This window comes from Dipodomys spectabilis, unplaced genomic scaffold, assembly GCF_019054845.1.
Source record: "Dipodomys spectabilis isolate Male_0828 unplaced genomic scaffold, ASM1905484v1 ptg000019l, whole genome shotgun sequence".
In the NCBI taxonomy this organism is placed as follows: Eukaryota; Metazoa; Chordata; class Mammalia; order Rodentia; family Heteromyidae; genus Dipodomys; species Dipodomys spectabilis.
The window spans coordinates 11,686,814-11,806,240 of record NW_024870696.1 but is presented as its reverse complement, the minus strand read 5'-3'; the positions used below and the strand labels follow the sequence as shown (position 1 = coordinate 11,806,240).

At 42.2% G+C, this 119,427-nt stretch overlaps 3 protein-coding genes across 3 annotated transcripts; all 3 read right to left on the bottom strand.

Moving 5' to 3' along the window:
• Positions 1-544: 544 nt before the first annotated feature.
• Positions 545-42,760, bottom strand: Ncf2 (neutrophil cytosolic factor 2). Its single transcript, XM_042674644.1, has 16 exons — positions 42,756-42,760; positions 29,787-29,987; positions 27,732-27,814; positions 20,276-20,384; positions 16,251-16,385; positions 14,766-14,873; positions 12,925-12,984; positions 11,731-11,774; positions 9,704-9,845; positions 9,442-9,510; positions 8,110-8,185; positions 6,198-6,223; positions 5,695-5,846; positions 5,457-5,568; positions 2,577-2,751; positions 545-1,005 (listed from the first exon to the last, which is right to left on the bottom strand). The coding sequence occupies exons 2-16, from the start codon at positions 29,958-29,960 to the stop codon at positions 893-895; spliced, it is 1,578 nt and encodes a 525-aa protein (XP_042530578.1). The 5' UTR covers positions 29,961-29,987; positions 42,756-42,760; the 3' UTR covers positions 545-892.
• A 2,740-nt stretch (positions 42,761-45,500) lies between these two features.
• Arpc5 (actin related protein 2/3 complex subunit 5) lies at positions 45,501-56,926 on the bottom strand. Its single transcript, XM_042674340.1, has 4 exons — positions 56,597-56,926; positions 54,337-54,409; positions 50,994-51,170; positions 45,501-46,360 (listed from the first exon to the last, which is right to left on the bottom strand). The coding sequence occupies exons 1-4, from the start codon at positions 56,737-56,739 to the stop codon at positions 46,298-46,300; spliced, it is 456 nt and encodes a 151-aa protein (XP_042530274.1). The 5' UTR covers positions 56,740-56,926; the 3' UTR covers positions 45,501-46,297.
• An 11,365-nt stretch (positions 56,927-68,291) lies between these two features.
• Apobec4 (apolipoprotein B mRNA editing enzyme catalytic polypeptide like 4) lies at positions 68,292-69,386 on the bottom strand. Its single transcript, XM_042674627.1, has one exon. The coding sequence runs from the start codon at positions 69,384-69,386 to the stop codon at positions 68,292-68,294; it is 1,095 nt and encodes a 364-aa protein (XP_042530561.1).
• Positions 69,387-119,427: the final 50,041 nt, after the last annotated feature.

Sequence of the window (119,427 nt, the reverse complement as noted above, 5' to 3'; positions counted from 1 at the left end):
TCTTCCCATTTGTCCAAGATTTCCATTCGTGGCTTGCTGGGCCTCCCCGCACTGTGCTGGCACCTGATGCTCATATTGCCTTGAAGTCCTTGGATTTAGGTGGTGTTCTGGTGTATAGTTTATTTCCTGACTCATGCACCTCCATGCTTAAAAAACATGCTAGCTTATGCATACATACACCCCAAAAAGAGGAGATGGGGCAACTAAATTGAGATCCTATGGTCTAGTATTTATAGAATTCTTGATAACTAAAACTATGGCATTACTAAGTGGAAAGAATATTCCAACCAGCTGGCTTCCTGAACATAGTGACATAAATTCAGTATTAAATTTAAAATTGAGTAGTAAATGTCCATCTCTGAGAATGCATAGAGAGATAAAATTTCAGTATTTTAATTCTCTGTGGAATTAAATGGAAACCTAACTCAAGTCTAGGTTCTGTTTAAGTAGTAAAACTTAGAAGAGTATGTGTATGCCTTCTGAGTCACCTGTAAGTTACTCTGGACTCGGGAGTCTTAATAGTACAAGAACAAAAATGTTTCCATTTAATTTCTTGGATGTTTTGGTTTATTTTGGTAAGGCAAGTGTTTTATTGAGGTTTTACCCATACAGAGAGGTGCAAGCCAGTGAATTTTTACAAAGTAAACACATCTGGCTACTCAGCATTTAGAGCAAAACAGATTATTGACACCCTAGAAGACTCCATCATCGTTTCCCAGACAATTCATCTCCGTCTTCCTGCATGGGCAAGTTCTTGTGTTATATAACAGGTTGAATTTTAACAAGGAAAAGTTAGATTAACATGGTCAAACTGTAATGTCTGTGGTTATAGCAGAGGTATAGTAAGTCTTACAAATAATAGAGCCTCCTTTTCTTAGTTGCCAGAACCATCTTAGCCTCTTCTGGGAGTACTTTCCAAATCCACAGCAGTACATTCTTCAACAAAAGCTTTAGGGAAGATGCCAACTTTCCCTTTACACTCTCCTTCCAGCCATTCCTCATTCACTGACAAAAGGGAAAGCACGTCGTTTACTAAATCCATTATTGAAAATTTAACTCCCCCCGCCCCCCACCCCAGCCCCGCCATTTGACCAATGATCCTGAACTTCCAATAGATTTTTTTTTTTTAAGAACTGAATTTTGTCTGAGCTTTGATTGGGAACCTTAATTTTGATGATGGACAGGCACTTATTGTATTAAAAATGAAATACTGAGAATGAAAGTTATCTTGTTAGTGATTCATAAAAAGCTTTGAGAGCTAGAGCTAGTGATAAATTTGGTGTTTGTAAAAGCAACAATTTTAATATAAGCCTTTAAAAGAAGGCATTGTGCTAAAGCATGTAACATTCATCTCACAATAAATTAGTTATAATTACTACCTCTATTTTACAGTGGCTTGTTAAGTGCTATCTTAAAACACCAAACAGTTTAGAAACATTTTTGGATATGAATCGTTAGTCCATGTGTGTAAATCCTGCCTTTCCCCTTCCAGAATTCTATCATCGTTAGAGTCCATGTGTGTAAATCCTGCCCTTCCCCTTCCAGAATTCTATCATTTGTGTGGAACATAGCTGAACATTAATTTTTTTCCCTCCAAAGTTCCTTATGATTCTACTTGCAACCCCACTGTCTTCATTCTTCCTATTTTTACTGTGGGTCTGGCCTGGAAACGTCTATCCTGGACTCTAGTTGCGTATTAGAAATTGCAGGTGACATGCCCAACCTTAAGGGTCATTTTTAAAAGATCCCACGTGATTGAGTTCACATAAAGTTTGAGAAAGCACTTGGTGGATGAAACTACCCTGCTGACTGCGTATATGCTGTTTGTTTCCTACAAAAGTGTTAAGGACAAGATTCCAGAATGTGGAAGGGTGCTTTTTTTAAACCAGTTCACCTTTTGTGTGTCCCAGAAAGAAGTGCAATGCTTTTTCTAGGTTTTTCCTGTGTGTTCTCTCATTTTTATCTTGTCCTTGCCCATCCTCTTAACAAAACCCTTCCTTTAGCTAATGTAGACACTTCAGAAATGAGCTGTAGTTCTCAAAGATAATCAAGCTGACATCACCTGGAAACCATAGAGTGAACATTTATAGGCCTCGCTATAGATCTGAGCTGGAATCTCTGGGAGATGGCCAAAGAGTTTCATAAAGTTCAAGGGATACTACGATACGCTGAAGTTTGAGAACTATTAGTTTGAAACTCCTTATTCCCATTTTTATGCCAAAACGGACCGCTCCCCATTCCCTCTTTGGAATGAGTATCAATTCAGAGAGCTATGGTTTGATGTAAAGGCAAAATGGTCCTAGACCATTTGTTAACCTTTAGAATGAAAATCCATTGTTTCCAGAACATAGCTGCCTTCATCAAAAGGCCATCACGATTGTATACCTATTATATATGCCTGTTAGAACACCTGACCAGAAAAAGCTGAGCACTCATTTTGTTCCTGTTAAAAACTAGGCAGGGGATTGAAAACACTAGCTGAAGTTTGGTTTCTAGGTTATTGGTGTTTTCTTCTCCCTGTCCCTTACTTTATTTCTGGTAAACATGGGAATTCACTTCTGTGGAGTAGCACTTACCTTTGGATAGCACCAGGATTACATCTCCTTCAAGGAACTCCAGGTCCTCTGGTTGGGTAGCTGCATAACTAAAGAGTGCCACCACTTGGCTCCCTTCCTTAAGCTGAGGTTCTGGTGTCTGGTTATTATCAGGTTTTTCACCTTCTGTGGGTTCCTGTGTAAAGCCTTGGTCACCCTGAAATGAGACATCTGTTATTTTTCCTAATTTCTTGGCCAGTGAACATTGAGCATCACTAAAAGAAGTCAGTAGATCAAGTCTGCTATAAACTAAAGGTAACTTTGAGATCAGTTCCTAGTAGAAGCCATCTACATATACATATATATGTTCTATATAGAGATATTAGAGATAATGTTAAATGTATGTATATATGTAGTGAATACTAGATAGTTAGATAAGTGACACCCAAAGATCTGTAGAACTATATATGATACTAGAACACCTTGCTGGAATCCTGACAACAGCAAGGTGGATAGGCTCTGTTGATTCCCACCAGGTTGGGAAATAGAATTTGGATGACAAGGACGTGAGCCCATACATCTTGAATTTCTTGATACCAAATCCAACACCCTTTCCTAGCACAAACACTAGGGATTGTTAGAAGCATACATTTTCAACTCCTTCAATCTAAGAAGTCAGTCTTATCAAAAAATGGGTTTGTAATCTATTTTAAGTCCTAAAATGTTGAGTACTGAATTTGAGGGCCACTATGTAGCACCATTCTCTCTCTCTCTCTCTCTCTCTCTCTCTCTCTCTCTCTCTCTCTCTCTCTCTCTCTCTCTCTCTCTCTCAAAAAGGCTTACCTTTGATTTGTAATAACATTTCTTAAACATCTTAGACATTATGGTCACTTTTTCCCCCCAGTCATGGGGCTTGAACTAGCAGCCTGGATGCTGTCTTTGAGCTCTTTTGCTCAAGGCTCTAAGTGGTAGAGCAGTAGCCACTTCCAGGTCTCTGGTGGTTAATTGGATATAAGAGTCTCACAGACTCCCCTTCCCAAGATGGCTTTGAACCACTGTCCTCAGGTACTCAGCCTCCTAAGTAGCTGGGATTCCAGACAGCCACCAGCATCTGGCTTATTGTGGTCACTTTTGCACCATAAAGGTTTAAGAGGAATGTAATTTGTAGAAGTGTCGTAACCAGTCAGAAACAGCTTAGGCTAAAATGTTATACTGGAGGATGTGACTGAGGCTAGCAAGCACAGGTCCTAACTTCAAATCTCAGGACTACCAAAGCATAAAATCCTGGACTGAGTGTTAAAAAAGTCCCAATTCTTACACTGTTGAACTTTAGTGTATTGTCTTTATTAAAAGGCAGCAGCAGTACAGGAGGTAGAAATAGCTCTGGAGCCCATAGACCTAGGTTTGTATCCCAGCTCCACTATTTACCAGCTATGTGTCCCTGAATAGCCGTGTAGCCTCTCTCAGCCTGAGGTTGGGACTTGGAGAATTAAATGAAATGGTACGGATCAATGATGCAGGCATTTATTGAATACTTACTGTATGTATATCAGTACTATTCTAAATAGTTAAAAAAATTAGTTCATGTCAGGAGTGGGTGTATAATAAATGATACTTCATCTTCTTTTCCCTAGCTACAACAACAGGATTTGCTGGATCCAGTGTAACCAAAAATGACAGCATTCAGCAAAGTTCCCTGAGCCTGGATTGAGTTCCAAAAAGCCTTGGGAATTTGAGAGAGGTTTAGGCATAGTCATTAGATTGAACTTCTCATCAAAGGAAAAAAATTAATTTACTCTAAATCCATTTAGAGGAAATTATCCACCAGCAGATGAGTAAATTGTGGTATCCATATGATGGAATGCCACTTACCAATCAAAAGGAATAGACCACCATACAGAATACACAAGTCAACACCATATAATTGTTTTATATGATGTTACATAGAAAGCCAACTATGCTGATAGAAAGCAAAGGGATAGTTTTCAGGCCAGACTGGGAAAGGAACAACAAAGTGGCAACTGTTCTTCTGGACACTAGTTGGAGGAAGAAACAAGAGTATTATGCTGTGGCTGCCTCTTGTAACCTGAAACTTACCTCCTGACTGCCATTGATCTTACCATAATGCAGAGGACTTGCATAGACCTCAGAGCCAATAGATGGCCTGCCCTGTTGTGTCAGTTTGGCGAGGTGGCTGTGAACATAGGCAGGTACTAGTTACAGTGCCTGTCTGAGCCCTGGTTCCAACATTGACCAGCTGTGTCATGTTGGCTAGGTTGCTTGACTTCTGCCAGCCTTGTTTCTAAGGCATCAAACAGGTTGACAATAGCTGCCTCAAAGAATGCTCTCAGCACACTGCTGGGCATATGGAAGCTTCTCAGATACTTGTTAGGAAGCTGTTGCCCATGACATCTGTGAAATAAATGCTCCCCAAAGTGTTCTTCCTCATGGAAACCGAACATGGCGAAGAATGGCTATGGGCACAGACTCAGGCTATGACTGGATCCCAACCCTTGCCTGACAGAGATGGGCTTGACCCAGTCAAGCATGGCAGTGGAGAGACCTGGCTCATCTCTTGTGAGAAACCCTCTTCCAGCTGTGCATTTTTACCCAAAATGTCCCTATTACTAAGCATAATGCCTGACTGGGGCTGGGAATGTGGCTTGGTGATAGGATGCTTGCCTAGCATGCATGAAGCCCTGGGTTTGATTCCTCAGTACCACACACACACACAGAAAAAGCTGGAAGCGGCACTGTGGTTCAAGTGGTAGAGTGCTAGCCTTGAGCAAAACAAACTCAGGGACAGTGCCTAGGCCAGAGGTCAAGCCTGGGACTGAAAAGAAAAAAGCTTCATAAATATTGAGTGTGTCATTAAGGAAATGGCCATTGAGAGCAACATCTGGAGCCCCAGGCTGCACTCACCACTGTGTTCTCACACCAGAGAGTCAGGCAGAACTTATTCACTTGACTCCAGGCATCCTTCATGCTTTCTTCAGAAAGAGGCACCAGCTCATTGCTGTCCCGAGGCCGGTAGCTGAGCAATGATAACGGGAAGAAGTGTATCAGATCATCATGTCCCCCAAACCGTCTCCTATGTCTTTCCTCTGAGCCAACACAAGGCCTTCAGCTATATCCCTACTGCAACCTGCATGGCGCTCACCTCAGCTTAGTGTGCTCTGGCAGCAGCTGTAGTTTCTTAGATACCATGTCCCGGACTTGGCTGCAGGGGAGCCCGGGCTGAGCCTCCATGACCACTGTGTACTTGTAGTGCACCTTGATTGTGTATGGTGTGGGAACACTGAGCCTTACTTCCTGTGGGAGGAGAAGCAAAGGGAGCTGAACATCAGAAGCTGTCGATCACTGCCACCTTGTCACATTGAGTCCTCCAGATAGCAGGGGAGAGGCCAGGAGGAAACATCCCAATACCCTGAAAGGCCTTCATGGATCCTTTAGCCCAACTCTTGACTTGAAAAGCTATGGGCTGGTATGAAATGTATGCACGGGCTTGGAGAAGGGTAGGGGGAGGTCAGTCCATGGGCTATGCAATGGGTAGCAATTGGTTTTGGCCTTCCATTGGGACTATAATACAAAGAGCCATGCGCATGTTGACAGCTCATTCTTTTCCACCTTCTACTTGAAAAAGTACAAGGGGGGAAAACATACCTTAAGCTCTTCTTTTTGTTTCTGACCTAAATGAAAAAAGTCAGGAGTAAAATTTTAAAAATCAAAATAAAAAGCATTGAGTAAGTGTTCTTGACCAGCTCCTGCCATTTACAGACTGAAAGGTACCCAGAGTTTTGCCCTTTAATCTTGAATGTTCATTGACCTTAGTAAACTGAGGGGAAATCTCCCTCTAGGGAACATCAAAGTCATGAGTCCATGAACATAGCCAGAGTGTGCAGACATCTATCAAAGGACTAGCATATGCTTATCAACCTGTGGGGTTAGCGGGCCAAAGGTCAACTCAAGCAGTGAGGCCCAAAGCAATGAAAAGCCAGGACTGTGAGATGCAGCAGCAGCCACAGAAGAATTATCAGAGCCACTTTTTTTTGCCCTGTCCTTTATTGTTTTCTAAGGTGCATGCATTGACATAGCAGTATGCATGTAATTTATATAAGAAAAGTAGGAAGTTATTTAGCATAGGGCAGTACATGATTTTTTAAAAAAAGATCTATTCATAAACTCAATTGATCATTAAAATTACTGCTAAGGTGGTCCCTAGTGACTCATGCCTGTAATCCTAGCTACTTAGGAGGCTGCGATCTGAGGATGATAATTCAATCCATTCAAAGCAGCCCGGGCAGAAGAGTCTGAAACTCATCTCCAATTAACCACCAGAAATGGAGCTGTGTTTCAAAGTGGTAGAGCACTAGCCTCTAACAAAAAAAAAAAACAAAAAACAGGGACAGTGCCTAGTCACTAAATTCAAGCCCCATGACCAACAAAAACAAAAACAAAAAACATAAGTGGAGCAACGACTCAAGTTATAGAACGCTAGTCTGGAGCAAAAAGCTTAGGGACAGTACCTGAACCCTGAGTTCAAGTCCTAGGACCAAAACAAAAAAAAATAAAAGAAATATATATCTACATATCTATATCTATATCTATTGGCATAGATATAGATATCTATATAAGAGATAGATAGATAGATAGACAGACAGATAGATAGAGATATAAACTCCCAAGTCTCTGGGACAATATGTGATCTTGGACAAACCCTAGGCAGAATAGACACTAATATATTTTAATGTGATATTACCATGATTATGTAGAAGATGGTACTTGTTCTCAGGGCAGCCATGCTTAAGTACAGGTTGTGTCACATGTCTATAGTTTTAAGTGGCAGGCAGGTGAGGGGGAGCTATAGAAAGGGGAGCAGGACAAGTATATGCTTTGAACTATATATTGGTGAAAAGTATTTGATGCTTATTGTACATGACTTTCAACTACTCTGTAGGTCTGCAAAGGAGAAGGTCTCCAGAGCGATTCTGATGATCAGGTAGTCATGGACAAACCACCCGCTCAGTGTATCTCTACCAGAATCTGCTAATCATCACTGTAGTGATGACAAAAAGCCTATTATTTCCCAAGACAGCCCTGTGTATCTGAGGAGACATGGTTGAAGAGACAGTTTCCCTTTCACATCTGCTTGTAGTTCTTTGACCATCCCTTCCCCTACCAGGGCTCTGCAAGGTGGTCTCACAAGCACAGTTTGCAAACAGCCACTTCATGCTCCTCGGGGGGTACAGACATGCAATTACTGCAGCTTTGCTTCTGCAACATGGCTTCAGTAATCAGAGGGGCTTGGTGACCGAGTGGTAATCCTAATAGACTACCTCACCTAGGCCTATGAGTGAGTGTTCTGGAGAAGGCAGTGAGGTAGCAAACTGACTATGCCTGGTATGTGTGTGTGTGCATGTGCGTGCGCATGCACATGCAATTTAGGTGTATAGTGCACACTTGTATTTTGGGAGAAGAAACAAGAGTTTTCTAGAAGCCTGGGATGACAATGGTTAGGAAGCAGCATGAAGTGCTCCTGAACCTAGGCCTAGGGCATTGCTCCAGGACCACTAACCTGGTGACAGCTGAGGTCTTCCAGGGGCATTGGCACTGGGAGGAGGTGGGATGTCAGACTCCAGGGAGGTCTCCTCCTATAGATGACAGGAGACGATGGTCAGAATTTTCTCATTCAAAGTTCTCTGGATTGAGGGGACAATCCTGTGGAGTCCCTCAGAAAAGACTTCCTAAAAGTTGTTAGGGTGTTACTTGGAAAAGGCTAGGGACAATGTTGGTTAAAAGGAAAGACAAGGTTGGCCCAATGGAAACAAAACCCACATCAGGAATAGAAATCCAACTTGTCATCCCTTCTGCCATACTGGAAATCCACTGGATGGCTATCCTCTTGTTTCAAGTACAAAGGAAAAACTCCACTTCCCAAAACTCTTTAAAGCAACTGGATAGAATGAGTCTGACTGGGGAGAGCAGAGCCCGTATATATCTGGCTACAAAGTCTGAAGAGAGACCAGCTGCCCTATGATCATTGAACACTCGGATCCAAACAGGAGCACTCTTGAGGCTCCATGGAAAGGCAGTCCCCTGAGGGGAAGAAAGCAACAATAGCAACTCCAGAAGCAGAGGACAGTAAGGCCTACTCCTCTAAAGGAGTACTGAGGGTTGCTAGTCAGGCACTCTGCCACTACATACATACGTACATACATGTAAGCATACATACATGCACATACACACTGTTTTGCTTTAGTTATTTTTCAGGTAAGGTTTTGTGCTTTTATCCATGACAGATGGCCTCAAGATGACAAGAGACCCTTCACCCCATGCCACGCTCTAGGTGGGACCATAGGTGCTATTCCTAACTTATTGATATATCTCCATGTATATGTGTGTATGTGTATATGTATGCTGGTCCTGGGGCTTGAACTCAGGCCTGGGCTCATCCCTGAGCTTTTTTTGCTCAAAATTAGCACTCTACCACTTGAGCATAACTCCACTTCCAGCTTTTTTTTTTTGTAGTTTAGTAGAGATAAGAGTCTCATGGGCCTTTCCTATCCCAGCTGGCTTGGAATCACAGTCCTCAGATCTCAGCTTCCTAAGAGGCTAGATTATAGGCATGGGCAGATTATTGGTAGGATTATAGGCATGAGCCACTAGGGCATGGCTTTGCTTTGTTTTTAAAAGTATCACACCAACCAACACATTGATCCTTCTCCCTAGTGAAGAAGATACATCTGGGAAAACCTAACCCTCCAGTACTGCTCCCCAAGTCATCCTGACAAAGATCCACAGCAGTAGGGCTGCAACTGAGTCCCTCCGATGTGTCCACTTTTCCTCCTTCCAGAGAGAGATCTGCAAAAGGTGGGATGATGGGGTTCAGGCCTTAGCACTACATTACCTGGGGCGGCTGCTGAGGCTGAATCCGCAGCTCCACTGGCTCCAGGTAGTTGCAAGGAACAAGCCCCTTCTGTGGTTCAGCATCGCAGAATCCAAGGGGAAGATAGAGATGTGCTTGTCAGCACCCAGCCCCAGAACAGCCCATAGGGACCAGCAGGGATGGTGTACATAACAAAGAAGTGAACTGGCCTGCTCCACAGAAAGCTCTGCTATTTGCCACCAGGATCCCATTCCTTCAGCACTTTCCCCTGGCCCCTGAATACCTGCCCATTGAACATGACTGTGGCCCAGTTGTCATTGCCCTTCTTCAACACAAAGACGATGTTCCCTGGCATGACCTGGAGCTCCTCGGATGTCTCCGGCACAAACCCAAACAGCACACGGTGAGCCTCCCCTTCCAGAGCCCTGCAGTGGGTAGACACGGGATCCAGTCCACAATGGACTTAGAGGGGAGACTCATGTCAGACCGCTGCATACACAGTCCTGTCTTCCCCATGGAGTAAGATGCTCCTCGGGGGACCAGATACTCGGTGCTTGCCTTCCCTAGACTCCCAAGAGGGCTAGGTAAGAACCCCTGTCAACCTGTTGCTTAACTACATAGAGTCTCTCCTAAACCAACAGGAGGCAATGATCCAAGATACTTAGGAGAGCCTGAAACCACACCTAATATCAAACTCTATGTACTAACGTTTCCCCGTCTTTCCTGTCTGATCTAAATGCTTATTACATACCATGGCTGTCACTTTTACAGTCTGAGATGCAACAGTAAAACCAGCCTAAACATCTTTGTCTTTCTTAGCAATGTCAATGATGGAAGGTTTGTTTTCACTATGGATCTTAGCAACCCCTCAACACATGATCTCTCCCCCTTCTATTAAATCAACAACTTCCACTTTTTTACTTCTCTTTGGCATAAGTACATTGCTGATATCACTACCCTTATGCTTCAGAGCCATTACCAAATAAAACTATGAAACAGAGGGAGTGAACTTGTTCAAATGCATTTATGTGACTATTGCAACGAAACCCCCTTGTACTGTTGATATATACTAATAAAAAATAAAGACTCAGATAGGCACTGATAATTCATGACTATAATCGTAGCTACTCAGGAGGCTGAGATCTGAGGATCACAATTCAAAGGCAGCCTGGGCAGGAAAGTAAGAAAGTCCATGTAACTCTTTTCTCCAGTCAACCACCAAATAGCTAGAAATGGGGCTATGGCTCAAAGTGGTAGAGCACTAGCCTTGAGCATAAAACCTCAGGGATAGCATGCAGGCCATGAGTTCAAGCCACAGGACCAGCACCAAAAAAATAGTCAAACAGACAAAAATACGTCTCGAGATGAAGAGATCTGATAATGCCTGTCCTCAGTCCTGTCTTCAGAGGACATACTCCAAGTGTGGGCTGGGTTGGTGACCGTGGAAGTCAGGTGAGCCAGCTGAGTGAGAAAGATGAGTGGAGAGAAGTTGCCTAGGCCAGCCTGCATCCCGGAAGGAGGAAGGGGATGAATAGCTACCGGTGAGCTTTTATGCTGTTCTGTGTGTTAGGCAATGTTTAATCTCTTCGATTCCTCAGAACCCATGATACTTCTTCTCACTCATTGGGCCAAGTGAGGGAGGTTGGCTTCAAAGCCGCCTGTACGTGGGGTTTCAGGTTCACGCTGCTCATGCTCCATGCAGCTTTGTTTCCAGATGCCCTGTCCCTTCATGACCCTTCCAGCCACAGGATTTAGACATGCCTATCCACCTCTCCCTTTGGTAATGGCTACCATACTTTTTTTAAAACTTTTTCCAGCCTCCTTTGCTGGTAGGGAGCTAGGCTTGCTTTGTTATTTATTATAGGGAATTCTTAAGAAAGCTGGCGGTTAGGACATGCTTTGTTTCTCATCTTACAGAAGAATAGACTTCCTTTTCTTGGGTCCTTCCTCATATTTCTTCATAAAAACAGGTGCAAAAATGAGTAGGAAACACCCACACAGGAAAGGGTTCGCCATGTTAATTTCCTGGCTACATAGCTTCGAGGGGACTGTGGCCAAGACGAAACTGGCCCCTGTCCATGGAGCCATGTTCTTCAGGACAACTACTGCACTGCAACTACCCCTTATTACATGGGTGGCTGTACACACTGACTTGGGGATGGTAGGAAACCCCATAGCTTTGGAACCCCTTCCCCACTGCAGAGTAGACTGTCATCCTAATAGATCATTCTGTCCTAACCTTGAAAACAGAAGGCTTCTACTCAGGCTTGGCGCTTGGCCATTCTGCCTTTGGATCTACTTCTAACTTACCTGAAAATCTCTGGGGTTTTGGGTCTGGGTGGAGGCTCAGCTGCCTGTGAAATATTTGGGAGACATGAGTAGGGGAGGAGAGTGAGGGAAAAGAAGAGAGAGCAGACTGTTAATGGTAATTTGAGCATTCTTCCAGGCTAGAAAACAAAGACTGCATGTCTGGCTGATGGAAACACAGTCCAGAAAGAAAGTACAGTGCTCCCTGACTAAACAAAAGAAAATAACACCTCCCTGGGCTCCCTAGCCACAGCTTTCACCAGCACAGCAATTCCTCTGGAGCCGCAGCTGCTTTGTACAGAAGGCTAGCTGTCACTGAGCATCCGGGTGTCAGGGGAGTGCTTCTGACCTTGAGCTCTGCTCCCTTCCCAGGATTGTTTCCAAAAGCTCTGTTCTATAATTAATGTCTGCCCTATCATATGACACTCCTGGGGATTGAAAACCAATTCAGGATCCACTGACCAAGCAAGGATCTGCGTTCAATGCCCACTCCCTGTGCCCCACTGGAGATCACAGACTCCAGTTATCTGGGCTTCTCTGGTCTCCTGCACAGCTCGGGCTGTACCGAAGCCCAAAGGGCTTCTTCCAAGCTCTCTCCAACTTTACAAGTGAAGCAAGAGTCTGTGTAGTCTTGACGCTGCCCCTTTCCATCCCTCTTAACTCAGCCTATCTCCCAGAATCCCCAGTTGGCTGCATACTGATCCAGCAGTGGTTGTCCACACAGGCAAGCGCCTGCGTACAGGAAAGTCGTCGTCTTTTCCTCTTCTGCTCACCCACCACAGTCCCATCACAACAGGGTTTGTATTTTCCTTACCCTGTTTCCCTCTCTTTCTGTCACAAGGAAGAGCCTCCTACATTTCACCATCTACCACCACCCAGTCCAGCTGGATCCAGCTCTCTGAATAAACCTTGGGCTGAAATTCAGATCCCTAAGCACCTTGCCATAGTTCCCAAGAGAGGCCCCTGAGCAGAAGGCATTTTAGAGGGGGAGGCTTGGCTTCGGAAGCTGAGAGGAAGCTGACAGGGCCTTATTCCCTACCAGCCACAGGAGCAGGGTCTGGGCATGGGTAGGCCGATTACCCACAGCTGGCTGGTCTGAGAAGCCCTGACAGCATGGTAGCTCGATACCTCTGCTCCCCCAGGGGGCTGTTTCCTACACAGCTTTGGAACCCTCGATCTGGGGCAGGTCTGCCTCACCTGTGGCTGCAGAGGGGCAAATCCAGAGAAACTGTCCTGATCCACCACAGATGCCACAACCTGAAACAGAACAGGAGCACGTGAGAGCTGCACCCGCTCTGCTTTCTCCCCAACATCCTCTCCCGTCCTCAAGTGCACACCACAGGTCCGTTTTCATGGATTCCAGAGGTGATGGTGGCTGAGTATCAGGTTACCTGTCCTGTAGGTTAGAAGTTCCTGCAACCATAGAAGCGGGGTGGATTTTGTTGTTGTTGTTTTGTTTTGTTTTTAATGCTGGTACTGGGGTTTAAACCTGGGGCCTAGTCACTGTCCCTGAGCCATTTCGCTCAAGGTTAGTGCCCTACCATTAGAGCCTAAGCTCCACTTCTGGCTTTTTTGGTGGTTGATTGTAGATAAGAGTCTCATGAACTTTCCTGCCTGGGCTGGCTTCAAAGCACAATCTTCAGATCTCAGCCTCCTGAGTAACTAGGATTATTAACATGAACCAGCATACAGCTCAAAGCTAGTATTTACCTCACTACCACCAATAACCCAGGCCCACTTTCTCTCTCTCTTAAAATCTTTCTTGATGTGCAAGTCATATGAATTATTAATCAAATATTAATAATGATAAATTATGCACTTAATATAAATTAATTCATCAAATTAACGGTTTTAAGTAATTCAGTGGTAGTACATCCACATTGCTTTGCAACTATCATTTCTAGCTAGTTCCAAAACATTTTAATCACTCCCCAAGAAAATGTCATACCATTTTCAGCAGTCTTCAGCTCCTTCCTCCTAGCCTGGCAACAGCAGTCTGTCTCCTATCTCAGTAGAGTTACCAATTCAAAGACTATAAATACAATTAGAGAGCGTATGGCCTTTTGTGACTGGCTTCTTACACATAGCATAAAGTTTTTAAGGTTCATCCATGTTTTCAAAGTTCAGCCACATCACCACTACTAGCTCATACAGCTTTTGTTTCTGTACCACATTTTTAAGGCTGAATAATATTCCATCACATATATGCCAGGATTTGTTTATCCATTCATTCATTGGTGGATATTTGGATTATTTTTATTGTCATGTTCTTCTGGCTTCTGCAGCTTTACCAGATCTAGCTACCCAGCCCCTTTACAAAAGTCAAAGCCAATGCACTTTTGTTGTTGTTTGTTTGTTTGGCACAGGTCTTAAGGCTTGAACTCAAGGCCTAGACACTGTCCTTAAGCTGTTGTGCTTGAAGCTAGCACTCTACCACTTGAGCCACAGCTCTATTTCCAGTGTGTGTGTGTGTGTGTGTGTGTGTGTGTGTGTAATTGGGGAGAAGAGTTTCATGGCCCCAGCTAGCTTCAATCTACAATCCTCAGATCTCAGCTTCCTGAGTAGCTAGGATTACAGGTGTGAGCCACTGGTGCCAAGGCAGTTTTGGGTTCAGAATGAGCCCAGGTGAAGGTGGCGTCTGGTCACAGGGCTGTGGAAGTAGGGAGAGATTCCTCAGAACACAGAGGTCAGACTTCAGGGAGCACTGAGCCAAGGTTGTTCTGTCTCCTAACAGGTTCTCTCCACATTCATTGAGCACCTCCTAGCTGTGTCTCCTTTCCGTGGGCTTAGTCACAAGACCCAGCAGCCCCAGAGTAACCTAGGGGGATTCGGTCTAGGGCCAGGCTGGAAGGAAGATATGTGAGGGACTGGTAGAAAAATCACTAGTAGCATTTACCCGTGTTATCACTGTAAGCTAGACACTAGCTGTCATCCTGGGGCAGAGCCATCAGACGGCGGCCCTCTCTTCCCAAGAGCCCCTCCCATACTGCCCCACGTGGCTCAGGACCCAGGAGGTGGGGAAGACAAGTTGCACCTACTGTAGCCTTGCCCAGATAATCCTTCTTGGCAAGCTGAGCCACTTGTCTCTCATTTGGTCGAAACAGCCTACCCACCGGAATCACCACCGGCTCGAACAGCTTCTGTTTCTGTAACATAGAATCAAAGGACAGCCACCTGTCACTCAACCATGGTGATGGCTTCTGAGAAATGCCTACAGAGTTGATTGCATCATTGTGAAAGCATCAGAGGGCGCGTGCTTACACAAATCTAGATGGTGCAGCCGTAGCCCCCAAGGAGGTGGCCAGGTGACCAGAACACCTCCCCCCTACAACGACACTGAAAATAGGGGTGACGAGACTTGATCCTGCTGCTCTTATTGAAGAGCTGCAATCACCTCATGAAAGCACTTTTTTTTTTTTTCCAAATTGGAAGGACAGATCTGGAGTGTGAATGGCTGGCTTTAATATGACTTTACGTTCGCTTGTTTGTCCAGCGCCCTCTTTTCCCTAGGAACCTCCCCCCCTCCCACTCCATGGTGTTTGAGGAAGGAGGTTCTCTCCCAGCATAGAGGACACGAGGACTTAAGCCATAATGGTGGCAACACTGTCTTGGGACTGACCGGCATTGCAGATGTAGACAGGTCTACAATGACTGACTTAGCTAGTAGGGGAAATAACAAAGGAGGGTGTAATAACGCTCGACAGGAAATGGACTCATCACCTTAGTCATGTGTAACTGTAACCCCTCTGTACAGTATCTTTACAATAAAAAAATATATTTTAAAAAAAGAAATCTAATAGACAACTAGCTTTGTTCCCAAATGCAAGTGCTCAAGCTATGGATAATTTTCCTCATTCCTTCTATAATTGATTTTCATTGTTGTTGATGTTATTGGGTTAAGGTGTGTGTGTGTGTGTGTGTGTGTGTGTGTGTGTGTGTGTGTGTGTGTGTGTGTACTGGTACTGGGGATTGAACTCAGGGCCTTACACTCTTGCTTTTTCACTAAAGGTTGGCACTCTTCCACTTGAGCCATACCTCTTCCTGTTTATTTACTGGTTAATTGAAGGTAAGAGTCTCTATTTGTCTGCCCAGGCTGGTTTCAAACCTCGATCCTCACATCTCAGGCTCCTGATTAGCTAGGATTTCAGGCAGAAGCCACAAGTCACCAGCAATTTATCAATGGATAAGTTGTGTAGAGGCATACCATTCTGGCATGGTGTGGGGCTCTGAGGGCTCCAAGGTGAACTAACAAATATGGCTACTGCCCTACAGGATTGGAGGCTGCAGCTGCACATCACAGCATAGTTCCTAACATCCTCTTCCCTAGGGGCTGCTGGGGAGCCCTACTTATAAGGGACTCAGGGCCTCTATCATCTTAACCTCACAGCCTTGACTTCTTAGCACAGGTTCAAGGTCTGAACTGGAATAATGCAATGAAGTCTTCCATTCATGGTGTCCTCAGAAACAAGTAAGAATCCAAGTAATTCTCTTGTCCATCTCCCCAACATCAGCAGCACCCTCACCCAGACGCTTTCCAGGGCCTTGTCAATTTTGGAATGCCGGGGCTCTGACTTCATCTTCATGGCTACTGCCAACTGCTCTTCCGCCTTTTTCCACTCTTCCTTCTTGGCGTACAAGAAAGCGATATTATATAACACCTAGAAAGGCAGAGATCACACACAAGACTCAAGACCATTGTAAGGCCAGGTGCCAGAAAAGAGCTTCTATGAACATACAGGGAATGTCTCCTTCCTCAGCTCTCCTGTAGATATGGAAATTATTTAATGAGTCAGTCTTGCACTAAAATAGTGTGACAAAGTGTGAGCCAATTCAGCAGTGATACTCACTTAGACACTATGTTGGAAATGAACTATACAAGTTGAGGGGGCAGGGGAGGGAGAGAGAAAATGGGAGAAAATGGGAGGGAGTGACACTGTTCAAAAGGAAATATAGGGGTTGGGAAGGTGGCTCAGTGGTAGAGTGCTTGTCTCGTATGCATGAGGCCTTGGGTTCAATTCCTCAGCACCACATAAACAGAAAAGGCCGGAAGTGGCACTGTGGCTCAATTGATAGAGCATTAGCCTTGAGCTAAAGAGCTCAGGGATGCACCCAGGCCAAGAGTTCAAACCCCACGACCGATAAAAAAAAAAAAGGAAATATATTCATTACATGACTTATGCAAAGAATCCCTCTGTACATCACCTTTACAATAAAAACTTTTTAACAAAATGTAGGTTTCCAGCAAGGTAGATAGAAATGGAATGATTCTAGTTGAAGAAAAACCCTTAAATATATAAAAAATATTAGTTTTGCTAATGTCAAGCATGAACATGGCATTAAGAAAGCATCACATCGTATGTAAACCCTAACAGCCAGTAGGTCAGGAGAGGACAAGAACTATTGTGCTGCTGCGATGGGGAGGAGATACCTGCCCAGGGCCTCTTACCAAGGCAGAGTTGGGTCTAAAACATAGGTGTGTGTCTTGTCAGTCAGATCCTGCCTCCGAGCTTAAGCTGAGCCACAGGACAGGTACAAGATCAGAGAGGATTCTACATGCACCGTTCTGCACCAGGACCTGGCCGGGGCTACATGAGTACAAGACTGGAACACAGCAGTAGAAATGAGGCAAATCCATGGGCAAAGCCCGACTGAGCTAGAGAGAGCTGGAGTCCACATAGAGAAAGGGGAAGGGACAGCAAACCCAATAATCACTTCATCTACCATGTCTTTAGCTGGGTTCATCACCATACTTAACAACTTACAGGATCAAACAACTGGATGCATTGGTAAGATGCACACACACACACACACTCCAAAACAAAAACATGCCGGGCATCAGTGGCTCATGCTTGAAACCCTAGCTACTCAGGAGGCTGAGATCTGAGGATCGTGGTTCAGAGCCAGCCCGGGCATCTGAGTTCAAGCCCCAGGACTGGCAGGACCCTACTTAAGTGGAAAAAAGAGGGTATTGTGGAGAAGAAGGGGTGAAGGATTTGACACATCATCTAATGTCTTGGCTCACTCTAAGGACACCAGCTGCGGTGAAGACTCAGGCAGCCCTAGGCAGCTGTTATATGAAAGGAACAGTGGCCTCTCACCAGCAGCACTCACTTACCACACAGGCATGCGCAGCAGCAGTGATCTGTCTAAGGAGTTGGGCTATGCTAGATAGTGCAGCCAGGACCAGTACTAGAGGTGGAGATCTGGACTTCCTTCCAGAACTTCCGTGTGCTGATGTCTTCTGCATTCTGATGGTCCCTGGCTGAGGATGTTTTGTCTTGGGATATTTTGCCTTTACAAAAGTGCAAAAGTGGTAGAAATGTACCTCTCAATTTGCATTTTGAGCTTTTCCGACATGAGGGATGCATGCTATGACATTCTCTTGCAGTTCAAGCAATGGTCTTGGGCTGTGGTCTCAGTCAGCTTCATGGTCACAAGGGCAAGCAAGGTAGCAAGCACTGGAGGGCTAGGCTCATAAACTATGCTGTCCAGTAGCTTGGATGTCTACAATGACAACTTTGGATATTTTAAACTTCAGATGGGTTTATCAGGACAGAATGTGGGATTTTGAGGCAAGCAGCCTCTGTACATGATTCTATTTCCCATGTCTCAGGTCATCTCAACCCCAGCTATAGAAAGGACTTTTCCCCCATGAAGCTCAGCTTGGACATCACTGTAGCTTGATCCTTTTTTTCCCTAGAAAAGGACCAATGGTCAGCTAGTCCTTACATCTGTACAAAGTGACTGGCGGTGTGTAGTGACAAGCAGCTAGCATCTACTGGGGGATAGGTCAGAGATGGCACTGAAGATCCCACAGTGCATGCAAGAATGTTTTGCAGATCAATAGCGCCATAGTTTAGAGACTCCTTTAGCATCTGGCCAAATGCCGGTCAAGTTCCCAAAGCAAAGTCTCATCTTCCCAGATTAGGAGAAGTGGCGTGAGCACTGAGCCTCCTGGAGGGCTGAGATGGGGGGCCACGTGTCCCCAGGGACCTAAGGCAGCCGTGGATTCTATTTTTACTTCTAGTCCTGAGCAACCCTGGGAACACTTGACTTCTCATGCCTGAGAAAATAAAGCAAGGGGACTTCCACTCCCCACTCAGGAATTCTTCTAAATAAAGACACCCGTAATATTTGCAAGAGCTGTAGTTTTTAAATCTTCTGGTATGTGTTTGGAGGAGGGGAGGGTTGTTTAGAGAAAGGACATGAACTTGCTAAGTCAAAGCCAGCTACGTTTTCTCCTTTTTGGTAATACAGACGTTGTCCTTCTATGGAAAGCTTTACTTAGATTCCTGCTTTGAGCTGTTCTTTGAACGAGAAGGGGCAGATTGTTACCATGCTGTCCTCACTCTCTCTGAGTGACAACCGAGTTTGGGGTTGAGAGCTATTAATAGCAACGAGAGAGAGAGAGAGAGAGAGAGAGAGAGAGAGAGAGAGAGAGAGTGTGTGTGTGTGTAAAAGAGAGAGAAACCTGAAAACCTAGCATGGTTACAGCAACTGCTGCCAGGAGACTGAACCCATGAGTTTGGGTTTGTTAGTGTAATGCTAAGCAAATAGAACATGCAAATTATTCTGGATACTTTTATAGATCCACACACTGGTCCTGTCTCTCTGCAGAAAGACCCATGGGCTCACGGTTTTGTTTGTTTGTTTGAGGGTTTTTTTTTGCATGCATTTTGAAGCCTAGTAGTAATAAAAACATATTGCTTCAGGTAACTAATGGCTCCATGAGGAGTCTGAACCATCTGAATCTCTTTGCTATTTATTTACTTGTTTGTTTATTTATTTAAATAGTGTTGGTGATCAAATCCTTGGCCTTGCAAATACTAAGTGATTTACCACTGAACTATATCTCTAGTCCACATGATCTTTTCCTTCCTTCCTTCCTTCCTTCCTTCCTTCCTTGCTTCCCTCCTTTCTTCCTTCCTTCTTTCTTCCTTCCTTCCTTCCTTCCTTTCTTTCTTTCTTATTTATATATTTAGTGGTTCAGTATTGGGGCTTGAACTCAAGGCTTCTCATTCTTGCTTAGCTTTTTCACTCAAGGTTGGTGCTCTTACCCACTTGTGCCATACATCTACTTCTGGTGTTTTGGTGATCAATTGGAGATGAGTCTCTCAGACTTTTCTTTTCCAGCTGGCTTTGATGGGGATCCTCAGATCTCAGCCTTCTGAGTAGCTAGGATTATAGGCATGAGCCACAAACATCTGGCTCTGAGTCTTTTCTTTCTTTTTTTGTGCCAGTCCTGGGCTTGAACTCAGGGTCTGAGCTCTGTCTCTGAGCTTCCTTTTACTCAAGGCTAGTGCTTGAACCACAGTGCCACTTCTGAGTAGTTTACTGAAGAGTCTTACAGACTTTCCTGCCCAGGCTGGCTTTGAACCTTGATTCTCAGATCTCACCTTGGACCCCAGATCTCTGAGTCTTTTCTTAAGGAGGGAAAAAAATCTGAGTCCTCAGGCCCAAGAGTCACAATGACTTTCATAAGAATCCACAAGGGTCAGCAGCCCGTGGTGCCTGGGAACCCTCCTTCCCAGCCTAGCCCTGTCCTCACCTCACAGGCAAACAGCTTGAACTGCAGCCCCAGGATCTTGTAGTCAATCAGCTGGTTCCCACGAAGCTGAGTGAAGGCTTCTTTAAGATCTTTAATAGCTAAGTCGTATCTGCAGACAGAAAATAAAGCAGTCTAAGTATGGAGAAAAAGATGCAGAATAGACAATTTCTTGCTTCTCCTATCCCTATTTCACAGGAGGAAGCAGCCTTGCAGATTTCTTTCAGCTTGCTCTGGTGGTTCACCCACCCTGGGCGCAAGGATTCTGCAGACATAGTGACTCATAGGTCCCAGAGGGCTCTAGGCTGGGATGGTCACAGGGATTTTCTTCTCTATAGATGGTATACCATTTCCATCTTTCTAAAACAACAACAACAACCTGGTTTGGCCTTCAGATTCCGCCTTTATACTCTTTTAAGAGCAAAGCCACACCTGCCCACGCCTCTTTCTGCCAAGTCTCAGAGCTGATTCAGAGCATTCTTTCTCCTGATTCCCCCACTACCCCAAGGTCAGGCTCGCCTAGCACAGCAGCAATGGTCCCTCCTCAAGCTACTTACAACATCCCCCCCCCCCCCCCCGCTTTATCCTAAGACTTTATTTACTTATTTATTTATTCACTTATTTTTGGTGCTAGTCCTGGGGCTTGAACTCAGAGCCTAGGCTCTGTCTCTGAGCTTTTGTGTCCAAGGCTAGTCTTCTACCACTTCAGCCATAGCTCTACTTCTGGATATTTTTTTTTTTTATAGTTTATTGGACATAATAGTCTCACAGACTTCCCTGCCTGGCTGGCTTTGAACCATGATCCTCAAATCTCAGCCTCCCGAGTGGCTAGGATTATAGGTATAAGCCACCATTGTCCAGCTGAAGACATTTTGTTTGCTTGGTTTTTTATTGTCAAGGTGATGTACAGAGGGGTTTCGGTTACATAAGTAAGGTAACGAGTACACTTCTTGTCAAACTTGTTGAAGATGTTTTGTTTCTTAAGGTAAACCCTAAGTTTACTTGAAAGTGAAGGGGAGGCCTTGAAAGGAACTATGGAGAGACTGTCCCTTTGGAGGGGGGCCGGGAACAAAGAGGACTCATCCTGGGACTTTTTTTTTTTTGGTCGTGGGGTTTGAATTCTGGGCCTGGGCGCTGTCCCTGAGCTCTTCAGTTCAAGGCTAGCGCTCTACCACTTGAGCCACAGCGCCACTTCCGGTTTTCTGGTAATTAATTGGAGATAAGAGTCTCACAGACTTTCTTGCCTGGGCTGGCTATGAACCACAGTCCTCAGATCTCAGCCTCCTGAATAGCTAGGATTACAGGCGTGAGCCACCAGCACCTGGCTTTCATCCTGGGACTTCCTTGGGTCCAATTTAGCTCCTAGTTTTGTGGCCTCACCATCTCCTTTCCCATCCTGCCTCTTCCTCATGCTTTGGAAAAGGGGGTGAAGCTAGTCCGTATTTTTAAGGCTGCTTCTGATATGGCATGTACTTTGCTGCTGGTGTGCTGACTAGCTCAAGCTATATTAGGGCTGATGACCTGGAATTTCACCTAGAATGGGGACCCCCACATTATGGATGCAGGGCTGTGGGCAGGACTTAAGATTCACATCCAGAGGAGGCCCTGACCTTCAGAGGCCCCGATGGAAGAGGACCACTGCTAGATTACAGTGAGTGGGGACAACACCACCAGCCCAGCCCACCTGTCACTCCACTAAGCCCCTGGCACACAGGAACCCATCTTGGCTATTTGGTTGTGTCTCCTACTTGGGTAGCTGGGCTGAAAGCTCCTAGGCCACTGCCACCTAGAGCTGGCAAGGATCTTTAAGGGGTAGCGTGGTGGAGGGAGGGCTCTTGAGGGCAGGGACAGGAGCCAGGAACCAGGCCTCACTATTGGTGGATCCTTGAATCATCACCCTGTCATATAGGACTGTGTTGTCTGCAGATGATCGACAAAGAATCTATAAAGGAGGAACTAGCTTCTGTGTGGTTCCAGCTCCAATTTGAGTCTTGGCTTTGCCACTCATGTCCGGTGAGGAAAGTCAAGTTACTTCACTGTTTCCTCATCTGTAGTAACAATGGCAATTCTGGGCTGGGAATGTGGCTTTATAGTAGTAGCCTTGCATGCATGAAGCCCTGGGTTTGATTCCTTAGTACCACATAAGCAGAAAAAACCAGAAGTGGTACTGTGGCTCAAGTGGTAAAGTGCTAGCCTTGAGCAAAAAAAAAAAAAAGCTCAGGGACAGCGTTCAGGCCCTGAATTCAGTCCCTACAACTGACATACACACACACACACACACACACACACACACAAACAAGCAAACAAAAAGAATGGCGATTCTCACAGGGATGTTGTAAACACTATATGTAAAAAAGGTCCCTGACACATTTGTTCCTAATTTTTTTTTCAGTTCTAAATTCTACCAATTGTAGAATTACCTAGCAAGTGTGAGACTCTCAGTTCAAAACCGCAGTACAACATGTTCAACCCATGTACCAATCATCTGTCAGAGCATTATTTAAAACTCTGCACTGTATTAGCTATTTTCATGAGATTAAAAACACAGTGTAGACGCTGGGACTGAGATAAGGAGACTTAGAGCTGACCAGAGGGGCTGGTTGGCCTAAGAGAGAGCCTAAGGGTCCAGGTGTTAGAGGAAGAGATGGAGCTGCCATCCCTACTAGAGGAACGTGTGTGTGTGTGTGTGTGTGTGTGTGTGTGTGTGTGTGTGTGTGTCACTTGAACTCAGGCCTTGTGCTCTTGCTAGGATTGCATGCTCACAGCTGGTGCTTTATCACTTGACCTGCACCTCCAGTCTGGCATTTTGCTAGTTAATTGCAGATGGAGTCTTTCAGATTGGAACCTTTTATCATCCAGATCTCAGATCCTTAGTAGCTAGATTTATAGGCATGAGCTACTGGTTCCCTCTCAATCTTAAGCAGCTCACAAACAGTGGCAGTGGTGGCTAGAGGGGCAATGGGAGAAGAAAGAGAGTTTGGGTTTGAAACAGGAGCATCGCTCTCTCCAATATCCTTACTGCTAACAGAGATAGTTATAAAATGCGTGAAAGCATGGGCGCCCTTCCTTAGGAAGCAATGGGCATTTCAAAGTCATCGCCGCACATCTTTCACATGACCCCGAGTGGTGGGAAGGGAGAGTTGGCACGAAGGCATCATCGGTCCATCCTTCCAAGCTGTTTCTCTGAGCTGATGAGGGGGCAGGTGGTGGCGCAGGTATCCTGTTCCCTGAGCAGCTACAATTTCCATGGCAGGTCTCAGAGGGCACGCTAAAGTGTCATCAGCATTAACTTACAAATGGGCCTTCCTCCCTGCTGAGCAGGCGAAGCAGATGGATTTCAGCTGTGAAGAGACATGCCTGGGTCTACCTGGACCTGCAGGAGCCCAGCAAACCTCACCTTGTAATTCTCCCACTCCTAGAGATGTCCCTAGCGTGACAGAGAAAGAACTGACAGACAATTCCGAGTGCTTGCTCTGAGTGACAAGACAATAACAAAACCCCCAAACAAACTAGCTTTTGTGCTCAAGGCTAGTGCTCTAGTACCTTGAGCCACAGCTCCACTGTCAGCTTTTTGGTGGTTAGTTGGGAATGAGAGTCTCACAAAGCCTGGGCCTCATTTCTGTAATCCTAGCTACTCAGGAGGCTGAAATCTGAGGATTGCTGTTCAAAACCAGCCATGGCAGAATGTCTATGTGACACTTATTTCCCATTAACTACCAAAAAAGTCAGAAGTGGCGCTGTGGCTCAGTGGTAGAGTAATAGCCTTGAGCACAAAAAGCTTAGGAACAGAGCTTAGGCCCTGAGTTCAAGCCCCAGTTGCAGCACACACACACACACACACACACACACACACACACACACACACAATCTCACGGACTTAGCCTGCCTGGGTCGGTTTTGAATTGCAATCATCAGACCTTGGCCTCCAGAGTAGCTAGGATTACAGGCATGAGCCACTGTTTTCTAACTCTAATGTCCCATTTTAAACATGTCTTTGAATGCATCCTCCCTCTCTATTCTTGGTCTCTCTTCTCTCCCCCCCCCCCCCCCGCAGTGCATCCACAGGGTGTAGGTGGCCATGCTTTGACACACAGCTCTGTTTCCTGCTGTACAGGTCTGAATAGGCTCAATATGAAAAGTCCAAAATAGAGCTCAGCCCTATGTGTGGTGCAGTGGGCGGTGGGTACAGGCCTGCCTCCCTCTAGCTCCTCTTCAAACTCCTCTTCCATGTGAAAGCCTCCTGTGGAGTCAGCAGGAGCACCTGCTCACCACAGGCTCTGAGGGTTCTGTCTCTCTCCCTCCACACACCCATACTCAGTAATACCCTATTGTGCAGTGCCAGCCCTTGTGGCCCCAGGCTGGGGCTTCCCACCATGGCTTCGCAGCATGAGAAGGTTCCTCATCCAACCTCTTTTGTAACAGGCCTTAGAAAGGTTTCTTAGTAACCACAGAAGTTCCTGCTGCTCTCCTGCTACCAATGTAGCTACCACGTAGCCCAGATTCCTGTAGTTCACACACCCATAGCTAACATATCAAGAATCTTTGGGATACTGTAGTACACCTCTGACAGGGGTTTTGATTCCACCCTTTCTCATCTGGAGCTCAGCAGGAAGGACTGACTGCAGGTCTCCTTTTTTTTGTCCGTTGTGGGGTTTGAACTTTCAGCCTGAGCACTGTCCCTCAAGGTTAGAGCTCTACCACTTGAGCCACAGCGCCACTTCCAGTTTTCTGAGTTTTTATTGGAGATAAGAGTCTCACAGACTTTCCCGCCCAGGCTGGTTTTGAACTGTGATCCTCAGATCTCTGCCTCCTGAGTAGCTGGGATTATAGGCGTGAGCCACCGGCGCCCGGCTCAGGTCTCCTTTCTACGTAACATCTGAAGGGAGCTACCACTTTTTACGAACAACTTTGGGTTGACAAGTATAGGGCCAGAGAGGGCAGACAGCATGGCCAGGATAACAAAAGACACCACCTGCCTCTTGGGAAATGCGCTTGGACTTTGTTCTGCTGGAACTTCTAGATGACAGGAAAGCCATGCCATGACCTGAGATGGCTGGGGAGAGAGTGACCTTATCACTCTAAAACAAGTCCTTCTGCAATCAAACATGGTTCTTAACCACTTAGTAAGGAATCATTGCTCAAGGCACTAATTTAAATACAGCACTCACAGAGGACTTGCCCAGTCCTAGTTGGTGACTTGTTTCCTCCTTTTAATCTATGAGTCTCTTGATGTAGAGACTTGCTCACTTTCATTGAATTAATTCAACCAGCATGTATTAAAGAACCCCTATCTCAGTACTAAAATACCTGTAGGGGTGTAGAGATTTCTTAAGAAATTTACAGAATGGCTGGGCCTGGGTGGCTCATGCCTGTAATCCTTGCTACTCAGGAGGCTGAGATCTGAAGATCATGGTTCGAATCTAGCCTGGGAAGGAAAGCTCAAGAAACTGAACCTTGGATCTTCTGCTAACTCCCTCAAGATCTCAGCCTTTCAGGCTTAGGAACTTGCAAGCATTTGCATGTGAAACTTCCTTCTGGGAACAGCTCCTCTTGCTGTGGGTTATCTTTATGCTAGCCTATGAGAGATACTTAAAGGGACAGTCTTAGAGTCTGCCTTTTGAGATTTAACACAGTTTGGGGGATTTGTGCTTGACCTTCTTAGATATTCTTGGGTGCTGGGGTTTGGAGTCAGCATCTGATTGGCCAGGAAAGAGTTTTATCACTTGAGCCATGCCTCAGTCCTGTCTATTTTTTTAGATAGGGTTTTGTGCTTTTACCCAGATAGGCCTTGTCACGCCCTGATCCTACCTCTGTGTCCTGTATAGCTAAGATTCAGTTGTGTACCACCATGCCCAAGCCTGTTTCGTTTTTAATAACTTGTCTCAAATCTCTATATCCCTGCTTGCTGAGATTCCAGGCGTGAGCCACACACTGGTGTCTCTGCATATTCTATAACATATGGAGTTGGAGGAAGGAGGGAACAAGAGAAGAATGTTCAGTGACACAGGTGCACAGAGCCAAGGAGACAGACAACTCTGTTTCTCCTTTCAGCCCTGGATTCTGTCTGCACAGTGTTCTTGGGTTGTACTTTTTTTTCCCCCCTTCTGGGAAGATTTTGCTTTTTAAGCCTTTAGGTAATTGGCAAAACGCTACATCTTTGAAGTATTCCGAGCTCCTTGTGGTTGCCCCTAGTAACAGCTGACCACGTGGGCTTTGCAGGCTGCATTTCTACCCGGGTCCTAGGATTAGGGCCTTCCAAAGTGGCGTGGGACCAGAGCCTAGCCCCTCCCCAGAGTACCCTCTGCATCCTTCCAGATGCCATACCACCACCCTATCTCCTCACCCACACTCACACCACTGGGCCCATTGCACTACTCGAAAGAATTTCCTTAGCCTGGGCCCAGTTTCTCCTTGGAGCTTGTAAGCAATGAGAGATCGTCTATAAAGGATTCCATGTGCTATCTCCCAACTCACTTAAAATTCACACGGACAATGTTTTTTTTCCTCTGTTATTTATTTATTTGGTCTTTGGCATCTGGTGGGGGGAGTGGGAATTGAGATGAACATTGATTTATATTTATCTTTCCACTCAGGGTTCCATGAGTGTTTGAAGAAAATCATCCCACTATTCAGAAAGGTTTACCAAAAATACCTAAGGCCAAAGTATTGATCTAGTCTGCACACTACAGATCGATGGCCTTCTGGTCTCTCTTCTATGAAAACAAATGGAATTGTGCTGTTGGTTTTTTTTTTGGGGGGTGGTCCGGTCGTGGGGCCTGAACTCTGGGCCTGGGCGCTGTCCCTCAGCTCTTCAGCTCAAGGCTAGCGCTCTACCACTTGAGCCACAGCGCCACTTCCAGCTTTTTTCTTTTTGCTTATGTGGTGCTGAGGAATTAAACCCAGGGCCTCAGGCATGCAAGGCAAGCGCTCTACCACTGAGCCACCTTCCCAGCCCCAATTGTGCTGTTTTTTAACCACCCCCCACACCTATTTTTAAGATATCTACTGTAAACTTTTAAAATGTTAATATGTATGTAACATGTATTAATTGACAAGATATATTGTTAATGGTTTGTATTCTCATTTTTGTGGCTGAATTATACTCATTCAGTGTTGGAAACCTATTAACTAGGATGAAGCCCAATTTTCATGGGGTTTCATGAAACTCTTCATCTGGGAGAGATCATTGCTTCCCAGGTGTAAGGTACTGTGGACAACCCCACCAGAGACACTTGAAGTGTGGGGCAGGAGCGGTGGAGGTTTCTACCACTTGTGAGTACAGCTCTGATACTCTGGGGCAGGCCCGCCTTCCCTCCTGGTAGACCCTCCCCTGCTTGCGCTCCTGAGGCCCTGCCAGGGTTGGGCTAGTCAGGCACTGTGCACACCAGGCCCAGCATCCCTGAGACCCTCGCCTAGGCTCTTCAGCCTTCTCCAGTGTGGGCAGCACTGGGCCACTTACTTCTCCATCTTGAGGTAGAGCATCCCTCGCTGGAAGTAAGCTACCGCCAAGTGCTTGTCCCGGTTAATGCTCCTGGTAAAAGCCTGCAGAGAGAAAAGTCCAGATGCGGCCAGTGAGCGAGGAGTTGAAAAGAAGTGAGATGAGTCCCAGGGAGAGTCAAAAAGGGGCCTGGGAATGATCCGGCTCTTCAAGGTGATGGGATAGGAATCTGGAGCATAGTCACTTGGCATCAGAACTCTCTGGGCTGTCACTTCCTCCTTGCCTCGCCTGAAGCTATCTCTAGGAACCTCAGTTTTCTCCTCTGTAAAATGGGGACATTCCTAGTTGTCTTTCAAGATTATTGGTAGGATCAAATTAATAAATTAAATGGCAAATAAGATGATTTGTGATATAAATTTAAGATATCAATATGATATAAATAACAAGAATATTTATAGTATCTATATTTTATAACTAAAATAACTAAGAATACATATTATGTGTATATACGTATACACACACTTATACATACATGCTATATATTATATATACACAAGTCATATAGTATGTATATGTTATATAATATATATTATACACACATATACATACATACACTATATATATTAGTATATATATAATATACATATATATTAATATATATATATATAGTAAGGGCAGGTAAACAAGAGCAAGAGAGAATGTCAGGTCAGCAGAATAGAGCAAGAAGGAATCTAGTCAGGAGCCAGCGGAGCCAGTGAGCTGGGAGCATGTGGTGGTGGTGGCGGTCACAGCCTGGCTCAGGATCCCATGTCCAGGCCAAGGCAGGAGCCAAGAGGCTGGGCTGGGAGAGCTGCACCCTGACTAATCACCTCCTTTGCCCAACAAGACAATGTGCGCTTTGTCTCTACCACCTCTCAGAATACAGAGCTGACGCTGTTGCTGGCCCCCAGCTGCTCTCCCGCTCCGGGGGCGGGGCCAGCGCTGCCTGCTGCCACCACCCTCCCGTCCCCTTGACTGGCCCTCTGCAGCATGAGTCCTGCTGGTCTCCCGTCACAGCATTGCAAGCCCTCGTCTCCTGGCAGGAGGGTGTGACTGGGGCTTGTTTACCTGCTGCTCACAAGATGACTGTGGGGTACAGGGGCTCTTTAGGGTGCTGGGAGAACTCAATTGCCAAGACTTCTCCAAAAAAATCAAAACCTTTCAGAGAGCAATGTGAAGCTACACTGTACTGTACTTTAATAGTTGATATCTCTTCATGCTCATGATACTTAAATCCCTGTGGTGCTGAAAGCCAGGAGTTTATGTAGCTTGTTTAATTAATACTGAAAATCCAGAGGGGGGGGGAAGAGAGAGACAGAGAGACAGAGACAGAGACACAGAGAGACAGAGAGAGAGAGAGACAGAGAGAGAGAGAGACAGAGAGAGAGAAAGAGAGAAGTGGGGGGAGCTCAAGCTGGGATTTGATCATGGTTCCTCTGCTTCCAAACTCCACGCCCTCTCTACCTTATGATGGATCCCCAAAAAGGAGTTGTTAGAATGCTCTATCTCTTACTAGGACTATTTAAATAAGAAAAAAAATCTCACTATGCTTTCTTCCCAACAGCCTCAGAAGCCTTGAAAGAAAGCCCTGCATAATAGATCAGAATTATCACTTGAGTGGAAACCTATTTTTTCCTATGTGGCCTTTCCTCAATCTCTTGGGCAGGCAAAGCTGATGCCTGTGAAATTCTTAGAAAGTCATAACTGGGCAAGGTAGGAAGACAGAGAACCTGGGTCCAACAAGAGTTGGTAGGAGGAAGCACAACTCGAGGAGTCTTCATGAAGGTGTTAAGAAATGACTTGCACTGAGAAATGGAATCAGCATGAACCTCACCACTGCTACTCATGGGAACTAGCAGAGATTTTTGCCATGGTGGCTGCCAGACCCATCTGCAGACCCAGGCCTGTCCCTCAGGCCCTTAGCTGGGACCTTTGTTCTGGTAACCTCCATCATCCCCAATCAGACGAGGTTGCTGGAGTGGAGAGGGATTGAGAGAGGGGCTCAGAGGAAGTGAGGAGTCCCCCCACCCCACTCACCTTCTCCGCCTCTGGCATCTTTCCCAGGATTGTGTGCATGCAGCCAATGTTGAAGCAAATTCGCGAGTGAGGATCCTGGACTGTGCTGAAGGCTTCCAGGGCCCCCTTCCAGTCCTTTTTGTCAGCTGCCAGCACCCCTTCATTCCAGAGGCTGATGGCCTCCACCAGGGACATGGTCAGATGACGCCAGGGGACTGAGAGCTGGGGGGGGGGGGGCAGGGAGGCCAGGCAGGGAGCAGGTGTGTCTCCCACAGTAGGGTGGCCCCAGAGCCCTGCGTCTCCACACTTGTAGGCTGGTGTTCCAAGTGGGGGTCAAGTCTCTTTCAGGGTGACTTATTAGTGTTGCAAGGGTGTCAGGAAATGTCCCCACCTTCCAGGAACTGACGCAGAAGCTACCCTGAAAGAAGAGTAGAGGCTGGAGGGCGGGGTGAGGAGGTGGGGTGAGAAGAGGGCGGAAGTACATCAGAAGTGCAGCCACGGTTCAGTTCCCTAAAGCGCTTGGTTCTGCCCCCTGCTCCACCTCTCCTTCTCCCTGCCCAACCCCACTTTGTGGCAGCTTCCAGCCAAGGTAACCCTGGTAAATCTGAGTGTCTCCTTGTTTCTACACCTTTGCCAAAGGGAACTGGATGAGAGGAGAATTCAACGGATTCCTTATTTTCTTTCTGTCTCATAGGCTGTCATAATATGATCCAGGCTGACCTGAAACTTGTGATCTTCCTGCCTCAGCCTCCCGAGTGCTTGGATCACAGGCAGGCACCACTATGCTAGTTTTTATCTTGAGCAAAACTGAGCAAAGAACACATTTCTGAGACAGTAGAATGGTCTTGGGGGTCCATCAAAGTCAGAGATAACTGTAATGAACACACAGCAGTTTAGAAGGGACAAATGCCCAGATCCAGAGCCCCACATGACAGTAAACACAGCTCCTGTAAAGAGAGGAGAGTCTTGTTCTGGCTTATTAAAAAAAGAAAGAAAGAAAAACAGGATTTTCCAACACAGATTTAGATGTCTTGCTGCATGAGAAAAGCGAAAGACGGGACACCTTCACTGAGAAACAATTTTGAGTAGCGATTCTACAGAACTCCTGACTTGGGTGCAGGTGGCTCATGCCTGCAATTATAGCTACTCAGGAGGCTGAGATCTGAGGATTATGGTTCAAAGCCAGCCTGGGCAGGAAAGTCCATGACATTCTTGCCTCCAATTAATCACCAAAAAGGCCAGAAGTGGAGCTGTGGCTCAAGTAGTAGAGCACCAGCCTTAAGCAAAAAAGAAGCTCAAAGACAGTACCCAGGCCCTAAGTCCAAGCAAAACATCCCCCCCCCACTCCCCCCTCCATCTTCCTGGAAAGTACAATAGATGCTTATGAGAGTGAAATACTTTAACTCACAGTTTATTGCACCGGAGAGAACTCAGGAGTCTATCTACATGACTTGTGGGTCTGAAGGCTGAGAATTGAAGACATATATGTGTGGCCTTACATATAGACCCTTCCTCGTGTTTGCAAGGCCTTTCCACCTTCTTTGCTGGCAAACTCCTCCTCATCCTTCAAGGCCCATCCTGCAAATGATACTAATGTCACTACTTCTATGACATGTAGCTCCACGCTTCAGGTAATAAACTCCTCTCCCACCTCCTGCTTTGTACCACCTCTTCGCAAATATTGATTGCAGGTTATTTCTTGGGGCCCCTTAAAAGTTGAGACCATACCTTCTCATTTTAGAAGCCACAGCCCTGCACGCCACAGTCCTGCACTAGTTAGTTGTACCCCTCACCCTTCCCCCTCTTTTTCTCACTTGCCTCTGTGTCGCTCACTAGCACCTCCTATTGGCCATTCTTCATATCTACACCTTCAGAACCACCTTGCACTGCCAACAAAGGCTGCTCCTTCTCCCCGGTAACCCTCAGCAGGGGGTTAACATGGCAGTCCCCCTGGCATTGCCCTGAAGTAGCCAGGCTGATGTTTTCAAACCCCATTTGGAGTATTGCTCCTGGGGCAGTCTGTAGCTTTCCAAACCCCACGCATGTGAGGTTCTCCTGAAGCTCTCTTGCTGGCTCTGCTCATCTCTCTGTCGTCTGCCTCTGTCCCAGCCCACTGGTCTCCTTCCTGTCCCACTCAGCATTGAGCCAGGCCTGGTCCCTCTGCTACATTGGCTGGGCCTTTCACTTCCGCCCCAGTGACATTTCCTGATCTGTGACTTGCTCTCCACGACCCTCTCCCCCGACGTGTGTGTCACAATTTATAACTGTCACCTGTGCTTCCCCCCCTCTCACCATTGCTCCCACTGGTCCTGAATGGCCTTTTCAGCCACCCTTCATTTCCTTCCTCCTTCTGTTGAACTCCCGTTCTATTCCAGTCCCTAGACTCCCCAAGGCCAGTGCTTCCAGGGCGTAAGCCTCCAACCCAGGGAAAGGGAGTGGGGCTCTGATTGGTGCAGGAACAAACATGAGACTTCAGTAGAAGACTTTTGAGGAGTTTTGGAAGATTATTTTTTCCCTTCACTGATAGAGAAAGTCCCCTGAATAAGGCAGTTGTAACCTGGTGCCATGACTTTCCCTCCTCCTCTTCCTCCTCCTCCTCCTCTTCCTCCTCCTCCTCCTCCGCTCCTCCTCCTCCTGCCCCTCCTCCTCCTCCTCCTCTTCCTCCTCCTCCACTCCTCCTCCTCCTGCTCCTCCTCCTCCTGCTCCTCCTCCTCCTGCCCCTCCTCCTCCTCCTCTTCTTCCCCCTCCTCCTCCTCCACTCCTCCTCCTCCTGCTCCTCCTCCTCCTGCTCCTCCTCCTCCTCTTCCCCTTCCTCTTCTTCCTCATTCTTCCCTCTTCTTTCCCTTCCTCTTTATCTTCCTCCCCATCCCCCCTCCTCTTCCTTTTCCTCCTCTTCCTTCTCCTCCATCCTTTCCCTTTCCCTTTCTCTCCTCCTCCCCTCTCTTCCTCTCTTTCTCTTTTGGTGCTGGTCCTGGGGCTTGAACTCAAGGACTGGGCATTAGCTCTGGGCTTTTTTTTGCTCAAGGCTAATGCTTTACCACTTGAGGCACAATTCTGATTCTGGCTTTTTGCTGCTAAATTACAAATAAGAGTCTCACAGATGTTCCTGCCTGGGTTGACTTCAAACTGTGATCCCAGATCTCAGCCTCCTGAGTAGCTAGAATCACAGGCCTGAGCCACTGGTGCCCAACCCTCCTCTTCTTTATACTTCTTCCCTTTCTCCTTTACTAGTGTTTCAACTCTCAGGGCCTCGCACTTGCTAGATAGGGTTTTGCCTTGCCTCCAGTCTCTTTGATTTTTAGTTACTTTACGTACAGGTCTCCCATTTATGCCTGGGCTTGCCCAGACTTCATTCATCTATGCTTCCTGTGTAGCAGAGGTGACATCTATGCAGCACTGCGCCAAGCCTCTGGTTGAGATGGAGGGGATCTTTCCAATTTTTTTCTTGGGATGGCCTCGATCCCAAATCTTCCTGATCTCTGCCACCTGACTAGCTATGATTATAGGTGGGTGCCATTGCACCCAGCCTTTCATCCTTTTTGAGAAGATGGATGAGGAAAGCTTCATATGCAAATATCAGTGATATATTCAGGAAAGATATTTCTTAGATAAGATAATCCAACCAATTTAGACATTAAACAGTTTAGGTAGCTAAATACTATGTCTATAATATTTTCCTCCTATTAATGTCACTTTTTTTTTTTTTTTTTTGGTCTTCTTTTTTTTTTTTTTGGGTCCGGTCATGGGGCCTGAACTCTGGGCCTGGGCACTGTCCCTCAGCTCTTCAGCTCAAGGCTAGCGCTCTACCACTTTGAGCCACAGCGCCACTTCCAGCTTTTTTCTTTTTACTTATGTAGTGCTGAGGAATCGAACCCAGGGCCTCATGCATGCAAGGCAAGCGCTCTACCACTGAGCCACCTTCCCAGCCCTTGGTCTTCTTCTGGTATTGAGACTTTAACGGATGTCTTCATGCTCTCTCAGCTTGCTTGCCTTGAGCAGTTGGTAGTCTATCACTTAAGCCATACCTCTAGCCCATTACTTTTCCTGATTTTTAAACATATTATTCTATTGTTACTATTAAGGTATTGTACAGAAGGGTTACCATTTCATAAGCGGGGTAATGAGTACAACTTCTTCTGGCCAATGCTGCCCCTTCCTTCCCTGTCCTCCAGTTTTCTCCTGCTCCTGCCCCCAAGTTGCATAGTTAATTTTCCGCATAGTGATACGGAATATCCTGACTTCGTTTGTTCTCCCTTCCTCCTTCCATGTCTATGCTCTCTCCCACTTTCTTTGCGACCACTAGAAAGACCAAAACAAAACAAAAACAATCCCAAACCCAAAGCAAAACCAAAACCAAAACAACAAAAATAAACCCCAGCTGGACAGGTACCCATGGCTGATGCCTGTAATCCTAACTCAGGAAGCTGAGACCTGAGGGACATGATTCAAAGCCCTGTGAGGCAGGAAAGGCTGTGAAACTCTTATCTCCAATTAACCACCAAAAACTGGAAGTAGAGCTGTGACTCATCATGGTAGAGCACTAGCCTTGAGCAAAAAATGCTCAGGGACAGTGCCCAGGCCCTGAAGCCCCACAACTGACAAACAAACAAACAGATAAATAAATGAATAAATAACTAAATCCCATGTTTCCATTTATTGGAATTCATTTTGATAAATAGTATTTTAAATGTGCAGAGGTATTATGCTTTTGTGTTACTCCCCTAAAAGTAGCCTCCTTTAATCTCTCTGTGTGTGAGTGTCTAGAATCCTATATAAGCTATCATGTTTTTGTGCATTTTAGTGCATTTTGTGCATTTTAGTACTGTATTTTGCATATGAGAGAAAACATGTATGTTTTGTCTCACTGAGCTTGATTTGTTAGCATGATTTGTTCTAGTCCATCCATTTTCCTGAAAATGACGTAATGTTATTCTTTCTAATGGCTGTGTAAAGCTCCGTGGTGTATAGGTACCACATGTTTTGGACCCATTCATCTATTGTAGGGCATCAGGGCTGTTTCCATAACTTGGCTATTGTGAATAGTGCAGCAATGAACAGCGATCTGGACAGCAGTCTGGATGTGCAAGCTCCTTTACACTATCCTGGCTTGTGATGTTCTAGGCAGATGTCCAGGAGTGGTATGGATGGGTAGAAGGGAAGATCTATGTTTAGTTTCTTGAAGAACCTCCAGACTGCTGTCCAGATTGGTCATGGTTTATGTTCCCACTAACAAAACAATAGGGTTTCTTTTCCCTGAGATCCCCACTACCAACATTTGGTGTTGTTTGAATGCACAATCTGGCCAATCTAACTGGGATAAGATAGAATCTCAAAGCTGTTTTGATTTGCATTTACTTTATAGCCAGGGATTTTGACCATTTCTTCATATGTTTGCCATTCTTACTTCTTCTGAGAAGTCTTTCCTAAGCTCCTCTGCTCATTTGCTGATTGGCTTATTAGGGTTTTTTTTTGGGGGGGGGGGTAATTTATTGAGCTCCTTGTATATTTTGGATATTAGGTCTTTATCAGATGTAATGCTGATAAAGATCTTACAGTCTGTTGGCTGTCTTTCTAGTTTAGTAACTAGGTGCTTTGCCTGTGCAGACACTTTTTATTTTGATGTAATCTCTCTTCTTCTTCTTTTTTTTTTTTTGGGTCCGGTTGTGAGGCCTGAACTCTGGGCCTGGGCGCTGTCCCTCAGCTTTTCAGCTCAAGGCTATCACTCTACCACTTGAGCCACTTCCAGCTTTTTTTCTTTTTGCTTATGTGGTGCTGGGGAATCGAACCCAGGGCCTCATGCATGCAAGGCAAGCACTCTACCACTGAGCCACCTTCCCAGCCCCTCCAGGTTGAAATTTGGTAGGGATAATGTAAAGCTTTCCTCCTAAGTTTAAACGCTCAATCCCAGGAAAGAGACAACTCTTGGAACTCTACACAGTTGGCTGACTGATCATGAGCCTGTGATGAGTCAACAGTATCTTGTGCTTGTCAAAACAGCGAATGCAATCTTGGACAGCACTAACAGACGTGCTACCCACTAAGAACAGGCTTGGGGCGGGCGGCTCTTGACTCAGCCACCCACCCAGAGGCCTGGTGGTCCCTCTGCTGGCCTGTGCAGGAAGCTGACATATGCTCACATCCTCTTCTGCCCACCATAGCTATTCTCAGCCATCCAGCACATCCACCCTATCCTGCTGGCACCCACATCCCTTTGCCTGGATCCCTTGGCACACACTAGAGGACCTCATGTCCAAAGCCTTAATGTCAGACCTTTTCTCACTTGTTCACCATTGAACCACCAAAGCAAACATAGGTTGCATTTATCACAAAGATAGAGCATTGTTTGCCTCTCCCTTTCAATATATTTGCTCTGTAAAAGCTCTCACAGTGGCAGCTAGAAGTTGAGGTTGGCTGGATACGGAGGAGGTGTGACCTGTGCTTAGAAAATCCCCACCCTTGATTTATTTTCAATCATGTTGAAGTTTCTGAACATGAGGCTCTCATTTTCATTTTACACAAGGCCTTGTCAATTCTGTGTCCAATCTTACCTGTTTAATCAAACACCCTACCTCCTAGACAGTCTCTGGCTAGACAGTCTTGGGCTATTCCTGAGAACAGCTAAGTGGAGCTGCCCCAGGGAACAGCCTCCACCCTGGGAAGCTAAAACTTGTTTATCTATCCCTGGACTTTCCCTGACCACACTTCCGGTGTCACTAAGGGGAGAGACTTTGAAAGCCCAGTTCCAAATTTCCCTGTGTTATCTAGGGAGTCTTAATTGCTCAGGGCCTTGATCTAGGGGCTGCTGGGTGACTTCTAGGCCCAGCTGGACTCTGAACCCCATGGTTCTGGACTCTGAACCCTCAATCTCCTATTCTTCTCATCTTGTATTTTGGCTTTAGGAGTGAGAAATCCTGGATTCATACCCTGTGTCTGATCTGGACTTCTGAGTAAACTTTCAAAAGTCCCTTTTATTCTCAAGCACTTTACTTCTATCACCTGCAAAATGGTTATAAAAACAATGCCAAATTTGCCTGTAATCCCAGCTACTCAACAGGGAGAGACAAAAGAAGGCTTTGCAGCTCAAGACAGCTCTGATTTCAATCTCCAGCTCCACAATGAATACAGATAGACAAACAGACAGATTAAAAAGAAAAAAAAAAAACATTAAAGCTGGGCACTGGTAGCTCATGCCTGTAACCCTCGCTACTCAGAAGGCTGAGGATGGTGGCGGAAGTCAACCAGGAAAGGGGGAGTCCATGGGACTCTCATCACCAATTAAGCACCAGAAAACTGGAAATGGAACTGTGGCTCAAAACGGTAGAGTGCTAGCTTTGAGCCGAAAAGCTCAGAAGCAGGGCCCAGGCCCTGAGTTCAAGCCCTATGATCGACCGAAAACAAAAACAAACACATGACAACAACAAAAATCTCTGCTTATCTTGCTGGCTTTTTGTAAGACAGAAATATATTTATGAGAGAGACAAATAAACAAGGCATCTTTATTTGCCTTGTGGGGTGCTGGTCTCTGTCCACATTCCTCTCCTCCTACTCTAGGCTGACTTAGCAAAGGCTCACAGTGTGCAGGCCACCCGCTCATCGGCGGGCCCTAGGGCTCTCAATTACACCTCTGTCCACACAGCAGGTCCTTCCTCTTCGCTTCTGGGCTGCCTGCTCTCAGCTTTGGGACCATTTCCTCCTTGTGATTCCTCACACACAGGAGCATGCAGATTAGTATATTATCTTGCAGTACAGTTAAAGACAGGACATTCACCATTCTGTCTAGCATCATTAAATGCTATGGAAGCCCTTTTCCCACAAAACACTGGACAGCCTACTTTGAATTCACTTGTAATTTCACACTAGACAAAACTTCTGTCTCTTGTGCAGGTTGTCTGCTTACAAGCAGGTGAGCCATGGTTCCTCTTTTTCCTGATCCTGCTTTGCTGTCCCCTCTGTCCCAGTCCACTGGGACATAGAATTCTGGAAGGAAGACAGGGAATGAGTGCTTTAAAGCCTGGAGGTGGTTGCTAGCAGGGCCAGGAAACACAGGAAGAAGCTAGCACAATACATCAGGTGGGAACTGATGATGTTAACTCTGCTGCAGGAAGAGATCATGCCTGTGAAAAGCTCCTGGGGACAAAGGGATGTTACTCAAGGAGAAAGGGGAGTGGAGTGGTCAGATGAGAGAGTCCCTGTTGTTTACAGCCTGAACCACCAAGGATGGGGGGAGGCTGGTGACACCCATGGCTACCCCAGCAAATGGTGTGGTAATCTCATCTGCCGTACAACTGGTATACAAACAGCTCCAAATCACAAATCATGATCTTGGCCAGATTGTCTCCCTAGGGCAATCCATCTGAGATAGGCTGCCAACTTAAAAAAAAAAAAAGATTGAACTTTAGGGAGTTTCTAATTAAGGCAGGTGAAGCCCTGGGAAAGAGGAGCCAGAGGCGATTGTGGGAAAATGTCATGCAATCATCAGGTCAAGAGATGGGAGGAGGGAGAGGGGACTGAGGGCAGGCCACCGGCATGGGCAGAGCTGGGACAGTGGACACAGGGGGCAGTCAGGTTGTGAGGGGTGGAGCAGGCAGTGGGAGTTGAAGGACTGCTTTCTTGTGAGCTTTGAAAAGGAAGGTGAACCCCAATTTAGGAAGCTCCATGGTGCAAACAGGTAGGACTGGCACAGGGAGAAAAGCAGTGATTCCTGGTCTGTGGGCCTCTTCCTGTGACCACCATGTCTTCCTGGGGCTAGACCCCCCCCAGCCCAGGTGGGTTCAGGAGTCCCTGTGCTACCTCAGCCAGTCTATGGCTTTACCCTTTGGACGGATGTGTCACTCTAGCTGCTGTCTTCCAGTACACTGGGAGCAGCCGACTTCAGCTGATCCCAAGTCATGGAGTTCACCAAGAAGAGCTCCAGAGGTCCGGGAGCCCAAGAGGAGGGGTCAGCCGGAAGCTGCGAGGCCACTGTCAGGGCTGAGACAGTGTCCACACACACTTCCTCCCCTCTGGACACACAGCATGGGTGTCACCGTGCCTCAAAGGCTAAGTAGGTGGAAAAGAGGAGTGACAGCCACCCCTCCCCAGGTTGGGGTGTGAACAACGGAAGGCCACACAGAAACCATCTTACAGCGTTGTGAGGCAACGTTTTGTCAGAAATGATCAGAACCTGGCCAGAACCTTCCACGAAGCTGTCCTTCCCAGCATCACCCTGTTTGCAAATGCAAGCCTGTGTCCATCTTTGCAGGTGCTACCCCAGGGCAATTATGCATCTAATGAAGAGGCTGCCCAGGCTAAGGATCCTTTCTGGAACCACTAACAATAAATAGCACAGTAACAGCTTCTCTCTACTGAGCAGCATGCCATTTGCTCCTTACAAAATCATGGAGAGGAAAAGAAACTGAGTCGGGGTGAATAATTCATTCAGAGCTTCAGACCTCATAAAGGACCAGGATGGCCAGATATGGTGGTGCTTCACACTTATATCCCAGCACTCAAGAGGCTGAGGCAGAAGGATTATGCCAGCCTGAGCTACACAGGGAGATCCTGTCTCAAAAACAAGACAGAATGGAACAACCGAAATCCAGTCTGCCAGATTCCAATGACAATCGGTTAAAAAAAAAAAAAAAAGAAGTAAAGCAGTTAGGCACCATACCTGCAATCCTAGCTATGAACTTAGTGTGTGTGTGTGTATGTGTGTGTGTGTGTGTGTGTGTGTGTGTGTGTGTGTGTGTGTGTGTGTGTGTGTGTGTGTGTGCTGTGTTGAATTTGGGTCCTTGAGCAATTGTTTAGTTCTTTGCTCAAGACTGGTACTCTGCACCTTGAGATACATTCTCATTTCCAGTTTTTTGTTATTTGGAGATAAGAGACTTTCCCACCCAAGCTGGCTTTAAACTGTGATCCTCAGATCTCAGCTTCCTGAATAGCTAGGATTGTAGGCATGAGTCAGTGAAGTCCTTTATTATGTTTTTTGTTTGTTCATTTTTGTTGTTGGTTGTGGGGCTTGAACTCAGGGCTTGGGCACTGTCCTTGAGCTCTTTTGCTCAAGGCTAGCACTTTGAGTCGCTGCACTACTTCCAATGTTCTGGTGGTGAATTGGAGATAAGAGTCTCACAGACTTTCCTATCCTGGCTGGCTTCAAACTGTGATCCTCAGATCTCAGTCTCCCAAGCAGCTAGGATTATAGGCATGACTCACCTGGCCTTTATTATGTGTTGATATCAAATATTCATACTTTAAATTGAGCTATGCAAGATCCAGCGCTTCATCTTTATTTTGTTCAGGCAAAATGTGGTGGGGCTGCATCCCTGCATTATTTATCTTCCCAACTGCATGGCAATCCTGCGCTCATTGTGGTTTGAACAGAGAGAAAGAAAAGAACTGAAATCCAGGACTGATATGGAGCTTAGCTCTGGCTCCAGATAATTACAGCCCCAATTTACACACTGTAGTGACCTCTTGGGACAAAGGCAACAATGTGATCCTTGTCTTGAAAAAGCTTATAAGTGTATGCTGGTGGCTCAAGTCTGTAATCCTAACTTCCCAGGAGGCTGACATCTGAGGGTCATGGTTTGGAGGCAGCTGGCACAGAAAACTCTGAGAGACATCATCTCCAATTAACCAACATAAAAGCTGGATTGGAGGAGTGGCTCAAGTGGTAGAGTACCAGCTGTGAGCAGAAGAGCCAAATGAGTGCCAAGAGGCCCTGAGTGCAGTCTTGAGATTTAGTACACACACACACACACACACACACACACTCAACTATTATGAAACCTAATAGTTTAACACCAGGACCTATGACCTTGGATCATTAGGTGTTCACTCCACCTCATTTCCAGAAGATATAAATACCCTTGACTTTTAATTGCTTAGAATTTTACACAAATATATTTAAGGCATTTCTTCCTTCTCAAGTTCAAGTGTCCCAGCACACTGACAATTCAGTGAAGCAAAGGGATTCCTTTCAGCTGCCTGGCCTTCATTTGGATTTTCTATGCCTTTTATAATGGGTGAATGAAATGACAGTGCAGTCTTAACCTCAAAATGCTCTGCAGGGTCCTGTCAGCTTCTGCTTTAGTAGCCATGTGATTGGCTGTCACTATTACTCTTGCTTTAGAAGCTATTTCCCAGCCCTTTTGGGGCATCCAAGTTGGGTTCTTGTACTTCAGTGGGTTACTCTAGCTTCTGTTTCCTAGGGCTAGGGAGAGCCCAGGAGAGCGTGGTGGGGGGGGGAGGGGGAGGGTGTAGAAACTGGTCACTGCTGGCCAGCTGATCCCCTATTCCGCTCTTAAAATGGAACCACCAACAACCAAGGGAGGACATTTGTACTTCTGGGGAGGCCAACATTTTGGAGGCTGTGAGAAGGGGAAAAGGAGACTTTAAGACAAGCTCTCATTGATCATCTGTCTCCTCCTTCCCTCCCTCCCCCTGCCCCCCTAACTCTCTTGTCCTAGGGTTTGAAGGTTTTGTTCCTGTGAGGCAGAATTGCCTTCTTTTTAAAAAGGAGAAACAGAACCTTCTGATCTTCCTTCCAGTTCCTGGGTGTCTCACTGAGGGCTGCGGAATGGAATGAGTTGTCATGTCCTTTGCTTTTTCCTAATTTGGTCTGGCAGGCATATGCGCAGGCCTGGTAAACATATCTTTTGGACAAGGGTGAAGGGGAAATCTAGTGCCTTCTATTTTCTTGTTTCATGTGCAAACTGACACTGCATGGCGGTCTGCAGAGAGCTGCAGCTGAGCTATAGTTACTGTTTTCTTCTTAAAGCTCTATAGTGAGGACAGACATGTGATTTCTAGGCTTGTAAAAATGCATCTTCAGGGGGCTGGGGGTTTAGCCCAGTGGAAGGGCACCCGCCTGGCGCGCGCAAGGCCGTGGGTTCGGTTCTCAGCCCTGGTTTAAAAAATAAATAAATTAATTAAAAAAAAAATGCATCTTCACAATAAGGATGATGCAGAATGAAAGCCAAGCAATGCCGTCAAGAGACCAGTACTTTCTTTTCTTTCTGTTGTCATGGTGGCTCCAACTCAGGGCCTCCGGCTCTCACTTTTCACTTGCAGCTAGCACTCTACTACTTGAGCCATGCCTCCATTTCTGGCTTTTTACTGGCTAATTGGAGATAAGAGTCTCATGAACTCTTCTACCCAGGCTGGTTTTGAACTTCAACCCTCAGATCTGAGCCTCCTGAGTAGCTAGGATTACAGGCATGAGCCACAAGCACCTGTCTGAGGACAGCACTTCTGTGCTTTCCCATTAAAGCAGAAAGGCAAAAAAAAAGAGACAAAAAACAAAGACAAACCAAAAATTGTTCTGCTAGGCACCAGTGGCTCATGCCTATAATCCTAGCTACCCAGGAGGCTGAGATCTGAGGATCGTGGTTCAAAGCCAGCCCGGGCAGAAAAGTCTCCATGAGACTCTTATCTCCAATTAAGCACCCCAAACCCAGAAGTGGTACTGTGGCTCAAGTGGTAGAGTATTAGACTTGAGCACAAATGAGGCTCAGGCCCAGGCCCTGAGTTCAAGCTTTACAACCACCACTACCACCACCAACAAAAATCATATTAGGAATGACGAAAATATTTATCTTGGTGTTGGTGGCTCATGCCACCAACTATCTTAGATAGATACTCAGGAGACAGGTCTGGAGGATCATGGTTTGAAGCTAGCCTGGGGAAAGAAAGTTCCAGGGACTTCATCTCCAAAATAACCAAAAAGTTGAGCTGAATATGTGGCTAAAGTGGTAGAGATCCTGCTCAGCAAGCAAGCTCAGGGAACATGAGTTCTTGAGTTCAAATTCTGCCACCAGGAAAAAGATTTGACAATGGAGTAATAGGCTGAATTCTGTCCCTGGCCACTTCCTCTGTGGAGCACTGGAACACTTATAAATACATGCTACCTGTAGTGGCTGATTACCACTTCGTTCGGGTAGGTTCTCTGGCTTAACTGTCGACATGGAAATTAATTAGTGACCAACTTCACTGGATCCAGGCTATTTGAACCCAGTGAGGGTTATTTTATTTAGTGTAGTTCTCAGTTTGTTCCCATGTATCAATGTGGGAATATCTTAGGTGATTTTGGCCCAAATCAGTATTATACAAGCAAATAGATATTTGTTGAGTCTCCACGATGCTGAGAGGTTGTAGGGCATGCCTAAGATACAGCTACTGTGACTTCAAGAGAGCCACAGCCCAGCAGAAAGGTCCAGAAATAGGAGGAAATGCTAGGCTGGAAAATACAGGAACCTCAGAAAGCTGGAATTCAGGTGAGTCATGTGCAACTCATTTGTGTTGTGTGGGATCTAAGGAACTATTTCGGAGAAAGGTAAGAGAAGTAAATTAAGATGAATGATGTTTATTGTCTTTCAAGTCCAAAGAACGTAAGTATGATGGGGAAAACAGAAACATCAAAGCAAAGGCAAGTGTCTCAGGGGCCTGTGGTCGGGTCGGCGATGTGGTGAAGGAGCACCACCTAGAGGCAGATGCTGTGCTGGCGCTCTGTGGGTTCCCAGACTGCTTCTGAATCTTGACTGGTGCTGCAGGAAGTGACTACACTGTGGTCAACAGAGCATTTTGACATGGGGGTTTTCCTACATTCCATCAGAGATGTTGGGCTGAGGTGAAGTGGAACAGCTGGGGGAGACCATGGCAGGAACATGGGTATTCTCTAAAGCCTTGGATTTCGAGAACTCCTTTCTACAATATGCAGAGACTGCTGATTTGATTTGTAAATTTAAGCCTTATTCATAACCAATAATCTCTTGAGGCTAATGACCCTGAGACTGTAACTCTCATTGTATTATATAATTAAAATGTAAAAAATAGGTACCTACTAGAAAAGAGTAACTGAGTTTGGGTTTCTTAAGGTGTTTTTCCTCTGTGACTTTGTGTAGTTACTGTTTACAGATTTCAAAAGTCATCAACATACAGGTGAAACATCAAGTTGAACTAAAGTTGTGCTGTTTGGCTGAGCACCTAAGTCTTCCTTCTATAGCTGCCAACATTTCTTTTTTTTGGGGGGGGGGGGGTCTGGTCATGGGGCCTGAACTTTGGTCCTGGTGCTGTCCCTCAGCTCTTCAGCTCAAGGCTAGTGCTCTACCACTTGAGCCACAGCGCCACTTCCGGCTTTTTTCTTTTTGCTTATGTGGTGCTGAAGAATCAAACCCAGGCCTCAGGCATGCAAGGCAAGCACTCTACCACTGAGCCACCTTCCCAGCCCCAGCTGTCAACCTTTCAACAGTATCCACCAAATGCCAAATCCTTATTTGTCCTAGAAACATCTTTATTCTTCAAGCCTGGCCTGACTTCAGAATGTCTGCATAAACCAACCTCTGATCTTGGTCCTATTACATATATATCTCTGAACTTCAGGTCTGGAGTGTATGTTTTAAGTCAACTGTATTCAATGAGAATCTGATCTTGAAGTTAAGCCACACTGTCATCACTAATGGGATGTCTTCACTGTCCTATGGCATTTCTTCACTGGGCCACACAATTCCTTCAACGTTAAAAACAGCCTTTAAGTCAACACTGGGAACATAATTTTCAACTTTTAGCAACTGGTCAAAAATACTTAAAAGGTAGATTACCCATAACCACCTATATTTTTTTAGCAAGCAAAACTTATTCAAGATGCTTTCTTTTTTACCAAATTTTCCCATTTTTGTGTCCCCTGATATTTATGTATTTTTTATACAATGAATCCTAACCCTCACTCTCCACTAAGGATGATGGGCTGTCATGGTCACTACAACTTAGCTGACAGTCACCCAGGACACACTAGTCAGCCAGTTGTTTCTAGATGTTATACATGTGATAACAGTTCTTCTATGTTGTCTGCTTTAATATTTTTACCATCTTCCCTGAGGAACTGGCAGTTTTTAAATACACCTATTGTTGTGAATACAATATAAAACTCTAGAATTTCCTCAACACTTCAGTCATGAAAGTGGTATTAAGGGTCTATGAGAATGCAGTACAACGTTAGAGTTAGAAACAGACTAAATGACTGCAGTTGCTAGGTGAATTTGCATCTCTGTTTAGGTCTCTGGGTAGTGATGCTACGTGTTCACTGGCATCCATAGGGTGGGTGATGGGTTACCCCAAAGGCTTCAGAGGTGCTCTGATGTCATCAATGACCCTCTTTTTACTCCTTTATGTGTGTATAAGTTTTATAAACTCCAACAGGATTGTAGCACCAGGAAAACTTTTCATTAATTAACTGTATAACTCACAAGTATTAAAGGAAGAAAAGTCAATTACTCAACACTGACATTTTATTTTCTGAAGTTTATCATTTTTACAAAACAAAACAAAACAAAAAGCAAGTATCAAAAACAGCAGAGTTTATAGAATTTCTGCACCAGTTCACACATACATCAGTGATTTTGAAACTGGTATCCAATGTAAATACTAAACACAGGCTGATTCCCTCTTGGTCAAATGCATTCAGGTGGTTTTGGAGTTACTTTATAATAATAATAATAATAATTTTTTGTAAGCACCGGTCATTTCTTGAGAACCGATTTGGTTTTCCAATAAAGTAAACAATTTTTTGCTGAATGGCATTTTCTTAAGAAAAACACTGAGCTGAAACACATAATGTGTATTTGTTTGGATCTGAACCAAATCTTCTGAGATCTCAATTACCCTGAAGAACACTGAGGGATTTATGGGGCATATTAAATGACAGATTAAATACTTGTGTATACTTCACAATGTTTAAGGCAGCTACTGTATTTTTACATAAAATAGTATTTTACTCAGAGAGGCTGCCCAGAGTTTTAAATATGTCCCTTCTGGTTTGGAGTAGTTTCCAAACAGAACCATATTATCAGAACACAAAAGTTTGATGTGTGTGCTAAACATGCTCTGATCTTTTATAGATACATTTGTGTAGAGCAAGACTCCTTGCTCTGGACCCTGGGTGACCCACAAAAAAGTTGAGAAGTCATAATAATTGGATGCTAAAAGGCATCAGCATACTTAAGCTCAGCAGAATCTGAAGGCTAGCAGAAGTCAAGTTGGAGATTGGTAGTGGTGTTCATTCACCACTTCTTCCAGAAATAGATTTTGCTTAAATAGTAAGCATGGTCCAGTTTTCCAATGTTAAAAGCTGCCAGTCTCATTTTTTTTTTTTTTAATAAAAATCATTTCTTGATTAGCAATGAGTTAGGAAACTGGCCTCAAAGTCTGATCAGATCTCTCAGTATTAGTTAAAGACAATATAATAGGAAATCAAGTCACTAGGGGTTAAAATTGCACAATTAAACTTATATGTAAATCATACAGATTGGTATACACATCATTGAAATGATTATGAGGGGACAAAACACTCCCGATGAACAGTTTCCTCTATTTTATCCCAATTTTCATCGAAGGAAAACTGATATGTAATTTTCTTCTTTACAGATATGAAAAAAGGAAGCAAGAAGGCAAAGCTGAGAGAAACAGATGCTGCCCACGGGGCAGTGATGGCATTTGGTTGTTTTGGTCTTTGTACCAGCAACTCCCACTCTCACGGCCGAGATCCAGTTCCAGCTGGACTACACGGTTTTCCTGGCAGTCAAGACACGAACGATGGACCCAACTCCTCCTGCAGCAAGTGCCTATAACAAACCAAAGCCAAGGTTCACACACTCGTAAAGGGTTAAGTCTCATACAAAGTATCACATTCTTCAGCTCTAGACTGAATTCATTCAATCTTCCTCTATACCTACTATGCGCCACATACTGCCTTTAGCACTTGGCATACAACAATAAACAAATTTTCCAATGCCCCGGCCCTCAGGAGTTTCCATTCTATTCAGATACTAGTTTGTAAAAGTAGTTGTAATTACTAGTTAGTAATTATTCCTAAATAATGTTTAAAAAATTAGTCTGCAGTATAATGCTGTTGCCTAAAATAGGTGTTCAAGTACAAATGTAAGACATTTTGTATCTCTCATTCTTACCAGTTAGGAAGAAATTCAAATTGGGATCATCTACTGCAACTTTCACTTAAATTAGTCATGTTATTTTCCTACCAAGGTAAGAAGATACTATTAAGAGCAGGAACTTGGTAATTTTAACTCTCACTTGAAAAACTAAAAGACACAACCAAGTATCAGAAACTAGAAGGGCTGGTTTATTTCTGTCCAAAAATAATCTTGCTAAGTACCTCTGTATTGGGTAATATGCTAGAACTGGGGATATGAAAGTGAAGAAGCACACCACATACCATCTTCTGGTGTGGAGACAGTCATAAATACGTAACTTTTTAAAATAAAATGGATGAATGGTAAGTTATGCTTGGGGTGCTACAAGGGGGTATAACCCAGCCTACAGTATAAAGCAGTGTTTCTGGTAGGGCTTCCAGGAGAAAAATGGCATGTTAAATGGAAGAGGTATCAGATGAACACTGGAAAAGCACCAGCAAACCTAAGGAAATGTGAAAAGGCAGGGTGCACTCAGGGCAAAGGCTGGCACCTCTGTGGCTGAAGGGCAGCATAACATGGAAAATGAAATCAGACTTGAATACTTGCTTTGTTTTGCAAATGACTGGTAAGGGCACAAATGGATTTTAAAGAGATCATTCTGGTGACTGAGTGGAGAAGATTTGAAGATGGCAAAACGGGCAGGTGGGAAATAAGTTAGGTAACTATAGCTGCAGACTGGAGTTGCTGGGAACCAGGCATTAGCAATGCACTGAGTGGATGGATTTGAGAAGTACTTAGGAGGTAAGATTGGCAAATGCTGGTGGCTGTATGAAGAAGCTATAAAGACTTACCACATGGATAATAGTAAGTTTTTTCTTCTTCTCTGTGCTAGTCCTGCAGCTTGAGCTCAAGGGCAGAGCATTGTCTCTGAGCTTTTTGTTGTTGTTTGTGGAGCTAGAACTCACAGCCTGGACACTGTCTTTAAGTCTCTTTGTGCTCTACCACTTGAGCCACAATGCCAAGTCTGGTTTTTGAGTGGTTTATCGGGGATAAGAATCTCACAAGGACTTCTCTACCTGGGCTGGCTTTGAACCACAATCTTCAGATTTCAGCCTCATTAGTAGCTAGGATTTTAGGCATGAGCCACCAGTGCCCAGCTTCTGAGCTTTCTTTTTTTTTTAAATGGTTCAGTACTTACTTGGGTAGTTTTCCTGAGTTTTTTTTGCTCTAACGCTCTACCACTTGACCACAGTTCCATTTACAGTGTTTTGGTGATTAATTTGAGAAAAAGTCTCACAGCCAAGTGGCAGTGGTTCACACCTGTAACCCTTGCTACTCCGAGATCTGAGGATTGGTATGATGCCAGACTGGGCATCCAACAACTACCTTGCTCAAATGGTAGAGTGTAGCTTTGAGCAAAAAAGCCCAGGGCTTGAGTTCAAGCACCAGAACTGGTACATACAAAAAAATGTCTCATGGACTTAACTGCCTGGGCTAGCTTTGATTTGAACTATGATTCTCAGATCTTAGCCTCTTGAATAGCTAAGATTATGAATGTGAGCCACTGATGCATGGCTCTGTTATTTTTGTGAGGAGTAAATGATCAAGTCTTTAGAAGAATGTTTAGGACACAGTTCTCAATGTCCACTATGATCCTAAGGTTATACTGGACTGGTTTGTTTTATTTTTATGCTGCTGGGAATTGAACCCAGCCTTACGAATGAAAGACAAGTGCCCTGCCACTGAGTTACTTGGGTTTTAAAGCTCATTCTTCATCTGTAAACTGAAGATGATAAAAGCACTTATATACCTTGTAGAGTTCTTAGTGGGACTAAATGAAATGTAAGCCAACAGCACAGTGCCAGGCAAACAGCAAGGGTTCCATGACCAAGATGACCATATAAGAGCCTGAAGGGTAAAAGGGGAACTATTTGTAATTCTGATGGAGCTACAGGCAGAGATGGGGATTATACTGGGAAAATTGTTAGGAATGGCTACACTAACCATTCATAGATCTTTTTGATGGTATATGAAGAAAAAAATACCTTTGCTGGGGCTCAACAGCAAATTTTACTGCCTGTGACTATTTTATATGTGTGCTGCCATTCAGACTTAAGCCAATCATTTCTAAAAAAACTCTTGAGAATTATCTTTTTCTCTTCAAATAAAGTACAAAGTGATTTTTTTTTTCCTTCTTTTTGTTGGTTGTGGAGCTCGAACTGGGAGCTGTCCCTGGGCTCTTCAGCTCAAGGTGAGTGTTCTACCACTTGAGCCTCATGCCACTTCCGGTTGGAGACAAGTCTGACAGACTTCCCTGCCCAGGCTGGCTTTGAACTGTGATCCTCAGATCTCAGCCTACTGAGTAGCTAGGAGTACAGGTGTGGACCACTGGGGCCCTGGCCTATAAAGTGTTTCCTAACACTGTCTTCTCTCAGAAAATTTGGGGACAAGATTTTATTATAATAAAAGTGATCTGGGAAGTGGTACTGTGGCTCAAGTAGCAGAGTGCTGGCATTGAGCGGCAGAGCACAAGGACAGCACCTAGGCCCAAAGTTTAAGCCCCATGACTGACCAAAAAAAAAAAAAAAGTGGTCTATTTTATTCCATGTGATGATTATGACTTTTTATAATTCAACCAAGATTTTGAAATTTTAAATTCTGTTTTCCTTTTGGATTTACAGAATTTTTAAATAGCTAATGTTAAGTTTTTTTTTTATTGTTACAGAGGGGTTACCATTTCTTAAGTCAGGTAATGAGTACATTTCTTTTTGGACAATATCACCTAGTTGTGAGATTTTAAGAATGTTACAGAAAATATTCCTTGTCTGTTGGCTTGATTTAAGTTTTTTTGTTGTTTTTTGGTCGGTTGTGGGGCTTGAACTCTGGGCTTGGGCCCTGTCCCTGCACTCTTTAACTCAAGGCAAGCACTCTACTGCTTGAGCCACAATGCCGCTTCCGGTTTTCTAGTGGTTTATTGGAGATAAGCGTCTCATGGACTTTCCTGTCCAGCTGGCTTTGACCCGCAATCCTCAGATCTCAGCTTCCTGAGTAGCTAGGATTACAGGCGTGAGCCACCGGCACCTGGCTCAAGTTTTTGTCTTTTTGGTTGGTCATGGGGCTTGAACTAGGAGGCCTGGGCCCCGTCCTTGAGCTCTTATTGTTCAAGGATAGTTCATTTTGAGCCACAGCTTCACTTGTTTTCTTGTGAGTTTTATTGAGTAGTTAATTGTAGACAAGAGCCTCACAGGGACTTTTCTGCCTGGGCTGGCTTCAAACTACAATCCTCAGACCTCAGCCTCCTAAGCAGCTAGAATTACAGGTGTGAGCCATCGGTGCCCAGCTTTAATTTTTTAAATATTTTTTTAACCAGTGCAAGAGTTGGGTATGAAAGATTATCTCACTAACTCATTACTCATGAATTAAAAAATCTTTTTCTCCTTTAAAAATGGATGAAGTAGTGGCATTTGTTTACACTGAAAAATAAAATCCATGAAACTGAAACAAAGAAGCATTTAAGAATTTTGGGGGCTGGAGTTTGGCTCAAGTGGCAGAGTCCCTGCCAGAGCAAGCACAAAGCTCAAAGTTCAAAACCTTGTACTTTATGTAACTGTAACCCCTCTGTACATCATCATTATAGTAACAATAAACAAACAACACTAATATTAAAAAAAAAAATCTAGAAAAAGAGATTTTTCTTGTTATGTTTTAAAAAAAATTGTGGCAAAATGTGCCATTTTATTAGAATTAATCTTAGTCACAATGTTGAATAACTACCATAATCTCTTACCAAAACCTTTTCTTCATCCACACACAAATCCTGTCTCCATTATACAATCACTTCCTATTCCTTCCTTTTCTCAGTCCTTGCCAAAACCTCCAGTGACTTTCTCTGAATTGACTTTCCCTTTCTACATTATTTTATCTAAGTGGGATATAAAATACTGTCGTTGTCCTTGGCTTACTTCGCCTGGCATGTTCTCCAGGCTCATCCATGAGTGGAGGCACATACTAGACCTTCAATGTGCCACATTTTATCTGCAGCGTATGTTGTTTCATTTTTTGATCACTGTAAAGAAATGATCATTTTCAGCACTTTTCTTTTGCCAAGTTTACACTTTATCCAAAATCCATAATAACGTATGTGCCAAATACATGTGAATTAAGTACTGCAAATCAGAATCTTTAGGACCAAGGCTAGAAAGTAAGTTTTGCAATATTAAGATGTGCAATCCAGTCAGTGTTGTTATTTAAGTAAGACATTGCTGTTGTCTATTATTCCATTCCATTAAAGAACAATAAGACAGACTTACAGTTAGTAACGTACCTTTTCATGCCACTGTAATAACATAGCACTGCTATTGTCAGATGGGCTCTCAAAGCCTTTATAAATATACTTCATGAGGAGATCCACACCATTCTTGTCCAGAGATTGAACGGCCTTTTCAATATCATTAGCTTTAAAGGAGATGAGCACCTTCAAGACAATGCTGCCTGCCCGATCCTGGAATAAATACAAAACCACAAATTTAAGACAATATGTGTGCAAGTGGCTGTAATTTCAGAAAGACCATGATGAGGTGACATTTGAGCAGAGACCTGAATGCTACTAAAGAAGGAACCTAGGGGAAATGGGAAGTGGTTCAGACAGAGGAAAACAAATGTGGTAGTGAGGGTCTAGTGTGCTCCAAAGACCACGGTGGCTAAGACCGGAGCAGGAGAGGAAGTCAGGGTTCTGGGAAATAGATCATGTAAGGCCTGCAGGTCACTGTAAGGACTCCAGTTGGCTTTCACTTTGAGAGAAATGAGAAGACGGGAGGGTTTGAAGAGCATAAAATAGCAAGACCATTTTGAGGTCTATGTTGAGAATAAGCTATGGGGCAGGGCAAGGGCAAGGTAAAGGCAGGAAGACCAAGTAGGAAGGAACTACCACACAGGTTAGTTTGGCAGCAGAACATGTACTCAGACTCTTGACATGACTGAAGGCAGAGCTGAGAGGCTGTACTAACAGAGCAATGTGGTCATTTCACAATTTATGAAAACATCTCATTTTTACTTCTTAGTTTGAAAAGAAATCCTGACAAAGGAAGGAAAATAATTTGTAGTTCTACTGGAAATTATTTCCTTCAGAAATAATTTCTTAAAAAACTTCATGCTCGGTGCTGGTGGCTCATGCCTATAATCCTAGTTACTCAAGAGGAGGAGATCTGAGGATCATGGTTCAAAGCAGGAATGCCCATGAGACTCTTATCTCCAACTAACCACCAGAAAATCAGAAGTGGTGCTATGGCTCAAGTGGCAGAGTGCTAGTTTTGAGTTGAAAAGCTCAGAGGACAGTACCCAGGCCCAGACTTCAAGACCCACTACCAAAAACACAAACAAAAAATCAAACTTATCCTGGGCTTGAACACAGGGCCTGGGAGCTGTCTCTGAGCAATTTCAGCTCAAGGCCAGTGCTCTATCACTTAACCCACAGCTCCACCTCCGGCTGTGTGTGTGAGCAATTTCAGCTCGAGGCCAGTGCTCTATCACTTGACCCACAGCTCCACCTCTGGCTGTGTGTGTGTGTGTGTGTGTGTGTGTGTGTGTTCTATCACTTGTGTGTGTGTGTGTGTGTGTGTGTGTGTTCTATCACTTAACCCACAGCTCCACCTCCGGCTATGTGTGTGAGCAATTTCAGCTCGAGGCCAGTGCTCTATCACTTGACCCACAGCTCCACCTCCGGCTGTGTGTGTGTGTGTGTGTGTGTGTGTGTGTGTGTGTGTGTGTGTGTGTGTGTGTGTGTGTGTGTGTGTGTGTGTGTGTGTGTGTGTGTGTGTGTGTGTGTGTGTGTGTGTGTGTGATTAAATGCAGATAAGAGTCTCAGACTTTCTGGCCTGGGCTGACTTTTAAGCACGATCCTCAGATCTCAGCCTCCTGAGTTAGGATTGATTACAGGTGTGAGCCACAGGTGCCCAGCTTATTTTAGAATTTTAAGAAAACAATTTGAGTTTTACATTTTTTTATCTACAGACATGAGACACAGTGATGTTCATTTGTAACGACTGTTTTTCTTTGGTAAAAACCTGCTCCAAAAGTGAACCTACTTTCTTACCCTAAAAGTCAAGTGAAAAGAACACTTAATTGACTCCAACAATTTCTTTTTCCTTCTCTTCACTACAAAGTGTACCCTGAGCATTCTCACTGGTCAGGATGTTACAGAATCATCCTACCACCTGTTGTTATCTTCAGTTTAAAGACTATGCAATTACCCAATTTAGAAAAATAACTTTGCATCCACAGTTATAACCTCCCACCCACAAGCTGTGATAAAAACCACCCACATAAAAGCAGAAGGTGGTTCACTGATGTTCCTAAATACTTTTAAAAACCAAAGAGATTTTTCTCCTCATAAATTTTTTTTTTTACTTAATTATTATGGCATTCACATAATACTTGCCACCATTCTAGTAAGGAGATTTCTGAGGCTCTGGGATGTATAAACAGGCATAGACAGTGGCTGAGGTTTTAGGCTTCATTTAAAAAAAAAACAAGTAATTAAGGAAATAGGACCTCAGTAATCAGTGAGGAACTGCTGCAGGGAATGTATGTGCATTGCACAACTTTTCTGGAAGGTAATTGGGCAATAGCTTATGTTCGTAAAGCCTTAAAAATGTATAGTGTGTAAACTGGCATTTTACTTTGGGGAACTTCTTGAAAGGAAATAGTCATTTTTCCAAGATTATTCATTTTAATACCTGCAGACAGCAAGAAAAAAAAGCCAATCCAAATATCACAAAAGATCAGTTATATGTTAACTAAAGCATTTTGGTGTATAGCTGTTAAAATGACATATAAATAAACCTATAGCTAAGGAAAGAAATTCGTGTGCATTGCTACATAGTCCATTCTATATAGTAAAAAACAAACAAAACATTGTAGCATTCTACTGTTAAAACAGATATTGTTACCTAGGTAGTAGTATGATCACCTTTTTATTTCCTCATATTTCTTTGCTTTTTATAATGAACATTTAACATTTGGATAATTAAGCAGAGAGAATCTGCTTATTCTGATAACAAGTTTTTCTAATTCTTCAGGACTTTGCTTACATTCAGCCTGAGTATACTCCCCTAAAACCTCCAAACTGATTTCTCCAATTTTTAAGTTTGTCTCCTATGCAACACTCTTTGTTAATTCTTTTATTTATTTTAGTGCCAGAACTGGGGCTTGAATTCAGAGTTCAAGAGTGGTGCACTACCACTTGAGCTAAGCCTCCACTTCTGGCTTTCTGGTGATTAAATGGAGATAAGAGTCTCATGGACTTTCCTGCCTGGCCGGCTTCGAACCATGATCCTCAGATCTCAGCTTCATGAGTACCTAGAAATACAGGCTTGAGCCACTGGTGCTTGGCTTTCTATGTTAATTTTTACTTAGCTGACTGGGTAATGTATACTTTTAATTCTAGCTATTTGGAAGTCTAAAGCAGAAGGATTACAAACTTGAGGCCAGATTGAGTAACCTGGCCAGACTCTGTTATAAAATGGGGGGGGGGGGGGGGGGGGAGTTTGCTCAGTGGTAGAACATTTACCTAGCATATGTGAGCCCCATGTCAAAGAGAGTAAATAGTTAAAATATTTGTTGTGTTTATGAAAATTGAGAGGAACAGCAGCAAAAGGCTCATGACTCACCTTCACTGCCTGACTCTTGGTGTTGATAGGGGGATTTTTCAGAGCTGCCTGGAGAGCAGCCATCATGTTTCCTGTGATAGAAGTTAAGGGGATAACAGAGGGTAGCCCCTAGGAAAACATTAGAAACCATTTGCAACCACATTTTAAAAGACTTTATGCATAAGAAAAATGATTGAATTCACTATGTTCAATATTAGAAACTCAATGTTTCCAATGTAAACCAGTGGTAAAATACTGAAACTAAGTAAATACATTTTTTGAAACGAGACTCTTAACCTTTGGTTTAATTACTGAATGAACACAGTGATAATCTTTCATTTTCCATTGAAATGTATATGCAAATGTTATCCAGACTGGTATTAAGAAAACACTAAAACATAAACCAGAATTATTAGACACTCAAATCAAACAGCTTTTCAACCAAAATGTCTTTTGGAGATTATAACTGGGAAAATAAAAAGATCAAACCCATGTTAAAACGATTACTTAAATGCTGATAGAAAATGCTGGCAGATTACAATCTGAATGACACTCATTATTAATTTCTCAATATTGAAAAAAATCTACTATAGAAGATGTAATAACTTATACGATCCTTAGGTGGCAGACTACTTTTTCTGTCTTAGACATTCGTATTTCATAGAGGTTACTCCAAGTGTTAGACCATACGTATTAAAGTGAATCTCTCTTTGAAAGCACCAGTGAGTTAAGCAAGCACAAAAAACAGAAGGCCAATCAGACAGTCAGAATGTACAGTCATTCCCCTAAAAGGAAACTACATGGAGTTTACTTGTTCCTCCATCTGTAGCAGCCAACCACACTGGGGCTGCTATCTCTCCTGGTTAGAACAAGGGTAAGAAGAGAAAATATCTACGTATTTTAAGATGATCATTGGTATGGAAACAGCAGTAGCTGACAGTAATCACAAATTGCCTAAAATACATTAGTTTTATAAACCATCATTCATTCAACCACAAAGAATGTTCACCATTTATCCCCTGAAGAAAAAGGTTTGAGAAAAAAATAACAACTATAGTTAGTGATAAGCTGTTGTTTTAAGGATGAATGGATTTCTAGAGCAGTATGCATCTTGTAAGATGGGTGGCACTTAAAAACTCAAACTCCTTGATAAGTGCTTAAATAATTGAAATAGTGACAACTGGTTATAAAAGTTGTGGCAATCAAAGGAAAACCTACATAGTACATTAACAAATGTATACTGCTATCTTTAGGTGCTTTTATGACAAAGATATGGTTATGACAATACATTTTTTGCTCATATATGTTCCCATTACATTTAATAGGACTTAGATGAGCAAAGAACTTGCTCACCAAGGAGTAATAACTGTATAAAGATCTGGGTTCTCCAATTTTTTTTTTCAAAATCTACAGTTTGAAGATCTGATGCAACTGCCAATCAAAGGTATGAATATTCAAATATGCAAACCCAAAACCAGGAACTGACAGCCATATTTTAACTAAGATGGGAACAAATTCGGGATCACAAAAAACGACCCTGCTTTGCACATATGACTCATCTTCTATGTTATTCATTGGGGTTTACTTTTCCGGTTCTCCACATGCACTTCCCATTTTGAACCTATTGTCCTTTCCTTAGCAGGTAAAAGGCTCCAAGCTTCCTTATAGAGACTTTTAGTGCTCCGTATTCCTTCTCCTCGCCAGGTTAAACACATTGGGCCAAATTCTTTCTTTCTGATTTTTGAGAATTAAAGAGCCCAGGGACTGGGCAGGACCGAGGGGGGACCTCAACGTGCAACCCCCTCCACCTCCCCAGGCAAGAGCGACGGCGATTCTAACGCTACCGAGACCCAACACCAATCAAGGCAAGAGCACAATCACGCCCGAGAGCCGCCGCCCGCTCCCCGCGATCCGCGGCGGCCGGGGATAACCTGCCCCTCCCGGACGCGGTCCTGGGAGAAACTTGACGGTCCCCGGCGGTGCCCGGCCAGCGCGGGCCTGGGCGGGCGGCGCGAGGGCGCGGGCGGCGCGAGGGCGCGGCCGGCAGGCCCCGGCGGCGCGCGCCGCGCGACCTGAGGAATCCGGGGGGCAGACGAGTTTACCCGGGTGGGCCTGGCGGTGGGGGGCGGGGGGACCGCGACCCGCTGGAAACCGGAAGCCCCCGGCCTGACCGGAACCAGAAACCCTGGGAGCCGGGTGCCAGCCGCGCCGCGGGGTAGACGCGGGTCCCGGGAGGGACGGGGCGGGAGCGGGACGGCCGCGCACGGTCAGGGAAGGATATTGTCTCAGGCAAGAGTCCACCTCGCCCTCGTCGGGCCCGGCCTGGCCGTCGCCGCCGTCTTCCTCGTCCACGAACTTGTTCTCGTCGTACTCATCCACGTCCACCTTCCGGAAGCGGGCCGACGACACCGTGTTCTTCGACATCCCTGATCCGCGCGGGCCGCACAGGCCTCCTCTCCGTTCTGCCCCGTTACCTCCGTGAGCCTAAACCCGCGGCACGAACCCGCAGCGAGAGGCGGCCGATCCACTTCCCTCTTCCGCTCTGGGGCGTCGCCCGCCAGCCGCGGCTTGGGCGGTTCTGGGCCTGCGCGTTAGAGGCGCCGCTCCCTCCTCAGGTTAGCTCCGAGCTCCGGCCCCCGACACCGCCCCCGCGCTCCTCCCGAGGAGCGCGCGCCCGGGAGCGCGCGGGACGTGCTGCGCAGGCGCGGGCCCGCTGCAGGAAAGGGGCGGGGCCCGGCCAAGGAGGCGGGGGCGGGCAGAAAGCCGGGCTGAAGCCGAGGTGCGAAGCAATTGGGTAGTTGGGGGGCATCACGTGACCCCCGGGGGGTTCCCATAGAAACGTTTTTCTGCGGTCCAGTCCTGGTGGTGCTGGGGGCTTAGGTCGGTGGCTATGGGCACTGCGGACGGGTGGCCCTGGCTTCTGCTGCCGCCGTCGCTGCTGCCAACGAGCTGTCAAAGGAGTCTGGTGTAAGAGGTCCTGCTGGACTGGACTTGCCGCTGTGCTGGGATGGACTGGCTGCAGGACCGAGTCCCCGGCAGTCGGCAGGAGTTTGGGGTGGAGTGATGCACGCCCTGGGGCCCCACACAGTTCTCGTCGGAGACGTCACTTCGGACTGTTTGCTGCCCGGGGCTGCCTTCCTGAGCTGGGGTCCCTGTGCCCGAGGTTGGAACCACACCGCGCGACCGGCGGGAGGTCTCCAAGGACGGAGTGGAAAGGTCACATCTTCTCTGTCAGACCTGTGTGACAGCATCTCGACTGGACCTGCAGAATCCGAACTCGGTATCCTAGCCATGGGGAAGGAAGGGAAGGTGTCCATGCAGGGGCCAAGGTTGGGTGACAAAACTGGGGTCAACTTGTAGAATTTGGGGCAGTGTCAATCACTGGCATCATATTGGGAGCCAAGAATGCTAGAGAAAGGCTTTCTGGTGCTGAGGGAAATCCACGTATGTAAGGATTAATAGAAAGCAGACTTAAGATTGATGTCTATAGGTTCTTGTATGAGCCCATCAAGACAGTTTTTTTCCATTGTATTCCATATCTCCACTTCTGAGAGTAGAGCTCTTAGTGAGGAAATTAAGACACTAAGATTAAGGAAATGGTGGTTGTGTTCTATATATCTTACATTATATAGATCAAGTATTTGCAGAATCAAATGATTTGGATATTTGGCTGGACACTGCTTATGGGTGGGTCCAGTTTGGTTCCACCTTCTAGCAGAAGGCCCGTTGTTGTCCTGTCTGGAACCTCATCCTTGGTTTCCTGTGTTCTATTTGAAGAGTGTACTGGATTTGGAATCAGAAGACCCCGATTTGAGTCTTGATTCAAGACCGTGTGATTGAGTCATGTTGCTTACATTTCTGAACCACAGGTTCCTTGCTGCTATTGTGTTCTTCAAAAGATTGTTTTTAGGACTACATATATGAGAATATTTCAAGGTTTTAAAATGATACCTGTACAACTAGTTTTTGACATTAATTACATGCTTTGTCTTGCTCCTGAGAGAAAGCCCAAGATTCTAAAGGATAGAGACTGTCTTATTTTTCTTTTGTATCTTCCTTCCATCTGGCATGCGGAAAGTACCCTAAGTCCACTTGATGGCCACATAGAATATGAAAGGTAGAGGAGTGTGAGTAGCACTGAGAATAGTGAATCTGTTAAAAGATGAAGGGCGATCTCAACATCAAACCTTTGCTTGATATTTGCATTTGTACATATTTATGTGTGGATATTTATGCATACATAACATATGTATATGTACACATAGCTGTACACATGTACAGAGGGAGAGAGGGAGAAGAGAGAGAAAACGAACTCAAGAAGGGAATGCACCTTTTTTTCTTGTGAACAGAAATATGGTATCCCTGCCACAAGTAAATCATCTTTCTAGAAGATATGTCATTTAGATGATGTAAGTAATATTTCCTTAAATTAATATTTACATTCTGAACAGACACACTGGCAAAATTTGTAAGAAATGAAATATTTCTACTTGCCGATGATATTTATTTAGAGAAGTCAAATACCAAAGTATGTGATCATTAGTATGGTACCTGTTATTATATAACTTAAAGGTTTGCTTTCATATTTTTCTTTTGCAGTCTTTTACTAACTTTAGGAAGAGCCACACAGAAACCTGTTTTCGATGCTAAAGCTGATTGCACTTTTCTTAAATCAGTATTTTTTGAAAAGAAAATTGCACATTAGATGCAGTATTGAGTGCAGTTAGAAACAAGAATTTAAGAGCTAATACATTCTTCCCTATTCTTTTGTATTATCTTAGTTTTTTTTTTTTTTTGTTCTCTTATTTTAGAACTGGGAAAGAATAGTGAGAGGAATTAAGAAAGCCAGTTTTTCAAGGGTATAATTGTCTTGATTGCTCAGAATTTTGCTCCATATATTCAATATGTTAAATGTGACAGCATTTTTTTTAACTTAAGTGCCTACTGCATAGCAGATATTCAACACATTTCTAGTCAATGAGTCAATGATCTGACAAATTAATATTGAAATAATGTTAGGGGAATAGTTTTTTTTTTTAATGAAACAATTTCTCCATGTAGCCCAGGCTTTCCTCAAACTTGTGATTTTCCTGGTTTTAGCCTCTTAAATGCTGGAAAACAGGGATATGTTACCATGTCCAACTGAAAATCGAATTATTTTCAGTGGGTATATTAATTACTTCCTTAACCTCATTAGCTAATAGTTAAATATGTATTTTCTTTCTTTCTTTTTTTGTTGGTCATGGGGCTTGACCTCTGGATCTGGGCGCTGTCCCTAAACTCTTCAGCTCAAGGCAGATACTCTACCACTGGAGCCACATCACCATTTCCCATTTTCTGGTGGTTAATTGGAGATAAGAGTCTCACAGAGTTTCCTGCCCTGGCTGGCTTTGAACCATGATCCTCAGATCTCAACCTCCTGAGTAGCTAGGATTACAAGTGTGAGCTACTGGCACCCAGCTTAAATCTATATTTTCAAGAAACATTTTAAGAGTTTTTTTTCTTTTTTTCTTTTTTCTGAGCACTGGGGTTTGAATTCAGGACCTTGTGCTTGCTTGATAAGCACCCTACCACTTAAGCTATACCTGTAACCCTTGAGAAAACTTTTGTATGTAGAGAACTTGCTTTGTTTTTTAATTAGAAAAATATACATAATTCCACTTAATTCCAACATTTTAATGTTAACCCTGATACCAGATTCATAATAGGTAATAATATTGTCCTTATCTGAATGTTTCAAATGTACGCTTTCTCCTGTAATAAAGGGTCTGTAAGGTTTTAAGATGCCTTATTTATTTTGCAAAAAACCATTTTGGTTCAGTGCTTAAAAAAATGAAGTGAATTTTTCAAGGTTAATGCTGTATTTCAGCTTATTTTGGTGATGATTCAGAGTCAACAATTTTTTTTAGTTAGAGGGCTTTAATAAAACCATCTTAGATAAAGATTCATGTATAATGGGTCTTCCTTTTCAGATATTTTAAACTTTTTGCCTTGTCCAGACTTGATATTTTAAAATACTTAAAAAAATGAAGCCACGTCTTTGAGTCTTACAGCATGGCATGTTTTTATTGTTTGAAATGAAAGTGAACTTTGATAATCAACTATGTCAAGTGAATTTCACCTGTCTTAATCATGGCTTAATAGCATGTTACTGCACTATGAAAAGGCTTTTAACCAAGTGCCAGTGGTTCACATCTGTAATCCTAAATACTTAGGAGTCTGAGATGTGGAGGACTACAGATTGAGGCCAGCCCAGGCAGAAAAGTCTCCATCTCCAGTTAACTAACAAAATGTCAGACTGGAGACATGGCCCAGTGATAGAGTACCAGCCTTGAGCAAGCAAACTAAGTTAAAGGGCCTGAGTTCAAGCTTCAGTACCAGAAGACTTTTAGTATGTTACTCATATACTGTACTACAGTTTAATGTTTCTACTAATGGCTAAATAAATGGGTCTTGTGTTCAAAGTATTACTCTTTAAGTTTCACACATTTTTCTTTTGCTTAGTTCTAGCTTTAGGTAAATTGTATGTTGTTAGACATAAAGTAAGTGGCTGAACTGTTCAATTATGGGATCTTCACCTCTACAAATATTAGTTCTTCAAAGATTCAAATATTATACCTCTGTACCCTTGTCTCAGGAAAATAGCTTGGTGCTAAATGAAAGAATAAACCTAACAAAACAACACAATCTTGGTGAATGAGACCCTACTCCTATTAGATGTTTTAATTGCTTATGATGATTCCCCTCCATCAGTGGGACTTCTGAATGCTAACAGTTGTTTCAGATAGTATCTCTTGTTATATTGTACAATTATAATATTTGAGATAATGGTGATTTATATCTTTCTAGTATTTGGCCACTCAACTGGTGTGATTCCTGGGAGCCACAGGGCTTGGGTGGAGGCTGAGATTGTTGCAGGAAGCCTTATTGGTCCAAACTGAGGCACAGTGGTATTGATGAATAGTTCTGTACTTTTTCTTGCTCTGAATCAGTCCTGTATTTGTAGACTAAACTTAATTTGATTATTCAATGTTACTACTTTACTTGAAGGGTTTAATTCACATATATTTTGTGGATATAATTTCAAATCTGCATTTTTAAGGGAGTTGGTTCCTAATTTCTTCTTGAAGTTGTGACATTAAGGTTAGCCTAGTTTTGAAGATAAATTTAGGAGATTTCTACTTTTTTCCCCTCCTATATCCTGGAGAAGATTTAGTGGTAGAAATATTATCATTCTACATTTTTTGTGCTGGTGTGGAGGTTTGAACTCAGAGTCTGGGCACTGTCCCTGAGCTTTTTTGCTTGAGGCAAATACTCTACTACTTGAACCACGACTCCACTTCCAGCTTTTTGGTGGTTAATTGGAGACAAAACTCATGGACTTTCCCACTCAGGCCTGCTTCAAACCGTGACCCTCAGATCTCAGCCTCCTGAGTAGCTAAGATTACAGATGTGAGCCACTGGTGTCTGATCTATTCTTTTGAAAGTTGTAGAATGTACCTGATAGATATTCTAGTCTTGTTGATATTTTTAAGGTGGAGCTCTGATCATCTTGTCTTAGCATTCTGTTTCTACTGATTCTTTTTCACTTAATGGTCAATATTGGAATTCATATTTTCCTAGAATGTCACCATGCAGGGTGATGATAGATGATGCATGCTTGTAATCCCTGTTATTCTTGAGGCAAAGGCTGGAGGAATGAAAGGTCAGGGTTAGCTAGTATAAGTAGCAAAGCTGCATCAAAAACAAAGTATCAACAGAAGGTCTGGGAACGTGGTTCAAGTAGTAGAGTACTGGCACTCACAGGCGGTGGGCTCTTGAGTGTAATTCCCAGTACCCCAGGGAAAAGAAACAAAGAAGATCTAACATTTTATCTTGAGTTTTGATATTTTAGCAGGCAATTATGTGGAACATCTGCTTATAATTGTTTTAATAATTTCATTACCATCAACATTTTATGTTTCTCATTTTTACTGTAATTTAAACAGTTTCAAAATCCTTTTTCTTCCTCAAGCTAATTATCACAAGCTTTAGTCACGTATCTTTATGTTTTACAGAGAACAAAACCTATCTTACACTTATAATTTCGTTAAACTTTGAAAGATCCTGAAATCTTTATTATTTCCTATTATCTTTACCCTTTTAATATTTTATTTAAGAAATCAGCCATGTATTGAATGTTTATTGTGTGTCAGACACTTGGTAAATAAGCCCTTTACTTGTGTTATGTAAGCCCAGAGTATCTCTGCAGCCTAAGGATTAGTGTTCTCATTTTATGGATAAGTAAACTAAAGCTCAGAGCTACTATATAACTCAGTGCTGCCTGGTAGCAGGCAGGCATGGGATCTGTGTCTGTCTGATCCCAAACTTTGTGGTTTTAAGCACCATCTATTTTCAGCAAGTGTTTCTCATTACTACCAACTACAATATTTACTTTTCCCCCACTAAAACTAAGGATATAACCAGATGCCAGTGGTTTTAATAAATCATGATATAACTTGGGCCAGACTATTAAATGTAAAGCTATAAAAGCTCATTGCAATGATTTTGAAAAGATATTTCTGTGGCCTTTCTCTTATCTTATGTCAGTATTTTTGACCAGGCATAGAGTCTATTTTCTAATGTTTAGTCTACACCAAATAGGTTACAGTTTTGGCATAGAGAAAGATCCATAGGTTTTAGTAATTCTATTAAATTAAAATTATTTTATTAGCACAAATTAATTGGACAAAGGGTTGTACTGTGATATTTGCATGCATGCACATAATATACTTTGATCAAATTCACCCTCTCTACATTCCTCTTTTTGTTGTTGTTGTTGGTGGTAGTAGTCATGAGGCTTGAACTCTTGGCCTAGGTGTTATCCCTCAGTTCAGCTCAAGGCAAGTACTCTACCACTTGAGCCACAGTGCCACTTCCCGTTTTCTGGTGGTTTATTGGAGATAAGAGTGTCATGGACTTTCCTGCCCAGGCTGGCTTTGAACCATGATCCTCAGATCTCAGCCTCCTGAGTAGCTAAGATTACAGATGTGAGCCACCAGCATTCGGCTATACAGCCTTCTTTCTTAACCCTCCCTCCTCTGCTTTCCTTTTTAGGAGTTTTTACATGCTGTTCTTATGTGTATATAATGTACTTCTATAATATTTGTCTCCATCATCCTCTCCTTTTCCCTCCCATTTAAGTTTTTTGTATGCCTGACCTGGGACTTGAACTCAAGTCCTGGGTGCTGTCCTTGAACTTTTTTTGCTCAAGACTAGCACTCTACCACTTGAGCCATAGCTCTCTACTTCTGGGTTTTTGGTGATTAATTGGAGATAAGAGTCTCCCAAACTTTCCTGAGCTGAGTTTGAACCACAATCCTCCAAGCTTAGCCTCCTGAGTAGCTAGATTTTCAGGCATAAGCCACTGGTGGCCCATAAGTGGAGCTGTGGCTCAAGTAGGTCATTTGGTAGTTCTTTTCTTTTCTTTCTTTCTTTTTCTTTTTTGTTTGTTTGTCGGTCATAGGGCCTGAACTCTGGGCCTGGGCTCTGTCCCTCAGCTCTTCAGCTCAAGGCTAGCACTCTATCACTTGAGCACAGCACCACTTCCGGCCTTTTCTGCTTATGTGGTGCTGAGGAATCGAACCCTGGGCCTCATGCATGCGAGCCAAGTACTCTGCCACTGAGCCACCTTCCCAGCCCGGTAGTTATTTTCTTGAACAATGCTGAAGAACTAATTTCACTATAGTACATTCCTGAGAATCAGGTAATCCTAGGCTTATTTTGGCATGAGGTCCTGGGTACAGAAGAGAAGGGCACAATGTAAGCCAAAGCTCTGGGATGTAGACTCTCCTTAATTTCCAACCCAGCTCACCTAGCCTACTTAGCTGTTTGTTAGTCTAGTCATTGCCCATTGGTAATATGAATTATAGAAAAGCCTCAGGACAGGAACTTAAAGAGTTAGTGACTTTTCCAGGCTTTGTGGTGAATGTACATTGTTACTACATAGAGAGGCATCATAATTTAAAGCATAATAAATTAAAACATGGTTTCCGGTAGTAGATTGCCTAGGTTTGGCAATCAGCTCAACCTTTACTACTTGGGTAGTTCTTTAAGACTTCTGTGCCACTGTTTCCATACTTATAGGCATTATAATAACATATGCCTTATAGAATTGTTGGATTAAATAGTTAATATAAGTGCTTAAAAATATTTGACCTACAGCTCTCAATAAACGTTTGACAGTAATAATGTTATTTTAAATTTAGTATCGGCTACCCATATAGCTTTCTTAAAAACTTTTGGAAACAAGCTGAATAAGATTACATTGTGAATTAAACTCTTTAGATTATATACGCAGTGAATAAAAAGATAATGTAACAGCAGTTTAAGACATAGGATTTGCTTTCAGGTCAGGTCAGAAGGATTAGTTGTAACTAAATGAAACATATTACAGAAAATTGATGTTAGACACAAAAGAGTTGGCTATAGAGATTGTGTTGTCTCTTACAGCCCAGACCCACCCAAACATTGTTTAGGAGACCGATGCTCTTGTACATATCCCATTTTGATTTCAAGGGGCAGATGTCTATCTCCACTACAAATGTTGAGCCTGATAGTACTGAACATTTGAATCATGCAGTGAACTCCTCTGTCCACAAAGTAACCTCATAATTCAGGTTGTCAGGTCATTTATCTACATGGAAAGACTACATTGGTTGGATGACTTGAATATTTTGCATATATATTCAGGTATCTCACTGAAAATCTTTCCATTAACTTTCTGCCTTTACATATTAATCTTGGGAGCTTTGTAAATCAAAATTTCCTCTTTATTGTCCTTTTACTGACTAAACATGCAGTTAGGCTCACAAAGCTGAGAGCCAAACCTGGACTGCATAGATTCTACAAGGTAAGCCTTCTATCCTTTTGTCTTTGCTGTTTTCTTGGGATGAAGGCCCATGTCTTTTTCACCAGCCTCTGTATCACTAGCTGCTTCAATTTATTGGCTCTTATTCTTTTTTGGAATTGCCAAATAACTTTTTGTGGCATGGGTAATTCACAATATCACCATTCCGACTTTACTGAAAAAAGGTAGAGTGCCCAACATCTCCTCTCTCTGCCCTTGGGCCAGCTTGACATGCCCAAGAATGTGCAGTGTAACAGAAGACCTGAAAATTGAGCTGTGATATCTCATTCCACGGAGATGTTGCTTTGCAGTAGGTCTTCTTATAGTTTAAAATGAACTAGCTTATTTCTCTCTTTCTCTGGTTTCACAGATGAAGAAACAGGACTTGCCTCAGGCTGTGTGTGTGTGTGTGTGTGTGTGTGTGTGTGTGTGTGTGTGTGTGTGTGTGTGTGTGTGTGTGTGTGTGTGTGTGTGTGTGTGTGTGTGTGCGTACCAGTACTAGAGATTTAACTCAGGGCCTTAGGTGCTGTCTTTTAGCTTTTATACTCAATGTGGTGCTCTAACACTTGAGCAACAGCTCCACTTCTGGCTTTTTTGGTGGTTAATTGGAGATAAGAGTCTCAGGGACTTCCTACAAGGCCTGGCTTTGAACTATGGTCCTCAGATCTTAGCCCCCTAAGTAGCTAAGATTTCAGGCATGAGCCTCTGACACTGGGAAAGACAGGGTCTTCATATGTAGTTCACATCTGGCCAAAGCTATATAGCTCTGCTGTCTTAATTGTCTTTTGTGTAAAGGGTGGCTATGTTGGCTTGTATTTTTGACCTGTTAGTAACATTATCCCCGTCTAGTTTAACCAGTACAAAAATGTAGCCGCCACAGGCACTTTTCTATAGTTCTTGCAACATGGTCCTTTTTGTTATATACCACTGGTATACAGGTTTACATTTAAAATATATTCACCATAGATCTCAGGAAGGTTCTTTGTGGTCTGATTGACATATGACATATGGCATTATAGTCCACTTGATCACTTTGGAGATAGATTTCATGGCAACAAATTAACAAATTGGATTTTTGGTTTCTGGTGGTGTGCTGGGTATGGAGCCCAGGGCCTTGTGCATGCTGAATATGCATTCTACCACGGAGTTATATCCCCCACCCTTGGATCTATTTTTGCAGTGATCAGAAATGGCAAATTTGTTGTGTTAAGTTCCATTTTTAAAATCCCAAGTTATAGACATGATTTTGTAAACTTCAGCAATACTTTCCCCTCACCCCATATTTTGTTTCTTATAAGCCAGAGTCTCACTATGTAGCTTAGGCTGACCTTGAACTCAGTAATCTACCTCTTCCTTCTAACTACTGGGATTATAGATATGCAAAACTGTTCCAAGCTCCAAAACAGAGCCTCTTTTAATAAGAATCACTCATAGATACTCATGATAAAATTATATTTCATATTTCTATAATATTTGTAGACTAACAAATTTTAAAAATTGTATTCATTTATTAATGATTCCTAGAACCAATTTTTCCTTTTTCTTCTGCTTTCTCATTTTTCATGGGGCATTGTGTTTCAATGTATGTGATTAGGATAGCATTTATACCTATGTGTGTATTTGAATATGTGTGAAAATTTAATAAGTTGCAGATGGATGTGTATTTTCTTTCTATTTGACTGTTCATTGCTCCATATTTCCAAAAGGGAAGTGAATTAAGCCTAAGCGGCTTTTTATTTAAGTGGTTTAGAGGGTTAGTCAAGGAGCACTTACTTCATTTTGAACAGGAGTTTGAGAGAAGTTACAAATACATGCTACTGAAGAGGAAGTAGTACAGAAAAAGGAAAAGTCATTACACATTATGTGCTGGGGAACTATTTTAGGAGGGGAAATGGGTGCTAGAAAGGAGAAGCGTGTCTCTTGGAGAATGGTTAGGTAGAATCATGGCTGGAGTGGAGGAGTGTTGGGAAACAGTGGCGAATTTATTGAGATGTAGATTCAGCCTTGTTACCCATATATTGCCTGAATATTTTGCTGGATCCTAAAGGTAACTTTAGAGAGAGGAGACAGTACTTGTCCTATAGTGACTTAAAGTCTTGCTGATGGGACACAGCAAGGAGCAGCTTTGGAAAGCAGTAGGAGTAGCCTGGACTTTTTTTTGTGGTGTATGATAGTGGAGGCTTTTGGAGATTCTCAGTTATCATCCTGCTCCTATCAATCTCTGAAGGAGGGAAAAATTCTGAGTTGGAAACAATCTGAGCAGGTGGTTAGGTTTCAAAATCGATGATTGAAATAATTAGCAGAAGAGCTTTTCCCTCTATACAAAAGTATTTGAATTTATGCACTTAATGTTAGTAATGTCAGGTGTTTTCCAGTTGTTCAGTTAAATTTTATACCAAACCAATGTGGGAAGCTAGTCAGTCCATAGTGGGGGTAGACTAATAACATCCTTTTATACCCTCAAATTGATAGTTCCATTTTGTTCTTATCACTTTCAAAGTAAAAGAGATCAAGTTGCTTATGGCAACAATGTGGATTATGTTAGCTATAGTATCGCTGTACAGTGGTTGATAGTGTAATTCAGATTCTGCTTTTATTCTATCAGTTTATCTCCATCTCAATCATAGAAAAAAATTGTTTTTTTATTGCCTGGCTAATATGTTCTCTGGAAATAATTTTTATATATTTATAAAATATATTTTCTTTATTGTATTTTCTTCTCAACCTTGTTTTTTTAAAATCATGTCCAAATGTATTTTTTGTCTTTCACCATCCATTGTGTTTACATGTAGATTTATAGAACATCAAACCTATGTTTCTTTGGGTCTGGCTCACTTTGCTTAATATAATTTTTCCCACGTCTTTCCATTTCCTTTCAAATGGTACAGTTTCAATGCTATACCCATCAAAATCCCAACAACATTCTTCAATGATAGAGAGAAAGCAACCCAAAAATTCACAGACCTTGAATATCAAAAACAATCCTGAGCAGGAAGAAGAGTGTAGGAGGACTATCAATACCAAACTTAAAACACTATTACAAAGCCATAGAAATTTATTTTTAAACGACTGCTTCAGAGTGGTGATGTTACATATGCTTTGAAAGCAATTCAGCCTTGTTTTTGTCTGCCTCTTTGCTACTTGCAGTGCATGCTGTCATTTCCTCCATCTCCACTGGCCTTCCCATGGGAAGCTTGCTGAGCTCGTTGGCTTCACAGAATGATGCTTGGGGCACATTTAAGTGTCTCACCACATTTGTGGGTTTATGTGGGTTTTCACTCACAGGCATTGGTGGTAGATCTCTGTAAGGTACGAGCACAAAAATAACCGGAATCTTGAGGTCTGGAATCAGGATGGGTAACTGTTGTGCACTTGTCCTTTGGAAGACATTGTTGAAGGGGGAATTCTGTAAAGTTGCCTGAAATTTTACATTCTGACTCTCACTTGCATGGGGAATAACTTCCGTGAAGTGAGGTTTCACTCCTGTTATGCAGTTGATTTCATAGGCATTGTATCTATCGGCCATTGCTCTCCCAGCTAAAATGGGCTGGAAAACAGCTGATCCAGAAATACCATTAACGAAGGTGTTGAGAAGAGAATGCCAAATACCACCACTTATTGGACTCAAAGTGACCTGGGGCCATAAGCTGGCCAGGCTGCGGAGAGCTTCACGGTTCCATGGTGCAGCAGGAAATTCATTCCCAGTGTGATAGAACTGAGAAAAGTAAACACTCAGAGTGAGGTTTGGATACAGCATCAGGAAGTGGTACATTTTGCTGATGCAGCAGTTGTTAGCTTCGTTGCAAGGAGTGTGGTTGGAATACAGAATGATATGCTTAATGGTGCTGTTACTGGATATGACTGAATCAAGATAACCATGTATTTCGAACAGCATTGGTTCTGGGTGGGTAGGACTCCCAGTGCAATTGGTGGCATGGCCTTTTTGCACCAGGCTGCCAGAAGAATTTTTGAGCTCATAAAATATCAAATGTTTTGGTTGAGGATACACTGGCCCATGAGGGTATCCAAAAATCTGATGGAATTCTGTGTAGGAAACTCTTGCTTCTTCCCCCGTTCGAATGTGGTAAGGACAGTTAGTACAATCCAGGGAGAAGCTAAGCCAGTAATAAGGTTTGATTATGGTCCCACCATGTGCTTGGTATTCCTCATATAAGGGCTTCATTGCTGGTTTTTCTGGTGTCTAGCTGCAAAACTGAACAAGACAATACAAAGAAGTGTTAAACAGGCCTTTGCTGTTGTTTTATATTGTATTTTTTTAATTTAATTTTTATTGTAAAGGTGATGTACAGAGGGTACAGTTCCATGAGTCAAGTATTGAGTACATTTCTTTTTGAAGTGTTAACCCCCTCCCTCATTTTCTCCCAGTTTTTCCCCTCTTGGCCCCTCCCCATCCAAGTTGTATAGTTCATTTCCAACATGGTGTCTAGTGAGTGTCACTGCTGAATTACTTCACCCTTTGTCCTACCATTTCTGTGCTTCCCTTTCCCCTTCCCAAATCAGATAAACATACAAACTTATATACAAGGGCATAGAAATCAAAACAGTGACAAAAGGGTTTATTCCCTTAAAAGGGTTTACCACCTTTTGAAGGAAAAAAATAAAAAATAAAAATAAAAAATAACTCAGGCTTTTGTTAAAGGGAGAGAGCATGATAGCTACAGTAGCATCTTTATTCCAGAAGATAGTCATATGCAAATAGATTATAACATTCAAGATTCGTTTTTCTTTATTGAGACTCTGGGAGAGTGGAAAGGAGGTGAAAGAGAAATGGAGGAATTGACATAGTCTGTTTCATAGACTGCAAATCAGAGCAGTTGGGTGAGCAGTGCGAGTTTTAGAAGCACATTGCCTACTTTCAAGTCTGGGCTCTGCTCACCAGCTTTGTGGCCTTTGGCAAGGTGTTTAACACCTACAAGCCACAGCATCCTGGTCTATAAAATGAAGACGATAACAGAACCTACCTTCTAAGGTTATTTTGGGGATTAAGTAAAAGAATATAAAATGCTTCACTATGTAAAGACTCCCTATAAATATTAACGCTTACTAATGAGACAAATCCCAATGAATACAGATGGTTCTTGTGAATAAAAATGCAAAGAAATAAGCAGAGGTCTTGCATTTGTTCATGATCTTTCTTTGTCTCATCTGATTAGCAGTGTCTGCTGTATTGTGCAGAGGTTTAAGGTGTGTTTAAATCTAAAATCAGCCATTTCTTAAAATCATTGGCAATTAGCTGGAATATTATCATTTTGCAGAGGATAAACATAGGGCCTCTCGCTTGCTAGGCAGATATTCTACCACTTTTACCACACCTCCTTCTTTTTCTGCTCCTTTTGAAGTTTGCTTTTTCTGATAGGGTCATGTGCTAATCTCCAACATAATCCTCCTATCTCTGTCTCCCAAGTAGCTGGACTTATAGATATGCTCTATAGGCCTATGTTGATATATGATGTGTGTGTGTGTGTGTGTGTGTGTGTGTGTGTGTATCTTGGTTCTAGGGCCTGAGTTCTTGAACTCTGGGCCTGGGCATTGTCCCTAAGCTCCTTTTACTCAAGGCTAGCACTCTACCACTTGAGCCACAGCACCACTTCTAGCTTTTTCTGTGATGAATTGGAGATAAGAACCTCATGAACTTACTTTCCCAGGCTAGCTTTGAACCATGTTCCTCAGATCTCAGCTTCCTGAGTAGCTAAGGATTCAGGCATGAGCCACCAGCACCTGGCCTATATTAGTATTTTAATGGTATTTAATTTTATATTTTTCTGTGGTCAGAGCTTTCCCTTATATTTATTTTTTTCCTGTTGTATTTAGAACAGCCCTCCCTATTAAGCATATTTAACTATTCTCCATATTTTATGATTTCATTGGTTACATTTAACTTTGACAGACAGTAAAACATAAGGCAGAAAATACAAATGAGAACTGACCATTGTGGCAAAATACATTTTTCACTTTCAATAAGTTTGTCACATGTTGAGTATTTATTATTGTTTCCCATATGGAAACACTGATCAGATTTGTCTCCTCAATTCACATTAGCTCAATCACTGCTTGTTTGATACAGCTTGTATTAGGCTGACCCCTGCAGAGTTCTTGTGTCAATTTTGTCCTGGGGAGAAAACAGCTTAAGAGCCTCAGTTCAGCCATGGGCAAAAGATGGCTTTAATTATATCACATTATCCTTATGCCTAACTAATATCCCCACAGCAACTCAGGCAGCAGGTTTCTCCTAACCTCTGTCATGTCAGCTTAAATCACAGAGCTGGATGTTCTAGTTTCTCCTTGTATTTTCCCGATGCTACCAATTTCCCAACCTTGAGGCTTTCTGGTCCTTGTAATAGATTTTTCTCTAGGAAGCTGGAATGAATCTTAGGCCTAATTCCATACATATGAACTTAACACTATTTCTTACTAAATCCTGAGCAGGGTTTCTTCCCCCATCTCCTCAGATCTACTTATCAGACTGGATCTGTCTAGCAAAACTCACTGAAACCTAGCCTCAGTTCTTACTCTCAACATGGTCCACTGTAGGCTGACACACCTGACATTCAGGGTACTGTTTAAATCAGCCTACCCTCTGAAAATGCCATGGTGCAATATAAATGAGAAAGCAGGGTATAAAGTACCATTTTACATTATATACCCCCCACCAATAAGACAGTAAGACCTGAGGGAATAGATGTGTTACCAGTAATTGGAATATACCTTTCCCCCCTCATCACTATTTTATGTATCACTATTTTGTGGCATAAATGTTATGGAAACACTACCAATAGCCTCTTTCCTTAGTTTTATTATCACTTTTTAAGCTGGTGTATGTGTGGTATGAGATAAAAGTAATTAACTCATAATGATTCTTTAGAGAAGACGGACAGCAAAATACAACTCCCAATTCCTTCTTGAATACTCTGTCCATTGTCTCTCTCCACTGGAGGTGGTTTCTTATCCTCTCTTAGGAGATTTGGGTGAGCAGTGGCTTTCATATATAACAGAAGGTGCTCTGGTGTCTCACTCTTTTGATGGCTTTTCTGAGTCAACCTGCTGTGGTTCTCTATGGATGAAGTCTTTGCCTTTTCCTAGGGTCCCTCAGGGCTTATTGTTTGATCAGCCTTTTTTGAAGAAAATGCTTGGAAGATCTCTTGCACTTTTTCGTGGTGTGTAAGGTGCTGGTTCTGGGGCTTTACTGCTATCCTTGGGCTTTTTTTTTTTTTTGGCTCAAGGTTAGTGTTTCACTTGCAGTTTTTGTTTTGTTTCGGGTTTTTTTTTTTTTTTTTGAGATTAATTGGAGATGAGTTTCACAGACTGTCCTGCCTGGGGCTGGCTTAGAGCCATGATGGACCTCAGATCCCAGCACTCTAAATAGCTAGGATTATAGATCTGAGCTACCGATGCCCTGTCCTTGCCCATTTTGAGCTCTTAACAGAATTCATGTATCAATTTGCTATTGAACCGATGGCCCTGTCCTTGCCCATTTTGAGCTCTTAACAGAATTCATGTATCAATTTGCTATTGATCACAGACTATCTTGTAGGGGAAACTTCTGGTGTCTCTCCCTTCATTCTTCCTAATGGGTGGCCCAGCCACATCAGCATCCGTGACTAGTCTTTCCCCCTCTGTTCTGTAAGTTCTTGGGAAATACATGTTTCCTCTCCAGGACCAATCTGCTTGTGCTGAGATAGAGAGATATGTGGGTCCTAATGTGCTGGGTGGGTGTAGGGGGTGGTCTTTGTCATAGCCAGCTGCTAGTGGCCCTGGACTGGGGCCATGGGAGGACAGCTTTCCTCATTTTAACACAAATGAGCCACACTGTGAGTCTGCTCTTATTCCCCAACTAGGACTTAATGAGTACTGTCAAGGCACCGTTTGCTCTGGAAGACTGGAGAATGGAGTCTGCCCTTCACAATCTGCCCACAATCTGTTAGCAGCTAAAAAGGAACGTTAGCAGTTATAATTACCATCATTTCGTCTCCAGGCTTGGATCACATTCCAGGTATTACAGGAGATGGTCCAATTCCTTTTTTTTTTTTTTTCTCCTTTATGTCTCAGGCTCAGTTTCCAATAGCTTCGAAGGGCTGTGAGGATTCACCTCTCTGTTCAGGACTCTTTCACAGTTCCTTTGAACTTTGTCGTCCCAAGTCAGAAAGACCTTACTGAGGTGTGGCTGCCTCTAAGAACACTGTTGAACTGGTGCCATGGTAACGTTTGCACAGTAGCTACTGCTAGGATACGGCTCTGACACGTCTTACCTCATTTGCATATCAAACCACCTGTTCCAAAGATGAAAATATACATGATTGCATATCCTCATCTGGACAAAAGGGTGCTATGTGACTCTTTTAAGTTAGTGTGTTAGAGGTTCCCCCCTGTGATGGCAAGATTCAAGTTTGAGGTTATCACTAAGCTCCTCCCTCTTGGTGCCAGGCTTGGTGTGGATAAGTTTATTGGTTTTGTGAAGGTTACTTAGCCTGTCTTTGGGAGGCCCCACCTTCCCTGAGATTGAGCTGACTTGATTTCCAGAAGAGGAACCACTTGAGTTAATAATCCCACAGTCTGTGAAAGGAACACTCTTGATCCTGTCAGGCCTGAGTTATTTCCTGTCAATAGCTCGTTTCACTAAATCCCAGGGAGACTTTTGCTCTTGGTATATATGTGGTTCCCTTCACTTAGGCAAACTTCACTCCTGGATCAATTGGGATTTTTTCCTTCCTTCCTTCCCTCCCTCCTCTCTCTTTCTCTTTTCTTTCTTTCTTTCTTTCTTTCTTTCTTTCTTTCTTTCTTTCTTTCTTTCTTTCTTTCTTTCTTTCTTTCTTTCTTTCTTTCGTTCTCTCTCTCTCTCTCTCTCTCTCTTTCTTTCTTTCTTTTCTCCCATTTCCTTCCTCTTTCTTTCTTTCTTTCTTTCTTTCTTTGTTTTTGTCTCTTCTCCCATTTCCTTCCTTCCTTCTTTCCTTCCTTCCTTCCTTCCTCCCTTCCTTCTCTTTCTTTCTTTTCCCTCCCTCCCTCTCTCTCTTTCTTTCTTTCTCTTCTCCCATTCTCTCTCTTTCTCTTTCTCCTTCCTCTCCTGCTCCTCCTTCTCTTTTCCTTTTTCTTTTTTCTTTTGGGGGGGGGGACTGTTCTGTGGCTTGAACTCAGGGCCTGGGCACAGTCCCTGAGTTTTTTTTTCTCCTGAAGGCTAGTGCTCTGCCACTTGAGCCGTGGCTCCACTTTTGGCTTAGTGGGGATACAACTCTAACAAACTTTCCTGCCTGGGCTGGCTTTGAACCATGATTCTCAGATCTCAGCCTCCTGAGTAGCTAAGATTACAGGTGTGAGCCACTGGCACCTTTCATCTCTTCCCACTTTTCTTCTGCCTCCTTTTACCTACTTCTAGTCATAAACCATAGCAGTGGTCATGATTCATTGTACTCATCTTCAAGATTTTCCTCCTTCCTCAGACCACTTGAATGAGAGTGTTGTGAGTTTTCATTAGTTACTACCAAGGTTCTGAAACATAGGCACTCTAAAATGACTCCCAGTGATAGTGCGTGCCTAGAAGACACCTTCTTTCTTTTAGTGGCATTTCCTCTCCTTACTTATGTTCTTAGACTTCAGCAGCCAGGAATAGTCCTCTCACATCCAGGAGACTCCTCTCTCCTGCTTGCTTGATCTTGATTTCTGTGCTTTCTAAGAGTCTTAAAGAGACTCATTAACTCCTCAGATTTTTAACTATACCTCTTTCTGAATTTGGTGCCTGATCCTTTGTACTTTATTCTTCCCCCACCATAGGTCCCATGGTTCCCATCCCAGTCTCCATGTTCATGTCTTTTCCTAACTGGACTTACAAATTAAAACTGGAAAGTCAATCCTCATACCATGCTTCTTTATCCACTCACCTACTGATAGACTCTTAGGATGATCCTGTATCTTGGCTATTATGAATGACGCTTCAGTAAGCCCAGAGTGTGGGTGTCTCTATGACATATAGATTCGGTTCATTTGGGTATATACCCAGTAGTGGAATTACTGGATCATATAGAAACTCTTTATGATTTCTAAGGGACTTCATATTGGTTTTCAAAATGACTGTGCTAATTTAGATTTCCACAAACACTAAAGGCACCGCTACTTTCTCCACATTCATGTCAACGTGTGTTTTTTTTTTGGCTTACATTATTTTTATATAGTCATTCTAATTAGAATGTGATAGTTGTGGTTCATTGTGGTCTTGATTTGCATTTTCCTGGTGATTAGTAATGTTGAGCAGTTTTGAATATACTTGTTGGTTATTTGTGTGTATTTGAGAAATACCTTTTCAAGTCATTTGCCTGATTTAAAAAAATGAGTTAATATTATGCCTTTTTGCTCTGCAATTTCTTATATATTCTGGATATCAGTCCTTTATCAGATGAAGATTATAAACATTTTTCCTCATATATTCTCCTGCAAAGTGTCTCTTCATTCTGTTTATTGCTTTCTTTGCTATATAGAAGCCTTTTAGTTTTATGCAATGCCATTTGCCAGTTTTTGCTTTTGTTCCTGTCCATTTGTTTATCTATGTTTTGCAATCCAATTTGGGGTGATTTATATATTGCTAGTCTTTGCATATGAAGTAATATTTTCTTTAGTAGCAGGAAGTAATTTTTATTCATTGCTGAAATCATTAACTTTTATTTTAATACAGTACTCTCTCTCTCTCTGCCCCTCCCCCTCTTTCTTGCTGGTTCTGGAGCTTGAACTCTGGGCCTGGATACTCTCCCTGGGCTCCTTTTGCTCAAGGCTAGCACTCTATCACTTGTGCCACAGTGCTACTTCTGGCTTTTTTTGGATTAACTGGAGATAAGAGTCTCATGGACTTTCCTGCCATGGCTGGCTTCCAATTATGATCCTCAGATGTCAGCCTCTAAAGTAGCAAGGATTACAGACCTGAGCCACCTCCCCTCCCCTCTCCGCTAACATAGTGTTCTTTTTTTTTTTTTTTAATTTAATTTTATTTGTGAACATACTGTACAGAGGAGTTACAGTTACATGGGCAGGATAATGTGTACATTTCTTACCAAGCATTGCAGCCTCCTCCTTTGTTTACCCTTCACATCCCTTCCCAGCCTCCCCCCTCCCCCCCAATCCCAATCCTTCTCCTTCCCCCCCCAGCCCCCCCCCCCCACCCCCCGCACCAACGTTGTAAAGTTCGTTTTGGACATGACAACTTGTACTTCTCATTGTTGCAACAGGTCCACCTGTATCCTTAAACAACTGGTTTTTCCCCATCTCCTCCACAAGTTATACTGACATCAAATATAGTGAAAGCAAGGGTTATACTGTGGGGGAGGGACATACAAAGCAACAAAGAGATAATCTTATAAATGTGTTAGAAACACATGCATGAAAGAAAAAAACATTAAAATACACATCTAAGGGTTCATTTTCCTGACATCACATTATCTGACCTTTTCCGCTTGACTCATACATATACTAGATATTACAAATAAGGGAAACCATGGGACCTACGTTTCTTTGGGCCTGGCTTACTTCACTTAATATAATTTTTTCCAAGTTTTTCCATTTCCTAACAAATGGGGCAATGTCATTCTTTCTGAAGGAGGCATAGAATTCCATTGTGTATATATACCACATTTTCTTGATCCATTCATCTACTGAGGGGCATCTGGGTTGGTTCCATATCTTAGCTATGGTAAATAATGCTGCAATAACCATAGTTGTGCTGGTAGCTTTAGTGTGGTCTTGTTTGTAAACATTAGGGTAAATGCCCAAAAGTGGGATTGCTGGGTCATAGGGGAGCTCTATGTGGAGTCTTTTGAGGAACCTCCATACTGCTTTCCAAAGTGGTTGAACAAGTTTACATTCCCACCAACAATGAAGTAAGGTTCCTTTCTGTCCACATCCCCTCCAGCGTCTGTTGTTGTTAGAGTTCTTGATTTTTGCCGTTCTAACTGGAGTGAGGTGATATCTCAATGTTGTTTTGATTTGCATTTCTTTTATGGCTAGGGATGTTGAACATTTCTTCATGTGTCTATTGGCCATCCTTCTTTCTTCTTCAGAGAAGTTTCTCTTTAAGTCTTTCGCCCACTTATTTATTGGGCAGTTGTTTCTTTGAGGATTTGTTGTTGGGGGGTTTAATTTTTTGAGTTCCAAGTATATTTTAGATATGAGACCCTTGTCCGTTGTATGGCTAGTAAAGATCTTCTCCCAATCCGTGGGCTTTCTATTGATCTTGCTAGCTATGTCATTTGCCCTGCAGAAGCTCTGCAACTTTATGCAATCCCATTTGTCCAACCTTTCTTTGATTTGTTGTGTTTCCGGGTCTCTATTCAGAAAATTTCGGCCTGAGCCAAGGAGACCCAGGGTTTCTCCTATTCCATCCTGTAATGTTTTCAGAGTGTCTGCTTTGAGTTCAAGGTCTTTGATCCATTTGGAGTTGATTCTAGTGCAGGGTGATATATAAGGATCTAGCTTAAGTTTTCTACATGTAGTTAACCAATTTTGCCAGCACCATTTACTGAAGAGGTTGTCTTTCTTCCATTGTATTGTTTTAGCTCCCTTATCGAAGATTAGATGGCTATAGGTCTGTGGGTTCATTTCTGGGTTTTCAATTCTATTCCATTGGTCCTGAGGTCTGTTCTTATGCCAATACCAAGCTGTTTTGATTACTATGGCTTTATAGTAGAGTTTGAAGTTTGGTATTGATATTCCTCCAGCAGTGTTCTTTCCATTCAGGAGCGTTTTTGCTATTCGGGGTCTTTTATTGTTCCATATGAATTTTTGGATTGCCTCTTCTATTTCCTTGAAGAATGAGGGTGGAATTTTGATAGGTATTGCGTTGAATTTGTAGATAGCCTTGGGAAGTATTGCCATTTTCACGATGTTAATCTTTCCAATCCAGGAGCATGGGAGGTTTTGCCATTTTTTAAGTTCTGTGTTGATTTCCTTTTTCAAGATTTTAAAGTTTTCATCATAGAGGTCCTTCACTTCTTTAGTTAAGTTAATTCCTAGGTATTTTATTTTTTGTGGGGCTATTACAAATGGAGTTGCTTTCCTAATTTCAGCCACACTTTTCTCATTGTTGGCATACAGAAAAGCCATTGATTTTTGGGGGTTAATTTTATAACCTGCTACTTTGCCAAAGTTTTGAATCAGCTTGAGTAATTTGGGAGTGGAGTCTAACATAGTGTTCTTAATGAATTGCATACTTCATGGTTTTTGTTGTAGTTTGGTTGACACACTAATAATGCTCAAATTTATGAGTATTGGGAGCAAGCTACTTGGAAACAGGAATTGAATATAAAAAGCAAGCATGAAATAAAGAAGGGCAGAGGGTTCAATAGGCTTCAAAGAGCTCACTAGATAATTAATTAGACTAAGAAGACAGGGTAGAATACCTACATGAGATGGATCTTCTAGCTTGGGTCATAAGTGCAATAACCACAGGGTGGCAGCACAGTCCTAACAGCAGGCGCTTTCAGTTCGACTACCCTTCCTTAGTAACAAACACTGGTGCTTCCAGAAATCATCTGTGTTCATTTCCCCATTTCCCTAGAGAAATAGCGGCAAACGTTTGGAATTAAAAATTTAGGCTGTGGAAAAATGTAAGCGAAATCCCATTTACTTTTGTATTTTGCCTATAAAGAAAGCTTCAAAGTGTGTTGCAGAGCAATTTAAACTTTGAAATTATCATGCAGTAACTTTTATTAAAAATCGAACACAAACTTTATAGAAAAAAAGAAATTAAGTAGTTTTTTTCTTTTGTTTCTTTTCTTTCTTTGACAGTTTGTCAGTACTGGGGTTTGAACTCAGAGCTTAGCACTTGCTCAGCTTGCTTGGTTGGCTGGTTCTCTACCACTTGAGCTACTCTTCTGCTGGTTATTTTGGAATGGAGTCTTGTGGACTATTCTGCCGTGGGTTGATCTTGAATCTTGATTCTCTGGATCTCAGCTTCTTGAGTAGTTACTCTTACAGGCATGAGTCACTGGCACCTGGTTTACAAGATCCACAGATACAAACAGATCTATAAAAAAACTATTAAAAATTTAAATTATATTTCAATAACTATGAACAGAACATGTCTCTATTTTTGCTTATATTGCTTGTTGTCAAGACTAATGTCATAGCGCTTATACCTATGTTTTCTTTCTTTTTTTTCTTCCTTCCTTCCTTCCTTCTTTCTTTCTTTCTTTGGGGTGGGGCAGTCCTGGGGCTTGACCTCAGGGCCTGGGCTCTCTCCCTCAGGCTCTCTGTGCTCACTTGAGCCATAGCGCCACTTCGGGCTTTTTCTGTTTATGTACCCAGGCCTTATGTATGACCCCAGGCCTTCATGCATGCTAGGCAAGCACTGTACCACTGAGCCACAATCCCAGCCCTCCTATGTTTTCTTTTAGTTTTAAATCTTTAATGTCTAGTGCTTTAGTCCATTCAAAGTGATTTTTTTGTGAAAGGTGTGTGAAGGGTCCAATGTCATCCTTTTGCACCTGAATTTCTGGTTTCCCAGCATCACAAGTTGAAGAGGCCATTATTTCTTATTGCATAGGTACATTACTTTTGTCCAAATCATTTGACCACATATGCCGAGCTTATTTCTGTGTTCTCTATTCTGCTTTTTTTGTCCTATATGTCTGTCATCATGTGACTATAAACAGAACAAAGGAAGAGAATTTTCTTTGTAGAAATAAAGAAAACAATTTTAGAGACCATGTGTTGTTGGTTGAAAGTACATACCTAAATGGTCAACATAAAGAATTACTATTAATCTCATTATATCCCATAATTGTAATTATACATAAAGCTATGAAGGGAATAGTTCATCTCTTTATTTACTGTCACTTATTAAAGAATTTTGAACTTTTGGAGCAGTCATATTGCCTTCCTGGTCCATGTATCTTGTGCAAAGTGCCTATCTGCTGGGATGGATGTCTCTTCAGTTTTCTATGGGGCTTCTTAGTAAATATGCTTATCTTGAGGGTTTAGTCACCTCTACCATTCAGAGAAGAGAAAATAATCATTGTAGCAACAACAGTAAAACAAACACAATATAGGCATACAACGAAAGCCAGTAACTATTGGCACTCCCAATAGCCAGAGGAAAACTAATGTAGTATAAACTATGAAGTTAAAATTTAATTAAAAGTCATAATATCTAGGTGCTGGTATCTCACACCTGGAGGTGTACTACTCAGGAGGCTGAAATCTGAGGATCACAGATCAAAGCCAGCCCAGGCAGGAAAGTCTATGAGATTCTTATCTCCTTCTCCAGAAGTGGCTCAAGTGGTAGAGCACTAGCCTTGAGCACAAAAGCTCCAGGGCAGAACCCAGGCCCTGAGTTCCAACCCCAAGACCAGCACTCACAAAAAGTAATAATAATAAATGAGTACAGTGTCAGGTAGGGAAAGGAAAAAAGAGAACAATGTTAAATGTAGAAGAAGGAAAATAATGAAGAGGAAGTCAAAAGAGTAACAGATAAGTCTGACTGCACAATACAGAATACTAAAGAAAATTAAATAAAGGTAATAAGAAATAAAAATAAAAACAGAAGAGACTTTAAAAATAAAAGGAGTGAAAACAATACTGAAACATAAAGAAAAAGATACCAAATGTTAGAGATGCTTCCTTCTGGACCTCTAATTTTTTTTTGGAGGGGGGGGTGGGTGGGTGAGTGGGTTGTGTGGCTTGTGACTAGAATCTATTGTGATTCCTTTCTGTTCCCATTGTACAGGCTGGTGTGCCTGGCTGGCTCTTAGCCAGTCTGGTAAAGGGTATATTGTCACTTCAGAAGCTTTCCTTCTTTGTGCTGGTCTCCATGACCTCTATGGCCTTTGAATCTGCAGGTTCCCACTAGCTCTAGCATTCTCCCTGTTTGTGAGCCCAGGGGAGGCAAACCTCCTTGGGGTGTTCCCCACGTGCATGGGCACGGTGGGGAAAGCCAACAGCGCACAGAGTTCTGCACTGGAGGAGAAAACTAGAGGCAACTGGATACTGTCTTGCTGATCTGAGTTTTTTCAGGCCCACCCAACAGTACCATGTGGGAGGGAGGAGGCTGTAAGAATTGGACATTGTATGGGACCTGGGCTCAGAGCTCTCAGACTAGCCTGGTAGCAAACCCCACTTGGCAGTCAGATTTACTAGTCTCCAGAGTTGCCTCCATTTCTTGGAACTCTTGGTCTCTGCAGTGATGTACAAGTAATAGGGCTCACTGTTTTCCACAGAAAGTAGGGTTACTGTCCACCAAGCCCTCCACAGCGCCCACACCCCGCTGCCAAAGCTTCTTGGTAGGCCTATTTCCAACCTTCTCTCTTCATTCTTGCCTCATGTGGCCATCTTCCAAACCCAGACACTGTGACCAGGTGGCCCTAGGCAACCTACATTGCAATTGTTCTTTGTTTTTTTTGGGTCTCCAGAATACCTCAGTCTCAATAAACAAGGATATAGGGAGTGATGCAATGGTTGTCTCTCCTGATATCATACAGGAGAGACATAGGAAAGAGTCATTGTCACACCAGCTCCCTAGAGCAGATTTAAGGCTTGAAGAACTCTGCGTTTCTCGTTACTAGGCTGTCAGGCTATTGTCACCAAGGCTGTTCTGCTTCCTCATGAAAACAGGGGAAGATTCCCTTTCCCAGGGAGCCAGGGATGTCACATTTGTGTTTCTCTATGTTTCTTAGTTCTGCCATTTCCTTGATCCCTGTTCTCTCTCTCTTTCTCTCTCCCTCTCTCTCCATCCCTCCCTCCCTCCCTCCCCCCCTCTCTCCCTCTCTCTCAGAATATTATCTCTCTTTTGCTGCTCTGACTCTTCTCATCTATGAGCCATAGGGAAGATACTTCTAATATGCCATGTGCCCTAAAATCCAGGTGTAGATTTTGGTAGATACTCTATCTACTTAAGGAAGTTCTTCTCTATACATAGATTGCAGAGATTTTTTTAAAAAATATCCTGAATAGATGATGTTGGATTTTGTAAAATGCTTTTCCCTGTATTTATTGTATGATTATATGATTTTTCTTCTTTAGCTTGTTGATTTGGTATATTTACTTACTGATTTTCAAATATTGAACTGGCCCTTTATTCTTGGGGTGAATCCAATTGTTAACTATGGCTAATTCCTTTTATACATTTTTGGATTTGACTTGGTCATATTCTGTTGAGAATTTTTGCATCTATGTTGAGGAAAGATTTTGGTCTATAGTTACCTTATTTGTGGTTTCTTTGTTTTGTTTTGGCATTGCATAATGCTGTCCTCATAAAATGAGTCAGGAAATGTTCCTATGCTTTTATTATCTGGAAGAGATTGTAGATAGTAAAGACAATTTCTTCTTTAAATATTTGCAAGCTTTTACTAGAGACCCCCATTAGGGCCTGGTATTTTCTTTTTTGAGAAATTATTCATTATTGATTCAATTTTATTTATATATGTGTGCGTGTTTATATATATATGCCTATTACGATTGTCCACTTCTTGTATAAGTGTTGACAGATTGTGTCTTTCAAGAAATTTGTCCACTTCATTTCAGTATCCACTTCATTTGGTGGGCAGAAAGTTTTGATTATGCTTCTTGATTATTCTTTAATGTCTACCAAATCTGTTGTGTTTCCTCTTTCATTTCTGATATTGGTAATTTGTTTCTTTTTTTGTTTGTTTCCTTTGTCTGGCTTGAGGCCTTTTTATTTTATTCATCTTTTGTAAGATGCAGCTTTTGCTTTCATTGATTTTATCTGTTGATTTCTTGTTTCTGACTCTATTGATTTCTGCTCTAGTTTTTTGGATTTAATTTGCTCTTCCTTTTCTAGTTTTCTAAAGTAGAAGCTTAGATTTTTTTACTTTATACTTCTCTAATATATGCTGTGTCTTCATTTTGGTATTGCCTTTGTCCCTCCTCCCCAATTTTTTCTAATGAGGTTGCTTGCCCAGGATGACCTGAAATTCCTGGGCTCACGTGGTCCTCCTACTTCAGCCTTCTGAATAACTGGGAGTACAGGTGTGTGCCAACATGGCTGGCTTCCTCCAAAATTTGATTAAGTTGTGTTTTCATTTTCATTTAGTTCAAAATATTTTTAAATTTTTCTTAGGATTTCTTCTTTGATCCAATTGTTATTTAATTTTCAAGAGTTGTCTAATTTTCAAATATTTTAGAATTTTCCTGCTATATTTCTGTGGTCTGAAAGCAGACATCATGTGTTTTTCTGTTCCTTTCAATTTATTCAGGGTATTTTAGACCCTAGACTATGGTATATCTTGGTGAATGTTCCATGTGAACTTGAGAAAAATGTGTGTTATGCCATTGTTGGATGAAATAATGTATGACAGTTACATGCAGTTAGTTTATGGTGTTATTGAGTTCAGCTTTATTTTACTGATATCTGATGCTAGTTATGCCTATTTCTGATTGAATGTATACAACTATCAAAGTTGACTTACCTATTTTTTTCTTACATTTTTAACAATTAAAAAAAAATGGAATTGAGATTTGAACTCAGGGCCTGGTACCTCCAAGGCAAGTGCTCTACAGCTTCCAGCTGTCAATTTTTGCCTCATGTGTTTTGATACCCTCTTGTTAAACACATACACAGAACTGACATGTACTCTTGACCTATTAGCTCCTTTATTAATATGTAATATCCTTTATCCATGATAACCTTCCTTGCTCTGAAGGCTGTAATATATGAAATTAATAGAGCTATTCATAATTAGTGTTAACATGGTGTATCTCTATTCTTTCCATTTATATTTAAGCTATTTAAACTGTCTATATTTAAGGTAGGCTTTTTGTGGATAAGACATACTTGGATTTTTTTTGATAGACTCCGATCATTTCTATTTCTAAATTAATGTAGCACTTGTTGTACCATGTGAACCATGCCCAAATATTTTTTTTTTAGTCAAGGCTTGAACTCAAGGCCTAGGCACTGTCCCTTAGCTTTTTCATTCAAGGCTAGTGCTCTACTGCTTTGAGCCACAGCACCACTTCCCGTTTTCTGGTGGATAATTGGAGATAAGAGTCTTACAGACTTTTCTGCCTGGGCTGGCTTTGAACTACTGTCCTCAGACATCAGCCTGCTGAGTAGCTAGAATTGTAGTTGTGAGCTGCCAGTGCTCAGCCCTAGCTCTTTTTTTTTTCTTTAGTCTTTGGTCTTTTGTTTTTACCCAGGGCTGGCCTCAGATAGTGATTCTCCTATCTAAGGCTGGGAGTCACCAATGTATGCTACTACATCTGGCTTATTTTGTTAAGATGGGGTCTTGCTATCTTTTTGGGCCTGTCTGGTCTCAAACTGCCTCTACCTTTCAAGTAGAATCTTTGCTATTTTTAAGTGAGATTTTGCATGTTTTTTTTCTCTCTCCTTTCAGCTATACTTTCATTTTTTTAAGTAGTTGCCTTGGAGTTGTTAATTTCATTTACAACTAGTCCAAGTCTCTCTCTTCCTATCCTTCTCTCCTTCCTTCCCTATTTCTCCCTTTCCCTCTCTTACTTTCCTTCCTTTCTTTTTTCCCTTTGTTTAATTCTCTTTTTCTTTTTCTTTCTCTCTCTCTCGTTTCTTTTCTTTGCCATTAGTGGGGTTTGAACTCAGGACCTGGAACTCTTGCTTGGCTTTATGGTCACAGCTGGTGTTCTACCACTTGAGCAATGCTTCCACTTTTGCCATTTGTTTTTGTTTTTGCTGGAGCTTGAACTTGGGTCTTGAGCTTTATTTGCTCAAGGTTAGCGCTCTACCACTTGATCCACAGCTCCACTTCTTTTTGATGGTTAACTGGAAATAAGGGTCTCATGAACTGTTTTGCCTGGGCTAGCTTCAAACCATGATTCTCAGACCTCAGCCTGAGTAGCTAGGAGTAGACATCATGTTATTACTGTTACTATATTTCCCTTACCCATAAAGATACATATGCATATGTAATAAAATACATTATTGCTATGAATTATCCATTAATCAGTTAAGAATAAAAAAAGCTTTTATTGTTCTTTCACTTATCTTCCTCCAGCAATTTTCCTTTCTTTGTATAAATCCAAGTTTCTGATTTACATAATTTTCTTTTCTTTTTTTATTGTTGGTCATAGGGTTTGAACTTTCTTCAGCTCTTTTGCTCAAGGCTAGCCCTCTATCACTTTGAGCCACAGTGCCACTTCCAGTTTTCTGGTGATTAATTGGAAATAAGAGTCTCACAGATTTTCCTGCCTGGCTTGTTTTTGAACCATGATCCTCAGATCTCAGACTTCTGGGTAGCTAGGATTACAAGTGTGAGTCACCAGTGCCCAGCTTACTTTTCTTTCTTTCTTTTTTTTTTTACTAAAGACTTTTTTTAAACTTTCATTTCAGGGCAGATTGGTGTGTGTGTGTGTGTGTGTGTGTGTTGGCTGGGGGCGCAGGGAGTGGTCATGGGCCTTGAACTCGGCCTGGGTGCTGTCCCTCAGCTCTTCAGCTCAAGGCTAGCGCTTTACTACTTGAGCCACAGCGCCACTTTCAGTTCCTGGTGGTTTATTGGAGATAAAGGTCTCACTGACTTTCCTGCCTGGGCTGGCTTTGAACCGTGATTCTCAGATTTCAGCCTCCTGAGTGGCTGGGATTACAGGCGTGAACCACTGGCACCTGGTTTCAGGGCAGATATTTTTTTTTTCAATGTATTTTTTAAGTTCATTTCAACATGGCAGGGGGAAGGGAGGAGTTGGGGAGGTAGGGAGGGAAGGGATGGTAGGGGGAAAACAAAGGAGAAGTTAACAATGCTTGATAGGAAATGTACTCATTACCTTACTCATGTAACTGTAATCCCTCTGTACAATATTTTTACAATAGAAACATAAAAATTTAAAAACATGCATTTTAAGTAGTTATACAAAAGAGTTACCATTCATCAGCACATCACTTTATAAGTACAGTGCATCTGGATCAGTTACTCTTTCATCATTCTCTTTCACGCCTCTCCCAACCCCTCCCCACAACTTTCTTGGCTTCATAGGATATCCATTGAATATTTTTTTCATTTTTTAATATATTTTTTGTCTTTTCCTCTTTTATATGTAGTTTATTTATTTATTTTTAGTATTTTTTTATTGTAAAAATACTGTACTGAGGGGTTACAGTTACATGAGTAAGGTAATGAGTACATTTCCTATTGAGCATTGTCACCTCCTCTTCCTTTGTTTTTCCCCTACCATCCCTTCCCTCCCCACCTCCCCAACTATCCCCAAGTTGTAAAGTTTGTTTTCAGCATAGTGTCTTGTACATCTCATTGTTACAATGGGTCAACCTGTATCCTTATTTCAGCATTTTGTTATTTTCCTTCCCCTCCCCAAATTAGAAAATGTATATACAAGATGCAGGGCACCAACATCAAATACAGTGTAAACAGGGGCTATACCATGGGGGAAAGAACATATAAGAGAAACCAAAAAAATCGCATAGTACATTTTAAATATGTTAAAAGCAATAGCAAGAAAGAAAAAAAAAAACCACTGTGTCCCTATCTTGGGGTTCATTTCACTTAACATCATCTTATATGTTCATATGTACATAGCTTTTGACTTTTTCTCCTTGTCCTAGACTTAAGTAGTTATTGCAAATAAGGGAAACCATGGGATCTATGTTTCTTTCGGCCTGGCTTACTTCACTTAATATAATATTTTCCAAGCCTTTCATTTCCTAACAAGTGGGGCAATGTCATTCTTTCTGATGTAGGCATAGAATTCCATTGTATAAATATACCACATTTTCTTGATCCATTCATCTATTGAGAGGCATCTAGTTGGTTCCATTTCTCAGCTATGGTAAATAATGTTGCGATAGACATAGTTGTGCTGGTAGCTTTAGTATAGCCTTGTTTGTGATCATTTGGGTAAATGCCCAAAAGTGGGGTTGCTGGGTCATAGGGGAACTCTATGTGGAGTCTTTTGAGGAACCTCCATATTGCTTTCCAAAGTGGTTGAACAAGTTTACACTCCCACCAACAATTAAGTAAGGTTCCCTTCTGTCCACATCCCCTCCAGCATCTGTTGTTAGAGTTCTTGATTATAGCCATTATAATCAATATGGGGTGAGGTGATATCTCAATGTTGTTTTGATTTGCATTTCTTTTATGGCTAGAGAGGTTGAGCATTTCTTCATATGTCTATTGGCCATTCTTATTTCCTCTTCAGAGAAGTTTCTCTTTAAGTCTTTAGCCCACTTATTTATTGGGCAGTTGTTTCTTTGAGGATTTGTTGTTGGGGGATTTAGTTTTTTGAGTTCTAAATATATTTTAGATATGAGACCCTCCATTGAATATTTTGACTGCATTATTCTATCCTCTTATTTGTCTACACCTTCCTTTTTTACTTCTCTCCAAACCAGTTTCCTAGTATTAATTTTGTTGGACTGTGAGTTAGTTTTTCTAAGGAATTACACCATTTGAATTTTCCCCTGTAAATGCCATACTTCGATTAATATGTTTGTATACACTGTTATACAATCTCAGGGAAGATTTATTGGCACTTATCTTACAAGGTCTTTATTTCTCCTCTGCTTCTGAAGGATACTTTAAAATAGAACTTTAAGTGTTTTGTTTGTTTGTTTTTTGCTCAACCTTTTAAATCTTTTCCTCCACCCTCTTCTGAAGGCTTTCATGGCATCTGAGGAGGATGGTGTAACTCATTATCTTTGCCTCTCTCTCAATTATGTGTAATTTTCACTCTGGGATGTCCACATTCTTTTCTTTAACTTTCTAATGTTTGAATTCTGCTTAGTGTTCACTGATTCCTTAACATCTGTCATTTGTTTTCTGTTATTAATTTTAAGAAATTGTCAGTTATAATTACTTTAAATATTTCTTCTATTTCTCTTGCTGTTTCCTGTTATTCTGGTATTTTTAGTATGTGAATGTTATTTTCTTTGTAATTGTCCTAAAGGCTTTAGATATCCTATCTTTTTTGTTGTTGTTGTAGTAGTTTTCTTTGATTTTCAATTTTGGACATTTTTTTTCTTTTTTCTTTTTCAGTACTAAGGTTTGAACTCAGGACTTACTGCTTGCTAAGAGGCATTCTACCACTTTATTTTTTTATATTTTTTTCCTTTCGTGCATTTTTAAAATAGTTATTATAAAGCTGATATAGAGAGGGGTTACAGCTACATAAGCCAGAAAAGAGTACATTTCTTTTTGAACAATGTCATCCCTTCCCTGGTGCCCTCTCAGTTTTTGTCCTCCTCTTCGGAACCCCTCCCACAAGTTGTAGAATTTATTTTCAACATGGTGTCTTGTGAGTACTACTGCTGCATTGTTCACCCTTTGTCCAACTCCATTTCTGTGCCACCCTTGCCCTTATAAAGACAGATAAATGAACAAACAAGAGAAAAGGATAAAAAACTTCAACAAAGCAAAAAAACCTTTCTTTCCATTTCCTGGAGTTCACTTTGTTAGATATTATTTTTTATGATCAGGTGCACATAGGTATTGTGTCTTTGTGTTCCTCTCCTAAGAATATCCTCCTTTTGTCTCACTATATGTGGGTGCCTAGACCACTTTAGCCATGCCTCCAGCCCCTTTTTGCACTGGTCTTTTTCTAAGTAGGTTTTCATTTTATGTCCAGGACAGCCTGGGCTGCATTCCTCCTACTTGTGCTTTCTGTCCTGTGTTACTGGGATGACAAACTGGCACCACTTCATTTAGCCATTGTGCTTCTCCATAACTGGAGCAACAGGTGGGTGCCACTGCAGACAGCCATTGAGTGAGATGGTGTCTCATGCATTTTTATGCTTGGGCTAGCCTTGAACCACAGTCCCCCAGATTGAAATTGCCTCATCCTTAAGCTCAAGGGTGGTTAATTCACCCATGTGTAGTCCATTAGTGAGTCCGTCATAGGCACTCTGTTTCTGTATAAGTATTTTTGACCTATGTGGTTTTCACTTTTATTAATATTTCATCTCATATACACACAAGCACACACGCATACATGCATGCACACACATGATACCTACTTTTTCCATTAGTTATTTACATTATTTATCTTCTTATTTTGATTTTTTGTTTTGTTTTGTTTTTTGCCGTTCATGGGGCCTGAACTCTGGGCTTGGGCGCTGTCCCTCAGCTCTTCAGCTCAAGGCTAACACTCTACCACTTGAGCCACAGCACCATTTCTGGCTTTTTCTGCTTATGTGGCACTGAGGAATCGAACCTAGGGCCTCATGCATGCAAGGCAAGCACTCTACCACTGAGCCACCTTCCCAGGCCCTTTTTTTGATTTTTTGCCAGTCCCGAGGCTTGAACACATGGCCTGGGCACTGTTCCTGAGCTTCTCTGTGCTCAAGGCTAGCACTCTACCCCTTTACCCACTCTGTCACTTCCGGCCTTTTCTGTTTATGTGGTACTGAGGAATTGTACCCAGGGCTTCATGCATGTTAGGCAAGCACTCTACCACTAAGCCACATCCTCAGCCCTACCATATTAATCTGAATTGCTTTAAACTCCTCCTCTGGTAATTTTAACGGTCTTGCCACATATTATTGTTCAGATATGCTTGTTGATTGTCTTCATTTCTTCAAACTGAGCTTTTTGCTTTTGGCAGGCTTTGTAAGATTTGTTTTGTGTTTTACAAATGCACAATACAGTGCGTTGGGTAAAAGGAACTAGAGTAAACAAGATTTTAATGATGTCGTGAGGTAGGAACATTCAGACTCATGCTAGCTCTCAGTTCTGCGAGCCTGTGTCCTTGGATTTTGAACTTCATCAGTGTTTCACTCCCATACCCCTTGATGAAAAGCATCAGTCGGCTTTGGTAAAAATAGTTTGGTGGAAGTGGCGCTGTGGCTCAAGTGGTAGAGCGCTGGTCTTGAGCTCAAGAGCTGAGGACAACGCCTAAGCTTAGAGTTCAAGACCCAGGACCTACCAAAAAAAAAAAGAAAGGCAAATAGTTTGGTTTTGGGGAAGGCTTTATTAAGAAGAGTAGAATGCTCTGGACTATTTCAGAATGTTTGTACTTTCTGTACCCTTGCCTGAAGCAGTGGAGAGCTTATCTACGATATTCACTATGAGGACCTCGTAGTAAAATTCACAAAACTGTGGGGGTTTCCATGTGAAGAGGTCTCTTGGGAGTTCTATGAAGTCAGATCTACACTGTGACTCTAGAAGTCAATTGATTACAGTTCAGATATTCCCACCTCACAATTTCCTCCAAAGATACTTTCCTCTGCTAAGTTGTGATTCTCTGTTCCTGCCTGTCTGCTTTTCTAACTCACGGATTTGTTTTGAGCTTGCCCTCCTTCCCTCCCTCACACTTTATTTATATAGTTAATGTTCTGCAAATCTCTAAGCGTGTACTTATCAAGACATTTGATATTTAGGTTAGCACTACTTGTCCTGGTCTCTTCCAGACTGAGCCATTACACTGTTAAGTTTTGTTTAGGGCAATCTTGTCCTCAAGTTAGACAGAGTGTGTGGAAATTCAGAGAAGATATTATGGCTCTAGAGGCCATATTGAGCTCTAAAAGTCCTCCAAGTGCTTTCTGTTAAGAAATCTGCTGTTGGGTAGATGAATGGATCAAGAAGATGTGGTATATATACACAATGGAATTCTATGCCTCCATCAGAAAGAATGACATTGCCCCATTTATTAGGAAATAGAAAGACTTGGAAAAAATTATATTAAGTAAGCCAGACCCAAAGAAACATAGGTCCCATGGTTTCCCTTATTTGCAATAACTAGTACATGTTTGAGTCAAGCAGAAAAGGTCAGATAAGGTTATGTTAGGGAAATGAACCCTAAGAGATGTATTCAAATGTTTTTTTTCTTTCATGCGATTGTTTCTAACACTTTATAAGATTATTTCTTTGTTGCTATGTATGTCTCTCCCCCACAGTATAACCCCTGCTTTCACTGTATTTGATGCTGGTATAATTTGCGGAGGGGAAGGGGAAAAACAAATCATTTAAATAGGGATACACGTGGACCCATTGCAACAATGAGATATACAAGTTGTTATGTAGAAAACAAACTTTACGACTTTGGTGCGGGGCGGGGGGGGGGGGGGGAAGAGATGGGGGGTAGGATTGGGGGGGGAGGATGGGAAGGGATGGGAAGGGGAAACAAAGGAGGAGGCTACAATGCTTGATAAGAAATGTACTCATTATCTTGCCCATGTAATTGTAACTCCTCTGTACAGTATTTGCACAATTGAAAAAAAAAGGAAATCTGCTGTCGGGGCTGGCTCAGTGGTAGAGTGTTTGTCTTGCATGCATGAGGCCCTGGGTTCGATTCCTCAGTTCCACATAAGCAGAAAAAGCTGGAAGTAGTGCTGTGGCTCAAGTGGTAGAGTGTTAAAGAGCTGAGGGACAGTGCCCAGGCCCAGAGTTCAGGCCCCACAACCGACAAAAAAAAAAAGAAAAAAAGAATATATATATGTATATATACATAAATCTGCTATCAATGTAATTGTTTCTTTATAGGTAACATGATTTTCTGTTGACTTTAAGAAATTTTCCTTGTTCTTGATGTTTTAGTTTTGTTATGATGGATTTTGCAACTGAGGATTTTGGTTATTTGCCTTGCTTAAATCTCAGATTTCATTATTATTTTTTATGAAGTCAGATACTCAGCCATTGTTTCTCAAACAATTCTCTACTCCATTCTTTCTTTTTCCTTCTTTGGGAACATTGGTTAGGCACATTTATTTATGTTAGGCTCATTTATTCTGCATGGATTTTTTTTTTTTGCCAGTTCTGGGGCTTGAACTCAGTGCCTGAGTGCTGTCTTGAGCCTCTTTGTGCTCATGGTTAGTGCTCTATCAGTTCAGCCACCATGCCCCTTTCAGCTTTTTCTGAGTAGTTTGTTGGAGCTAAGAGCCACCTGCTCCCAGCTAAAGATGTTAATAGTGAGTTTTATCTCATAGCATGTGGAAAAGGCACCACCAGATTTTTTTTCTCTTGAGTTTTACAAACACAGCAAGTGTGTTTCTGGCACTGACCACTTTCCTATCCATTTCTCAGCTTTGAACTATGTAGGTAGTATAAAGTTAAACCCTATGTTGAAGAAGTCTTCTATTTTCTTGCCACCAGATGTCTAGACTAAGAGCAGTATGTTCCTTATCATCCCATGTAGAGAGTAGTCCTTGGGGCTGGGAAGGTGGCTCAGTGGTAGAGCGCTTGCCTTGCATGCATGAGGCCCTGGGTTCGATTCCTCAGCACCACATAAGCAAAAAGAAAAAAGCCAGAAGTGGCGCTGTGGCTCAAATGGTAGAGTGCTAGCCTTGAGCTGAAGAGCTGAGGGACAGCGCCCAGGCCCAGAGTTCAAGCCCCACAACCAGACCCCCCCCCCAAAGAAAAAGAGAGAGAGAGTAGCCCTTTAAGAGTTAGGGGGGCAGGAAGTGTTGTACTCCACTTGTTCATATTGAATAACTCATTTTTGTTATTTATTTCCATAGACCTGTAAAAAGCCTAAGCTTTTCCAGGTATATGAAGCATCTGAACCATATGATGTGCATATACTTCAGTCCCTCTTTTTATGGATGGGGAAAAATTACTAGTGAAGTACCCATGATTAATCTCCATTAGAATTGTTAGAAACAGCTACAGTGCAGAGCCTGTCATTGAATACCGGTCAGTATTTTTTTTCCATTTCCTGGAGTTCATATCAATAATATTACTTTATATGATCAGAGGCACATTGGGATTGCATCTTTGTGTTCCTCCCCTAAGAATAGCCTCCTTTGGTCTCACTGTGTATGAATGTCTTGAGTCCAGTATAATTTATCATATCCTGGTGTATTTTAGATCTAGCTTCCACACATGAGAGAAAACATGTGCTGTTTGTCCCTCTGAGCTTGGCTTACCTCACTTAACATGATTTAGGTCCATCCATTTCCTTGCAAATTACATAATATTATTCTTTTTAATGGCTGTGTAAAATTCCGTTGTGTATAGGTACCACTTTTTATGGATACACTCATCTACTGTAGGGCATCTGAGCTGTTTCCATAGCTTGGCTATTGTGACTAGTGCAGCAATGAACGTGGATCTGCAAGCATTTTTTTTTTTTTTTTTTTACCATATCCTGGCTTTTTTTGTTGTTGTTGGTCATAGAGCTTGAACTCTGGGCCTGGGCACTGTCCCTCAGCTCTTCAGCTTGAGGCTAGTGCTCTACCACTTGAGCCACAGCGCCACTTCAGGCTTTTTCTGCTTATGTGGTGCTGAGAAATTGAACCCAGGGCCTCATGCATGCAAGGCAAGCACTCTACCACTGAGCCATCTTCCCTGCCCTGATATCCTAGCTTTTGATGTTCTGGGTAGATAGGAGTGGTTTGGGTGGGTCTATGTTTAATCAGTCTGTATTAATTGAGTTTTGATGGTTTATAAAGCAATGAATCACTAACTCAACCGTGTTTTATAACCGTTTTTGATATCTCCTACTTTATAAGCAGAAGCTATAGGTTTGTGGTTTTTCTAGGCAAATGTGCATTGCTTAATAGCCCATTATTTATACTCTCTTTTCTAGAAACAAAACTTTCTTTCTTGCTTCCAAATATATACACAACAACAATAACAACAACAACAATAACAACACCTTCTTAGGTTCTTGTTTACCACTGTCAACCAATATTCCTGGGTAGCATAAACGTTGGTGCTAATTAACACTTCTGCATTTATTCTTAATTTATTTTGATTCTTTATTTTTTTCTTCCTTATGAGTTCAGCTTTGTATTTAATATTTTAAATACATTTCATGCAAGAAGTCTAGTTTTATTTCCTCCTTTGTACTTAGAACATTACTGGAAATCATAGTCTTGCTATGATGGCTATCTATGCGTTTTTGGCTATGCCTGACTCTGTGGTCATCTCCTATCTCTGATGCCTGCCTGAACCAAGGGCAAGCTTGTTTGATGTAATGCACTGGGTTTCCACATGTCCACCTGGAAGACAGGCCCCAGGAGGTGTATGTGTTCCTAGACTATACGTGGCCTGGTCTTGGCTGTATCTTACTCCAGCTGGTCTCTGTTACCAATGTCCCACACGCTTTGAATTCCAACCCACCTGAACTTTGTCAACATCTTTTCATTTTTCTTCTTCTTCCAAGTCTGTTTCCTCACTGACTTTCCAAGCTCATGTCTGGTTTCAGTTTATTTCCTGGACTCCTCTTTCCACAAAGGATTCTATCTTGGCCTTAGGGTTTGTAGCACAGTTTATAGCAACATGGGAATGTGTCCAACTAAGTCTCAAATTTCTAGAGTGTCATGATGATCTTAGCAAAAAGTGTCTTAACCTTCCACTTCACTGAAAAAAACAGTCAACCTATTGTGTATATAAATTCAAGAGACCTCAATTACATGTGGCTAACATTTGTACCAGCAGTGTTAATTGAGGATAAATGATGAGTTATTCATTCTGTCAGAAGGAGGGGGCTTATTACAATTGAAGATAACCTTTTGATTTCTTTTCATCTGCATCGTTCATGAATAGGGTTTTCCTTGTGTCCCAGTCCTTGTAACTCATTCACTCCAAGCCCTCAGAGGAAGCTGATTTGGGTAGAAAACATCCAGAGAACACTTGTCAGTTTTGATGGAGTATTTACCTCAGTTTGAACTTTCCTCTCTCTTTTGTGAAGCCCTCATAGGATTGGCACTTAAACACTAATTTTCTTCAGAGAGTGATCCCTGGACTTGCGCTAATGGTTTAGTATTTGCTTATGATGAACATGGCATGGAGAATTATAATAGATATCGGCTGACAAGAGCTCACCATGTATTGGGACAAACCCACAGAAATGGAGGGTTATGGGTTTGTTGGTGGTCGGCAATTTAAATAATCTTCAGTCTATTGGTTGCATTCTCTGGGGTTTGTGGCAGTTGTGGTAATGCCTCTTTTAGTCATTTTGTCCTTATTTGGATCTCCCTTCTTATTTTCTGCCCTTTCTTTGCAGCATTTAAAAAGGAGTTAGGAGGTTCTCCTACAAGTTTCCTTTGAAAATTGCTGTAATATGTATGCCTGTCAGAAGGAATTGACCAGAATCCCCTTGGAAGCTACTTTATGCATCAGGTCCCAGGCCCAGACTCAACTCTGTTTTGACTTAGTCATCCAGAATGAGGTATCTGCAAGGAAACTCTCAGAGCTAATGATAGAGCCCAGAGTGAGGCTTTCTTTCTTTCTTCATGTACCCATACAGGGCACTCGGGAATTTTGTACTCCAGATGAACCCACTTTGCCTTTTTGTTGGAATGAGAAAAGGGTTCTGGACTTTATTTTGAAAGCAAAGCTCTTTAATTCATTTAAGAAACATTTCAATTTTATATGTTTTTTTTCTCTTGTTCTCTTTCCCTTCCTCCCTTTCCTTTCTCTGCCCATTCCTTGCTTATATCTTGGTAAGCTTGGAGCATAACTAAATCTTTGGAAAATGGACATGGTTGAAGGCAAAATATTATTCTATTACAAAAAATGTAATTTAGCATGAGTTGTCAGGCTTGGAAAGAACCTAATGTTTCTCTATTTCAGCCACTGAAATAATTCTTGAATTCCTTCAGTTGTATTCACAGCCCTTGGTGGGGTGCCCACATCACCTATAGGGGTGGGAAACTAGTCCTGTTACTGCTTTGAACACCTCTGTTACAGAGCTACTATTTATATTGAGCTAAAATACTTTTTCCTGAAATATCTGTCCACTGATTTTTAGTTTCTTTTTTTGAGACCATACTTTTCCAAGTTCAGGCTGAAATTTGGGGTCACAAAATAATTTTAATTGCATTTAACTAGCATTAAAAGATGAATAGCCATCACCATGTAAGCTTGAAGAAAGCCCTCCATCCCTTGTATTTGCATTGGCCATTCATGAAGTAAGAAGTTGCTTTGTGTTTGTGTGTATGTGTTGTTATCAGGGCTGGAGGTCAATGCCTTTAGCTGCCATTTGGCTTTCTTACTGACTGGTGCTCTACCACGTGAGCCATCCCTTCAGCCTGGCATATTTTGCTGCTTAATTGTGATAGGGTCTCAAGGACTTTTCTGCTTGGGATGACTTTGAACTCTGATGCTCCAGATCTTAGCCTCCTAAGTAGGTAGGATTATAGGTGTGAGTTACCAGTGCCCAGTTAATTTTAGTTTTGAAAGAATGGGAGTCTCAGATGTGAGCGATATCTGGTTGCTATGGCTGTTACCCCACTGATGGCTGATGTGGCTGGCTAGTCAGCACTCCACATGTGTATGTGTGATCCTCCTGAAGCTTTGTGCTCAGTTGAGGATGACTACCCTTGATAGAGGATGATGGTTCTTCGGTCAAGGGTATATGAGTAGCTCCTCTCTTTTGCTAGAATCTCCACACGTGCTCTCAAGGATGAGTCTCTAAAAAAAACAAAAGTCCCTATGGCTTTTGCTGTGTTGGCTTTGGGAAGGCTCAGTCCCTGCACTGGCTGGTTACCTATATGATGGAGAGAGCAGAAAGGCATGTGTGCGAGGGGGAGGGGAGGCAAGGACCTCTCACTGTCATTGTCAGTCCCCTTCACAAATACACATAGTTACAGAAGCTGCTGGGGGTGGGACCTTGCCACAGTGGCCCTCCAGCTTCTCAGTGGACCCAGTGACTCAGTCCCCAGGAGGACAGGAGATCCTTTGTCTATGTATCATAGAAATGAGAGGCTGAACCCACAATCTGCAGCCTGTTCGGAAGAGAGACAAATTGCTTTGTAGGAACTTATTTCTTTTTACTTAAGTTATAACTCCAATATAAAAGTGCGCGCGCATGTGTGTGTGTGTGTGTGTGTGTGTGTGCCACTCCTAGGACACTTGAACTATGGGCCTGGGTACTGTCCCTGAGCCTCTTTGTGCTCAAGGCTAGTGCTCTACCACTTTGAGCCTCAGTACCTCTTCCAGCTTTTTCTGTGATTAATTGGAGATAAGAGTCTCATGGACTTTCCTGCTTGGACTGCCTTCGAACTGTGATCCTCAGATCTCATCCTCCTGAGTAGCTAGGATTATAGGTGTGAGCCACTAGCGCCCAGCATAAAAACATTTTAAAACACTAATATACGTGAGTGTCCTTGAGACTCTTTTTTTAATATATACATTTTTTATTGTAAAGATGCTGTACAAAGGGGTTACAGTTACATGAGTAAAGTAATGAATACATTTCCTATTGAGCATTGTTACCCTCTCCTTTGTTTTTGAGACTTATCTCTAATTAATCACAGAAAAACCAAGAAGGCACTGAGGCTTATGTGGAAGAGTCCTAGTGCTCAGGCCCAGAGGTCAAGCCCCAGGACCAGCAAAAAAATAAAAATAAATATGTATGTTTTTATATTTACATTTATAAGTAGTTATTACTTCAAAATAAATACTTTATTCAAGTAATTAACTTGAAGTAATAAGAATTGAAAACAAATATAATATGTGTAATGAATACTCTAAATTGGCTCAAGAGATTTTTTTTTTCCTGTTGAAAATGGTTCTGATTTCCTTTTTTTTTTTTTTTTGTCAGTCCTGGGCCCTGAACTCTGGGCTTGAGTGCTGTCCCTAAGCTCTTCAGCTCAAGGCTAGCGCTCTACCACTTGAGCCGCTTCTGGCGTTTTCTGTTTATGTGGTGCTAAGGAATTGAACCCAGGGCTTCATGCATGCAAGGCAAACACTCTACCACTGAGCCACCTTCCCTTTTTTTCCCTTTAATTCTGTTGTCAAGGTGATGTACAGAGGGGTTACAGTTACATACATAAGATGGTACATTTCTTGTCAAGCTTTACTCCCTCCCTCATTTTTCTCCCACTCTCCACCCTCCCCAAATTTTAGTAACAAAAGATCCTCAAGATTAGTTTAAAATCTGCAGATTGATTGCCTTGTTAGGACCCTAATTATGCCATCTAATGGTGGCTACTTTGAATTACAACCAGAAGAATTGGTACCAGACTTGGAGAAATTCTATTGTGTGTTCATTGACTTGCATAGAATGAAGAGTGTTTCTCACTATTTTAAGACTTTGGGTTTATATAATTAGAAGGGGCTCTTCTTTTACAAACATGGCAGAGACTATGGCTTTTTACCAGAACTCTTTGTGTTTAATTATTAAAACATACAGAAACATTGGAAATAGCAGTACAATTTCTTTCTTTTTTTTTTTTTTACAGTAATAGCAGCTTTCATTTTTTTTCTTCTCTCCTGCCTGCCTGCCTGCCTTCCTTCCTTCCTCCTCCCTATCCCCCCTCTCTCTCTCTCTCTCTCTCTCTCTCTCTCTCTCTCGTGCCAGTACTGGCATTTGAACTCGGGGCCTTGTACTCCCACTTTTCTACTCAAGGTTAGTGCTCTACCACTTGAGCCACACCTCCATTTCTGAATTTTTTGCTGATTAATTGGGGATAACAGTCTCATAGACTTTTCTGCCTAGGATGGCTTTGAACTGGGAGCTTTAGATCTCAGGTGTGAGCCACCAGTGCTTCACTAAAGCAGCTCTCCTTTCTAATACAACCTGAGATTATTGGTTAAATTAGACACATCTGTAATATAAATAGAGTAAGCAGGTATAGACAAGCCAAAGCATGACAAAATATAATCAGGTAACAATTTTTCTGCCTCTCTACCTATTGTTTGAAACAACAACAATTTAGTGATCCTTAGTTTGTCTACTACTTAAAACATTTCCTTTAACTGTTTACAAGTCTTTATTTTTTGGCAATATGGGGTTTTACCTTAGGGCTTCACACTTGGCACTACTGCTTGAGTCATTCCTTCAGACCTTTTTTATCTCTAGTTATTTTTGAGATAGTGTCTTGCTTTTTGCCCAGCCAGCTTGTGTTGCAATCCTTCTATTTATGCTTCCCTTTGTAGCTAGTACGACAGCTATGTGCCATCACCTTGATTTTTCTGTTGTGAACTCTTTTGCTCAGGTTGGCCTGGAACTGAGAACCTCTTGCTCTTAGGCTCCTGGGTAGCTGGGATGACAAGGCGCATACTTGCTTTTGCCAGCTGTTGGTTGAAATGTGATCTTAAGAACGGTTTCCCAGGTTGGCCCCAAACCACAGTGCTGATTGCAGGCTAGTAGTTAATAAATTTTTTATCCATCCAATTTGGAAAAAATAACATCTACTCGTTGACTAGTCATAAACTTACAATGAGTAAATATATGGAGCCTTTCAAATTTCCAGAATAATTATATATTAATTATATATTTAAAACCTCAGCTTTTGGAATAATATGCAGCCAATTTGTATTTTACTTCTTCCTTTACCAACATGCACATTAGTCTGAGTTTAATAAGAACATCCCATAAACCCCTTTTTTTTTTTTTTTGGTCTGGTCATGGGGCCTGAATTCTGGGCCTGGGCGCTGTCCCTCAGCTCTTCAGCTCAAGGCTAACGCTCTACCACTTGAGCCACAGTGCCACTTCCGGCTTTTTTCTTTTTGCTTATGTGGTGCTGAGGAACCGAACCCAGGGCCTCATGCATGCAAGGCAAGCTCTCTACCACTGAGCCACCTTCCCAGCCCCCCATAGACCATTTTTATCCTTTTATAATCTCACATCTGAGCTTCATAAGCAGTTTGTGAGTTGCATATATGTTATGCCAAGACAATATTATTTTCAGAGATCATAATAATTCTCAGTTCTGAGCTTTTTTTTTTTTTTTTGGGTCCGGTTGTGGGGCCTGAACTCTGGGCCTGGGCGCTGTCCCTCAGCTCTTCAGCTCAAGGCTAGCGCTCTACCACTTGAGCCACAGCGCCACTTCCGGCTTTTTGCTTATGTGGTGCTGAGGAATTGAACCCAGGGCCTCATGCATGCAAGGCAAGCGCTCTACCACTGAGCCACCTTCCCAGCCCCTGAGCTTTTTCTGAGAATAAAAATCATATGTGCTCAGCTGGGCATGGTGGCTTAATCCTGTAATCTTAGCTACTTGAGAGGTAAAGATCAGAAGATCATGGTTGGAGGCCAGCTTAAGTATAAAAGAACACCTCCATCTTAGTGGCTGTGTACATGGTGGCATGTACCTGTTGTCTCAGCTATGGGGGAAACACAATGGCTGGCCACAGTAGTATGTGCCTGGTATCCAAGGTACAGTGGAAGCATAAATAGTGGGATCACAGTCTGGGAATAAAGCAAGACCCTACATCCAAAACAACCAAGGCAAAATGTCTGAGCTGTAGGTATTACTTAAGAGGTAGAATACCTGTGTAGAAAATAGAAGGCCGGGGAGGGTTGGGGGTGGGAGGGGAAGGGGTGGGAGATGGAAAGGGATGGGAAGGGGAAACAAAGGAGGAGGCAACAATGCTTGATAAGAAATGTACTCATTATCTTGCCCATGTAGTTGTAACCCCTCTATATGGTATTTTCACAATAAGAAAGAAAGGAAGAAAATAGAAGATCCTGAGTTCAAACTTCAGTACCAGTACCAAATAACAATAGCAACAACAATCTCTATCTGTCTGTCTATCTATCTATCTATCTAGCTAGCTAGCTAGCTAGCTATCTGTAAATATCTCTCTGTATAGATAGTCTCATAGACATTCAAAAATGTACTTGTATATATCTATGGTATGCACACACACACAGACACACAGACACACAGACACACACACACACACACACACACACACACACACACACACACACACACACCATCACTGTTACTATTTTCAGTGGGTTCATTTGCTAATGAATTGAGTTTTCTTTTCTAAAAAGCCAGAAATAGGGGCCCCCATTTGCATTTCCCTCTGTGGTACTTTCTTCCAGGGAATTTGCTGGCAATTTGTTTTGCTTATCTGTTGAGACAAGTAGTAATGGCATTATCATGATAAGAAACTGTAAGTTTTCATGTCTGGTTTTACTGTTTCTATCTTCCTGTGCTATTCAGTTTTCTAGGTACTTGATAGAAATACTTGTGTGTGTAGTTCTATTCAGACTTTTGGCACATTCAGATATACACCAACCCTATGTAAAAAGCTTGTAGAATGCTCAGACTTTGCCCAAATTAGCCAATCTATGGCTAAGTCATGATGCAAACCCCTTTTGTACATGTCCCCAGGTGCACTCATTTGTGTTCTGATAACGCTGCAGTTCTGACTGCAGACTTGTCTTGCTAGTGGTATTTCTTTTCAACTATCTCTGCCTTGATGGCATCTCAACATGGCTTAACAATAAAGAAATCCTTCATGTCCTTACCTTGACTTCTCCATTTTAGCTAGTGCCACAGTTGCCTACTCATTTGCACAGGCAAAAACCTTACAAGAGTTCTCAGCTTCTGCTTCAAGTTTCACTTTGAATCTGTCAGCCAGTGCTGCTCCGAGTGCTTTCCCCAGCCTACATTAGTCTTTATCTGGACTGACATAATTGCTTCTTATCTAGTATTCTGTTTTCATTCTGTCCTTATCAGCACTGCATACAGCCCATTACTTTTTAAACATTATATTTAACAAAATATTTTTTGTTTATGGGTTTGTTGTTTGTCACTCTCCTGTGCAAAAGGGAGCTCTGCAGAGGATGCTGCAAGGTAGAGAATTTATTCTGAACCCCTGGCAGTGGTGAATGGATGATTGAGTGAATGAACAAATGTTTAAATGAACAAATGTACAAAAATGAATGAGTGAATAAATGAAGCGAGTGAATGAATGAATGAACTAATACATGAATCGGGGAAGAAATCTGGTGGTTTTCTGTAGGTGAGGATTTAGAGGAAAAGATCCCTCTGCAGGGTTTCTCAAGGCCCTTAGGAATAAGGTTGATAGTCTATCATTTATTAATGCAGTCTTGACATTGGTGTTAGTCTTATAAAAATATAGTATCAGTTTGGTCTTGCTGCAGGCACGACTTGTTTCCTGATATTTTTTTTTTTTCTGAGAGGTTTTCTTGGGAAGGCTGAAAAGAAAAACAATTTTTTATTGCATGGAGAAGGCTGGCTCCGAAAGTGAATAGGTGACTGGGAGTAGCTGTGCTTCATCAGTGGTATAAAGGAGAAAAAGGAAGAAGAAAGCCGTTTTTAGGGTCTTATACCCGCTCGGCTTGCTTGCTTGGCTGGTACTCTACACTTGAACCACACCTCCATCATTGCCTTTTCCTGGTTCATTGGAAATGAAGTATCTTAGACTTCTTTGCCCAGAATAGTTATAAGCCACAATTCTCCAGATCTCATTTTCCTGAGTAGCTAAGAGTGTGTGAGACATCAGTGCCCAGTAAAAAAAAAAACCTATCTTTATTTACTTTGGACTTCTCTTCTTCAATAACTTATTTTGGAATAAAGAGAAAATTGGGATTGGGCTAATACATTTTTCAAATTGGAAACTTCAAAGGAATGTCCAATGATCCTGAATTACTGTATTTAAAAAAATCAATGACTATGAAGAAACAGAAAGCAAAGGGAAGGGACGGGAAGAGAGATTGATCAGTCATTCTATATCTAGTATAATGGAACATTCCTTTTGGTATTAGCAAGAACTGGGTTTTCTTTTTTTTTAATTTTAATTTTAATTTTTTGTGAACATACTGTACAGAGGGGTTACAATTACATGGGCAAGATAATGAGTACATTTCTTATCAAGCATTGCAGCCTCCTCCTTTGTTTACCCTTCACCTCCCTTCCCAGCCTCCCCCCCCCCAATCCCGCCCCCCCCCCCCAGCACCAAAGTTGTAAAGTTCGTTTTCAACATGACAACTTGTACTTCTCATAGTTGCAACGGGTCCACCTGTATCCTTAAACGACTTGTTTTTCCCCATTTCCTCCACAAATTATACCGACATCAAATATAGTGAAAGCGGGGGTTATACTGTGAGGGAGGGACATACAAAGCAACAAAGAAATAATCTTATAAATGAGTTAGAAACAAATGCATGAAAGAAAAAAACATTTAAATACATATCTAAGGGTTCATTTTCCTAACATCACATTATCTGACCTTTTCTACTTGACTCATACATATACTAGATATTGCAAATAAGGGAAACCATGGGACCTATGTTTCTTTGGGCTTGGCTTACTTCACTTAATATAATTTTTTCCAAGCCTTTCCATTTCCTAACAAATGGGGAAATGTCATTCTTTCTGATGGAGGCATAGAATTCCATTGTGTATCTATACCACATTTTCTTGATCCATTCATCTACTGAGGGGCATCTGGGTTGGTTCCATATCTTAGCTATGGTAAATAATGCTGCAATAAACATAGTTGTGCTGGTAGCTTTAGTGTGGTCTTGTTTGTAAACATTTGGGTAAATGCCCAAAAGTGGGATTGCTGGGTCATAGGGGAGCTCTATGTGAAATCTTTTGAGGAACCTCCATACTGCTTTCCAAAGTGGTTGAACAAGTTTACACTGTCACCAACAATGAAGTAAGGTTCCCTTCTGTCTACATCCCCTCCAGCATCTGTTGTTGTTAGAGTTCTTGATTATAGCCATTCTAACTGATGTGAGGTGGTATCTCAATGTTGTTTTGATTTGCATTTCTTTTATGGCTAGAGAGGTTGAGCATTTCTTCATGTGTCTATTGGCCATCCTTCTTTCTTCTTCAGAGAAGTTTCTCTTTAAGTCTTTAGCCCACTTATTTATTGGGCAGTTGTTTCTTTGAGAATTTGTTGTTGGGGGATTTAATTTTTTGAGTTCCAAGTATATTTTAGATATGAGACCCTTGTCCGTTGTATGGCTAGTGAAGATCTTCTCCCAATCTGTGGACTTTCTATTGATCTTGCTAGCTATGTCCTTTGCCATGCAGAAGCTCTGCAACTTCATGCAATCCCCTTTGTCCAACCTTTCTTTGATTTGTTGTGTTTCTGGGTCTCTATTAAGAAAATTTCGGCCTGAGCCAAGGAGACCTAGGGTTTCTCCTATTCCATCCTGTAATGTTTTCAGAGTGTCTGCTTTGACTCCGAGGTCTTTGATCCATTTGGAGTTGATTCTGGTGCAGGGTGATATATAAGGATCTAGCTTTAGTTTTCTACAAGTAGTTAACCAATTTTGCCAGCACCATTTACTGAAGAGGCCATCTTTCTTCCATTCTATTATTTTAGTTCCCTTATGGAAGATTAGTTGGCTATAGGTCTGTTGGTTCATTTCTGGGTTTTTAATTCTATTCCATTGGTCCTGAGGTCTGAAGAACTGGGTTTTCATACTGGTCATGCCACACAAGTTTAGGATGATAACTTGATGTTGGTAAAGAATTTGTATAGATATCATGTGCAAAACAGATATAATTGTATATCCTGGTTGCCCTGATTTCACTGCTGTTCTGGTATGAGGTTCCAGGTCTCCATTCTCTTGCTATTTTCAAAGACGGGGTAACAGCTAACTCCAGTGGCTATAAAGAAGACCAGCTCAGAACACAGAGGTCATTAGAACAATCTAAGTAGTTTTATTTCTAATTTTAATTTTAATGGGGTTTCATTGTGATATTTACATCCATGCATACAATATGTACATTAGTCATGTTGTCTCTCTTTCTTACTCCATTCCCTATACTGCTTTTAAAACAAATTTTAGTGGGTCTTATTATGCTATTTCCATATTATATATATATATATAAATATATATAGACATGTACTTATAATGTACCTTGACATATCTACAGCTTATCACCCTCTTTTTTCCTCCTTCTTGTCTCATTGATTTCACTCCCTAAAGCCAGCCCCCTTTTACAATCACAAACTGTTCATTATTATTAACATGATTATATATATTTCAGGTATAGAGTCTACATATTTGTAGAAATGTGATACTTGTCTTTCTGAGCTTGGCTCATCTTATTCTGCATAACAGTCTCGTTTAATCTGATTTTCCTGTAAATGACACAATTTCATTCTTTTTTAAAATCAAATACTCTCTTTAATATAATACTCTACTGTGTATCTTTTTCTTTAATTTTTTTAATGCTAGTAGCAGGGTTTGAACTCAGGGCTTCTTAGCTTGCTAGGCTTGTTTGCTTGGCTGGTGCTACTTGAGCCATGCCTCCAACCTGGCTTTTTTGCTAGCTGTTTTGAAGATGGAGTTTCCAGGACTTTGCTGCCTGGGCTGGCTTCAAACTGTGATCCTCAAGTTCTCCATCTCTTAAGTGTCTAGAATGATAGACCTGGGCTACTACCTTCCAGCTCCACATTTTCTTTATACGTCTATCTGTTGAGAGGACCCTAGGCTGAAGCCATTCCTTGGTTATTGTGGATAGTGCTGCAATAAGCACAGTGCGCAGGTGCCTCCAGTGAGTGCTGACTTACATTTTCCAGATTTGTGCCCAAGAGCAGTGGAGTAGCAGGATCATATGGTAGCTCAACATGTGTCAGTAATTTAAATGGCTTCTCTGGGAAAATTTTGCTTCTTGTTAAATTGATTGCTTATTTGTAGTTAAGATGAACATCAACAATAAAAGCACCATTGATGTAGCCCCATTCGTGAGACTTTATGTCTTTATTGTAAATTTGCAAACATCCTCTGAGGGCTCCAAATGAAAACCTCTTTGGCTATACCAGGAGGAGGGAGAGTGAGGGCTTTTGTGTTTTTCAAAGCAATCAAAACCCAGACCTCTGAAAAAGCAAGTGCCAAAAACAGCACCTCTGCAGCCATTTGCTCTTAACAATTTTTCCAACTGCTTTTTTAAAAGCCAGACTAGTGGTGCACTCTAATGCCATTAATCTTTCTTAACTGAAATTGTTTTAACAGTGTTTTTAACTTTTGTTCTTAAAAGGCATAAAAAGAACCTGAGAAAGTATTTTTGCATATATTTTTGTGAGTCACATTTCCAAATATCAGAAGCTATGCTTTTAAGTATTCTGGAGAAACGTAGTTTTTTTTTTTTTTTAATCAAGCTGGGCACTGGTGGCTCATGCTTGTTATTCTACCCACTCAAGAAGCTGAGATTTGAGGATTGCACTTCAAAGCAAGCCTGGGCAGGAAAGTCTATGAAACTCTTCCAATTAACCACCAGAAAACTGAAGTAGTGCTATGGCTCAAGTGGTAGAACACTAGCTTTGAGGAAAAGAGCTCAAGCCCCATGACTGATCAAAAAAAGTCAAATAGATGGTTTTGTTTTGGAAATGGTGAAAATGCAACACATAAACTGTTGAGATTTTTTTTCCCCTGATGCTGAGGTTTGGATTCAGTGCTTTGTGCTTACTCAGTGTTATTACTCAGGGGGGTGCTGTACTCCTTGAGCCATGCCTCCAGCCCAGCTTTTTGCTGCCTAATTGGCGATAAGAGTCTCATGGAATCTTTAGCCTGGGTGTCTTTGAACTACAATCTTCTGACCACAGCCTCTTGAGTAGCTAGGATTATAGGCATGAACCACCAGCTCCCTACCCAAACTTGTTTTTTTTTTTTCCCCATTAGAGTTGTGTTTGTTTTAGAAATATTTTTAAGTTGTTTTAGTATTTACTAAGGAAGTATATATTTAGTTTATGCAGGATATTGAACTTCACAGCAAAAGAGATTCCATAGTTGTTAAAGTTCAAAGTGATTTGTAAAGATAACAGCTCAAGACTGACTTGTAAAAGTAAATGACTAAGAAATGGAAATATTGAAAAAGTAACTTTCAAGCCTTATTTTGTTGTTGTTGTTGTTGGTCGTGGGGCTTGAACTCTGGGCCTGGATGTTGTCCCTGTGCTCATCAGCTCACGGAGAGCGCTCTACCACTTGAGCCACAGCGCCACTTCCAACCCATTTTTTCTTGATGTTATTTTATCTTTTAAAGGCAGGGAGATCATTGAAATTAAGAATTGTATTGAAACCTTTTCTAACCCATAGTCAGGGCTATGCATTTATTTCTCCAGATTATGTATTTGGATTGTACTTCTAATCCAGAACATTGAATTTATATTTTCTAGGCATCACACCTTGATGACTGATTAAGTAAGTCCTCATTACTCAAGTCAAATGAACACTCCTTAAAGTGGAATAAGGAGACCTTGTTGCAAGGGGTGGCCCACTGAGGCCGACACCAGGGAACCTGGGGAGAGGGTAAGACACATTTTCACTGCATTTGTGCCTTTGCATTTACCCTTTTTCTCCCAAGATGCCTTGCTGCCCTGAGTCATCTGATGAATGCATACTAACTTTCCTTCCTTCCTTCCTTTCTTTCTTTCTTTCTTTCTTTCTTTCTTTCTTTCTTTCTTTCTTTCTTTCTTTCTTTCTTTCTTTCTTTCTTTCTTTCTTTCCTTCTTTTTTTGGGTCCGGTCGTGAGGCCTGAACTCCGGGCCTGGGCACTATCCCTCAGCTCTTCAGCTCAAGGCTAGCGCTCTACCACTTGAGCCACAGCGCCACTTCCGGCTTTTTTCTTTTTGCTTATGTGGTGCTGAGGAATCGAACCCAGGGCCTCATGAATGCAAGGCAAGCACTCTACCACTGAGCCACCTTCCCAGCCCAGTATAATTGATTTGTGTAAATTACTTAAAGGGAAATCGAATGGCTAAGACACAAGCCTTGATTGTATATATATATGGAAGGCAAGAAAATTGGAATGCCATGTGAGTTGAAAGAACTGGGGAAGACTTTCTGTGGAGCCATGAGTTAATTTGGGCTGGGCAGTATTGACTGAAGGAAGGGCTGAGGAGTGGCAGGTCTGGGACCAGGTGGAGATAGAGTGGTGACTGTGTGCCAATTGGCTTGTGGAGCTGGGTTTACTCTGGAGAGCCTTTGTACAGCGTGGGCAGGCCCCAGATTATACCGAACTTCTGATAATTTGCAGAATGTTATATGTATATGTGTACATGTCTATTTATATGTGTGTTATCTGTCTGACTGTCATCAATGGATAGATAGATATATCTATCTCTGTGTGTGTGTGTATGTATGTGTAGTTTTTCAAGAAGAGGGATCCACTTTGAATGATGTAGATTTTAAAACAATTAGAAATTTTGTAATTTTAATCAAGAACAAGTAGCATTGTAATCATTTTTCTTTCTGTAAGGCCTTAAAGAGAATGAAGAGGGAAGAGTCAGAGACAGAAAGAATGGACAGAGATTGGGAGAGCCAGCTTGATGCTTGGAGGGCAAATAATGTTCTAGGTGTTGGTATTTATTGAATGATCTTTCTCTGAAAGTGTAGCATGGCCATGAGGCCTCCTAGCTTACTATCAGGAGATCATTAGTTAAAACTTGAGGCCTATTTGAGAAAAACATACCGGAACCAAATAAATGAAGATATCTTATTGTTGGCCAGACAAAAACATTCTGAATTAAAAAGCAGAAAATGCTGTAGGCTTGGGCAAGATTTTTAATTTGTGACTGTCGTTTTTTATTTATTTATTTCATTTTAGAACCAGGGTTGGGGGCTTGAGCTCAGGGCCTGGGTATTCTCCCTGAGCCTTTTTTTTTCTTCCCCTCAAGGCTAGTGCCCTATCACTTGAGCCACAGTTCTACTTTCAGCTTTTTGTTAGTTAATTAGAGATAAGAATCCCACAGGCTTTCCTGCCCAGGCTGGCTATGAACCAAGATCCTCAGATACTAGCCTCTTAAGTAGCTAGGATTACAAGTGTGAGCCACAGGTGCCCAGCAGTGTTGGTATTTATCGAGTGATCTGTCTCTTGAAAGTGTAGCATAGCCACAAGGCCTCCTTCGCTGACTATCATGAGGTCATTGGCTATAATTTGAGGCTGATTTGAGAAAAAAATACTGAGCTAAAATAAATGAAAGCTTATTATTGGCCAAACAAAATATTCTGAATTACTTTGTAGATACTCTGCTGTCATTTTTTGTTTGTTTGTTTGCTTGTTTGTTTATCTTCTAGCCATTGTGGGGGTTTTGTTGCTGTTGTTTTTCACCTAAGTTCTCCTATTTGCTTGCTAGCCTCAGATCATGATCCTTCTGTCTATGCCTCAGTATAGCTAGGAGCATTGGCGTGCACAACCACACTGAGCTTATTAGTTGAGAGGAGAGTGTTGCTAGCTTTCTGTCTGAGCTAGCTTCACACCAGGATCCCGGCTCCCATCTCTGCCTCCAGAGTAGCTTGTGTTACAAGTATGTGTCATCATTCCTGGCCCTGCATTTATGTGAGAAGCTTCTCTTCTTTGCATACTAGGAACTGCAGTTGGCTTCAGTGATGTGTGCAGCTCGGAGTCTTGGTAGATTCCCACTCACTTCAGATGCTCCTCAGTGTGTACCCACGAGGGAGGCAAGTGTCCAAACCAAAGTGTGTCCTCTGAGTGTGCTGCAGAGGGGCGGGCACGGAGCTCTCCACTGGGTGGGGAGACGAAATGGAACTGGGCACTGTGTCTGTGGACTCAGCACATTCAGATCCCGTCCTGCAGTGAAGTACGCTAGGAGAAGGAGGGAGCTGTGGCAATCAAATGACGTGGGGGATCCAGGCTCAGAACTCTGAGTCGCACCTAGCAGCAGATCCAGAAGCCAAGCAATCTGCCGGCCACGGGCTTGGGGTCCCAGTCTCTGTAGTGATCCCCGGGCAACAGAGCTCACCTCTTTCCACCGGAGTGGGCGAGCCACTGCCAGGCCTCCATCACCTGAGCTCCCAACACATCTAACTTTCAGCGGGTCCTCGTCCAGTGCGCTCCCTCGCCAGGGCTGCCTCTGTGGCAGTCTTCTTCAGGCTTCCTGGCCTGTGATTGGTCCTTATTTTCACATCCCCAAAGTAACTCGGTCTCAAACAATACCTCCCCTCCCGCCAAGATGGTAGCACTCACGTGGTGGGGAGGGTTGCAATGCACTTCTACTCGAGTGCTAGCCTGCCAGGCAGAAGTGTCACCGTGAGACCTGGAACTGCCAGTCCCTCCCTAGGCTGCCCGCGCTTCCCCTGTGATTGCTGCTGCAGGGCCCCTTCTTTCCCAGCCAGGCTACAGTAGTGGACTGTTTCTCTACATTGCCTTGCTTCCTGTGCTTTTTAAGAATCTTGGGAGCTCGTTGTTGATTCCTGATCCTTTTATCCTCTCGTTCTGTCCTTGTTACACTGACTGTTCTCATTCGTGGTTATGTGGAGGAAACTTCTAATGTGCCATCTTTCCTTGGAACTCCTTGGTTTTTTTTGGTCTTTTTGATGCTAACCATTCCACCTAGAGTGGAGTGATCTACACTTGTGGTTTTGCTTTTCATTTCACTGATAGTTTTCTTGCTCATTTTTACTTTCTGTCTGACCACTTTTTTAATCGTCGCTGTTTTTGTTTGAATTTCTTTCTTGTTTTCGCTATTCAATTATTTAAATTTACCTCTTCTGAATATTAACCTTTAGTTAGAGGAATAAGCTACACATATTTTCTACTATTTTATGGACTGTCTCTTCACTCTGCTGATTGTTTGCTGAGAAGGTTGGTTTTTTGTTTGTTTGTTGTAATCTCATTTAGTTTTTGCTTTCATTGCCTATGCTTTTGATGCCAGTTTAAAAAACCTTTGCCCCTCCTTCCTTCTCCTCCTCCATCTCTCTCCTCTTCCTGCCTCTTTTTTTGTTATTGGTGTATAAAAATGATACTGATATTTGTATATTAATTTGTATGTTCCTACTTTACTGAATTTACCACTTCTAGCAGTTCTTTTCTCTTTTTCTGTGGAGATAATTTCTGGCATAAAATCATGTAGTATGTAAACAGATAATTTCTCTCTCTCTCTCTCTCTCGTTCTCTCTCTTCCTCTCTCTCTGTTGCAGATACTGGGGTTTGAACCCAGGACTTGAGCCACAGCTCTACTTCCTGTTTTTATTTCCTGTGTGTGTGTGTGTGTGTGTGTGTGTGTGTGTGTGTGTGTGTGATGCTAAGGATTGAATTCCTGGTCTTTAATATGCTAGGCAAGAGCAATTTTTGTTTTTAAAAGAAAAAAAGCTAATAGGGAAATAAGACAAGCTTTATAATGTATTAAATGGAAATGATAAGGCAAAGTACTTGCCTAGCAAGTCAACATCCTGGATTTGATCCCCAGTACCAAAAAAAGAAAAAAAAATACCGTTAAAAAAAACCCCTAAACATATGAAAATGAATGATAGCATAAAGTAAACCCAAATAGTGCTAGCAGGCCCCAGCAAAGCGAGGGTCCTAAAAGCCATGCTATTTGCCAATTTGGTTTCTGAGATCTTTAGGTAGGTGAATGATATACTTCAAAGGTACTGCCTAGAAAGGTAAAAATGATTTGGCCTACTAGTTTATCTTTTATTTTATTTTATATTTTTATTTTTGTTTTAAAAAATAGACCTTCTTTTAATTAATTATTACATTTAAGTAGTTGTACAAAGGGCTTTCAATTCATCAGTTTATGGGTACAATGCACTTTAATACACCTTTTTCTTCTTCCTCTCTTACTTTCTTGAGTTAAGTACAAACAATCTGACATGGTGAAATGACTAGTAGAAAGAGCATGAGAAGTGTTAAGAAGCTGGCCTAGTTCTGGCCTAGTCCTGAGTGTAGACAGTTGAACCAGAATAGAAGTAGAAGCCTTGATACCCAATCCAACTTATTCCAGCAATGTTAGGCTCTGGAGCTGAGTAGTGGCTTAAAGTGGAGACAGATACTAGAAGTTGGACTCAGAGGGTCTTGCATGAACTTTGACCTTTCAGTGTTCTTTGGGTTAAATCTCCCTGGATTACTCTAATCCAAAATTAGCTTTAGGTTCCTTTGAAAGAATAAATTCCAATGTGAGACCTGAGTCCTAGAATTGTTTAAAGGCTATTAAGGCACAGTGCAACATGGTCCTCTTTCCTCTGTATTGTCTTTTTAATTTCTCATTTCCTTAGCAACTTTATTTCTGGTATTCTGAATGGGTATTGTTCTAGTCATTTGCCCAGAAAATGGCCCTGGCTGAGGGATTATAGCAGAGAATTTTGTATCTCCAGTGAAGGAAAAGGTTAATTTTTTTATTTCCAGGACCACTGGTTGCACAATTTCTTGGACGCAGTCATCCCCAGTAGACTGTGGTATGCCGAGCAGTGGTTCCATATGGTTCCATATGATTCCATACAGGCAGGAGTCAGCTGATAGAGCCGCCTGCTTACAGCAGCTTCATGAGTCTGCTAATACTAGACTGAAAGAATTAAAGATTAGCTTGTAGGTCTTGACTCACAGTCTTTACATCAAACTTTGCTAACCACTTTTTCTTCTGATTCTTCTAGGTCATTCTGAATTTTAAGTCTGGCTGTGAGATAATAGTACCTGAAATTCCTGCTGTTTGCCAACCCTAGATTTTACTTTTGCTTAAGCATTTGTCTTTCAGCTACTCTGAAATGAATTGCAGAATGTTGCTGATGATGAATTTCCTGGAGTTGAATCTTTGAGTATCGGATTTATGATTTGAGTTCACCATCTGGGTCATCATAACTCAGATTAACAAATCTACATTCTGCTGGGACTGTGGGGCTATTGTGTCTGACTTAATTGCATATGTAAATGTAAGCCTGGAACGAAAGCTAAAAAAGCAGATGGATTTTGTCCTGTTTTGAGGTCATGTGTGAAGCCAAGAAATTGCTGGAGCAGCTCTGACAGGGGTTTCAGGGAAACAGCCTTGTAGTACTTCCACTTCTTTCTGTTCTCAGTCTGGCTGAAAATGTAAGATCAGCCTTTTCAAAGATCTTGGTATTTCTGCAGCTGTTTTCAAAGAAATCTTTGCAAATGAAAAGCAAAGGAGTCCACAGAACGGCAAGTATCCTCACGCCCAATCAATAAAGCTCCTGATGATATAAGTGAGAAAGAGTTGAAGCCATGCGTGTGAAGGTGTGTGTGACACAGTGCATGTGCGAAGGCTACACTCGCCGACATGACATCATGCTGATGGCACCTGAGAGCCTTGGGGAGAGCATCAGCTCCATGGCGAGCACACCGAAAAGCGCTTTGTAGGAATTCTGCACAGAACACGTCTACCAGAAATCTTCCCCCCTCCCTTCCCTTCCCTTCCTTCTTCCCTCTCTCCCTCCTCCCTTCCTTTCCCTTTCCCCTCCCTCCCTTCCCTTCCCCTTTCCACCCCGCCCTTCCCTTTCCTTCCCATTGCCTTCCTTCCCCTCCCTCCCTCCCTCCCTCCCTCCCTCCCTCCTTCCTTCCTTCCTTCCTTCCTTCCTTCTAGCTTCTTTCTTTTTGTGGTATTAGGGACTGAATTCCGAGCCCCATCCTTGTTAGATAGATACTCTACCATCGGAACTACACCTCCAGCCCTCTTTTGCATTGCTTTATGCTTGAGCTGGTCTGGACTGTGATCCATCTACTTGTGCTTCCTCATGTTGCTGGGATGCCCTTGGAACCAGCCATTGTGCTTTCTCTCATAGCTGGGACAACAAGAATGTGCCACTATGCCCAGCACTGGTCAAGATGGGGTCTCATAAATGTCTTTTTATCTAGGCTGATCTTGAGCTGAAATCCTATGAACTTAAATCCTTAGTAACTAAGATTACAGGCTTGAGCTACCATCACAGCTAGCATATTTACTTTTCATTATTTTAGATTCTTTTTGTTCTGTTTATCTGAGTCAGCTGAGCCATCTGTCTGAATCAGTAGACAACTCAAACTTTTTACTGGATTCAGTTACTCCAGTGTTTAATATGTCACTTACTATCATTAATAAGAATTAGATGAATTTGCTCAGAAAGCATTTCTAATAAATCCTTCCAGTATTATCATTCTTGTTCCACAGAAAAAGAACCAGGCTCCAGAGAGTTTATGTGATTTGTATAAATTACTTGGACAGACCACAGAATCAGGAGTACTATAGAAAAATGTATTTTATGTTGCCAGCTGACAACCTTCAAATAGATGGAGCTATCCATGTATATTATACTTATAAGTAAGTTTGAAACAGTGGAAATGACTGGATTGTATCAGTGGTTTTAAAAATATTTTTGTCAGTGAGCATTAGGCAATAGTTTAATATATTCTAAAGCTACAAGTCCTATTTTGTTAACATGAATTTATTTTATAAGTTCAGGTTTCTAATAGCTGCCTACTTTTAAGTTAACTGATAATGGTAAAGTTATTTATGGATGTAAATATTTGAAATCTGGATTTATGAATATCCATTGTAGCTTCAGTAGTTAATAAAGTTTCAGTTTTGTTTGGTTGACCAGCATTGAATAATTGTTTTGTTTTGTTTTTTGGTTGGTCATGGGGCTTGAACTCTGGGCTTGGGTGCTGTCCCTGTACTCTTCACCTCAAGGCGAGCGCTCTACCGCTTGAGCCATAGCACCACTTCCGGTTTTCTAGTGGTTTATTGGAGATAAGAGTCTCACGGACTTTCCTGCCTGGGCTGGCTTTGAACTGCGATCCTCAGATCTCAGCCTCCTGAGTAGCTAGGATTACAGGCGTGAGCCACCAGCGCCCGGTGAATAATTTTTTTTTTTATACAGATACATTCCTGAAAATAGGTGCCATTTTCTCAATAGTTAAACCGACTCAGATTTTTCTCCAGTATGATTGACTCAAACAGTTGAAAACTGATTAACTGAAAGTTTCAGATTGGATTTGAAGCATGTCTGACTATGTCTAAGGAAGTTCACTCTTCTCATCCTCTCTTCAATCCACTCCATACACTGTATTCTGAACTGAGAGCCCCCCCCCCCCCCCCCCATAGCCAGTTCTGGCTGTGCATCCTCAGTCTTACCCCATGGGCTCCGTCATCAGCCTGAATATTGCCATCACTCTCTCCTTGCTTTCTTCCTTATCTCTCAGTTTTCGGCTCTCTCCTGGCTTTCTCCCCGTCTCAGCGGCCATTCTCAGTTTCTTTTTGCTGTCTTCTCATTGTCCTGATTTCTTCCTCATCTCCTACCCACAAACCAGAAATCTATTTGAGGGACTGTTCTCTCATTTTCTTTTTCTCCAGGGAAGACCACTGGTACTGCTCTAGATGCAGAGGAAGAGGGTTAATTCAGTACATACAAAAGGTGCCGTAGAGCACTGTCTTAATTTTTTTTCATATAACCTCTATTGAGAAAGATTATCAGGCTCAGTTCCTAGACATCAAGGATTTAATCCAGTTTCATGGCCTGACATTTCATCTATATGTTGACAGTTCCCAAATTTCGATCTCCAGTTTGGTCCTCTACCTGAATCCAAGGTAACATTCTACCCAACATCTATTCAGCATATTGTGCCAACTATCCAAGATCTCAGACCTAGCATGTTCCAAAGCAAAACCTGACCTTTCTCCTCCAAGCTTTTTTATTCATATAGTTTCATTCATACAATTGTCCTCTCTCAGGCCAAAACATTTAATCATCCTTGAGCTTCTTTCTCTCACTCCATATGCAGATGCTGTTGTGGTTATCTTCCAAATACATCCAGAATCTAGTCAATTTCGTCTGTAACTCTAGTTTCTACATCTAAGCCAAACCAGCTCTCCAGAGCTTGCTTGCCTGACCTTGTTCACTGTTTGGACCCGAGAGTTTCTTTCAAACCACTAGCCAGAGACCTTTGTGGTGTCAATCCTCTGCTCAAAATCCTTCAGGTTTGCCCTATTCCTGCAGGCAAAGTTAAAGACTTTCCCATAACCTCTGGGATCTACATTGCCTCTTTCCAGACTGTGTTCAGTGTTCCTGCTTTCCTGTAATCCATCAAGCATCTCCCGCTTTAGGCTCTTCCCTCTGGCCAGAAGAGCCTTCCTGTGCCCAGTCCTCCTGGCTTAGTCCCTCATTCCTTTCAAGTTGCTTAGACCTTTCCGTGGGACCTCTTCCTACTAGCCTTTTTATAGTTGTAAAACCTTTCGCCACTCTCTGTCCTTGCCTGTTGCTCATTTCTTGCCACGGCACATCTCATTTTCTAGGGATTTTACATGTTTTCATTATTTTTATTGTTTGGCTCTGCTATTCGGGCACAGGCTCCACATAGGGAGGGACTTTTTGTTCGCCATTATATGCCAAGTGTCTGGAGCAGCCTGCACAGAGTCTGCTCAATAAGTGCTTGTTACAGAACTATCAAATGGTGGGGTTTGGAACGATGCAGTTTGGGATGGGATAAATAGAATTTTAGTCATTGTAAATTCTTGTGTTACATGAGCTACCACTTAAGTATATCTTGTAACAGTATGAGATGTCCATGGTTGTCATTTAAAAAAATTTGGGTACTTTAGTGTTTATCACTGTTAATATTTACTCAGAGAGTCAAAGCTGTCATTGATTTTGTATGTTGAAGCCAAATTTGAACCTTAATTTATCTTTTTAAACAGAGTTATCTAGGCCAGTCTGCCCTGGAACTCTTGATCCTCCTTTCTCAGCCTTTCCAGTGTTGGGATTATAGGCATGTACTATCATGCCTGGCTCCTCTAACTTTACACTTTCAATTGTGCAACTGACACTTCATCTGCAGTTTTTTGAGTACCATGCATTTCAAACCTGCAGTGCCAAGTTAACTAATTGAACATACTAATGTATCAGCCAGATTGCAAGTGCTCTTATCTATTGTGTTCCGTGTTGTAGGAATATTGATCCTGTACTGAAACTGGTTGGGTTAGAAAGAGGCCCCAAGGGGAGGTGAGGGAGACAGTGTACCATCAGGAAATTTTCCCTTCCTTCCTTGCTTCTGGCAGCTCATTGAAAGCAGTAGAATCCACTGTTGGCTACAGCTTCTTTTCTTTTCTTTTTGTAGATCATGGGGCTTGAACTCAGGGTCTGGCCATTATCTTTGAGCATTTGTGCTCCAGGTTGGCTCTCAGTCATTTGAGCTACATCTCCACCTGTGTTTTCTTGGGTGCTTCATTGAAGTAAGAGTCTCACAAAGTTTCATGCCTGGGCTGGCTTTGAACTGCAATCCTCAAATCTCAGCTTCCAGAGTAGCTCGAATTACAGGATTCAAACTCAGTACTGGATGCTTTCATTCATTGGCTAGCATTCTATCAACTGAGTCATGCCTCCAACCCCAGATATAGCTTCTTACCAAGTTATTTTGGCCTGGTGTCCTAGAGTTGCTCACACCACTTTATAAGGGACAATTTTATTTCCCTCATTTCCATGTTTAGTGGTGGCACACCAATGACTTAAAATAAGCCATGGTGGGAATGTCAGCCCCTCGGAAATAACAACAGAGAACCCTTAGTTTTGGCATTTGCCAGCACTCCCATGTAAGCCTGGACTCTGTGTAATTCCCCTTTCTCTTCTCTCCCCCATGCTAGAAATGATTGCTGCTTCAAATTATTGTAAACATTTCCTTGTTTAAGACTCTGTTCCTCAAGCACCTTCATAAGGAATCCTTTTCACTTTAGAAACAAACAATGATTTCTCTTCTCCAGGCTGGCTGATGGAGCACATAAGGTAGAACAACACAGCTATCTTGGAGTGAACTCAAGGAGGATCTTTAGCAGCAACCAAAACACAAATCTTTGTCTCATCTAAAATACTTGTACAAATGCTTTACTTTGGAACAAGTAAAATATTTTGAAACAAGTAAATTCCTTCATCATCCAAATTGGTGCAAATGGCTCCATAAAACAATTTAAAGACAGTGCCCTTATGTTGTAAATGCTTTCTATGATATTATCCAACATTAGTTTGAAGGATTCAGCCATCCTCTTATTAGCTAGTGCTTGTCTCTGACAGTTACAGGAGCTATATGAACACCTCTCAATTGCCTTCCTTGTAAGTCCTGTTATGGTTTTTCCTGGGCTTATTAATTATCTGTATGCATGGCGACATTTTAGATGAGTTATTTAATAGTGTGCTCAAAGTCATTTCAATATATTCTTCTCTTTTAATGTATATGTTGGATTTTTTTTTTTTTTTTTTTTGGTCCTGGTGCTGAACTCTGGGCCTGGGCATTGTCCTCCATCTCTTCTGCTCAAAGCTAGTGCTCTACCACTTTGAGCCACAGCTCCACTTCTGGGAAGGTGATTAATTGGAGATAAGATCTTTGTACTTTGTTCTACAGACTTTCATGTCAGAGCTGGCTTCCAATCATGATCTTCAAATCTCAGCCTCCTGAGTAGCTAGGATTATAGGTGTGAGCCACCAGGCGCTTTGTTGGATGGTTTTTAGGGCCACATACTTCCTTATGTTTGGTCCCAGGAGCAACGTGTATAAAAATGAAAATTAGGAAGAGTAGTAAAATCTGTAATTTTCATTTGGTTGCATAGTGACACTTTAAGCCATCTCATTCACCACATATGACATTGTACATTCTAGGCCACTGTGAACTGTGCTATCAGGCAATGGTACCCATATTTGTGAAGGTGGGACAGGTGTGGTTATCTCACACACGCACTGCAGCATTAGCAGCTCAGGATGTAATGGCATTCATCCAATGTGTTTCCTTTACATGTGTTAATGCAACTTCTCCAAAGTGATGTTTTAAATTTTTTTGCCAGTTGAATTATACTGTTCCAGACTGATTTAACATCCTTGAAATTATGTTGTAGTCTCATCTACTGTCCTATATCAAGGCCATCCAAAATTGTTCCAGGTCAAGGGTTTAGATTTTAACTTCCACCTTTTTTTTTCTTTTTTTTTTTGGGTCCGGTCGTGGGGCTTGAACTCTAGGCCTGGGCACTGTCCCTCAGCTCTTCAGCTCAAGGCTAGCGCTCTACCACTTGAGCCACAGTGCCACTTCTGCCTTTTTTTTTTTCCTGCTTATGTGGTGCTGAGGAATGGAACCCAGGGCCTCATGCATGCAAGGCAAGCACTCTACCACTCAGCCACCTTCCCAGCCCAGCTTCCATCTTTTATGTATATGCCCGTAATATGTCTTACAAGGACTGTTCAATATTGCTTATCTGTCTATATTTGTCCAATTGGTTGGTTATCTAACCATCTTATTTTATATGTAGTGAAGCAAGTGATAGACTATCATGTGAAAGATTCCTTGATTTTAGTATCATTATGTCATCAGAAACTGTGTTAGCTCAGCCTAGTTTTCTCTGTATGGGGACCTTCTTCTTTCCCATTAGAGCCACTAGATCATGGGTGCAGACTTTCTCTGAAGTATTTCCTTGGCTGAGGCTAGTCTGCCCCTACCCCATAGCCCTAGTTTGAATATGTGAATGTTTGTTTTGTTTTAATATGTAGTTCTTTGCACTTTATTTTTCATAAATGGCCTTCTGTCTTGGTTCTTATTTATCTGCCTGTCCATCAGTCCCTTCCTCATTCTTATTTATCCCTTTCCCAGGATCTATAGATATGCTACAAATTCCATTCCCAAGTCTGGGTTCTATTAACTGTTGACAAACATTCTTGAACCTTATGGTCTGCATTCCTGACCTCGGGAGTGACTGCCTCATAATGCACCTAGTCTCCCTTTGCGCCCACATTTACCTTGTTTGTCATTGAGATTGCTGTTTGGACTATTATATTTTGGATGTGGTGCTTTGCCTGAAAAGCTGAGCTCTACCTTATCACATGTTCTCTCATAACTGTGGTCAGACTAAGTCTAAATTATAAGCCCTCTTTACACTCTTACCCCCAGCTTGCTCAGACCTGAACAAAGTAATTAACTACACATTTAAATCTCACGA

Excerpts from the sequence above, each read along its gene's own strand:
- Apobec4 (XM_042674627.1), bottom strand. The coding sequence starts at position 69,386 with ATGAAGCCCTTATATGAGGAATACCAAGCACATGGTGGGACCATAATC.
- Ncf2 (XM_042674644.1), bottom strand. The coding sequence starts at position 29,960 with ATGTCCCTGGTGGAGGCCATCAGCCTCTGGAATGAAGGGGTGCTGGCA. Across the intron at positions 27,815-29,786 it reads AGATGCCAGAGGCGGAGAAG|GCTTTTACCAGGAGCATTAA; the intron begins GTGAGTGGGGTG and ends TTCTCTCTGCAG. Across the intron at positions 5,569-5,694 it reads CCAGAGCACACTAAGCTGAG|CTACCGGCCTCGGGACAGCA; the intron begins GTGAGCGCCATG and ends ATCATTGCTCAG.
- Arpc5 (XM_042674340.1), bottom strand. The coding sequence starts at position 56,739 with ATGTCGAAGAACACGGTGTCGTCGGCCCGCTTCCGGAAGGTGGACGTG. Across the intron at positions 51,171-54,336 it reads CCAAGAGTCAGGCAGTGAAG|GATCGGGCAGGCAGCATTGT; the intron begins GTGAGTCATGAG and ends TATTTATTCCAG. Across the intron at positions 46,361-50,993 it reads TATTACAGTGGCATGAAAAG|GCACTTGCTGCAGGAGGAGT; the intron begins GTACGTTACTAA and ends GGTTTGTTATAG.